This window comes from Epinephelus fuscoguttatus, linkage group LG17 (assembly GCF_011397635.1).
Source record: "Epinephelus fuscoguttatus linkage group LG17, E.fuscoguttatus.final_Chr_v1".
NCBI classification, from domain to species: Eukaryota; Metazoa; Chordata; class Actinopteri; order Perciformes; family Serranidae; genus Epinephelus; species Epinephelus fuscoguttatus.
Genome location: NC_064768.1, coordinates 2,124,664 through 2,265,454, shown reverse-complemented (window position 1 = coordinate 2,265,454; position 140,791 = coordinate 2,124,664). Strand labels below are relative to the sequence as shown.

The following is a 140,791-nucleotide window of genomic DNA, read 5'->3' as shown; positions in this document are numbered from 1 at the left end:
TTAAAATGATAATGCATCAAAATTGGTGTTGTTATTTATCATTCACATATCACAGACTGTGATAAATAAAATAAAAAAAATCCATCCAACATTTATTATAAAGTTAATCTTAATTCATGTTTTTTTCATTAAAGTAACAGTGACTTCATGTAAATAAAATGGCAAATATATTGTGAAAATCCTCAAAAGGAATGAATATTAGATATGCATAATCTGAATACAAGTTGCTTAAAAGATTTAAGCAAAAAAATGTAGAGAAATATGTTAATATTTAATATTTTTCTGTTGTTCACACCGTTCCGACAGGTGTGATTTTTTATAAGGGGGCCCGCAGGGTTAAAAATGCAAGTTTCTTATGAAGGTGGTGTGAGCTTATAATTTGAAACTTGTAGACACAAGCCATGTGACCTAATGAAACTTTGACATGTGTGATGATCAAACAACACATCCAAATTCATTTGAAATCATGACCTAGTGAAAGCTTGAGTGATGTGTACCGGCTGCTTTGAGGATCTAAGTGCAGCAAACAGACACAAATATATACTAAGACCTACAAATGTTGAATTAAAATCTGATTGTATACATATGTGACACTAATAATATGTGTATAATAACACTAGAAGTATGACACACACAGACAGACAGACATAGACGGCCGAGTTCTCAACATGCAGAGAGTGAGAGACGAGAGAAAGAGGACAGAGGGAGGAGAGAGAGAGAGAGAGAGAGAGAGAGAGAGAGAGAGAGGGGATAGGGAGTGGAGTGTGTGTGTGTGTGTGTGTGTGTGTGTGTGTGTGTGTGTCTGTGTGTGTCTGTGTGTGCCATACTTCTACTGCTATTATAGACATATGATTATTGTCATATGTATATCAGATATTAATATATACTTCCACATGTTGTACCACAATAGCCAGAATCATAAGTAAAACTCAATTTTAAAAACTGTAAAGGGTTCATATGAAGGTGGTTTGAGCTTATATTTTGAAAGCTGTAGACATAAGCCATGTGACCTAATGAAACTTTGACATGTGTGATGATCAAACAACACATACATATTCACTTGAATTCATGTGACCTAGTGAAAGTTTGAGTGATGTGAACTGGCTGCTTTGAGGATCTAGGTGCAGCAATCACACACAAATATATACTAGTTAATGTCAGTGGAGAAAGTGAGCAGGACTACATATATTCCCATTCTTCATGAGTTAAAGACTTTCACCAGGACATCTTGTATTTATAGGTTTTGGTATCAGGCATTTCTTTCAGAGTTTTAGGAATGAGTTTGGTAAATGTTATACTGTCATGTCTGTGTGACCACACACACACACACACACACACACACACACACACACACACACACACTTCACTCTGGTTTGCTATGTAAACGTTATACTGCAAATATAACAATGCATAACTACAAACAAAATTTTAACACAATACCAGAACATTACCATGGAAAAATCATGAATTATAAAGGACAGTGAATAACAACAGACAATGATTTTTACAAAGACTCATCAGTTATTAAACAAAATAGCTTGTAATTTTTCATATATCATTTCCTCAAAGAAATAGATTCTTTCCTATGATTGACTTGCACTTGAAATTATGTAATTTGCTCTAACCCTCCACGTCAATCACTTGAATTAAGAGAAATCAAATTAGTGCAAATAAATGGAAATACATTTATGGTTATATTTACAATAATTTAAAACCTCTTCATCTGTTAAAAGCTTGGGTATACAACTAATGTATGCAATCATTGTCAAGCTCAATGTCACATGTAAAGGGTGCTTTTGAAGGTATTGTGAGCTTATATTTCGAAAATTCCTCACACATCACACTATCCAGGCACCGCTGTGATAGAAGTCAACCTGCGAGACACTGGAGCACAAAGGCTCTGGAGAAGAGGCCGAGTTACTGACATGCAATATGGCCGAGTTAGTGACATGCAGTAACAGGACACGAGACAGAGAGATGGGGGGACAGGGAGGGAGAGAGAGAGTGTTTGCTGACATTTTGACATATCTCACATGTTTACATACTTCCTGTTTTTGGCAGAGGGAGTTACAGATTGCACGAAGTATACATAATGTTGTATGCATCAAAAAGACTACATTTAATTTTTCTGTCAATTACATCAAAAGAAAGGTGTTTGATGAGACTACTGTGTTGTTGAATGTAACATTTCCTCAAAGATGTATATTCTTTCCTGATGTTTGTAACACTGTTACTGACTTGTACTTGAAATGAGGTGATTTACTGCAACCCTCCAGGTCAGTCTCTTGGGTTCAGAGACATAAAATTGATAAAATACATGGAAATACTTTTAAGGTCATTTTTAAAGTAATTTAAAACCTCATGTGTGTGTGACCACACAAACACACTTCACTCTGACACACAGACTGTCAGAGTGAAGCCTTGTTATGCTAATTAAGGACTGCATGCAGCTCAGACACAGAGCAGAATGGCTTGAAACTTTCTCAAACAAATCCTTCCAGATGCCAAACCGTGGGTCCCATCTTCAATCTGAAAACATCACCAGATAGATAAATTTGTTCTGAACGCAAACATATAAAGCTTGTATGTCTATGGACTGAAAAATGTCACCTTAATCACAAGTTTACAATGTGTTGGCCCTCATCTTTTCTTCCAGAGATCATCATGAGGAGTTGTGTCCTGCACCTTCTAACGCTTCTAAAATCCAAAGTGTTCAAGTTATGACAAAGTCCTTCACAAGTAATGTTCAGCAGGGGTAGAGCTGTAATTTGTGCAAGTTTGAAGCAGTTATGATAAACGGTGTAGGAGCAAATAATTTTTGTTCGACACAATTTGTGAAAAACGTCACCTTACATTCAAATAACATCACACACAAACACACACACAGGCTTGTGTCTGTCAGAGTGAAGCCATTGTTATGCTAATTAATGACCATGTCATTAGGTGACTTCAAGCTCAGTTTGACTAATAAGTAATGATAACAAAATCAGCATGAGGCATTTCACACTACAGCAGCAACACAACCTCACATGTCACCAGCCAGGCACCGCTGTGATAGAAGTTAACCTGCTGCACATTTCTTTGTTACTCAGGACTGTCTTAAGTTACTGAATTTTTGCAGATCAGTCATTTCTTTGAGCATCACTTTTTGTCTTAACGTTCAAATATTACACTGCACAAATTCATCCTCAGCTCAAATCAAACCTCTGTCGTTTTTATATTTATTTGATTTAATAACACTGTGCGCAAGGATCAGACTGGCAATCTGTCATAGCAGCTCCCAAATGTTTATTGCACATAATGTAGCTTACAACAACATTAATAAAAGTAATAATATTATAATTATAATTCTGGCAACTATAGTACAATATGTTGAATTAATATCTGATTGTATACATATGTGACACTAATCATATGTGTATAATAACAGTAGAAGTATGAGAAACACAGACAGACAGACATAGACGGCCGAGTTCTCAACATGCAGAGAGGGAGAGAAGGGAGAAAGAGGACAGAGGGGGGAGAGAGAGAGAGAGAGAGAGAGAGAGAGAGAGAGAGAGAGAGAGAGAGAGAGAGAGGGAGGGGGGATAGGGACTGGTGTGTGTGTGTGTGTGTGTCCGTTTCTGTCTGTGTGTGCCATACTTCTCCTGTTATTACACACATATGATTATTGTCACATATGTATACCATCAGATATTAATATATACTTCCCACATGTTGTACCACAATAGCCAGAATCATAAGTCAAACTCAATTTTAAAAACTGTAAAGGGTTCTTATGAAGGTGGTGTGAGCGTATATTTTGCAATTTGTAGACATAAGCCATGTGACCTAATGAAACTTTGACAGTTTGTGATAGAAGTTAACCTGCAAGACAGTGGAGCACAAAGGCTCTGAAGAAGAGGCCGAGTTACTGACATGCAGTAACAGGACACGAGAGAGAGAGAGAGAGAGAGAGAGAGAGAGAGATGGGGACAGGGAGGGAGAGAGAGAGAGTTTGCTGACATATTGACATATCTCACATGTTCACATACTTCCTGTTTGTGGCAGACAAAGTTACAGATTGCACGAAGTATACATAATGTTGTATGCATCAAAAACACAGCATTTAATTTTTCTGTCAATTACATCAAAAGACAGGTGTTTGATGAGACTACTGTGTTGTTGAATGTAACATTTCCTCAAAGATGTATATTCTTTCCTGATGTTTGTAACACTGTTACTGACTTGTACTTGAAATGAGGTGATTTACTGCAACCCTCCAGGTCAGTCTCTTGGGTTCAGAGACATAAAATTGATAAAATACATGGAAATACTTTTAAGGTCATTTTAAAGTAATTTAAAACCTCATGTGTGTGTGACCACACACATACACACTTCACTCTGACACACAGACTGTCAGAGTGAAGCCTTTGTTATGCTAATTAAGGACTGCATGCAGCTCAGACACAGAGCAGAATGGCTTGAAACTTTCTCAAACAAATCCTTCCAGATGCCAAACCGTGGGTCCCATCTTCAATCTGAAAACATCACCAGATAGATAAATTTGTTCTGAACGCAAACATATAAAGCTTGTATGTCTATGGACTGAAAAATGTCACCTTAATCACAGGTTTACAGTGTGTTGGCCCTCATCTTTTCTTCCAGAGATCATCATGAGGAGTTGTGTCCTGCACCTTCTAACGCTTCTAAAATCCAAACCGTTCAAGTTATGACAAAGTCCTTCACAAGTAATGTTCAGCAGGGGTAGAGCTGTAATTTGTGCAAGTTTGAAGCAGTTATGATAAACGGTGTAGGAGCAAATAATTTTTGATCGACAGAATTTGTGAAAAACGCCATCTTACATTCAAAGACCGACAGCTCACTTCCTGTTGGAGTTAGGTCAGGGGTTGCAGCGCGACATTTGTAGGTCTTTATGAGACGAACGAGACAGTTTTGGTTTGGTCTTTCTAAGTGGTTCCTACCCAAAGCACCGGCCATTTTAGTGTGTCTAGATGTCACAACAAATCCTCAGGAGGTTTTGGCACATCACCTGAAAGCGTCATAACATCCAAACCAGTTGAGGATTGAAAAGTTACGCACAATAATTGATAAGGACACGTTGAAGAATAATGTGTGCGAGTTTGAAGCCGATCAGATAATCTGTGTCAGACTAGTTGATTTTTAAAGGAATTTTTTTTTGAGGAAAACTCTTATTTTGAAAGGGAAATATCTCACTTCCTGTTGGAGTTAGGTCATGGGTGCGAGCGCGTGATTTGTAGGTCTTGATGAGACGAACGAGGCTGTTTTGGTTTGATCTTCCTACGACGTTCCTACTGGCTGCAGCGGCCAGTTTTGTGTTTCTAGGTGGCGCTAGAGAGCCCATTTTGGCACTTTTCAGATTAATTTTGTCAGTTTACAAAATTTTTCGCCAGTCCTGACAGGCATGCCAATTTTGGTGAGAGCATGTTTAGGGGGTCAAATTCCAGTTGAAAGTCGCGTACGCTGAAAGAAAGAAAGAAACAATAATAATAATAATAATAATAATAATAAACACTACAAGAACAAGAGGGTCCTCGCCCTTTCAGGCCGAGGTCCCTAATAAACGCACCAAAAACAATAGGGTCCTCGACCTTCAGCCGAGGTCCCTAATAAGAATAATAAACACTACAAGAACAAGAGGGTCCTCGCCCTTTCAGGGACCGAGGTCCCTAATAATAAGAATAATAAACACTACAAGAACAATAGGGTCCTCGCCCTTTCAGGGACCGAGGTCCCTAATAATAATAATAATAATAATAAACACTACAAGAACAAGAGGGTCCTCGCCCTTTCAGGCCGAGGTCCCTAATAATAAACCTTACAAGAACAATAGGGTCCTCGCCCTTCAGCCGAGGTCCCTAATAATAATAATAATAATAATAAACGCTACAAGAACAAGAGGGTCCTCGCCCTTTCAGGCCGAGGTCCCTAATAATAAACACCACAAGAACAAGAGGGTCCTCGCCCTTTCAGGGACCGAGGTCCCTAATTAAAGCTGCAAGCAGCGTTTGGCGGGACCTCGTACTCGCGCCCGTTTCCGCCCCCAGCTTATGTCGTCACTGTGAATTTTTTAGAAATATCAAACATATTGCCACAAACATCAGAAAATCCTTACAGAGCTGAACGGTTTGATGTTTGAATGCTTTCTGTAGCTGTAGGTATGTACAAGTGATGTCACATTATGCAAATTAGATGGGCGAATTTATTCCCATCAGATTCCTCTTCCTTCATTTTGAGGAAGACATGACAAAAACAACACAAAACAAAATAAATCTACTGTGTAAATGTGTTCAAAATGTTTTTTGACTGAGATTTATGAAATCCAATATGGCTGCCTGCTGGTGATGCCACAATATGCAAATTAGATGAGTTAATTTACTCCTATCACAAACTTTGGGTCATGATGAATAGTTTTCTCATTTACAGTATGCCTTTATCTGTCACCACTTTCAAGCCACAGTCTTTTGAAATGTTGAAATGAAAATGGAATATTTTCCTCAATTAACTTGCCCCTGTCATGTCTGAATGTAAGATGTAGACACACGCACAGACATCATGTTTCTGTGAGTTTGTGTGTGACAGCGGTTGCCATGGTAATTAAGTAAGCGCACCTGGCAGAAGAGCAGAGAGAGACAGACAGAACACAGAGACACCTCTTTTAGTGGAGATTTAACTCCTCGAACAAGTTCTTCCCATTCCCAAACCGTTGGTCCAATCATGAAAATAATGTGATGATGAGAGAGATAAAGTTATACAGAAGATCTGTTTAGTAGCAGTTGAGATGGCATGTGTGCATCTTTAAAACTGATAAAATAAACGTTGTAGGAGGAGATGTGTTTTCTTGAGACCACGTTTGAGGCGGAATCTTACTTTGAAAGGTCAAATAGCTCACTTCCTGTTGGAATCAGGTCATGGGTGTCAATGCGTGATTTGTGAGTCAAACACACCAGTTTTGGTTTGATCTTGATACGACATTCCTACGGGCTGCAGTGGCCAGTTTAGTGCGTCTAGGTGGCGCTAGAGAGTCCATTTTGGCACTGTAGGGGTTAATAATGTGTATTTGCTGTTTCAAATGAAGTTTCTGCTGCTGTAATCTGTCCTTTAAAGATTGTGTGAGACACAGACAGAGAGAGCCGTGTGGCTGTGTCTGTGTGTGCAGCCGTTGTCATGGCGATTAATGACTTGTCAGCACCTGTGGCACACACAGACAGCTAAGGAGAGCAGCTCACCAAAGGCTGTTTATAATGGGTTTTAACTCCTCGAACAAATGCTTCGCATGCCCAAACCGTTGGTCCAAGCAAGAAAATAAAGTGATTTTGAGAGCCAGCCACGTCTCGTGAACGCACGTGTCGTGTTTTATATTTCTCGAGTCAAAAATGTGGTCAGGGGAGCAAGTTTAAAATGTGTTGCACCTAAGCTGTTTCCAGAAATTTCTCGTCAGACTTTACATGGGAGTGAATGAGAAAAAAATCGGCGCTCCCTTCGCTTTGGAGCCACTCAGCAAAAATGTGTATGTGTGAGAGATTCCATGTCAACATATCTGCGAGCTGGACAAATTTTCCTACGTTTTGTGGTATAAATTGTGTCTGTACAGTAAAAATTGTGGCCATGGCAGCGAGTTAAAGACAAAAGTTTTAGACGATTTTTAGAGCCCTCTCCACTCTAGCTCACAGCATTCCATGCAATACACACCCATTGTAAACTGAGAATTTCTCCACTTTTGCTCATGGTACTTTGAGAGGCACCGATCAAAAACGGTAAAAGATATGAAAAAGATGAAAACATGAGTGAATAGATGAGACCTGTGGCAACATTTGAGAGTTGGAATGGAGTCTGTAGCACAAAGTATGGAGACGCTGTAAATGCTAGAAAAAGCCCTAAGATTGGTCTCTTTCTCCCCCCTGCTGCCATTCCTTTCCTATGGGACAGCTTTCGAAGATCGTCAGGACGTTTTTCTGACATCTCACCTTATGGAGGCCAGAAAATCCAAACGAAGCGAGTAATGAAAAAGTTACGAATAACTTTTTTTAGGAAAGGCAGTTTTAAGGCAAAATCTTACTTTGAAAGGGCAAATATCTCACTTCCTGTTGGATTTAGGTCAGGGGTGTCAACGCGTGATTTTTAGGTCTTGATGAGACGAACACGCCACTTTTGGTTTCATGTTTCTACGACGTTCCTACAGGCCGTGGCGGCCATTTTTGTGTGCCTAGGTGGCGCTAGAGGGCCCATTTTGGCACTTTAGGGGTTAATGTCATCATTTTATAAAATTTTTCACCGGTTCTGATGTGCGTGCCAATTTTGGTGAGTTTTTGAGCATGTTTAGGGGGTCAAATTCCAGTTCAAAGAGGCGGCGGAAGAATAAAGAATAATAAACGCTCCAAAAACAATAGGGTCCTTGCCTTCGGCGAGGACTGCTCTGTGAGCAGTCCTCTGCCTCTAGGCTCGGTCCCTAATAAAGAATAAACGGAGCAAAAATAATAGGGTCCTCGCCTTTGGCGAGGACTGCTCTGTCCTCTGCCTTAGGGCTCGGTCCCTAATTAAAGCTGCAAGCAGCGTTTGGCGGGACCTCGCACTCGAGCCCGTTTCCGCCTCCAGCTTATGTTGTCACTGTGAATTATTTAGAAATATCAAACATATTGCCACAAACATCAGAACATCCTTACAGAGCTGAACGTTTTGATGTTTGAATGCTTTCTGTAGCTGTAGGTATGTACAAGTGATGTCACATTATGCAAATTAGATGAGCAAATTTGGAGGTGTCGTGGGATTTTGCCCGTCCAGTCTACATGTGCTTTGTGGACTTGGAGAAGGCTTACCACCACGTCCCTTGGGTCTTGCGGGGTACTGCTGGAGTATAGGGTGCCGGGCTCGCTGCTACAAGCCATCCGTTCCTTGTATGACAAAAGTGAGAGCTGTGTCTGCACACTTGGTGTAAAATCAAACACATTCTTGGTGGGTGTTGGCCTCCGCCAAGGTTGTCCCTTGTCACCAATCCTGTGATTTTCATGGACAGGATCTCACACTGTGACCTCCAGCAGGCACTGGGGCAGTTTGCAGCTTAGTGTGAAGCAGTTGGGATGAGAGTCAGCACCTCCAAGTCTGAGACCATGGTTCTCTGCCGGAATCTGGTGGATTGCCCCCTCCGGGTTGGGAGAGAGTTACTGCCATTAAGTGAAGGAGTTCAAGTATCTTGGGGTCTTGTTCACGAGTGAGGGTAGAATGGAGCATGAGATGGATCGGCGGCTTTCGATTTACTGGTCCATCTAAATCCCAGCTCTCACTATGGTCATGACCTCTGGGTAGTGAGCGAAAAAATGAGATCACTGATACAATTGGCGGAAATAAGTTTCCGGCATGGGGTGGCTGGGCTCTGCCTCAGAGATAGAGTGAGGAGCTCGGACATCCGGAGGGAGCTCAAAGTAGAGCCGCTGCTCCTTCGCATTGAAAGGGGTCAGTTGGGGTGGTTCAGGCATCTGACCAGGATGCCTCCTAGGCGCCTCCCACTGGAGGTGTCCCAGGCATGTCCCACTGGTAGGAGGCACCAGGGTAGACCCAGAACATACTGGAGGGATTACATATCTCGTCCAGCCTGGAGCCAGGAGGAGCTGGAAAGCATTGCTGGGGTGCTTTGCTCGGCCTGCTGCCCTTGCGACCCGGCCCCAGATCAATCAATCAAACTTTATTGCAGACTCCAATGTCCAAATAAACATACAATCACATACAGTACATAAAACAAAAATACAGTAAAAAGGCGTTATATCACATTATATTAAAAAGTACTTGTGCATATTCAGTAAGAGGCAGCTAATAAATAAGAGCAGCAAAAAAAAATGTAATTTAAAAAGTGCTTATACACATTTTATAAAAGGCACAAATACCAGTGTTTCCACATATAGGATTGGTATCTAACAGAACTACACCTTGGGTTGGTCAACTGTATAATACGATTATTCTGGGACCCCTGCAGTCTACATATAAACTTAAACATCAGTCTTCTCAGGGTTTGACCAGACAAATAGAAACCTGGGAAATTAAGATGTTGATCCTTGGTCCTACATATCATTATCATACTTTTTTTGGCATTATACTTGATGTAAAACTTGACTCCATAGTCTGAGCATATGTTGAGAAGCTGTTGGAACCCTGCACTACTGGGAGATATAATGGCCAAATCATCAGCGTACATAAAGTGGTTGATTAAGGTGTTACCCATTATGCACCCTGCTCTACAATCTCTCAACTGCCTTGACAGGTCATCCATGTACAGGCTGAAGAGGCCTGGGGATAGAAGCCCACCTTGCCGTACCCCATTGTCAACTCTGAAGGGAGAGGATAAGATACTCCGCCATTTAACCTGCATAGTCTGCCTGTCGTACCAATATGCCAGGATACGTATGATGCTACCCGGAACACCCCTATGCTTCAGCTTGGTGAAGAGCTTGTGATGGTTGACTCTGTCAAATGCCTTAGAGGCATCAATAAAGCCTACCAACATTGTTGAGCCCTGCCCTCTGTACTTTTCTACTGCTTCTTTTAATGCATAAATACACAAATCAGTACTGTGCTTGCTCTTAAAACTGAATTATAACACTTTCTAGCACCTTAGACAGTATGCTGGCTAGGGCAATGGGTCGATAATTGTCCATACTCCCTACCTTACCAGCCTTGTCTTTAATGACAGGTACTAGAATAACTGTCAGCATAGCATCTGGCAGGATGCCATGCGTTACCAACCCTGTTAGACAGATGGAGAGCAACACAGCAACCCTAGGGCTGGCTAGCTTCAGGTGCTCTGCAGTAATATTATCCCTGCCACATGCTTTGTTATCAGCTAGTTGCCTTATGGCTTGGGAAATCTCATAGGGGCTGATGTGTACCACTTCCTCCTCTATGTTACCTGTACAGTAGGGCTCACTTCTGACACAGTTGAACAGAGGAGCATAGTGCTGCCTCCATAGTTCAGTTATATTTTCTCCACCAGATACACCCTCAATGATAAATGGCAATGCTGCTTTAACTCTGTTTATATATTTAACTTCTTTCCAGAAGCCAGTGACATTGCTGTCAAGCAATTTTCCAGCCACAGAGTCAGCTCTCAAGGCTTGCTCATGCTTGCCAACAAAGCGCACTGCATATTTGTATCTAGTATTGGTTAGCCTTTTATGCTCTAGAACAGGCCCCTGTCTAGGTCTACCAGCAATAACCCAGGCCTTATGAGCCGCCTTAGTCTCGGCATGGGGGCCAGCTACATACCTGTTCCACCCAGGCTTGGTGTTTTTAGCTTTACTAAGGTGAGTGAGTAGAGGTCTGCTGGCCTCTAATAAAGCATACACAATACAATTGTACATTTCACAGAGGTCATCACAGTGAGAGGTGTCATTACAGTTGACATTGGAACATAGAATGGCATGCATAGGTAAATGTATTTTGCTCAAAAGTGCATCTGATCTCCCACAATAAAATAATACATCCTCTGAGGAGAGTTTAGTCCAGTCTATCTTAGCCTCACTTACGCTATTGTCCTCCCTCATTATCTCAGGGAGCCTGCCAGTGTCAAGCGTGATCTCAATAGGGAAATGATCAGTTGTGGTAGCCTCATACAGTACTTTCATAGGCCCAAGCGTTGCATGAGCATCTGCAGTACATATCAGATGATCAAGCCAGCTAGTTGTTCTGTGGGCTTCACTGTAGTAGGTGAAGCTGTCCGCAGGTAAAAGCACCTGACTAGATAGTACCAGATTATTGTCTTCACACATCCTGATCATATGCTTGGCAAAGGAGGAAGCATTATCAGAAATATCAGCATTCATGTCTCCCATAACATAAATGGTCGTGCAGCAATTATCAGCAATAAAAGAGTTCATAAATGCCAGCCTATTCACATATTCATCATCATTATGTCTAGACTCATACAGTGTGTAGATATTCAGAATAATAAACTCTGTGTTATTCATCCTGACCTGAACACCAATGCACCAGTCAGTTTCCAGTCGTACAACATTAATCACTGAGTCAAGCCTTTCATGCCACAGGATAGCCACACCCCCAGGGATTCTCCCCCTGATAATGCCCTGAGATAGATCTGTGGTTGACTCTCCAGCGCCGTGAAAGTCCTCATGAACAGAGTTCAACCCCCCCAAATCCTGTTTGGAGAGGAATGTCTCCTGTAGACATAGAATGTCACAATTCTGAAGAAGTTCATCCACCACGACACGTTTGGTTCTGTCCCCTGCGCTGTTACCTACGCGCAACCCGCGACAGTTATAAGAGACAACCCGCATCACAGTTTAGGAGGATGTAGCCACAGCTTCATTGTTCCCTGAATGCAGCAGTTCATTTCTCCCAACAGGAATATTGCCATCAGAGGCTCTGTGCCCACGGGGTTCAAAATACCTCCTAACATACACCCCAGCAGCTGGCCAGATTTGGGGACTGTACATGTCAGCCACTTCCGTACAGTCTGCAGTGACATGAAATGAGCCAAATCTGCCACCATGCGATTCTATCTTCCCACATGTCACAGACTTATTGGCCAATTTCTCAGATAGATAACTGCGCAAAGTGTCAGCATCCACATCCGGAGAGAATTTAGTGGCAAATATACTCACTATCTTAGTCGTGATCACTGAAATGTGGCTCTCTGTGCCAGTGCCGATAATTCCCGTAGGCCTCTTCTTCTGCTCTCGTTTCCCCCGAGTGGGTCCGGGTCGCATCTTGGGTTAATGTTCGGCTTTTTACGTCCATTGCTCACAACAAGACTCCACGGCGGTGACTTGGCTGGTGTGCGGGGCTGAACGCTCTCTGTAACCGCTGCAGCCGGAGGGGGTAACGCCATCTCTGCCTGCTGAGCGGGGTCTGCCTTCCTCTGTGCCTCTACCTCCCATAAGGCCCCTGCAGCAGCTGTACCAGCAGTCCTACGGCCTCCTCCATCGCCGTCACCCGGCGATTCACAGCCGCAGTAGCTGCCGTCAGATTCTTGTTCACATCCGCCTGTGCTTCAATGGTCCTCCGCAGCCCAGGAACTTCACTGCTCAGTTGCTCTTCTGAGCAGGGCCGAGGCATCTATACTGCCAAAGCCAACAGGTGGGAGCTTGTCCAAACGGTCCAAGACAAACATAGGCATATCATCCCCAAACTCATTAAACAAGCTCAAGCATGCCTTCACATTTTTAGCGTCCTTGTCTTTCCCCGTGTGATTAATTTTTCGTTGTGTAGTCGTCGGACATACTTCAAACAGGAAGCCCTTAGATTTTGTGATCCATTCCGATGGAAAGCTGTTTGTAGCCAGCAGAATGATTTCATTGTGGTCAAGAGTCCTCATTTTGTCAGAAATAAAGTTCAAGAACTCATCCACGACAATTATCTTCCCATATTGGTTCTTAAAAGCTTCAGGATTAGCGCTAGGGCAAGCAGTGTTTTCTCCCAACACACTGCCACCCGCCATCTTGTCCTGTGTTCAGGAGCAGATAAGCGGATGAAAATGGATGGATGGATGGATGGATGGATGGATGGATAGTGTCCTTGTCACTGCTGGTAGTATGAGGTGGTACCTGCAGCCTAGGTTCACAGGTAGTGCAACCTGACTGGATTCCTCCTGGTGCAGGACAATGTAGCCAGAGTGTGAGGCAGTTCCTGGATGACAAGGGCATTGATGCCATTGACTGGCCATCTCGTTCTTCTGACCTAAATCCAACTGAGCACCTACGGGACATTATGTATCGGTGCATCCAACACCGCCAAGTACTGCCACAGACTGTCCAGGAGCTCACTGATGCCCTGATCCAGTACTGGGAGGAGATCCCCCAAGACACCATCCATCAACTCATCAGGAGCATGCCCAGATGTTGGGGGTGCATACAGGCAGGCGGGGGCCATACACACTACTGAGCCACATTATGAGTTACTGTGATAAAATTTACACAAGTTGGATCAGCCTGTGATTTCAATTTTTTCTTCGATTTTCAGTGTGATTTTGAATCCAACCCTCAGTGGGTTGATGATTTTGGATTCCACTGACCCTTGTTATGTTGTTTTGTTCTCAACACATTAAACATGTACATCAGTAAAGACTTTCAATTTAAATAATGCATTCATCAAGATCTCATGTGTGACTTAAGTGCTCCCTTAATTTTTTTGAGCAGTGTACAAGGCTGTGAAAGTAAAATGACTTTTATTTAGTATTAAATTTATAGTTAACAGTAATGTGTAATTCTGTGGTGTATCAATAAAGTGTATAAACTACACTAGAGAGTGGAGTCTCTACTTACACAGACAAACAGTGACAGCTGACTCATATGAACGGGTTGAATGTGCATTGGCACATTACATCTGGTGTGTGAAATGCTTATACATCTCACTGTCCCATGATAGACCAGCCCATGAATACTAAGTAGAAAAGTGGTGCACTATTGATTCACCTCACAAATTAACACTCAACTCAGGCTTATACACAGTTGCACCCAGAGAGAGAGATATGCTCCAGACCGGTTTGCCAGGTAATGATATAAATAACGGCTATCTGCAGCATCACGTGGCAAACAATTATTAATAAGTTTAACAACAAAGTGTTTGAAAAGCTTGGTGTTGGATGTAGGTCGCTGCTGCTATGTTAGCTCATGCTAACACTCTGAAGATGGTCCTTCAGCACTGTGTCTAATCTGTTTAACAGCTGCAGGAAGTTTGTTGATCTAGTGGGGTGTTGGGCAGTCGGAGAATAGTCCTTCAGTGCAATCCTGTTGTCTTCCTCTGGAACTGTGAAAGACGTCCACACCGCAACAGATTTTGCCCTCTGGACAGTGTGCTGCAGTTGTTGTTCTTCTTTTCTGTGACTCCTACTGTGTCGGCTGTGTAGATGCTGCCCTTGTTTAGTCAATGAAAGCAGTCTGGCTTTGTATTATTGGCACTATTTATCATTTGTAACTTTATTTATCAGAATAATGCATTATCATAAAATTGTCCCATTATCTGCAAATAATTTATCGACCTGATATATATCATGCATCACTTGGTGAAAGGAGCATGCTAAAATGTTTCCAAACCAGGCAGTGATTGAATGTTTTTGCCATCCCAGTATCAAGCACAGCCAGTGAAAGAGACTTTTCCTCAACTTAATTTGTAATTCAAGAACGGAGAACCCAGCTTAATTTGAGTGAGTGTAGTCTGTGTGTGTTTAATCATGGTTGCGGGCCGGGCTGCTGGACTTTTATTAACAGATGCGGCTTTGACTTAGACATAATGACGGGTAACAGGTCAGATTTGGTACTGAGCTTTGTGGGTATGGGCGGGTGTGGGTTTTCAAAAATGGACCTGTGCAGGACTCTGGCTTGTGGTGCTCAAAGTGCCTAAGAAATACATTTGAAAAAACTCAACAGCAAAATTATGACCTACACTCAAGATAATCCACAGATCTTGTTGTTAGCTGTTTCATGTAGGAGCTATTGTCTTTTTACTGAACAACATCCAAATATGGAGCGTGGACTGGTGGCTGGAGAGGTGCCAGTTCACCTCCTGGGCACTGCCGACTGTTTGTGCATGTGTGTGTATTTTGGACTTGTGTGTTAATGACAACAGAGTGAAAAAATTGAATTTACTCTCAGGGGGATTAATAAACTATATCTATATCTATATCTATATCTATATCTATATCTATATCTATCTATCTCTCTCTGTATATATATAAATATATATATTTTTTATTTACAACTTGTAGACTTTGAGTACACAAACAAACCAAAACATAAATATCTACAAATGCACTGACCGAAAAGGTATAGGCTGAAGCCTTAGCTTATTTTGCTTACCCTTCTTACATTAGGTTTTGTCAGCTCCCTTTGAAAAAAGATAGAAAGAATGAAAGAAACGAAACAAAATGTGTATATTATGTACATAAAAGGTCCCAATGCAGTTGATGAATGGTGTGAATATGAATAGTGTTCATAATTCTGTTTTGTATTTACTAATAATACTATTATATATTGCAAAATTTCATTTCTATTTCTAAGTAATTCCATAAGTTTACACCTTTTACTGTTATACATCTTTGCTTTACATTAGTTCTTGCCTTTGCTTTTTGGAACATGCAAAACCCTCTTATATTGATATTGACTCACTCTGACCTGAAACATCCTCTGGATACTTCCTGGAGGTATTGTTATTGTTATTTACTTTATACATAATTTTTGCAGTTTTAAAGTCAACCAAATCAGTGAATTTGAGGATCTCTGAATTCATGAATAATATGTTTGTATGTTCATGATAATCAGCTCTGTTAATTATTCTTATTGCTCTCTTCTGTAATATACAAATTGGGTTTGTGATTGTTTTCTAAGTGTGTCCCCAGACCTCCACACAGTAAGTGATGTATGGATCTATGAAGGAGCGATATAATCGTTGTAATGAATTTCTGTTGAGAATGTATTTTGTTTTGTTCAATATTGCAATAGATTTTGATATTTTGTTCTTAATATGATTTGTACTGTATGTGGTTTCCAGTGGTTTTAATTTGTGATCTATAATAACTCCTAAAAACTTATTTTCCCAGACTCTTTCTATTTCAGTGTTATCTATCATAATTTGTGTTTGATTTTGAGTTTTTCGATATAAAAATATTATATATTTAGTTTTATTTAAATTTAGTTACAGTTTATTAATATCAAACCATCGTTTCAAAGTTTCAACTTTTTTTTCCGTTGTCTATAGAAGTTGCCTCAGGTCAGAACTGGAGGAAAGCAAATTTGTGTCATCGGCAAACAAAACAAAGTGCAACAGCCTGGACAGATTACAAATATCATTAATATAAAGAATAAATAACTTTGGAACGAACCTTGTGGAACTCCACATGTAACCCTCAGTAAGTCAGACTTTTCATCATTTAATTGTTCATATTGATATCTATTATCCAGATAGTTACTAATCCATGAGTATGCTATCCATCTGATCCCATATCTGTCCAGTTTCCTCATGAGTAGGTTATGGTCGATGGTGGTGAATGCCTTTTTAAAATCTATAAATACCCCACTGTATATTCCTTATTTTCTATTGCTGTTGTTATTTTTTCTACTAGTTCCTTTACTGCCATTGTGGTTGATCGATTGGTTCTGAATCCATATTGATGTTCACTTAATAAATGTTGTTTTGCCCTCCTTTAAGCACTGGTTGACTGACTTGACAGACACCTTACATTTGGAGAGAATTAGATTTATTCTGAAAGATAAATTGAAGGATTTTCATAAAATTTGGTGACCTTTGGTCTCTCATCTCGAAAGAGGATCTGACTCTCGTTTAAATGCACTCCTAGGGAGGGCTGGGTGGGTGGGGGGTTTGGGGGTATGCTCTATTGTTGTTTTGTTTTGTTGTTGTTGGTTTTTGTTTTGATTTTGGTTTTGTTTGCTTATAATGTGCTATTTGTCTCACTTGTCATTTCTGTCAGGGATTGTGTTTGTGGAATTATTATTTTTTATTTTCTGTAAAAAAAAAAAAAAAAAAAAAGGAAACACAACTGTCGATTGTCAATTTCACTGTTAACTGACTGGTTTCCCAATGAACATATTTGGAAACTTAATAAATGTTGTTTTTCTACGAAATTATCAAGTCTATGGGTGAATAGTTTTTCTAGAATTTTTGAAAACTGAGGAAGAAGAGAAATTGGCCTATACTTTGAAATTATCTCCATTTTTGTAAATTGGAATGACTTTTGCTGTTTTCATTTGGTTTGGAAATATGCCTGTTTGAAGTGACTGGTTGCAGATATGGGTCAGAGGGTCAGCTATACTATCTATAATATTTTTTACTAGTGCCATATCAATATCATTACAGTTGGTGGATTTTTTTAAGCTTGAAATTGTTAACAACATCAATTAGTTCCTTTACTGTGATTCTTTTCAGAAAAATGGTATTAGGATTTATGTTAATAATAGTTTCATCTACATCATTTTTCATTATTGGGTCAACAGTTTCTTTAGCTACATTATAACCAACATTCACAAAATATTTATTAAATTCATTTGCAGTCTCTTTTGTTTCGGTTTTAATTGGTTGATTGTTTTTAATGAAGCAATTTGGATAATTTAATTTTCCTGTACCTTTTTTAATAACACCATTAAGCACTTTCCATATACCCTGTGTATTGTTTCTGTGCAGTTCTAATTGTTTGTCTCATTATACTTATTAATTTGTTTTTATATTTTTTATACTTATTTTCTTCTTCCTTTGTTCTAGTTTTTTAAAAACTGTTTGTAGAGTAAATTTTTCTTTTTACAGGCATTTTCTAGCCCCCTAGGGATCCAGGGCTTATCTTCATATTTAGCCTTCCTTTTTGTTCTTCTAGGATAGTGTTTGTCATAAAGGGTGGTAAAAGTGGACAGAAATTCCTCATATGTTGTATTTGGGTTATTATTCAAATAAACTTCTGTCCATCTTTGCTCCCTTAAGTCCTCTTTAAGAGCCTCTATGGCCTCTGGTGTTCTGTGTCTGATCATCTTGTAGGTATCAGCATTGATCTGGGTTTTAGTCTCACTGGGGTACTGTAGGGTTGCAAAAACAGGAAGGTGATCACTTACACCTACAGTACACATACAGTATCACTGAGAAGCAATCCACTTACTATTCTATTTTCAATTGTGCTGGTAAAGATGTTGTCTATTAGTGTTGCACTGTCGGTTGTTATTCTGGTTGGTTTTAAAATGGTGGGAAATAAGCTTATACTGTACAGTGTATCAATGAAGTTTTTTGTCTTACTGTGGTCATGTATATTTAACAGATCTATGTTGAAGTCCCCACAAAGAAAGATCTTTTTTTTATCATTTATCTTGTCGTACATATCAATAATATTATCATTAAACATTTCAATAAAAGATCCTGGTGTCCTATAGATGCAACTTACTATGATATTCTTAGTTTTTTCCATATCTATTTCTATAGTAATACATTCCATAATATTTTCTATTTGTATTGACATACTCTCTATTTTTTTTAGATTTTAATTCACTATTTACAAATAGGGCCACTCCTCCTCCTTTTCTATTTAGTCTATTGGTTGTGAATAGCTCATAGCCCTCTAGTTTAACATTAGTTTCTTTCTCCATCCAGCCAAGTTTCTGAAATTGCAATTACGTCAAACATGGAAACATGGATATATATACATATATATACATAGCACCACTAAGCTAGGTAATGTTACAGGAGGATGCCATTAATGTTTACATCTCGCACTGTCAGGAGCACAGGCCTCTCATACATAAGTGGATGCACCCTTTCTTCGGCGCGGTGATATGGTTTGCAGTTGCAGTTCAACAGAAAAAATTTTCCTACATGAAACTGCTCACAACAACATCTATCTTTGAGGTGAACTGTATATTATGGTTTTGGATTTAAAAAACCTCAACAGAGTCAGGCTGTGATGTCAGCATGATGCATGAGAGGAAAAAGCCTTGCATTTCTTTCCATATTCTGAGGCAGAGAGCACACATGTCCACTGGCTAACTAAAAAACATAAACATAAAAACATTTTTACACAGCGATACATTTACTTTACAATTACATTTACAAAATAGATAAATAAAATATTCTAATTTCAGAGCATTTTTTGTTAAATCCGCATTCTTCGATATATCCTAATAATTTTTCGTTATTTTGTAATATTTGAGTTAAAATGAGTCATGAATGAACATCTCACAACACAGCAGACTGTGAAGAATGCTGTCTTCCTGATGGTACAACAGCAACCACCTCAGTAGTTACTGAAACAGTTTTTAATGACTCTTTTTAGAAAATTAACTGTTGCACATTTAAAGAGGCAACAGATAGGATTCAGATTTTTTTTTTTAGCTTGGCGCCACCTAACGTCAGCGGTGTTGCTCGCAATGTTGCAACGACCAAATTGACTGTGGGGATCAAAGATAATCAATAAAATGTAGGCTGTAAAGCCACCAGTATACCTCTAGGTATATGTAGAATGAGAAGGTGTGTGGACACTATACTAAATAAATGAGTAAAGAGACCGAGCAACAATTATCAGATTTATCTGAAGAAAAAACAAACAGTAATGCAAATAATTATACCAGAATGCACAGTAACAACTCACAGTAAATTATACCAATATGTACAGTATCAGTACAAACAACAGTAGACACGTAAGGGATAATGTATAGTGAGCCGGTGACTGTTGAAAAATAAGTCCCGACAGGGGAATGGAACCCCGACGCGTAGCGGTGTTATTTTTCAACTGTCACCAGCTCACTATACATTATCCCACTTTTATACCATGGTCTGGGTGAATACTCAATTCTGATTGGCTGCAGGGTGTCCGTTAAAAAGTGTTATAGGACAGCTAAAAAGACGTTCCGGTCAAATTGCCTGATGACATTTTCTAAATTATTGCGCTGGCTCAACTGCTAGTTTGTAACCATAGCAACACAGACTCAGAGCAGAGGCAACGGATTACAATGGGCATCATGAGTGATTTTATAGTTTCATTTAATTTATTTGGTGAATTTGATCATTTCGATGACTGGGATGCAGAAGAAGAGAGATTAGAGAATGAAAAGAAAAGGGAGAAACAGCACAAGGAGTGCCAGAGAGAACATGGCTTCTGCTACTAAAACATTCAAATGTTACAACTGGCATCAATATTATTAAATTTCTGGCAGAGTGTATTGATCGAGGAGAGGCGTTCACCAGACAAACGGGAGTGGAGGAGAAGATTTTACTCCACTTCTCCCCGTCGGAGATGCTGGGTGCCCAGTAGCTGCGAGGGCTACCCTCACATTTATGGCAAGTGACCAACATGATCTCCCTGCTCTCCAGGCCAGCTTGGGAGAGCTGTGTGGACTAACATTAACTGATTTTGATGCTCCTCAGTCTAAGGCCGTTGCAGTGAAAAGTCCAGTGTTCACAACTGGGCGTAACTTAGCTGGGTGATGTCCGTCGATAGCTGCCTCAGTGAGAAGAGAACAGAAGGGGGGGGGGGGGGGGTATCACTGTCCGAGGGCTGCCGTAGAATGGCCCGGTCCCTGGTTGCAGCGATTTGCGATGCTGGCCAGCTAGGAATGAACTAGCAGCCAGTACAGTACAGTCCTCTCTCGTCTACCTGACATTTAGCCGTGTTACTTAGGTTGCTGATCCATTAGAAAGAAAGCTAGCTGGACATCTCTTTTGTCACGGAGCTCCCTCCATCTCTTGAATGCCTGACTGAGGTTTACTCTTGTTTTTCCTCTTCTTTTATCAGTCTCCTTTGCCTCCTCAGACAGAGGAGCTTGTTTTCTTTTGCTAGGCCGTTTTTCACTTGTTTCCAAACTTTGTCCGTCTGCCATTGTGCTTGTGACTCAATTATCACATGCCCGACTCCTCATGAGGACCAGCTCCAGTCCCTGATTGGCAGACCAACCAGTTTCGCAATACATGACGCGTTTCCTGCCGTAAAGCAGATTGTTTTCCGCAAAATTTCGGCACCTGTGGCAGAAGCTTATTACAAAGATTGCAAAGCCACTAAGTAACCTATGTAAATACTGACAGTCTGATTTTACTGTGGCCACTACCCTGTGCAACCCACATTATTTTCATAATGATATATTTAGGAAAAAATTATATCTGTTGCCTCTTTAACTTTCTAACAATGAATGCTAACCAACTCCTTTCTGCTCAGGGTTTCCCCTTAATGCTAGACTGGACCCCTCTCACCATATACAGTATATGAGCATCATCAGGCCACACTGGTCAGACCCCATAATAGAAAAGGTCACTGTCCAACACAACAACCCACAGACACACCGAGGGAAAACTGATATCCTCCTTTTCATGTGTTTGTCGATTTGATGGCAAACAAATTAATTTTCCAGAATGTCTTAGAGTTCAGCTAGTGCTTTACAAAGACAGTAACAAACTTTACTGGTAATTCTGTTCCTTTTTCTCTGCGTTCATATCTGCCTATTTGTGTGAACAGCTACAGTTTCTTATACTAATCCTCTGGACAATGTCAGCCAAAAGATGTTTATTAATAACCAAGTGGGGCCTAGCGAGGGGGAATAACTGACATAGTCACCCTGTCGCCCCTGTACTCTATTCATCCCCTGGAGAAATCCAATTATAGGCACTACAGGCCAGGTGATGGAATAGGGTTACAGGACAGGCATTCCTCCCTAGTGTCAGTTTGTATTGTGTTTGTTCTATCTCTCAACCTCTCACCCCATCACCAAGACAATTCATACAAATAACAAAAAATTGAAATACTCTTCAAACTTAAAAGGAGCATTTTGACAGTTATTTCATACAAGTATGAAAATGTGGTTTTAGTTATGAATTAAAGCATACTTGTTTTCAGACACATCATTTGCCTTTAAAGTCAATAGCCACGTTTTATAAAGAGAACTCTCAACCATTTCATGCATTTGTCGCTTCTAAAAAGTAAAGATGAATGATGAAGAATACCCTCTACTCTCGGAAAATTAATGAATTAATGTGAAATATATGAAATGACTACATTTATCATTAAGGAGTGGGTGCAGATTGGCGCTGTCATCATCTTGGCTGTGTCAGTGATTTTGTTGTCAGACATCAATGGCAAATGTAACTTTCACTGTGGTAAGATACACCGCCAGGTGGCGTCAGTTTGTTAGGTGGCCGGGAGGAACCTATCACGGTGTTATGATAGTCGCCGGTTGGCTGGACAGCACCTGTTGTGGCAATATGATATGCTGGTGGATGGCGTCAATTTGAAATGCTGCCGGTAATAAAAGGAGCTGAAAAGTCCCTGTAGGGCAGGCAAGAGGGGAGGCGTCCAACAAACCATGTTTATTACTCCGGAAGGCCAGTGTTCGCTTCGTGTATGAATGAAGAGCCAAACCATGATGTTTTTTTCTAAACCTAACAACATGTTTCTATTGCCTAAACCTAACCACCTGCTTTTGTTGCCTAAACCTAAGCATGTGCTTCTGTTGCCTAAACCTAACCACGTGCTTTTGTTAATGTCCCGGCATTGGTTGCAGCTTCCCAGAATGTCAGCAGCAGACGCAGGAGGATACCTAGCTTGTAATATCTGGACATAAAAGTCCACTGACAAAGTGGTGATATGTGACATCTTGGAATACTTTATAAGATGTCCTTGCATAGAAAAGATAAAACATTTCTGGGGGGTGTAACTATCAATATTTTTTAAAACTCATCTCAGGTCTAACTGTAAGTATTTCTTTGTAAATGAATACTTTGATCTTTCTTACTGATAAGTGTTATACTTGAATGAATTATTAAAGGGGCAATAAGCAAAATCGTTCACCCCTAGGTTCGCTGTTGTGCACTGCCTGTAGAGCAAAACCAAGTGTCATGAGCCACTCCTCCCTCTACCTCTGCTCTCCAACACCCCCAACGCACCCACTCGCTTCTTCTGTGCTGGTGAGACGAGTACCGCAGCATGGACTATCACATCCACACAGTCCCGGTGTTTCTTCCGCAGGCTCCGCTTCACTCAGCTGCCCGATATAACCGCTGCTTCTTCCCACATAAACCTGAGTAACAAACCAGGGCTCAGTGCTCCAGTTGGATCCAAACGGAGAGCAGCTAGCTGGGAAGCTAGCGGAGGCTAACTGGCTGTGTTAACGTTAGCAGCTGAGTGAAGTGGAGCATGACAAGGAAGCACCGGTTAGCCCCCACTTTCACTGCAGGCAGATTCACTCGCCACAGGGGCATGGACATAAAACCTAAACAGCCAGCTTAGTTTAGCAGTTAGCAATGTCTTTCACTCATTCTCGGTCTCTGCTGTGTTTAGCTATTTCCCTGCTTTCCTGTTAGTGTTAGCACTACTCGGCTACCACGCTAACACTCCAACTCCAACTGAGCCGGGAGCCAGGCTCACGGTCTCACAGAGAAGAGTTAGAACGTTAACATGGCAGCCCATTAGTGCTAACGTCCCCACGTTTCTCCGCCAGGCTCAGTGAGTCGGAGCTGAGAAGCGTGGGGACGTTAGCGTTAGCAGTAGTTGGCTGCCATGCCAACGTTCTGGGAGCCTGCTTCTCGGCTCTGGGGAGCTCTAGCATGGGGACATTAGCGTTAGCACCAGCCGGCTGCCATGCTAACGTTCCGGGGGCCTGCTTCTCGGATCCGGCGAGCTCTAGCGTGGAGCCTGGCGGGCTCATGGAGAAGAGAGGAATGTTAGCGTTAGCTCCCAGAGTTAGCACTAGAGCTACTACGGCTACTGGAGTAGCTTGCAGCTATGGAGCGCTTCTACCAGCTCTTCTAGTCACTGAGCCTCGCCTCCATTTCAGCAAATATATTGCATTTATTACAGGGACCATCATCATTGAAGTAGGCAGGGGAATAGCTAAATGCAGCCCGCCAGGCTACATTTTACAACGCTAATTGCAAATGTTAGCTGAGCTGCCGGGCTACTCACCTAACACAACCAAAACGCCTGACCCATTATTGGGACCAAGCCGCTAATAACTCAAGCTCCGGACATTAACCCATGCTTTGATTGTAACATTAAATTTAATTGAATCGATATAGCGACATGTGCCTAACGTTACTGTAACACTAATTAAAACAGAAATTTGACTTTATGTTGTACCTGTCCAGGAGAAGAAGAGCTGGGGGGGGCGGTTCACATGAACGTAGGCTACATGAACGCGCAGCCAGACCGGCTTGTAAACAATGGGCTGGAGATCAACACAGAGAGAGCGTGTGTGAGGTCATGCTATACTCCAGATGAAATTACACCTCTAGTTCTTCACATAGCAATTTTTTAATTTCTTCAATCTAGAAATGATGAATTTTGCTTATTGCTCCTTTAACATTAAAAACAATTGCTTAAACGTCTATGAGGCTGCAACTCCTTCCAATTCCCAGGTCGTCAAGTACTGACACTTGGTCATGCCCCTCAACATCTAACAGCAACGTGCAGGGCACCCTTTAGCACCTTTATGCGACACACAGCTTCAACACATTGTAACATGTGGCTGATGTTGTGAAATGGTCGCAGTCAGATTTAGGCATCAAAACTACTTGGTTAGGTTTAGAAAAAGATTATGTTTTAGGTAAAAGTAAGTGAGTTTGTTACATATCACTGTGATGTAAATGAGTAACGTCAGTGTGTGACGACTACACATAAATCAGACAAGTTACAATAAAACAACATTTTGATGGGGTGCCTACTAGCTCACCTGGGGCCTGTATCACAAAGCAGGATTAATGTCTTAGCGAGGTAACTTCAGGGTTAACCCTGGGTTTTTGGTCTCACAAAGCCGGTTCAGTTCTTATCGGGGTAGATCACTGTGGTAACTAACTCTGAACGGCTATCCTGTTCCAGAGCAGGGTAAGTTCAGGGTTGAATCTGATCCTATAAAAAGCACCACCCACTGGCCAATCAGCTGTTCGGAAGAAAATGACTCTGCTGACAGAAATGCAGCCTAGTCATGACGGGAAGTTTAATTAATTTGATTTATTTTGATTTGAAAATTTATTTTGAACATTAAAAAAGAAAAGAAAGCAACAACAACAGACAATGAAAAGATTGTTCAAAAAGGAGTGGAAAGAAGTCAAAATTTCATCCCACCCCTTCATAGGAAAGAAACTGATAATTTGTGGACACTTAATAGCACCATTAATTAGTGCCAACATTTTGTTTTGTTGGAGGAAATGATCCCTGTTAAAGATAATGGGCCTAATTGACAGCTTTGCTGCTGGAAATGTGGAAAGTAGCCTATCATGTCTACACTTCATGGTGTTTGAGGGATTTTCCTTTTTGTTTTTTAAAGAGGGAGACTAGGTATATTTTGCGCAGCTGTTAATTTCTAACACAGCTCAATATCAGGATGATTTTATTCAGACTATCAGTTTGGTGTTGATATGATTTAATTGTGGCGTCAGCTTTAAGCTTTATTGTAGCATATATAACGTTATGACAAAGAAGACCAATTTATCAGACGCAATGATGTTAGACGATAATTGTAATACACGCAATTCATCTGCGCAGCATTGATTTCATGGGATTCAAGGGTGTGATCAACATCAGATGTACAGGTACAGGTACTGTAGCTACTTGAACCAGTGATGAGGAATTTAACCTACACATCATTTTATTTGCTACCGTCTTTTGTCTTGATTTTTCCCTCTCTCCTCCTCTATTTCTTCTTTCCTGACTCGTTTCTTTTTCTTCTCTATTATGTGATTTCATTGATGTTTTGACAGGGGAATTTCTTTGATAAGCCTTTAGTGGCTTCTAACCTCTCCGGCACTTTTCTTTTTTTAATCTTGTAAATTTTTACTGTCTGTTTTTAACATTATGTGTAAATAATCTAATCTAAACTAAAACTAAACATTATTCATCCCGTTATGCGTTGCCACGCATGTTTCCTCCTGCAGCTGCCACGGTGTTGGCCTTATCTGTTATGTTGCTTTTCTCCTCCTCATATTTTAGTAGAATTAATCTCTGATCCTCACGAGAAATACTTTTTTTCCCCCTCACATACGGCACTCTGTGAGGACGCTCAGTGATGCTCAGTGATGCTGCGCTTCTCTCATGATTGTGATTGGTCCGCTGCGTGCATGTTCACAGCTCTTGATAAAGCAACCCTGGGTTGAGTTACCGAGCTGATATCCAGCGTCGTGATACCGATTATCCTGATTGCCATTGTTAGGGTTATTCAAGCCAGGATAGGTCTGGGTAACCCAGGAAAGGTTGATCTCGCTTCGTGATACAGGCCCCTGGTAGAGCAGGCGCCCCATGTACAAAGGCTATGTCTTTGCCGCAGCGGCTGTAGGGTTGATTCCAACCTGTGGCCCTTTGCTGTATGTCATCCCCCCCGTCTCTCTCCCCCTTTCACTCTAATAGGTGTCCTGTCCAATAACGACTAAATGCCAAAAAACAAAAACAAACAAACAAACAAAAACAACAACACACAGGACACGGACTATGGTCTCCTGGGTAAAAGTCTCCTTATGGGGGCGTCTGTGGTTTGGTGGATAGAGCAGGTGCCCCATGTACAAGGCTGTTGCTGCAGGGGCCCGGTTTCGACTCCAGCCTGTGGCCATTTCCTGCATGTCACTCCCTCTCTCTCTCTCCCCCCTTCACACTTGTCTGTCCTTTCAATTAAAGCCTAAAATGCCCTAAAAAATATCTTAAAAAAAAGTCTCCTTATGACTGACTAATCCACCTCCCCTGCCTTCCACCCTATGTGGACTTTCTTGCTCTTCATACTCCATTAGTTTCTCTCAGCATCAAGTATTAGCACAATGAGTTTAAAGAGTTACCTGAGAGCAAGCTGCATCTTATAAAGAAGGTAAAGGGTGCGTTTGGCATTGATATCACACGACAAGGGGCATTTCAAAGCATCAGTATTTGACAATGGGTATGACAACAGTCTGGGTATTCATTTATACTACAGTGTGATAAAGCTTCCATTTATTCCTGCTGCACTTATAACTCATCTAATACACGAGGTCAATGAGTTTTAATGATTTCAAAATCTTCCAAAAATCAAAGCAATCACAGTCAGTTCATACAGATATTATCAATACACATATTTTCTTCACTTGTAGGACTCATCAAACCCCATCTGCTGATACAGATCAGGTGGTATGATCAAAAGACCCCCAAACAGCCTCTAACTATATTAACTGTTCCTTCTCCAATGTGCTATGATAGAAGATGTAATTCATATCGCCTTCCCTTTAATCCCACAACATGTCTTCCACTGTAAAAGTAAATGGTGTCAAATTGATATGTGATTGTAGCAGTGCTCTGCTCTCTCACTTAATGGCAGTATCAGCTGTTATTTAATTGCATGGTGGCCATAACAAAAAGGAAAATTAAATATGGAAACTTGTTCCATGCTTTTGTATTAAGTGTTCCAAAGAAAACAAGTAGAAGAAGAAGAGGAAGAAGAATCAAGGGACTCTGAAACATTTTGAAGAAAAAGCATCGACTGAAGTCAGTCACAAAGCCACAGGTGCTTTAATTTCTATGACTAAAATCCAACCTTTGGTGTGTACATTGAGCAGTATGTGTCGGACAGAAAACGACTAAAGCATTTTTATCATGTCTATATTAGCATTATGACTCAGCCTCCTTGTATGTCATATTGGATAAACAATATTGATCCCATGCAGGGAAGTGGAAGTTATCTTTCTATTCTCTCTGATGTTTTCTTCACTTTTGAACCCATATCACAAGGAATAGGTCAAAATTACAGTAGCTCAAAAGCTGGAATTCTGAGGTATTTGTGTCTCCAAGCACAAAACATACATGTAATCACAAGTTGTTAGAATGCAGCTTGATTTTTTATTAGAGTTGGTACTGCGGAGGATAGTGGAGGGTGCGGTTGTGTGGGTGAGTTAAGGAGCTTAAAAGTAGGAGTGTCTTCTCCTCTGCCATATAAATGATCTCCCTGCTATCTTTGCCTGGGTTTAGTGTCTCCATCAGGCTCTCAGCTCATCCATCCTGCACCCATTTGTCTTCTTGTCTCTACTCATTGTGTGCGGTTGCAAAAGCCCATTGAATCTCAGCAAAAATGGAAGCCATCAAAAAGAAGATGCTTATGCTGAAATTGGACAAAGAGAATGCATTGGACCAGGCTGAACAAGCTGAAGCAGACAAGAAAGCAGCTGAAGACAGAAGCAAGCAGGTGGGTTATGAACACAGATGCAAATCATGTAACGCAAACCCATAAAAGCATGTTTCATCAAACAGACTCTTTAAAATAGTCTTATCAAACAGGTTTGGGATAAACTGGCTTAGTATATGATTCTCTGATGCAGAGAAGAATTTCCAGCCATGTTCCTTCCATAAGGTTACCTGTCACTCCTTAAATTCAGTGAGACTGTCTTTTTCATCAACTGTTTCATAAAACTACTATAGGTGAGCAGTTACTGCTTATGCTTTTAATTATTTATTGCTGTCTCTTGTATTTTTATATCTTTTATATGCCTAGTTTATTTAAATTCTAAATCTGACTCTTTCTCTTCTTGACTGCTGCAACACTGGAATTTCTCAATTGTGGGATTTATAAAGGTATATCTCATCTTATCTCTTACAAAAGCTTAATAATGTCAATTTCTTGTCTTCTGTAGTCAGTTTTATCAGTCTTACAAAGAGTTCTGCAAAGGCCTGGAAACCTGGAGCTATTGCTATTATTGCTTTGTTTTAGTGCTTTCAATCTTTCCTGTCGTCATTTTTTTTCTACTTGTGGCACATGACATGCTCACAGTCAGCAAGCGAATTAATAATTGCATTTGAAATTCATGAATCCCCTTTAAAAAGTAAACCTGAAACACTCAAGTTTAAAGCTTTACAAAACAAAATGACCCTAAACCTGATACTTTGTTGGGTTCGGTTGAGTAGTTGTCTGTTTAGGCTGGAACTCAGCAGCATCTAATGCAAAATTATTTCATATTTTAAAATCAAAACACTGAAAAGTGAAAAGTGACTGCACATTTTGTGAATGCATTAGCTGACCCTTACAAGAATTGGGGAAGCAGTTCCACTTTATCTTTAACTTTGGATGCTGCACCTACTAGCAAAATGGATAGAAAGCAGGGTCCCACCCCTGTGCTAGCATCTGTTCCACAATGTGTAATAGCAGATTTGAAACGTGATACTGGGGGTTCTCTGTCCATATTTGGAGTAAAATGACTATCAGCTACTTTACTGGCTGTGGGTGGCTGTGGCTCAGGAGGTGGAGTGGGTCGTCCACTTATCGGAAGCTGGGTGGTTCCATCCATGGCTCCTCCAGGCTGCATGTTGAAGTATCCTTGGGCAGGACACTGAAACCCAAATTGCTCCTGATGGCTGTTCCATCAGTGTGTTAGAGTGTTAAAGCTGAGGAGCTGGTGGCACGTTATATGGTAGCCTTGGCCACCAATGGGTAAATGTGACATGTAGAGTTAAAGAGTTTTGAGTAATCAGAACACTAGAAAGGTGCTATACAATGCAGGTCCATTTAGAATTTAAGTGCATAAATACATAAGTAAGAAATATCTGTAAATAGACATGCTGACCACTTTCTTTATGAGTTGTTCCTGATTAACTCTGAATCAGCCTCTGAGCTGCACAAAGCTAAAAACAACTCATTACTTCATTCTTAGTGGACAGCTGTCAACAGTTCCAGATTAATTCAGTTTTTGAATTTGTTTTCATTTAAGTTTGAAGAACCCCAAAATCCAGACTTGTGTCAAATCATCGGCACTCTAATAAGGTTAACTCACTTATCCATTTACGAAGAACAAGGTCCAGCATATTTCCACATTTAAAAACCTCTCTGGTAACTGTTTAATTTCCAAAGGACATGTTAGAAGAATGATGAATGAGATGTCCTCTAATTGGCAGTCTTCCTGGGAAATGTTCAAGGAGGACTACAAGGAAGATACTGAGGGTCTCTTTCACTGCATTATAGATTCCTTTATAGATTCCATCTGTTACTGTGATGACAGCATTGTACCATCTGAAAAGGAAACTGGAAGACTGCCAACTGGAGGAGGAGCAGCAGCTCTGCCACATTGTTTTCAGACATTTGTCTACCTCACACTTTTGTTAACCAAGAGCATTTTATGCAAGATTATTTTCACTACTGTAGTTTTTTGGTTTTGAAGTAGTAGTTGTGGCTATTTGCATTTTCAGGAAGTTTTTCTGACGTAAAAGTTAGCTGGAGAAAATGGAGCTCCTGGCTAAAGTAAGCTACTGGATTACTGGCATGCAGCTGGAGTTTCATATGCTGTGTTGGAGAGTAACTCATCATATGTAACAGAGTGATGTAATTATATTACAAAATAAATGTATCTGTAATTTTTTACAGTTGCTGAGAAAAAATATGAAATAAAATTACAGTTTCTTAACAAAATTTTGGTGTTTACAAAGGGGTTACATATGTTTGGATTTTTTGTTTTTTTTTGCTCTGTAAAATAAAACATAATTTTGTTGCTTTGCATCTTCACTGTCCAGGAATGGCTTCTTTTGACATATTTTCCAAAAATGCAAACAGCAAAGCCTTTGAGACAAATTTGAGAGCAGCACCGATGTTTTTAGGACTTTTCAGCTTTATTGACCAGTTTAAAACATTTGTCAGGAAAGTAATCAAATGTAATTAGTTACATTGCTTGAAAGAAATTAAAATAGCACATTACTTATTACATTTGTAACAGGTTAACTAGTAATCTGTAACCTATTACATTTCAAAAGTAACCTTCCCAACACTGCATATAACAGAGATGATATGGAGATATTGTTGCAGTGACAGAACAGCCAGTGTGAAGGTCAAAAAGAGGATCAAGAGGCACAAGAAATATAAACCTTTCTTCCATGGATTTTCATAGGGCACATGAGGTCACTCAACAACAGGGTTGATGAAGTAAGCACAATATAGTCAACAGCCACATTAACACTGGATGAGGAGGTGCTGTGATATGACAACTGTGGCATGAGTAATTGCCTGGTTGTTCATACCAGTAGCTCATATCTCTGTACTGGTCAGCAAGTCTTCTCTGCTCGTGTGTGTGTGTGTGTGTGTGTGTGTGTGTGTGTGTGTGTGTGTGTGTGTGTGTGTGTTTCTGTTAGCCTTGCTCTCTGTTTACACAACTGACAAATATGTGGAATAAGTAAGCATGGGAAGCATATTTCATCATCTATAAGAATCAGATACAAATGTAATATATCCTTTTTATAGTTCAGAATAGGTTCAGTCTGTTTTTTTTAACCAGATTTTCTCACAGCTCGCAGAAAAATAGCCTCACCAACTTAGCCTTAGTGTCAGACTGAAGCTCCCAGAACCTTCAGTCTGACATCGCCTCCATTGAAGGCGATTTACAAGGGGGAGGGAATTTGATTTTTCCCTAACCAATCAGTAGAGATCAACAACTCACCCAGAATCTGACGTCATTAGTATCCATGCCTCAGGGGTGCCGAAAACAAGCGAGCATTGCCTGTTTAAAATGTCTCCATCGTCGTGCGTGCCCAGCTGCATCGCCGTTAAATCCAGTTTAGCAGCTTCCTTAATTTGGTCCTCCATTAACGCGAGTAGTGGCGAAATACCTCAATAGCATCATTAATGTGGTCTGTAGGATCTGTAGCGGTCGCCATTGTTGCTATCCTCACCAGTTACCCACCAGCGTACAGCTTGACATCAGCATGGCTAATTGGCTAATCGCTAGACCCACCCCCACCCCCGGCATTCATTGGTCTGTCCATCGTTTGGAGGAGATAAATCGCAAATTCATTGCAGTATGCCAGACCAGGCCTACTCAGATGTGTGGGCAGGGTCTATGGTCTGGAACCAGGCTATCAGCAACTATCACAATTGATTGAAAGCTGGTGTGTCCAGTGTGAACTACCCAGTTAGTTAACACAGGCACCAAAAGAAAGTGGGCAGTGCTCCACAGAAAATCAGCATGCTTCACAGCAACTCCCTATCAAGTTCACCAATACCAGCTTCATGCTAATATTGGTGGACAGAGAAAAAAACAGAGCAGTGAGAAGAGAAGATGAGGTCTTGCTGTCTTTGTTAAGCCTTTATCCAAAGCGACTTACAATAAGTGCAATCAACTGTGTGGCTACAACCACAGTATTGCAAGAACTGCAGGACTGCCTCAAGTGCTACATTTAGAAACAAAAAAGAAAGGGTTTATTATTTATTTATCCATTTATTTATTTATTTATCATTATTTTATAGGCCAAAGTGCGGTCTGAACAGATGAGTTCTGTGATGAGAGATGTGCAGTTTCTGCTGTCCTGATGTCAATGGGGAGTTTGTTCCACCATTGTGGAGCCACCAGCAAACAGTTGTAATTTTGTTAAGCGGTAGCCGGGCCCCTTCATAGTGGGGGAGCAGCAAGCCAGATGGCAGTAGCAGTGCAAAGTGGATGGGTAGGGATGTATAGTGGTCCTGTAATGGGTACGCTGAAAACCAACCGCGCTGCTGCATTCTGAATGAGCTGCAGAGGTTGGGGGTGGTGTAACCCTGGATATGTAACTGTGAAAGAATGTATTAAACTCCTGATACTGAAGTGATTGCAGTGTGATTAATCGCCACACTGTCAGTTTTCACAGGCCATCGTTGTGACTGTTCACTATTATATCATATACATATGTTCTACAAGCTGCAGACATTTGTAGTCACCTCCCTATCAGCTCTGCTAAATTTCTGCTGACTCTGCTACCTGGCCAGTCGAGTATTTCAAATGTGAACATCATGGAAAAGGTGCACCTGCTACGATCCCAGCCACATGGAGAAGCAAGTTTATTTCTGCATTCATCTATACATTGGTGCAATCCCGGCCAAATGGATCTTCTCTGCCAACTAGCATCCTGCTAGCCATTGTACAGGCATTGGGTATTAATCTGGACGACCCTCATGCCCCCATTAGTTTCTAATGGGATATCAGAAAGTGAGATGTTCTTACCTCACTGAAACTTGGCTAAGTGAAGCTCAGCAGAAGTTCAATCAGGAAGACCTTCTTTGTGCTTCATCCATTCACAATTTTCTCCATCCAACTCCCACTGCTATACAATGGGTGTTCACTCTTGTAGTTATCCAATCAAACTTCACTATGAACTCTATCAGCCAATCAGGATGCTACTGCCAAATTTTAAATCTGCTGTGGTCATTCTGCTGAGGTTAAAATATGTGAACAAACTATGATGCATGCCCTCAAGCGATAAAGCCGATCAGATGCCACCCTACAGTCTGCACTATGTGACTCAGATTGATGTCGCTGATGACATCATGACTGAGTCTGTGGTGGAATTTGTTTTTAAAACAACAATCAATCAATCAATCAATCAATTTTATTTATAAAGCCCAATATCACAAATCACAATTTGCCTCACAGGGCTTTACAGCATACGACATCCCTCTGTCCTTAAGACCCTCACAGCGGATAAGGAAAAACTCCCCCAAAAAAAAACCCTTTAACGGGGAAAAAAAAACGGTAGAAACCTCAGGAAGAGCAACTGAGGAGGGATCCCTCTTCCAGGACGGACAGACGTGCAATAGATGTCGTACAGAACAGATCAACATGATAAATTAACAGTAATCCATATGACACAGAGAGAGAGAGAGAGAGATGCAGGTAATGACAGTATCTTACAACAACATTAATGGAAGTAATAATATTATAGTTATAGTTCTGGTTACTGCGGTACAATATGTTGAAAGTATGTATTAATACCTGGCAGTATACATGTGTGACAATAATCATATGTGTATAATAACAGAAGAAGTATGACTAATGACTAATGATGGCAGCAGCAGCAGGAGGCATCTGGCGGGACCACGGCAGCAGTACAACCACACACGTCACGCTGTCCAGGCACCGCTGTGATAACAACAACAGAAGCAACTGTACTTAAAACTACAATTAAATCATTCCACAACCAGGACCCATAGCGCCTCATTTTCAAACTGTATAGTTTGTATAAAATGAACAATGCAAGCATTATAGTACACAATGACCAGCGCTAAAATCAGCCCACGTAGTTGTCCCTCCATTTTGACAATAGAGAGTGTCGCATTTATCTTGCAAGTGTACTCTTCTACAGTGTTTGGTTTACTTTCTGCATTTTTCTCACATGAATATTCTGACCAATCAAGAGCAGCTTTCTCACGCAAGCCATTTTATTTGGTCCACTTGTAAATGTTGCTGTGAGAACACAAACCAATTCCAGGCAATTATGCAACTTTGTGACAAACTTAGTCCCTGATTCGGACCAAAGCAAGCAAACTCTAGGTCTGAAAGCATCCTTAGTGTACTGGTTGTAGGTTCCATGTTATAAAACTATGACCCATTAATGCTAAAGTGTTAGATTTTTATATAATCAGAGCACCATTAAGGGGACATTGTGTAGCATTTTCAGTTGTTTATTGGCAAAAATTCATGTCTGCATTCATAAATACGTCATCATTGGTGTATTATTACCTCCACCAATAATCTGACTTATTCTCGTTAAAGGTGAATTTCGGATTTGTTTGTACATTGGACGGGTAAGTCGTTTTGGGGGTTCTGTAACGTTTCGCCATCTTGAAAATACATCCGCCAGCAAGCAACAAATAGCACTACCAGGGACAAGCCCCGCCTTCAGCGTTTTCGTTGAGAGCCAGACCAGCGCTACGTAACTGAGAAGCCGAAGGAGAGGGGCAAGAGGTGCTTCATTACTACCCCGGCACTACTGCAGCATAACAAAGTCCCACTCTTTGAGAATAATGCAGGATCATGCATATGTAGCATCATGGGAGACGGAATCCTCATCACCAAGAAAGCGCAAAAGGGAATCAAAAAGGCAAGGTGACCGATGAATTCAAAAAATGGGGTAGCCTTTCCCAAGTGGAAAGAGCTGCTGAAGGAGAAAGGTAATGCCAGTGCCACTGTCAGTGGTGCAGTGATGCGAGGAGAGGGATGAGGTGTGTGAGGTTGAGCCACTTGTCAGCTGTCAAAAGACAAGAAGTGACTGGTTTGTTTCGATTTACACCTGGCAATTTATACAGCCAGCATGATGAGGAGGGGGTTTGTCAACTCGCGTCGCTTGTGTCTGTGTAGGAGCCTGGATGAATACTCCATGAAGTATCGGATGATATGGTTTCATCAATGTTATCATAGCTTTTTGGTACACAGCGGCTACCATTGCAATACGCGTTTGAAACAGTGAGGTGCTAGAGCGCGCTATCCGTTTGAATGCAATATATGATTTCACTGTTAGATGGGACAAAGTCCTACACACTGTGGCTTTAAAGGTTGTTACTAAGTAATTTCAGCAATCTTGGGTTAAATTTCTCTGCAGTCTGAAGACATCAGTATGCATTACATGAGGTGCTTGTCAGATTGTCAAACAGCATTTGAAACCCGCAACACCTTTCTGATTTCGGAGTTAGGGATGGCTGCATTCAACAGTTATCATTGCTTTCTAAAACATACAATTCAGCATGCTCTAACAAGACTTGGTAAGAACTAATTTGAAACATACCTTGGCACTATGTGAGCAAAAATATTTTTATCAAAATATTCTTTGGGATGTGAGTGCAAGGTAGATCAAAAGCTAGTTAATATGAAATTACAGGCTCACACTTTTCTAAGTCTGTTACTGAAACAGGTTTTGCTAGCTGTAATCCTTCCTCTTGTTCACATTAACAATTAAAATGTCTCACTTTAATGCACAGACCTACATTCAAAAGTTTTTTTCTGAAGATAACAGTGAAGTATAAGTTGGAGTTAGTCAAATCAAGTGGGTGCATTTTTTTTTAGTGCTTAATTCACTTTAGGCACAGAACATGTAGATTTTCCACTGAAAGCATGTCAGGAAGGGATCTATTAACAGACAGTATGAACAGGAAGAATGATTATATCAAAAAAGAAAAGTGCTTCAGCGTACATATTGGTATGTGAAAACTGTTTTCAGACTGACTTGAAAAAATGTGACCATACTGGAATAAAATGAACTTCCTGTAATCCCGGGCATTATATCAATGAATAAAGCATGTCAAAAAGACTCTCATGAATACATTTTGATGGTGTTATTGCAAACCTGCTAACTATGTGTTTGATCTCTTACACCATCAGCATGAAGATGAACTTCTGCAAATGCAAAAGAAGCTGAAGGGGACGGAGGATGAGCTTGATAAATACTCTGAGGCTCTTAAAGACGCTCAGGAGAAGCTTGAGGTGGCCGATAAGAAAGCTGCTGATGTGAGTAATACAACTCCAAAAGTGCAATACACAATTGCTGTGATTAATTCATAATTATTGACATTATTTCGCTTGACTGTTTTTTTCCAGAGAACAGAAACTGTATATACCGTTAGAATGAATTTGGGCCTTTAAGAGGTACAGTGATTGGTTCTGCATCTTGTTTGCTTTCGTGTATTATTTCTTATTGATTAGATAGAGGAACTGTCACACATAGTAAACCTCTAAATATCACAGACTTTCTACCTTCTCATACTGGTGTACAATGTAAGCCCTGAACTGAGGCTCTGATAAAAGCTGTGATGCTACCAGTGTAAACCAGGCCTGGCTGATGCCCTGCCTCCTGCTTCTCCCTTGCATTCCATTCTCATCATGCTCCGCATGGACTACTCACAGCTGTCAGGGGGATTCAGAGCCCTATTTTGGCCATGATGTCAGCCGCTTAACCTTGGCTGCAGTCTTAACAATGGTCCATGTCCATTTTAGGAACATCATCCATTCCGCCTGGGTCATAGTATTTATTTAGTCCCCCTTAAGTCTTGCTACTTAATTACTCAATGAAATAATTACATTCTGGTGTCTCACACATTTTGTCAGACTACAACTAAATATAAAAAATATAAATAAAACACTGGAATGTTGTACACTACATAGAAGCTATTACAGCACACGAACAATCGACTTCTATGACTATGGCTCCTGTTAACCACAAACCATGATGATCCACAATCATAGAAGAAGAAACAGAAAACACTCCTGCCTGTATTCTCCTGCTTTTTTTTTTTTTTTTTAAAATCAGTTTCTAATGTTGAGTTAATCCTAAGTGTACACAGTTGTCTGCAATGGCCATTTTTCTGTCTGGAACAAAATACCAATGTAAGGGTGTGGCTCCACGGTGAGCAAGCTTCAAATTCTAGTTTATCAACTAAAATCAACACTCAGACACTCACTCATGTCATTCACAACTTCACTTATCATGACTAGGGACCTTCCCTTAAAAAAAAGAAGAAAACATTTAAAAAAAGAAAAGAAAAAAGTAAAACGCAAGCAAATAAATAAATCTCATATCATTGGAATTTATTTAAAAACAACCTACATAAAAAAATCTTGAGCTGTGTTTACTTTGTTCCATTTACTCCTGGTGCCCCCACTACCTCACTAAGGCCCTGTTTACACCTCATAACCTGGTAACATGCCCCTTGGGTGACTGGATCACAAGTGGGTGGCTCTAAGTACAGGTGTGAACCCAATGTGTCCTATATGTGTGTTGAGATCTGATCGCTCAGACCACATTTGGAGGTGGTCTGCAATACTGTTACACAGGTTAGAAGCAGCACTGAAGGTCTGTCTCTTGAGACACTCTCCTCCCGACAAACAGTCAGTTCAGTGTCTACCCAGTAAGCACAAACTAACACAGCAGCAGCTCTTAAACTGTCCAACAAACTAACACCAACACCAAAGGAAGTCGTTTGGGGAGGGATCCCAAGACTGCATTGTAGGTGGGGGAATCCTCCTGAGTTTCTCAGACACTCCTGCAACATAAGGAATGACAATGTTGTTACGTTTTTGTGTCTCTTCCTCTCTGTCTGCTCTGGGTCTTTTAGAGGATTTTGCAAAGGCCCAGTTGGGATAGCCACAGGTTTGAAGTGCTTCCCTGGTGTATTTCTGTTCCTTCACTTTCCCCTCTGTCCTAGTGGGCACATTTTCAGCCCGATGATTCAGTGTCCTGATAACTCCCAACTTGTATTCCAGTGGGTGGTGAGAGTCAAACAGCAGGTATTGGTCCGTCAAGTCAAGTCAAAATTTATTATAGCCCAAAATCACAAAAAAATGCCTCAATGGGCTGTACATAAAAAGACATAAGCAAAACACAAATAAAATATATAAAAACAAGTGAAATGACTATGTAGAACAAATTAAACAAACAAAACAAAAACAAAGCAAAAACAAAACAAAACAAAACAAAAATAACATTGGCACTTGTATATATAAAAAACTAAACATACATTGATGCGCACAATGACTGAGTAGTAGTAGATAACCATGATGTAGTATGTAAGGACAGAGACTATGTGATGTTAAAGGCAGATGCAAAAAGGTGTGTTTTGAGTTTACTTTTGAAGGAATCGACTGTGTTGGCTTCACAGATTTGAATGGGAAGGCAGTTCCAGAGGAGAGGGGCTCGGTATGAGAAGGCTCTACCACCTGTTGATGATTTATTAATTTTGGGGATGGATAGGAGACCGACATTATGGGATCGTGGAGGCCTGATTGATAAACGTGGAGTAAGTAGAGATGAAAAGTAGGATGGTGCAAGTCCATGTAATATTTTATAAGTTAAAAGCAGAATCTTGAAGTCCGATCTAGTGTGTACAGGGAGCCAGTGTAATGAAATGAGAACTGGGGTGATATGGTCAAATTTTCTGGTTCTGGTTAATATCCTGGCAGCAGTATTCTGAACGAGTTGTAGTTTCCTAATGGTTGAATTTGGTAAGCCACAGAAAAGTGTATTGCAATAATCTAATCGGGACGAGACAAATGCATGAAGCAGTGTTTCTGCATACGTCATAGAGAGAATGGGACAAATGTTGACAATATTACGTAGGTGAAAATATGCTGTTTTTGTTATATTATTAATATGGTCTTCAAAGGAGAGAGTAGGATCAAATAAAATACCGAGATTTCTAACACGGGGGCTTTGTGAAATTATAGAACCAGCTAAGTTTAAGGTGAGATTGCAGAATTTGTTTCTGATGTACTTTGGACCTAGGATTAACATTTCAGTTTTTTCAGTATTTAAGAGAAGGAAGTTTGATGACATCCATTGTTTGATTTCTTGTGTGCACTGTTCTAGATGGATCAGTTGATGTGAGGTGTCAGGCTTGATGGATATGTAGAGCTGAGTATCATCTGCATAAAAGTGGGAACCTAGTTTGTATTTATTGATTAATGAACCGAGGGGTAGCATGTAAATGGTAAAGAGAATGGGACCAAGCACAGACCCTTGTGGTACACCATAATTGACCTTTTTGCGTTCTGAAGAGCCGTTATTATGAAAAACAAAGTGAGATCTGTCGGTAAGGTAGGATTTGAACCAGGCGAGAGCAGAGTCGGTGAGTCCTATGTAGCTTTCTAGACAGTGAAGTAGAATATGGTGATCAAGGGTATCAAATGCTGCGCTGAGGTCTAGTAGCAGCAATACTGAAGCTGAGTCGGAATCGGAGGCGAGTAGTAAATCATTGACCACTTTTGTCAGTGCGGTTTCCGTACTATGGAATTTTCTGAAACTGGATTGATGAGGGTCGTATAGATTATTGAAGGAGAGGTGATCAGTGAGTTGTTGGCCTACTGCTTTTTCTAGGATTTTTGAAAGAAAGGGGAGATTTCTAATTGGTCTGTAATTATTGATGACATCAGGGTCCAGGTTATGTTTCTTGAGTAGTGGCTTGATTATGCCTGTTTTAAAAAGATGCAGGTACTGTTCCACTGGTAAGAGAGCTATTAATTATATGTAGTAGTAGTGGGCTAAGAATTGGGAAGAGGTCCTTAATGTACTTAGAGGGAATAGGATCCAGTAGGGAGGTAGTGGAATTGGAGGAGAAAATCAGTTTAGAAAGAGTTTCATCAGAAATTGTCTCGAAGTGGGTGAGTTTGCAAGATGAAGACAGGTCGTATGAAACCGCCATGTCCTGGGTGGGACATGGGAGGATGGGTCCGTGTGTGTAGGTTTTCTATAAACCTCTATGTTTAGGTTCCTGTCCTGTTCAATGTGTACTGCACAGTCTAAGAAGGGTAGACCGTCTCCTCTGACATCCTCCCGCGTGAATTTAATGTGTTCCGTAAAAGGTTTCCACTTCCTTAGTTTTGATTTTGATTTGATTTTGACCCAGGTGTCGTCCACATACCTGAACCAGTGGCTAGGAGCAGTTCCTGTAAAGGTGGTCAGCGCTCTCTTCTCCCAATCTTCCATGTAAAGATTGGCCACTATATGACCACCTTTACAGGAACTGCTCCTAGCCACTGGTTCAGGTATGTGGACATTGAGCCATTGAAAAGCTGAAAGAACAGAGAATTGTTTAGATCTGTATTGTTAACTGGATTGATTGTGTTCTTTATTTTTACTATTATTTTTTTTTATCTTTTATTTTATTGGGGTGGGTTTGCCACAGGCGGGCTGGGAGGACGGGTGGGATGAGGGGGGTCCGGCGCCCGTGTGGGGAGTTCTAATGTTCATGTCCATGGTCTGGGAGGGATCACTGAACACTTTGGCTTTTTGTTCCTTCTATGTGTGGCCTAATGGAGAGGGAGGAAGTTGCACGACAATGCCACCAGGGGAATTGCAACCCAGGAAATACCTCTGACCAATACCCTTACTAATAAGGCCACACAGATTCGTTACACTGAGAGGACGAGAGACGGACTTCCAAATATAACAAAGATTTATTGATTAAAAGAGGTTTACTATGTTTAAAAGAACACAAAGATACCAAAAATACACAGCCTGAGTGCCAAAATAATAAACTAATGTACTTTGTGGTATGAAATAAACAAATAAACTAGGAACAGGGCTAAGGCTTAATTTAAACTAAATCAAAACCAAAGGGACGGACACAACTCAAACCAAAAAAAAAACCCACTACAAACCAAACCACCACGTGCCACGCCAAATTAAGGGGAGTGAGAGGGGAACCACCACAGGGGGAAGTCTGCCGCACACTTCACCAGCTCCTGTCCTGGAAAAGGAAAAACAAAATTATAATACCGCTTGTGGGGGGGACACTCAGGCAGATACAGTAGGTTGCACAGTTAAAACAGGAGACCTATACTAAACACACACACACACACACACACACACACACACACACACACACACACACAGCACTCACACCCACACACAAACAGGAACAGAATAAACCCAATAACTGATTAAATGACTGACACCAATTACAAATACACAAAGGAAACACAAAGTAACAAGAATATAATGAAACAAAACAACCTTAACCCCCAAAACTCAGCTGCGGGCGGAAACCAGGAGTAGTAACTAGTTGTACAGTAACTTAAGAGCAAACCCACAGCGGAATATTGAACTAAATAAAAAGAAAATAATCAAACGAAACAAATAAACCATATAAGCAAACAGAAATGAATTAATCGAAAAAAAGGAGTTGTGTTGGGATGGAGAACCCGAAGCTGCATATGCATATGGCAGGGTTACCGGGCGCACTTTAATCAATGTGCGTAAAATACTGTCACTGGCAGCAGCAGAAGACGGAGCGACCACACCGTGGCCGGAGACCGTGGACGTATTGTGAAAGTGATGTTATCATATTTGGTTATATGAAATGGTGGAAAAATTGAATGAAAACAGTTGATAACATAAAAAAAAGAAATTTTGCCTGCTGTATGGAGATGCATTCTGATGCCAGGTGTGAACAGAAAATACTTGGAGCTGTCCACTTGCAATTTAATCACTCAAGACACAAATTAATACCAGGTGAAAATGGCTCAGTGACAAGCTAACAGGTGACTTTAAAGTCACTACTATGGTAATAGTGTGAAGTAATTGCATTTTATAAAGTCAGACTCACCTTTATCCACAGTTTTTCCACCTATCTGCAGAATCCAAAAGTTTCCACACATTACTTCTCAGATGGTTTGGTGTAATGGTTTTCTGTTCAGCACAGCTGTAGACACTGGTTTGTCTAAATGTGTCTGCACCATGTTTATCTGTGCTCAGGCTGAAGCAGAAGTGGCCTCTCTGAACAGACGTATCCAGCTAGTAGAGGAAGAGTTGGACCGCGCTCAGGAGAGACTCGCAACAGCTCTGCAGAAGCTGGAGGAGGCTGAGAAGGCTGCAGATGAGAGCGAGAGGTGATTTCTTGCAGTAATTTCCTCATTATCATCAGTGTTACAAGACAACAGGGATATGTACCTAAGGGATGGTTCTGGTCTCAAGTTATTTGTTATTATAAGGACGCAGTCATTACCAATGAAAAATTCAGATCTTGAGCTCCTTTCAACAATACTATAATGAATATATGTAGAGAAACAAATCATGCATGTAAAAAAAATAATTCAAGATATAATATTGTGCAAGTTAAAACAAAGAGATAAAATATCACATATATAAAATCTAATATAAAATAATATTAATTTGTGGGGGGGGGGTATTGCAAATGAATAAACAGAAATGTAGTAAATGCCTATACATGATGAGAAATAATAAATATAAACATACAGTGGTGTAACCTTTTTTTAAACAATGTAAAACACTTAGTAAAAGTATACAAAGGTAAAGTTCTCAGTGCTCAAGAGTTCAAAAGTTTTATTGTCTGTGGAATGGAGCTGTCCCTAAGCCTTATGCTGCAGTGCCAGCTGCCACATGGCAGCAGGTGGAACAGTTTGTGGCTGGGGTGATTGGGGTGTCTAATAATTCTACTGGCCTTCTTCCTGTACTGCTGGTAGAGGTATTCCATGGATGGCAGCTACTGGTGATGTGCAGTGTAGTTTTCACACCTCTCTGTAGAGCCTTATGGTTGGGGGGCGTACAACTGCTATGACGGTGCATAGCAATTGGGTCAGGATACTTTTAAAGATGTGAGTCAGTATTGAGCCTCCTCAGCCTGCAGATGAAGAAGAGCAGTGCCACGCACAGACATTTTGATGGGCAGGTGCTCAAGTGGAAGAAGGAACATCTCTTCCACAATTTGATCTTTTTTGCACACAGAGTGTTCTGGTGCAAAAAAACAAAAAATGTGTGCATGCAAAGTACATCCTGCTAGGAGGTTTCTATCCGCCAGCACCAGAGGGTTTCTTGAGGCCTCAGTAAGGACATTTGTGCACAGTTATGAGCTGGAGAAAGGTCTGTCTAGCTTACAAATGAGGTGTCTCAAGCTCTACAGTATACTGTATACATCTAGCACCTTCTACATTTATCATTTATTAATAACAGGCTACAACAAAGACATAAATGACACACACTGTGCACATTTTAGTGCTCTATAAAACCATTCAAAATCAACAAATCTGGACAGAAACCGAAAAGCCCTCTGAAGTTCTCTGAATAAATACAATAATAAACCAACCAACCTACCTTCCAAACTACAAAGCAGACCTATGTTCAGTTGTAACAATAAGGCTAAGTGTGTTCTGCTCTTCTCCTCACTTTATTTTCCATGCCTTTCTTCTACTCCTCTCAATTTGTTTTCCTCATCTCCTCATTTTCTTCTCCCTTCTCTTTTATTGAACAGTCACATGCTATTTTTTATAATTATCTTCTAAATAAGCTTTAAATATTCTTAAAGAATACCAGGGAACAGATGCGTGCAGTGGCTGCACCTCCGCTGTCTCTGGCTGCAACTCTGAGCTCTTTCAGCATAGCATGTTAGAGCAGGACCAAACCGCATGTAAAACATAATTTTAAATTTTAAATTTTGGTTTAAAGAGATACGTGGAGGTGGAAAAGTAATTTGGTGTCTGTCTCTGCTCACACCAGGCAGTTGGTGAACCTGAATCAGCCAAACAGCCAGACTAGCTCACGTGTTGCTAAGCTTAATAGTGAGTTCTTCTCCTAATTAGACTGGCTGTAAATGAGATGTTTTGTAAGTGGTTTAATTTCACAACAGCAACGAACAGCTGCGAGGCTCAGGGCAAACACTATTGTTACCTGGCTGTCCATGAAGGCAGGTCAGGGATATGTGATGCTGCACTGCAGGGCGCTTGATTGCGTGTGATAACTGTTATGGCTTTGATGACAAGTGAAGTTGAAGAGGGAGGGGCTGGAGCTCAACTCAGATGCAATTGACGCACAACACGCCTTTAATTGAAAATTGATGCCATGGGCCAAATTTTAAACACTAAAGTATACAATTATTGAAAGAAATAGAAAGACATGTCTCATAAAAAGGGCACTCATCACCATCTTGTTGTCATCTCTTTATTTTATATTATATACATGGCGATGTGTCATGGCGACAGCCTGTCTTAGCAGCTATTGCTCTTGTCCTTTATGTCAACTTTTTTGTCACCTTAAACGTGTGTTTTCACAGGTTTTGTTAAGTAGTGCGAAGTGTCAAGGACATTATACTTTGCTAAGATGCAGTTCCAGGGGCTAGGATGCGTTTTATTATTGTGTTGTGTATTATGTTTAATTGGGTCACTCCTGGTAGCAGAGGGGCATGTATGCAACTCCATTGGCCTTTCCTACACACGGGATCAGCTGATTGCCTTGCGACCGACCGCAGTGGCTGGAGAAAAGCCCGAAATCCTGGAGAAGTTGAGGACACGACGGGGCTGTAGAGTGGGTGTTAAATGGAGGATGAAGAAAAGGAGATTTAAACTCTGTATCCCAGTAATCATCAGGGGAAACGTAAGATCCCTGGCAAATAAAATGGAGGAACTGGAAGCGCTTGTCAAGACACAGAGGGATTACAAAGAATGCAGTATAATGTGCTTCACGGACTCATGGTTGCACAGATACCGGACTCCAGTGTGACCATCCCCGGCTTCCACACAGTCCGTGAGGACCAAGACACCTCAGTGAGCCGCAAAAAGAAAGGAGGTGGTCTTGTCGTGTTAATAAACGAACATAAACTATCATAATTAGGACAGTGAAGAAATAGTCTCATGAGGCCATGGAGTCCCTGCGTGGGCTCTGGAGGCTGCTGACTGGAATGCCCTCTATGAACCACACGGGGAAGATATAGATAGCATTATGGATTGTGTCTCTGATTACATAAATATCTGTGTTGATACCACTATTCCCACTTAGTGATCCGATGTTACTCAAATAACAAACCCTGGGTCACTAGTGACTTGAAGGCCCTACTAAATGAAAAAAAGAGGGCCTTTAGGTCAGTGGACAGAACAGAACTGAAACGTGTACAGAGCATGAACGTCGTTAGACCTGGGCATTCCCGGCTATAGCCCCGGATGTTTTGGGCTCAGCCCCGGATCTTTTAAGCCTCCGTTTTTTGGGGGGGTTTTTACTAATAAAGCACCTTGTTTCCAAATTAAAATCCATGGCATGGCACAGGAACACAACAGACAGCAGCGAACGCAGCACAGCAGCACACAATGCACTCACTGTCACACCAGCTTACATGGCATATGCCCATATATGGGCAGTCAATTTTCAAGTGCAACTTGAGTAGGTATTACAATTGTATTTATTGTGCATACTGGTGGCCAGCACCGAGTCGCTGTGTTTTACTTAGTCTTGTAGTAAGTATGGATATTAGGCGATTTTTTTGGAAAAAACAAAAAGGCAGCACACCATGTAAATGTGAATCAGATTTTCTCCTCTGTCCTTTGGAGGCTCTATCTCCACAACAGATTGGTCGATTTGAGTGATTGACACCTTGTTTGATTCGTTAGAGCCAATAGAATGATGCTATACCCACCAAAACCAGCTGCTGCATGCGGTCATTGTAATGCTTCCCCCCGGAACCTAAAGCCCGTCATGTTTGCCCAGATTCATTTGAATGCAGCACATGTCCGTCTACTAGGATGTACCGTGTTTTACCGGCAGAATAAACTCTTCACAGCAAAACAACAAAGGTAAGAAAAATTTTACAACTATCATTTGGCGAAACAATTTCTGCTATTGTTGTTCTCTGGCCTCTGTCTCTCTGATGCTTTGGTGTAGCGTGCTTAGGCGCGTATGTGTGGAAACGACAGACTATCTGCTTTCTTTTGAGGTGTATGCTGTGTGTTTTGCATAACGTGGCGTCGAGTTAGAGCCCGAAATATGGCGAGTGGGTCGGCACATCAGTGCTGTATGGAGTTTTGTTGTTATTCATTTAGTTGTTGTTTAAGCTGTGTTTGGGGCATGTAAAAATGGTTTATACAGCCTTGTAGCCCAGGTTCTGCTGTTTAATTTGATGTGCAACATTACTATATTCTTCATGATTAGTGCATTGTTTCACACTGTGTTTGCAAAGTCGTTTTCAAAGTCCCCCACTTGGGGAACTTTCGGGTTTAACAATTTGGGCAACCCAATAAAAGAAGACGAGTGCTCATTCTTTGACAAAATGCTTTGTCAAAATACGTTACAATCACGTTTTTAACAGGGAATTATTCAAAATTTTGCCAGGGAAGAAACCCCCGGACCTCCAGGTAAAAAAAAATTGTTCCCACTTCAGAGCTAAAGCCCCGAATGTTTTCAACTCCTAGTGATGCCCCTGGTACAGAGTGAACTTAAACGGAGACTCAGGAAGAGTAAAAACTCCTGCAGGCAGAGACTGGCGGAAAAATTACAGCGGACTGAGGACAGGGAGGTGTGGAGTGGGATGAGGAAGATCACTGGGTTCCAGAGAAGTGGTGGGGCTGCGGTTGAAGGAAACATACAGTGGGCTAATGAGATGAATCGGATTTGCAATAGGTTCGACTCGGGCTCATCCGCCAGCAGTCCCCCAACTGCTTCACTGAGTTCAACCTTTTTGCCCCACCAGTCCTACTCTGACCCACCTCTGTGTCTTTCACCCCCCACCACCCTGCTGACCGCCAGTACAGACCATGACTCATGCCCCACTGGATTATACATCACAGCTAACCAGGTGATGAGGTAACTTTTAAAACTTAACCAGGGAAAGGCTGCCAGACCGGATGACATCAGCCCTTGTATAATGAAGGCATGTACCAGTCAGGTGTGAAGTATTACAACACCTGTTCAATATGAGCATGCATCTATTTTATTTATTTATTTAAACATTATAAGGGAGTTGGATTGAGCTGGCTGAAGAGCTATTTAAGAAACAGGCAACAATTTGTGCAAATAGGTGACCATAAATCGGAGTACATGGACATTACATGCAGAGTATCACAGGGGTCGGTATTAGGTCTGAAATTATTTATATTATATATCAATGACATATGCAGAGTATCAAAATTATTGAAGTTTGTTTCGTTCACAGACAATACTAATATTTTGTGTTTGGGGGAGAATTTGCAGCAGATTTTGAAGATGATTACAACAGAAATAAACAAACTAAAACTGTGGTTTGACAGAACTAAATTATCATTAAATCTTTGTTTAAATCAAAACAAAAATTATGCTGTTCGGAAGACATAAAACAGATTTTCATGTAGAACTGATAATAGATAATACACAAATAGAAAGAGTATATGAAATTAAATTTCTTGACCACAAAATCTGCTGGAAACCCCATGTAGATCATATACAAGCAAAGCTTTCAAAGTGCACTGCAATTCTTGGGAAAACAAGACATATTCTGGATCATAAATCATTATACACTCTATACTGTTCACTGATTTTACCGTATCTATCTTACTGTGTGGAGGTCTGGGGAAACATCTACAGAAGCAATCTACAGCCAATATGCACACTACAGAAAAGAGCAATAAGGACAATAAACAATGCAGGATACAGAGAACATACAAACCCACTGTTTATAAAATCACACACGCTGAAATTTATGGATCTGGTTAAATTCAAAACAGCGCAAATAATGTAAAAAGCAAGGAATAACCTACTGCCAAAAAATATCCGGCGAATGTTCACAGAAAGAGAAGGAGGTTATAATCTGTGGGGTTACTTTGTGGAACAGTTTGGAGATGGAGATAAAACACAAATACACAAGTAAAAACATAAACCTGTTTAAAAAGAAGTATATAGGTATATAGAGGAGGAAGTGTGTTAACTGGGAGTGTGAGGAGGGATATAAATAAAATAGTGAAAATTGTTATATTATAACTGCTTAGTATATGTTAAATATTTATGTGGATATTTATGTAATATATATATTATATATTTATATGGATATTTATGTACTGTATATGTAGGTATATTGTATATTTATGTGGGTGTTTATGTAGTATATATATGTACTATATATTTATATGGATTTTTGTACATACATATTATTTGCAATGGTATAAAGTTGTATAAACCGTGAAGTTAAAAAGGGGTAGGAATAAAAAAAAGTGTATACTTCTTCCTACTCCTTTTTCGAACTTGTGTGCATACTATGATTTGTTGATATTTGTTTGTTTTTTTTTTAATATATGTTCAAAAATAAAATTCATTCATTCAGTCATTCATATTTGGAAGGGACAATGCATATTAATGAACATCAGTATGAGATACAGATGTAAATGTGCCAGAGTTAGCAGAATTGCTAATTTATATCCTTAGTCATGTCTACAGAGAGTCCCCTCCATCTGGAAAACATCATGCCTGGTCTCGGTTCCCAAGAAGGTGCATCCTGTTGCCCCAAATAACTACAGGCCCATTGCACCAACCTCTCATATTATGAAGGTTATGGAGAGACTGGTCGTAGCATATCTCAGACCAAAGGTGCGTGCATCACTTGACCCACTGCAAATTGCGTACCAGCCCCATGTAAGTGGGGATGACACAATTATATACATGCTGCAGATGGCCTACTCCTTCCTGGACAGACCCAACACCACAGTGAGGATCATGTTTTTTGAGTTCACATGTGCATTTAACACAATTCAGCCTGATATTTTAAAGACTAAACTGGAAACCATGAAGATGGAGGCTTCTCTGGATCACATGGATTGGGAATTACTTGACGGGCAGACAATTTGGGAGGCTGCAGAGCCGAGTGTCTGAACGTCTGGTGAGTAATATTGGAGCCCCCCAGGGAACAGTGCGCTCCCCTTTCCTCTTTACCACCTACACATCCAACTTCAATTACAACACAGACTCATGTCACATCCAGAAATTTTCCAATGACACGGCCATTGTCGGGTGTGTGGAGGGTGGACATGATGAGGAGCACAGGGGCCTGATCGACAGCTTTGTTCAGTGGAGTCAGGGAAAACAAGCTGCAGCTCAATGTGGCTAAAACAAAGGAGATGGTGGTGGACTATAGGAGGAACAAGTCCCCTTCTTCCCATCTCCAGTCCACATAAATGGGAGTGAGGTGGAGATTGTGGACAGATTCAAATACCTGGGTGTTGGGCTGGGCTGTCTACAGAAAGGGCCTGAGCTGGATGTACTTCTTAAGGAGGCTGAGGTCTTTTCATGTAGGCAGTAAAATGCTTAACATGTTTTACCTATCGGTTGTGGCCAGCACTCTGTTCTTTGCTGTGTTGTGTTGGGGTACAGGTTTAAACAAAAAGAAAAAGAAAAAAGATGGCAATAGACTGAATAAAATAATCAAGAAGGCCCAGCCTGCTGTTGGTCTGAAGTACTGTTGAAATTTCACAGGATCATGGACAATACCACCCATCCCTTCCATAAAACACTGGACTCGTACAAAAGCACATTCAGCAACAGATTCATTCTGCCCCGCTGCTCGAAGGGCAGCTACAAAAAAATAATTTTTACCTGCTGCCAGGTATTTTTATGTATTTATGTTTGTATTCTATGTTTCTGTGATCTATGTTTTTGTCCTTGTGTCTTGAAATTTTTATCAGTTGCTATGACACAAGTTATGAAGCTCAGTGTAAGTTCACTCAGGAAGACTTTTTTTGTGCTCATTCATTCACAACTCTCTCCATCCCACTCCCACTGCTTCCTCTAATTAGCTGACTATGGGTGTTCACTCTTTTACTTATCCAATCATACTTTGCCACAATCTCTCTCAGCCAATCAGGATGCCACTGCAAAATTTTAAATCTGCTCTCTCGTCTGCTGCTGTCAGCCATCATTTTAGGCAGGATCTTCGCGCTGGCAATCGCTCACCTTACCTCACCTTACCTTCTTCTTTCAGTCTCTTGTTGATTGTAACAAGCCGATGTGCGATTTCTCAGCAGAAGTGGAATCACCCCTCATTCATCACGTCCTTCCATTGAGGCAATCTCGCCGTTACTTTGTGTATTTTTATGTATTTTAAATTGTGTATTTTAATGTATTTTGGGCTGCTGTGACAATGAAATTTCCTCCCGAGGGATTAATAAAGTACCTACCTACCTACTAGAAGTCAGTATTGTCAACACGCAACTTCATTCTCCGTTTCCATCTTCAGTCAGTGACGTGTACGGATTCAAGATATGGGCCCAAAACTATACTAACATCTGTTTCTTTGGGACACTTTGCAAACGTACACCCGGATTGCCAGGCGCAGTCCCTGGCTACTAAGGCCAAGCTTTCCACACACACCTTGCTTCAGTCCCTGGATATGCCTCAGCCTCTGTTTCGTCAGCGTCCTCATCATCACAGCCCTCCACATGCAGCAGGCCTCCCCTCGCAGTCGGCCAGCATTCTAACTGAACCAACGCTTCATTCTGCCTCCAGCCTCTCCAGCCCTGGTGCACCCAGATCCCTTTCGGCAAGAGAGCCGGCGGTTCAAGCCATCCGATCAACAGCCGCCCTAACCGTTTTAAGGGAAATTTCCGGAACATCCCCTTTAAGTTAGGTGTGTCACATATGATCTGTCTTCTAATCCATTAATTGCTGCAGATAAATATTTATATATATTTACTGTTGTGTTCTGAAAGCTATTACTATTCCAGGCCACTAGGTGGCACAGCTATGTTGATGTTGTGACATGACTGAAGAAGAAAAGCCAGAAAGCGCCTGGAAGTGTTGCAATGTTGTTGTTGTAGAAATGTTCGAAAGAAGTAAAGACATGTTAAAGGTACTGCTCTGACTAGTGCTTCTTTTCTAACTGCAAATATACGACAAATTGGTGACAAGGATGGCCGTGGCTACTACTCCATTGCCCCCTGCATTCCTCCAATGTCCCGGAGAACCTGCAATGCCATTTGAAACATGGCTAAAGATGTTGAAAACTACCTTGTAATTGACGTGGAAGGAGAAGAGTGGACCGACACCCGACAATGAGCTGCACAGCGTCGATACTGAAGCACAGAGGATTTTCTACACATTGCCTGACACAGGTACCACATACGCCAAGGCTGTAGCTGCCTTGCAAGCGCATTTTGTGCAGAAAATAAATGTGATTGCTGAGAGACATAAGTTCCGCCAACGAGCGCAAGAGACATGATGAAACAATGGCGTAGTACGTTTCCGCTCTGTGTGAGATGCTGGCATTGTGTGACTTTGGAAATGTCGAGGAAGATATGCTACAAGATCAGATTGTCGAAAAAGGCTTACAGTGGGTGCATACGTGAACGTAAGGGATAATGCCCAACGAGGTTTCCATTATCAGAAATGAATGGACGACGCGGAGGCGTGAACCATCCGAAGCGAAGCCCATTCATTTCTGATAATGGACACCTCGAAGGGCATTATCACGCTTATACCATGGTCACTTACGAAAGAAATAAATATTAAATCAATTATTAATACGTTAATGTTGTTTTTTAGCCTTAAAATCGTAAGTTTTTCACAAGAAGCGGCTGAGTGGACTATTAAATATCTCTCGCTGTGATGCGTTGCCAAGGTAACCGGCTCTGGACACAGAACCTGCAGTCGGCCGCAGTTGTTATATTAGGCCTAATCAGTGGAGGGAAGTGAGATGATTGCTTAACGTTATGTTACGTGATACAAAGTATCATTTCAGAGGGCAAGTGCACCTCTTACCGCTTGTGTGTGTCCAGAGGATGATGCGAATTTTGTTTCAAATAAAGTCCACAGATAGTTTCCTAAATCGTTTTTATTGCAATAAATATTATCCACCATTCACTCTGATCATTAAATGTGTATCAAGCAAGTAAGTCTATCCTAAATCGTTTTTATAAATATTATCCACCATTCACACTGTATCAAGCAAGTAAGTCTATCCTAAATCGTTTTTATAAATATTATCCACCATTCACTCTGTATCAAGCAAGTAAGTAGCCTAAGTAAGGTAAGCAAGACAGAAAGACAGGTGACAAACTATTTAAAATTAAATGCAACATTGCCGTTGATCGTGAAATTTGATAGAGATACCGGCATGTCCATCATAGTGGCATTTGAAGGACGGAGATTTAACGTTTGTGGATCCTGACCACTGCTGGTTGGGACGTTGCGAGACAACAAAATGTTGCTCCATTCTCGTCTCTCCTGGACTGACGGAGCCCAATAAGCCAGGCTGCTTTCACAGTGATGCCCCGTCACAGACATGATCAGGCGTGTCCCCAGCCCAGCGTCTGAGAGTCGACCCACAGCCGTGCTCCGGAGGCTGTGGTTTGTGTAAATCCGCGACAGACCCACCTTAAAGAAACAATAATAAACACACAGGCTATTAATGAGGGCAGAAGAGGGGTTAGGCATAATACATAGGGCTACATTATTAGAATTGTACAGACCTCTTCACTGATTTTTTTTTTAGCATGTCTCCCAGGTAGTGGACACCCATCGGCTCTCTGGAGTACCACACATCAGATGCCACGGTGATGGAGCGCTTTGGGTGCAGATAAAAAGATTTTGCATCCGGGGGACATTTAGAGATGTACTTCTTGAAACTTTTTACTGGGCACAGGGGATCCCCGGGCCTTGCGAACATAAAACCTCTTAGGTTTTGCTTGTGTGGGTCGTTTGGATCTTTATGATTTTTAGTATCAGGATTATGCACTAGGCTGACGTATTCAACGCCATCCTCATCTCTCTGGATGCTGAAAGATGTCATGGTCAGCTCACGGTTCCCCTCCCTGCCACGCCGAGCCAAACACAGCTGGATGTCAAATCACACCTTTCTGACGAGGCCGAGGGGCGTATCGGGAGACAGCGCAGATGAACATCTTATTATCTCAAGGTCCAACTCAGGGATACGAGGATGGTGGAAGCTGGTGTCTTTCTCTTTCTGTAACGCTTCAGTATCGCCTTAAAAACCGCATTACTGCTCCTGAACACAGCGTTGCTGATGATGTTGACGTCTCTTAAGTGGCGATTAATGCCGGCTCTCAAACTCCTCAAACTGGCCACACTGTATTCTCCTCCTTCCTTAGTCGACTGGACAGACGCATAAAACAGTCGCAAAATGTCATTGAGAGTAGTGGCAGTGTAGCTCTCAAAGTTGATGTCCATGTTTTTCTGAGCCAGGAAGTCTCTTAATGTTTTAACTGCCCATTTCGTGGTTTTCTTTGTGTTTACCTCGTCCTTGTCATCCTCTAAATTGTTCAATTCCTCCGGTGTCACCTCCTTGTGTCGCATCTCCTTCTTCTTATATTCTCTTCTCTCTCTCTCTTCTGCTGCATCCCAGTCTTCAAAATTATCAAATTCACCAAACAGGTGAAAGGAAACTATAAAATCACTCATGTCTTGTCTACTGTCTTGCCGTTGTGATAAATAAACTGTGAAATAACGTATGTTAACGTATGTTCTGAGTTTCTGTTGCCACGGTTACCAACTAGCGTTTGAGCCAGCGCAATAATTTAGAACAATCAGGCTATTTGACCGGAACTTCTTTATAGGTGTCCTACAACACTTTTTAACGGACACACTGCAGCCAATCAGAATTGAGTATTCACCCAGACCATGGTATAATGAAAGATAAACTAACACTGAATAAAGCCATACAGATTGCAAACCAAGTGGAATCTGTCACAGGGGATGCCAGTGCTTTCTGAAACAGTGAAACACCAGTACGGGAGATTAAAAAGCTGCCAAAGAGGGAAGGCGGGCATCCCAACAGCGTAAGTGGCCACAGAAAAGGTGAAACAAAGTCTGCACACACACGCAAATGTTACAGATGTGACTCAGACAAACACCTGGCAAATTCTACAAAATGCCCTGCTACAAACAAAGTATGCAAATCATGTGGAAAGACTGGGCACTTTGCAAAAGTGTGTCGCTCACATCAAAAACATGAGGGGGAGGTTGTTATATCTGGGCTGACTGTATTATTTCTGCAAGATGCTGCACCAATGGAGAAGAAAATAATGTGTGAAGTGGAATTAGGCACATCCCCAAACATGCTGCCATGTGAGATGATAGTGGATACTGGATCGTCAGTTTCAGTATTGCCAGCTCATGTTTATGAAAACTCATTCAGTCACATGCCACTGAGAAAAGCAGAGATCCCCCTGGTGACATACTCAAGACAGAAAATTCTAGTGCTGGGTATACTGGACACGCAGATATATCATGATGGACAGTCTGCCCCAGCCTCCTTTTACATTGTGGAGTCAGGTTCACTACTGCTGGGGTTGGACTTAACCAAAGCACTGGACATTGTCATCATGGGAAACAGAGTGATACTCAATGCAATCAGAAAATCAGGGAGATAACCTTTCTGCCTCCATCTGCCATTACACCCCCACTCTACCCCCATCTACCATGGGCTGTGTGAAAAATTTTGTGCACAAAGTCAAAGTCAGAGAGGATGTGAAACCAGTGCAACAGAAATTAAGGAGGTTGCCATTTGCTGTTAGAGATGCTGTTTCTGCAGAGTTAATGCGGCTGCTAGATGCTGACATCATTGAGAAAATCGACGCGTCTCCCTAGGTGTCACCGATTGTGGTGACTCAGCAGAAGAATTCAACCAGAATACGCATGTGCTCAGATCTCAGAGAGCCCAACAAGGCCGTAGTGACTGATAGTTACCCCAGTCCACATATGGAGGAGCTCTTTTCAGAGCTCAGAGGAGCAACCATATTCTCTACCGTCAACCTTGCAAACGCCTACTATCAGGTTCCTCTACATGAAGACAGCAGAGATCTGACTGCTTTCATAACCCATGAGGGACTGTTCAGATACAAGCGAGTTTGTTGTGGGCTTGCATCGGCGCCCTGAGCATTTCAGAGGATGATGTCCATCATGCTGCAAGGTCTGACAGGATTTCAAGCATATCTTGATGACATCATAGTCTATTCGTCATGAAAAACGCCTGAAAGCTGTACTAAACAGGCTACAGGAAGCTGGACTACGCCTGAATACAGAGAAATGCAAGTTTTATCAGGACAAGCTGACTTACCTGGGCCACACAATAACTGAAGATGGCTTGCTGCCAAATGATGACCACATTGTAGCTATTCATGATGCCCCAGCGCCCACTGATGCCACTTCCCTCAGGTCCTTCCTTGGCCTGACATTATGGTACTCCAAGTTCATACAGAACTATGCAACTGTTGTGGAGCCAATGAGAGCAGCGCTACGTGACACTACATTCACATGGACTGATGATGCACAGAGCAGTTTCCAGCAACTAAACTGCTTATTACTGACAGTACAGCACTCGCGATGTTTGACCCCTCACTGCCCACCATAGTGTCCACCGACGCCTTGGACTATGGCATAGGCGGGGTCCTTACACAGATACACCCAGACAGCTCTAAAAGAACAGTGGCATTTGCTTCTTGCTTTCTAAAAAAGAGGCATTGGCCTGTGTCTGGGCCACAGAGTGCTGGAGGACCTACTTATGGGGAACGAAATTCACCTTGCGAACTGATCACCAGGCTTTAACTACACTCCTGAATACAAAAAGCATGGGCAGGGCTGGTATGAGAGTAGCACGCTGGTCTGCCAGGCTACTCTGTTTCAACTACGACATTGTCTACAGACCCGGTGCACAGAACCATGCAGCAGACTGCCTTTCTTGTTTGCCACTGCCATACGACCAAGACTGCTCCACAGACATGGAGCCTGAGACTGTTGCTGCTGTGTCTGTTCTTCTGACTGCCGTACCCATGTCTGACTTCGCTGATATCTGCTCTTTCTGCCCAGAGTTACACCAGCTGCGCAATTACATGACAAAAGGGTGGCCTGCATCTTCTAAAGACCTGCCAGCAGACATGATGCCTTACTACCAGGCGAGGAATGAACTGTCAGTACATGAGTCACTTGTCTTAAGAGGGAGATACAGGTTGGTGGTTCCAGTACAGTTACGTTCACACATGGTGCACCTGGCGTATGAGAGCCACCAAGGCATAGTCCGTACCAAGCAAAGACTCAGAGACTTGTATTGGTGGCCCAAGATGGATGCTCAGGTACAGTCCGTTATTGCCACATGTGTGCCCTGTCAGACAACAAGGACTGCCCCCTGCACTGATGACACCTGTCCCTCTGCCTGATGGACCTTGGCAAAAGCTGGCACTGGACATTGTCGGCCCATTTGAGACTGGTCCTGCTGATTGCAAGTTCGCTATTACCATGGTGGACTAGTACTTAAAGTGGCCAGAAGTGTGTTTTGCTCCACAGTGCACTACTGCTACAGTGATTTGCTTCACGAGTACTGTGTTTAGCCAAAAGGGGCACCCCATAACTGTGGTGACAGATAATGGCCTCCTCAGAACTGTCCTCATTCCTGGAAGAACGAGATATCCAACACATCAGGACCACGATCTACCATCCAGAAGGAAATGGGGCAGTAGAGAGGCTGAATAGGGTGTTCAAGGAAAGCATCCTTACTGCAGAGAGAGAAAAAGCTCCATGGAAAGCTCATATTACTGAGTTCCTTCAAGTCTATAGAGCTACACCACATGCATGGCTCTTACCCAAGCAAGCTCGTCCTCAGCGGAGCTCTAAAGTTTTTTTCTTTGGTGAGGGCAGGTGAGGGGGAAGGTAGGGAGAGACAACCGCATAAGTGGTGATGATTGGCTTCGGGAGAGTAAAATTTCATCATAAACCAATCAGAGGCAGAGTAGGGCCGGTATTCACAAGCACACAAGCAGGGTTGCCAGGTCTGCTTATTGGCCACAACTTTGGACTTGTGTTTTTGTAAAGTCGCTTACAAATATTGGTAGTCACGGGTTGCGTTTTTTTGGGCTTGTTTCTAAAGTGGAGTTGCTTACTTGGGCTTGTTCTCTAAACGTCGCCTTTCTCTCTCTATATATACGTCTAATAAGTTATTTAAATGCATGATAATATGTCAGACTGCAGGATATTTCCACACCTCCGCTCTCTCCTCCCCTCTCCTTCTCCGCATACACACAGGTGAGGGTCAGTCAATGAGACTTTTCACATTTAAATTGTGCAATTAACGGACGTCCTTACACACACACACACACACACACACACACACGCACACACACAAACACACAACAATGCATTGCAGTGTAGATAAGTGTACAATGTTTTATAATAATGAATGATTTATTCTATTAAGTGTCAATTTCATTCATTTAACATATTCAATGTTGAGTTTCATTACATACAGTTCCACTTGGGGAGGGGGGGGGGGGTATCCAAGCAATTTGACATAAATGAGCATTTTATAAAAAAGTAACACTTTAGGTACTTGTCCAGGTAATTAGTTACTTTTCCAGTGCAGTAACTCAGTATAACTCAGTTACTTTTTGGGGAAAGTAACGAGTAACTATAACTAATTACTTTTTTAAAGTAACGTTGCCAGCACTGGTAGACATTGGGCTTCATCAAAGTAAGCATATTATTATGCCCTCTGTTTCACAATGGCATTTGCTTATTTCAAGCAAAACAAGTTGTTCTCTTCGTCTTCATTCATAAAAATAAATAAATTCTCATGCGTATCATGCCATTATCTTACCACACTTCCTGTATCATTTCAAATTAAAAGCCCCTGAGCGATTTCTTTGGTGTGGGTTTTATAGATGACCACCATAGAATATACTATTATCTAGCACAAACAATTAAAAACACACTTATTTACATACTCGTACTAATTCACTTCCTCTACTTTTAGGAAACTTAGTGTGGTTTGCATGCATGTCTATGTATCTGCTGAGTTATAGCGTTCTGCTAGTCTCCATGAATAAGTAATTAAATGAATGTTTTAAATGGGAAAAAAGTATACATGTATATTGAAAATAAAATCAGGATTAAAGATAAATGTATGAATAAATAATATAACGTGGGCAATAATTGATCATTCGTGTAATAGTTAAAGGTGGCATATGTAAGAATGTGACCAAAACGGTTACTGCACTCAAATTCAAAATACTGCCCGTGTGTGTCTGCCACCTGTTAGAGCAAGTTTGGCTTCTCTGCTGCTAACGCTACTGCCGGGATACAGCGGAGGAGGAGCCGGCTGCTAATGCTATGTACCGGGACACTGCTAATGCTGCTTGCTGTGCTGCTAACGTTTGTTTCTCAAAATCAGTCAGGTCGATGACCCACCTGCACATGGGCTACAATGTATGATCGAAAATGAATAACACTTGAAAGTATTGGCTATGATGCTAGTTAGCCAACTTTGGCTAAAGCTTACCTGTCGAGGAGAAGAGTAGCCACTTCGATATCTGATTTCAAATTCTTCTCCGCTTTCAACTGTCTCCACCGTTCAAAAGCATCTCCTATATAGACCCTCGCTTTGCCTTGAGTTTTGTCTCTGCGTTTTTGGGAATTATAACGAGGTTGTTTGGGGTTAGTCGCACCGTTAGCCATTGTACCTCAGTTGTAATTGGCAACCCGGATGCTGAGACTCTATTGACTGCGTGACTGGTAGACAGCGGTGGGTAGCGCAACAGGCCAAAACACAAATTCAAACATAAACATGATTTGCGGACTGTAAATTTTTTTTTTAAATGCGAATATTCTGGCTGTTCTATTGTTGTCGGTGAGATCAGTATGTTATATTAACATTATTCCTTAGTCTCTGTGACATATTAGGATGATTTTACGACTATTTGCTTTAGATTTCGTGCTGATCTGTTCTGTACGACATCTATTGCACGTCTGTCCGTCCTGGAAGAGGGATCCCTCCTCAGTTGCTCTTCCTGAGGTTTCTACCGGGTTTTTTTTCCCCGTAAAAGGGTTTTTTTGGGGAGTTTTTCCGTATCCGCTGCGAGGGTCATAAGGACAGAGGGATGTCGTATGCTGTAAAGCCCTGTGAGGCAAATTGTGATTTGTGATATTGGGCTTTATAAATAAAATTGATTGATTGATGATTGATTTCTTACATATAGCTCCTTTAAAGCAAAATGAACAGAGTTCACATTCAAGTGAGTCAAGGACAGAGGGATGTTGTGTGCTGGAAGCCCTCTAAAGTAATTGAGATTGTGATGTCGGTATTCATAAATCAATTTCTAATTGAATTAGTATTACTAGTTTTTAAGCCCTTCCTGGATTGCTCTGCGATTGGTCTACAATGAACTTGTCTGACTAATATGTAATGCACTTTGGGTTGCCTTTGGGTCTGAAATGTGCTATAAATAAATTTGCCTTGCCTTTTCTAGACAGGTTTCGATGAGTAAATTAAAAAAACAAAAATGAAAATAGAATAAATAAATGAAAATAATAAATAAATGGGGCGTTGGTGGCTTAGTGGTGGAGCGGGCGCCCCATGTACGGGGCTGTTGCCGCGGCGGCCCGGGTTCGGCTCCAGCCTGTGGCCCTTTGCTGCGTGTCACTCCCTCTCTCTCTCCCCCTTTCACACTTGTCTGTCCTATCAAATAAAGGCTCAAATGCCCAAAAACATATCTTTAAAAAAAAAGAAAAAAAAAAGAAAATAATAAATAAATAACTAAATAAACAACAACAACTATAAACAATTAAAAAAAATTGACACATTTTCCTTTAATTTTGTGTCCTCTTATTTCTTACTCTACCTGTTTTACTCCCATAATCCACTCGCAGCAGGGCCTGTATATCTCACGCGGCATCGGAGGGGGAATTTCTTGGCTAGTTCTCTTCGCTTGACTTCATATTACCCAAGGAAGAGTCTCGCGACCACTGTCACAGTGTCATCCTACCTCCATCTGCCTGCTGCGTTGTCATTTATCATATGCACAGTGATACAGAAGCAGTTATTGGCACGTCTTGGGCTCCCTCCATAATGGTTGATTAACATGCACATTAACAAATAGGTAATCATGTAAACAATAATAAAAGAAATTCTAACATTATTGCAAAAAAAGAAAATACTACATAAATCATACATACTTCAAATCAGTCAGCCCACGTCAGGGGCAGCGCCAGGAATTTTGGGCCCGATGAAAAAAAAAATCACATTGGGCCCTCCTGCGCAGCTGTTGTCACCACATCTCTAGGACCTAACTGACCCATTAAGAGCTTTACATAACTCTAACTTTGAAGGCTTGCAACTGTCTTGCTTCTTGTAGTTTAATACTACCAGTACAATATTTACTGCTAGTGAGTTGTACATGCAGCAGTCTGCATACAGTATGCAATTCACTATTTGATGCAAGATTATAAGTCACCATAACAAGTGTGCTAAAGGCCATCTTTTACAGTCCAAATGTATTTTTTATTGTCAAATCCCAAAATGAAAAATTCTCTTAACATTAATGAAAGACTTAAAAAAATAACTTAAATATATATTAACTTTTCAGTCAAAATAAATTAAGATCATCATCTCAAATTAATGAAAACAACAGGGTTTTTTTACTTAGCTGTATATATATATATGCCAACAAGAAAATAAAGTTGAAATTGAAATTCAATCTAAATGAAAGCATCTAACTGGATTATTTTAATATTGCCTCTAACTTTAATACAGGGTGAGTTAGTCTACTTAATGTTTCCAACTGTCCAGCATCCAGTCGAGACAGCTGTGGGCTGTTTTTGTTTCATAATAATCATTATGTGGAAAAATAATTTGTTTGAATTTCTGTCATTAAAAAATATTTCATTTTCTTTTTTGTAATGGTGAAAAAGAGCAAGAGAGAGAGAGAAATTCCCACAGACTCCCTGCAATGACGCTAACTGGCATGTCATTCAACACAATGTAGCTCACCTTCTTCATTGGGACAGGGAGGGGTAAAGTTATGTGTAGACAGGGCTGCTGCTTCTGACTCATCTGTTGTTGAGTCTGGTAAAAGGGGCAGGGACAACTGATTTAATATGAATATCTTGCTAAACATTTACCTGCACTGATTAAATGTAGGTTAGAAAGGAGTGAAGTGTAGGCTAACACTAGTCTGTAGCTAGCTTATTTCACTATGGACATTAAGCTAACAGGTTAATTTCTACCACTCACAGACTATAGGCTACCCACCTTTCTTGGAGAAAAACTGGGTCACATACTGACACCCTTTCTTTTGCCTCTCCTCTCTCTCCTTTCCCTCTTTCCTTTTTTGAAAACCAGATTTTCTTTTAGTATTACATAGCATGATGATGACAATAGTATTCTAACGCAACTGCTGACTGCTACTAGTCACGTCACCCTCAGTGAGCTAAGGCAGGACCAAACCATTTCATGCAGATACAGGGGAGTGGTCAGTCAATATGGATGTTTACTTTTTGGTCAATGGGGATATTTAACTTTTACTGCCAAAAACAAGTAAAAACAATGAGATCATTAATTTTATTACTATATTTGAAAAAAAAAAGTATTCTTAATGATGATGGTTTAATAATTCTATATTCATTTTTACCTATTTTGGGGGCCCCTGTCAGTCAGGGGCCCTTGGAATTGTCCTTACTTTCCCCCTCTATATGGCGCCACTGGCCCCCGTTAATGAGAAAAACGTATGCAAACAGGAATGTAGTAAATGCACGCACTACCATTAATATATTTAAGAAGGCATAAACGGTGCTTAAAACAGTAATAAAAAGGTAAACTCAGAATATTTTGGTCAGCGTCAAGCAATAAACAATCCATGACCTGCACATGAAGCCATCCTTTGTGGTGTGAGACCGGATGCAGGCGCATCGCTGTCATAACAGCTGGTGCTCAATCATCCTGCTTGCTCTCTTATATGCCAGTGATTGAAGAGGTCCTTGCAATGGCAGCTCCGTCCTGGCTCTGGGCTGTTTTCTCAACCCTTGCACTGTTTCATAATTGTCACGTTTGCACAACTGCAATTCAGTGGTAATGACACACCTCTCAGTTCTGGTAATCTCAGTTCCCAGTCGTAAATAGCTTAATGTCATTTGAGCAATTATATCCATCACAGATTCACTAATTCTACGATGTCATCCATGACTCAGTGCCCAGAACGTGCCTCAGTCTGTGTCATGTAGAGTAGACCGTAGGGCAGCCTCTAATCAGCCTAACCATTCCCGATGTCTCGCACATTAATAACTATAATAATAATAATAACTTTATCTATATAGCACCTTTCAAAACAACTGTTACAAAGTGCTTCACACATAAAACAATTAAAAGAAACAATGATCAACAAGCAAAACAACAATTATCAAGCAAAATCACAATCAGGAGTCAACAATTTAAACAAAGGCCATGCAATAAAAGTAAGTTTTGAGAGCTGATTTAAAAGTAAGAAGTGAATTTTCATGTCTGAGTTCCTCAGGTAAGCTGTTCCAAAAGGTTGGAGCTCTCACAGCAAAAGCCCTGTCACCCCTGGTCCTTAGCCTAGAGCGAGGGATAACTAACATGGCCTTGTCAGAGGATTGCAAGCTACAAGCTGGTGAGTAACGTATTAAAAGCTCAGCCAGGTAGCTTGGTGCCAAACCATGCAGGGCCTTAAAAGTCAAGAGTAAAATTTTAAAATCAGTTCTAAAACGTACAGGTAACCAGTGAAGGGAAGCTAAAATAGGTGAAATGTGATCATGTTTTCATGCTCTAGTTAAAAGTCTGGCTGCAGCATTTTGGACACCCTGAAGCCTTTGAATCAAGTTTTGTCCCAGGCAAGTAAACACAGCATTACAATAGTCCAGACAAGATGTTGTAAAAGCATGAATCATGTTTTGAAGACCATTAAAAGAAATAAATAATCTGATTCTAGAGATGTTTCTCAAATGAAAAAAGCACAACTGGGTTAGCCTTTTAGGGCATGCATAGTTGTTGGTAACTCATTTTTAGCTCAGCGAAATGGCCATGTGGTTTCCCTCTCATATGTGGATGGCATCACTGCGCCATAGATGTTTCATTCCTTATAGCAGTGATCCAGAGCATCATTCGTCCACTGCCTACAGGGGAAATACAGCTGGTCAGTATACTCTCGAGAATGCCCATGTAAACTCTAATCCTCTTCGTGACACTTATCCAGTACTGTGGTAGGGCATTTATCATAAAAGACCCATTGCATCTAATTGGGCAGTATACCTAGCGATACACCATATTTATCTCAGTATTTTCAGTTGCAAGTCGAGCCATATTTGTGATATCATAAGCATTTAAAAGAAAAAAACCAACAAAAAACAGACTGCTCAAAATGAAATGCAGACTGGGCCCTTATTCCCATTTGAAAACATGCAGCTGTACAATGTTACTCCTCAAAAACACTAGTAAGCGGCGAGGTTTTATGGAGTGCTGTAAGTTCAGTTCATTCAAAACACACCTAAAACTACGGTGGCTGACAAAGACAAACGCAATGCAAATACAGAAAGGCACTGCAAATAGAGAAACACATGACAAATAAGAAAACAAATGCAAAAAGAAAATGCTGCGTATACACTCATAGAATGGAAGTGCTCCAGGCCTCCTGGGGCAGTGCTGAGCTTCCACCTGAGAGGCAGACGTGTGAGCAAGAAGAAGAAAGTTATGTTTGGAGGAACGTTGGAGCTGGGACAGGCAACACAGAAAAGTACGTATTCTTTTTTATTTTTCTTTCTTTCTTGTTTTTCACATGTGGCCCTCATCTTTTACTGTATAATGAAAGTGAAGCTGATTTACACAGCTGACATCAGCGTGCTAGACACTTTGAGTTCTACACGAGTAGTGTATTTGTAGTAGTAATGTTAGCTAACGTTACTGTAACTAACGTTACTTTCCAGTACACCCCAGGTTTCAGTTCAGAGGCCTACTTTTCTGAACATTTTTTAATGTATAATACAGAGGTCATGATTATTGTAGACTTATTCATTACAGACTTTTAACAGCTCATCTCATAAATAATTTGATATTAGCTTTTGGGATATAAAATTAAAAATTATCTTTTAGTGTTTAGAGCTGAACTGCTGTGAAACAATCATGAAATAATGTTTTCTGCATTGCTCAAGTCCGAGAAGGAGGACAGAAAAACACTTGCTACTCATAATAAAAACTCCATGGGCTGCAATAATCCAGGATCAGAGGCTCACCACAATTATAGGAAATATGCACAAGTGGGATAAAAAAAAATGAAGGTGAAAGTGATTACATCCAGCAAGGACTTTCACCCAACGATCATTATGATGATAATAATAAATAATCGCAATGATAATTATAAATAATCTCACACAATACATTCATAAAAATGAAACAAAGGAGCCTAACATAGGAAACAGATTATCATGACGTTTATATTAAAATCCTAAAAACAAGGAAAATCAAATCAAATTAAAGCTGCAAGCAGCGTTTGGCGGGACCTCGCACTCGCGCCCGTTTCCGCCCCCAGCTTATGTTGTCACTGTGAATTATTTAGAAATATCAAACATATTGCCACAAACATCAGAAAATCCTTACAGAGCTGAACGTTTTGATGTTTGAATGCTTTCTGTAGCTGTAGGTATGTACAAGTGATGTCACATTATGCAAATTAGATGAGCGAATTTCTTCCCATCAGATTCCTCTTCCTTCATTTTGAGGAAGAGACGACAAAAAGAACACAAAACAAAATAAATCTACTGTGTAAATGTGTTCAAAATGTTTTTTGACTGAGATTTATGAAATCCAATATGGCTGCCTGCTAGTGATGCCACAATATGCAAATTAGATGAGTTAATTTACTCCTATCACAAACTTTGGGTCATGATGAATCGTTTTCTCATTTACAGTATGCCTTTATCTGTCACCACTTCCAAGCCACAGCCTTTTGAAATGTTGAAATGCAAATGGAATATTTTCCTCAATAAACTCTGGCACCTAAAGGGTTAAAATGGAGATGCTGCCCCTGTCATGTCTGAATGTAAGATTTAGACACACGCACAGACATCATGTTTCTGTGAGTTTGTGTGTGACAGCGGTTGCCATGGTAATTAAGTAAGCGCACCTGGCAGAAGAGCAGAGAGAGACAGACAGAACACAGAGACACCTCTTTTAGTGGAGATTTAACTCCTTGAACAAGTTCTTCCCATTCCCAAACCGTTGGTCCAATCATGAAAATAATGTGATGATGAGAGAGATAAAGTTATACAGAAGATCTGTTTAGTAGCAGTTGAGATGGCATGTGTGCATCTTTAAAACTGATAAAATAAACAGTGTAGGAGGAGATGTGTTTTCTTGAGACCACGTCTGAGGCGGAATCTTACTTTGAAAGGTCAAATAGCTCACTTCCTGTTGGAATCAGGTCATGGGTGTCAATGCGTGATTTGTAAGTCAAACACACCAGTTTTGGTTTGATCTTGATACGACATTCCTACGGGCTGTAGTGGCCATTTTAGTGCGTCTATGTGGCGCTAGAGAGCCCATTTTGGCACTTTAGGGGTTAATAATGTGTATTTGCTCTTTGAAATGAAGTTTCTGCTGCTGTAATCTGTCCTTTAAAGATTGTGAGACACAGACAGACAGAGCTGTGTGGCTGTGTCTGTGTGTGTAGCCGTTGTCATGGCGATTAATGACTTGCCTGCACTTGAGGGGCACACACAGAGCTCATGAGAGCAGATCAGCAAAGGCTGTTTAATATGGGTTTGAGCTCCTCAAACAAGTCCTTCCCCTACCAAACCGTTGGTCCAATCAAGAAAATAAAGTGATTGTGAGAGACAGCCACTTCTCGTGAACGCACGTGTCTTGTTTTATATGTCTCGAGTCAAAAATGTGGTCAGGGGAGCGAGTTTAAAATGTGTTGCACCTAAGCTGTTTCCAGAAATTTCTCCTCTGAGTTTACATGGGAGTGAATGAGAAAAGAATTGGCGCTCCCTTCGCTTTGGAGCCACTCAGCAAAAATGTGTACGTGTGAGAGATTCCATGTCAACATATCTGTGAGCAGGACAAATTTTCCTACGTTTTGTGGTATAAAGTTTTAGACGATTTTTAGAGCCCTCTCCACTCTAGCTCACAGCATTCCGTGTAATACACACCCATTGTAAACTGAGAATTTCTCCACTGTTGCTCATGGTACTTTGAGAGGCACAGATCAAAAACGGTAAAAGATATGAAAAAGATGAAAACATGAGTGAATAGATGAGACCTGTGGCAACATTTGAGAGTTGGAATGTAGTCTGTAGCACAAAGTATGGAGACGCTGTAAATGCTAGAAAAAGCCCTAAGATTGGTCTTTTTCTCCCCCCTGCTGCCATTCATTTCCTATGGGACAGCTTTCGAAGATCGTCAGGACGTTTTTTCTGACATCTCACCTTATGGAGGCCATAAAATCCAAACTAAGCGAGTAATGAAAAAGTTACGAATAACTTTTGATTAGAAGGAGTTGATCTGTCATCTGTGCAAGTTTGAAGCCGATTGGATAAGCGGTGTATGAGAAGAAGATTTTTTAGGAAAGGCAGTTTTAAGGCAAAATCTTACTATGAAAGGGCAAATATCTCACTTCCTGTTGGATTTAGGTCAGGGGTGTCAGCGCGTGATTTTTAGGCCTTCATGAGACGAACACGCCACTTTTGGTTTCATGTTTCTACGACATTCCTACAGGCCGTGGCGGCCATTTTTGTGTGCCTAGGTGGCGCTAGAGAGCCCATTTTGGCACTTTAGGGGTTAATGTCATGATTTTCTAAAATTTTTCACTGGTTCTGATGTGCGTGCCAATTTTGGTGAGTTTTTGAGCATGTTTAGGGGGTCAAATTCCAGTTCAAAGAGGCAGCAGGAGAAAGAATAAAGAATTAACGCAGCAAAAACAATAGGGTCCTCGCCTTTGGCGAGGACTGCTCTGTGAGCAGTCTTCTGCCTTAGGGCTCGGTCCCTAATAAATCCACTATAAAAACATTTAAAGACTTATGTTAAAGTTTTTTTAATGAATGTGGTTTTGATATGCTTTACATTTAGTTAAAAGGCAATAGTTGGGTCATCTATAGCAGTTCCGTGACTGCGGAGAGCGAAGGTTTGTTTCTCACTGGATTTGTCATCTATAAAGGTTAAAGAAAAAAATTTGCCTGGGTGCCCCTCACAAAAATGTGGGGAAATTTTGTGAGAGCCCTATATCCAAAATGGCTGCAGTCAGCCAAGCTGGAAATTTAATGGTTTTTAATGGTTTTGCCCACAGTGCTGCATAATACATGGTTTCTGGGACTATTTGGGTCAAGAAATTCATAAATGATGTAGATTTATTGATTTGACCTATTTTTGACCTTCAAATTCAAGATGGCCGCCAATTTTTGGCTCTTTAACCCTATGGGCCCTAGGCCTTTTTGGGGGTATTTTGCCTGCCTTTACTTTAAAGGTAATATCACAGTCATTCTAAAGGCTACATACACATGCTATATCTTGTTTTTTTCCAGGACAATCTGCCCGCAATAATGCCCGCGAAACAGACTGTGACAGCAATTTTTTTGATGATGATGATGTGACCTCTGATCCCAAACGCCTACCATCAAGGCTGCTCAAAGGAGACTGCTTTGTGTCTGATGGTGACATGCAACTACCCATCATTGATGATGGACAAGAACCTGAGTAGCTATGTTTCCATCCAAAAGTGATTCGAATCATTGTGAAATGTGCATTAAAAGAAATATGAATCCTGTGTGTTTCCATTAAATGTACGACTTTGGTGAAAACAACAAACTCGCACAAGTTTTCCGCAGAACCAAAAACAAAACAAGTCTCGCATTCTTTTTCTTCTATGTTTTCTGGCGGTTGGCAACCAGCTTGTAAATGCATTACTGCCTTATTAAGGCTAGAAATGTTCTTATTTTGTCCTCCGTCCACACAAGTCTTGTGTTGTTGTTTTCCGCAATGTTTTTGCCTTGTGAGTGAACCGGAAACACCATAAGCAGTTGGGGTGAAAGTGCGCTACGTCAAACTTAATTCAAACATAACTGTTTCCATCCCCTGTTTTGCGAATCAACATTTTTTTCTTATCAACCAAAACCCGGCTATAGTGAGTGTATTTTAGTTTGTGCAAATCAGGGGATTTTAATTTGAATTTTGGTGTTTCCAAGTTTTTTGATGACAAAATTTATGAATTAAATTGTTCTCACACTTGTTTTAAATAATAAAAGTCTCTCTCAATAAAGACAGCTGAATTACATGTTGCTTTTTGTGCTCTAATTCACTTTTCACCATTAGAGGGGTAGATACAAGGTATGTGCCCACCGGCAACTATAGTTGCCGAACATTCAAATGAGATTTTCTAGAACAGAGAGCACAAAATGGAGGAAATAACATGTTCATATGGGACTCAGTTAACATGATTATATGCATAAAACATTGAGAAAAATTTGGGCACAAATGGGTTAACTTTTTTTAAAGGGAACTTGTCATGCATTGCATTGCATTGCATTGCATGCATTTTTCCTCATCATATATATATATATTAAGTAATTATTATATATATATAATATACATGTATGTATATAATGTTAAAATATCGGCTGCTCATATTATACATGGCCAAAATTCCAAATAATGGGGTAAACATACGTAGAAGTAATCCCTGTGAGTAGAAAGAGCAAGCCTCAGATTGCTCTGAATGCCAGCTGATGTCATCTCGCGAGTCGACATATTCTATATTTCATATGCTCACAAGCACGTTTCTATAGTTTGTTTCCGTTGCTCCACAAGCAAAGGAGCAGTACAGAGTGGGCTTTGCAAGGTCGGCGAGGTTATGTCAGATTCAGTGGATGGTTAGTTTTCCTAAATATTTAAACAATATTATTATCTGATTACCGTCATCTCCCTGTGCTCTCACCATTATTTACCTGCAATCGAGTTGTCATCTCTTCACAACTTAACTTTTTGCCCTCTGCACCTCTGCCCGTTACATTTCTTTTTACACAACTTCTCTGCTCTCCTTTTCACCTCTCTCCACCTTCCTCTTATTCAAAAACCCATCACTGATCAATAAAGTATCCAATCAAATAAACTAACGTTAAATACAATCAAATCCCTGGAGTGTCCTGGAAAGTAACGTTAGTTACAGTAACATTAGCTAACATTACTACTACGGATACGCTACTTGTGTAGAACGCAAAGTCTCTAGCACGCTGATGTCAGCTGTGTAAATCAGCTTTACTTTAATTACACAATAAAAGATGAGGGCCACATGTGAAAAACAAGAAAGAAAGAAAAATAAAAAAGAATACTTACCTTTCTGTGTTGCCTGTCCCGGCTCCAACTATCCTCCAAACATAACTTTCTTCTTCTCGCTCACTCGTCTGTCTCTCGGGTGGAAGCCTAGCACTGCCCCTGGAGGCCTGGAGCATTTCCGTTGTATGAGTGTATATGCAGCGTTTTCTTTTTGCATTTGTTTTCTTATCTGCAGGGCGTTTCAGTATATGCAGCACGTTTCTGTATATGCAGCGTTTTCAAGTTGCATTTGTTTTCTCATATGCAGCATGTTTCTCTATTTGCAGTGCATTTCTGTATATGCAGCACGTTTCTGTATTTGCAGCATTTTCCCTTTGCATTTGTTTTCTTATATGCAGCACGTTTCTGTATTTGCAGTGCATTTTCCCGTTGCATTTGTTTTCTCATATGCAGCGCATTACTCTATTTGCAGTGCGTTTCTGTATTTGCAGCATGTTTCTGTATTTGCAGCATTTTCCCTTTGCATTTGTTTTCTTATATGCAGTGCGTTTCTCTATTTGCGGTATTTTGCATTTGTCCTTGTCGGCCACCGTATGAAACACATTAAACATGGCATAATAGCAACAATTTCAAACACAACTACATAATTGGCTTCGCTATAACTCGCAGCATTCACAGACAAAGCACCTGTCTTCTACTGGACACATTTTCCCCACAAATACTACATGCTAATGTTTTAGCACAAGCCTATGGCATTCTAAATTGTATAAACTAGCCTAGCAGCCATCCGACTCTCCTCTACTCATATGAAGCCAGGGTCAACAGCAACATTTAACGTAGTCATTTCTACCAAATAAAACCAGTAGCATGGCCATCTGACCTTTTCAAGCTGTTTTGGCCATTGGCGACCCGATCTCAATTATCATAAATCTCAACTGCCACAATAATTACCAGGGCAGAATTTTTCTTTACTATTAGCGGATTAGCAATGTACCCACTGTGGGTTTTTGGGAGAGCCAGTTATGGACCAATATTAGCACTGTTTCACACAAGTTTCTGTGCCCTTATTTCTTGGTAAGTGAAGCTGGCGGTGGTCAGTCATGCATCTGCTATTTGCCATTTCTGTTTGGTTGTCACATTGATGCTTGCTGTTCAGACCTCTTTTCCTTGCACACGTTTATATAATTCCAATTCTGTCTGCCTCAATTCAGTTTGGCCTGCTGTCATTTGTCACATGTTCCAACAACACTCATGGTCTACATGATCTCATGCCATATGCACAGTCATCCATGGTCCTCTAACTACATGCTGCATGCACTAACACTGGCTGTCTGCTAATTGCTCACCTTTATCACTTTATAAGCCACTATCATGCATCACCCATGATTATGTCCTCTTGGTCATCTTATCACAATTTCTGCCTTGCTGATTTATTATCTGCTCGTCTTGGGACCTATTCTGTTGTACTCAGTTATTCAAGTTGGTCATAAATTAACCCAAGTCTATTAGTTCAATTCTTTTTTTACCTTGCTTGCATTTATCATGCTGCTGAGTCATTGACATGGACTTCAGGACATCATGCTGTATGCACCCATGGTCTTCGGGACCTCATGTATAAGATCCAAGATGGCAGCACGTCCATTGTCTCCTCAGTGTCTGTCTGTCTGTCTTAATTATTTTTAATTGACCTTAGTGCCTTTTCTCACTCTTGAAAAAGGTTTTTTTAGTAGCTTTTGTGAATTTACTTCAAGCAATTTGAACGTTTTCGGGACTGTGTGCCTGTCCTCTGGCTGTAGCTATCTCAAGGAACCCAGGGAAATGCTGCAGTGTGGTTTGCTTTCAACCTAGATCTGTTACAGCAATACAGGGTCCCATCTTCTGCTGCACTGTGGTGTGCTTCTAGCTTGGAACTGCAGCAGCAAGTTCAGCTACATTGGCTATATTGGTTTGAGCTGTGTGCTGATACCATCTACACCATACTGAAGCCTGTGCTGTTTGTTGAAGCCATCCACACCACACTGAGGCCTGCACTGTCTGCTGGAGCAGAGGCCATCCACATCACACTGAGGCCTGCACTGTCTGCTGGAGCAGAGGCCATCCACACCACACTGAGGCCTGCACTGTCTGCTGGAGCAGAGGCCATCCACATCACAGTGAGGCCTGCACTGTCTGCTGGAGCACTCTCACTACTATTACTCTACTCTCTCTACATTTATAAGTGTTGAGAGTTGTAGAGTTATGGCATTTCTATTGACGTTACTTTGTTTATCGACTGTGTGGGACTTGGGGGCAAGTGATCATTCCTGGGTGAGTACATCTGACAATGTGTTCAACCTGCTGGTCATTTCTCACGGATGCACTTGCACTACAGCTGCTGTGCAACCTGTACAACTACCACTCCATTTGGCACAGGACATGAACTTATCATCTGATCTGCCCATAGACTTACCCCGACTTCAAGGCTTTTTAGCTCTGCATAATCACCTCACGTTCAGTGAGAGATCCTGCTTGGCTTCAGCATGTAATGTTACTAAGCAGAGATTGTTGATTGTCTTATTATTACTTTTATCTGGTAACGTGCAACCTAACCCTGGCCCTGAGCTGCAGTGTATCCAGACACCATCTGATTTTAAATCCTTGTCTGGTCTTAAAATTGTTCATCTTAATGTGCGCAGCTTGTTAACTAAGATGGACATGGTCAGGATTTGGGTTAAATCAACAGATGCAGATATTGTTATTATTTCGGAAACTTGGCTGTCCAAATCTATTGCTAATGAAGATATTAATATGGTTGGATACAATGTTTATTGAACAGACAGGCCAAAGAAAGGTGGCGGTATTGCCATCTATATCAAATCAAAATTTGATGCTTGCATAGTTCTGTCTGAATCCATCTGCAAACAACTGGAATTTTTGGCATTGAATGTGGAAATCATTAAGGGCCTTTGTATAACTGTTGTTGGTTGCTACAGACCTCCATCTGCCTCCAAGGAAGCATTACAATCTTTGAAGCATCTTTTGTCAAGACTGAATTATAGTGAACTTGTTTTAGCTGGTGATTTGAATTGGGATTGGCTTAAGCCAGTTTCTGATGATTTTAAATCTTTGTGTGACTCTATTAATTTCACTCAGTTGGTCAATTCACCCACTCGGCCAAACCTTAAAAGCCCTGAGAAGTCCACCCTGATTGATTTAATTTTGACAAATGTTCCTCATAAATTCTCTTCTCTGGGTGTGTTCTGCAATGACTTAAGCGATCACTGTGCTGTTGCTGCTATTAGAAACACTAAGATGCCCAAATCAAAGTCTCGTATCATTTATAAGAGGAACCTTAAACTTTGTAATGAGCAAGCCTATCATCACGATTTGTCTAATTTTGACTGGAAAAAAATAGGTTTGATCCCTGATGTAGAGTTAGCTTGGACATTCTTTAGGGATGGTTTTATGCAAATTGTGAATAAACATGCCCCTATTAGGAGATTTAGGGTAAAGGGGCGAGAAAACCCCTGGTTCTCTCCAGAGCTGGCAGAAAATATTTATGAGCGTAACCTGGCTTGGGCCAAGGCAAGGAAAACAGGTTCTCCTAATGATTGGCTTGTTTTCAGACAATTGAGAAACAAATGCTCTTCTTTTATCAAGAAAGCCAAATCTGAATATTATTTGTCTGTCACCACTGAGAACCTAAATGATCCACGGAAATTTTGGAAAGTTATTAATTCTCTTTCTGTGAGTAAAAGCACTCAAACTCTACCTACATATGTTTTAAAGGATTCTGTCCCTGTCTATGACAAAATGGAGGTATTGAATTGTTTTAACCAGCATTTTATATCTTCCGGTTCTCTATTTGATTCTGTGGGATCTGTCTCTGAGAGACCCCCCACCAACCTTCCAATGTATAGTGGTCAGCCTTTCAACTTTGTACCCTTCTCTGTTCAAGAAGTTCATAAAGCCCTTAAAGATTTAGATCCCAGAAAATCCTCTGGACCTGATTTAAATGATCCTTACCTTTTGAATCTGGCAGCTGATTTTGTAGCAGAGCCTCTTGCATTCCTTTTTAATCTTACAGTGGAGAAGAATGAGATTCCCTCTGTATGGAAATCTGCTTTTGTTCTCCCTTTATTAAAAGAGGGTGACCCAGCGATTTTAACTAATTATAGACCAATATCTAATTTATCAGTGCTGGCCAAAGTTCTTGAATTTCTTGTGAGTGAGCAAGTTAAGGTGTTTTTACAGTCTAACACCATTTTATCGAAATATCAATCAGGCTTCAGGAAAAAGCATAGTACCATTACAGCTGCAATGAAGGTGGTAAATGACATTTCTGTTGCACTTGACAAGAAACAACATTGTGCATCTCTTTTTATTGATTTGTCGAAAGCGTTTGACACAGTTGACCACGATATTTTAAAACTTAGACTCTTGCAATCAGGACTCTCGGAGCAAGCAGTTACTTGGTTCACCAACTATCTCAGTAATAGGACTCAGTGCATTAAATATGATGGCCTGTGTTCTGATATTATTACTGTCCACAAGGGGGTGCCGCAGGGTTCTGTATTAGGTCCCCTTTTATTCATTATTTATATCAATGATTTGGGTATAAATGTGACAAATGCTAATTTGCATTTCTATGCTGATGACACAATTATTTACTGCTGTGGATCAACTCTTGTTCAGGCCATTGAATCCCTGCAGAAAGCCTTTGTTGCTGTCCAGCACTCATTACTTCAGCTGAAACTTGTTCTCAATGCAGACAAGACTAAGCTTATGCTGTTCTCTAATTCTAGGAAGAGGCCACAAATTATCCCCTCAGTGACCACTCTCGAGGGAAATGAAATAGAGGTGGTTCATGAGTATAAATACCTGGGTGTTGTGATTGATGCCTCCCTCACTTTCAAGCCGCATATAGAGAAATTAGTGAAGAAGCTGAGGATAAAATTGGGTTTTTACTTTCGAAATAAGCTATGTTTTTCTTTTAATGCAAAAAAGCAACTTGTTGCTGCTACCTTTTTACCAGTGTTGGATTATGGAGATCTTTTATATATGAATGCATCTGCTAAATGTCTTCATATGGTTGACACTGTCTACCATGCTTCTCTGAGGTTCATTACTAATTGTAAACCATTGACACACCACTGTGAGTTATACTCTCGGGTTGGATGGGCTGCTCTGGCCACCCGAAGGCTCAGTCATTGGTATACTTTTATATATAAGGCATTACTTGGTCTACTGCCTTCCTACATTTGTTCCTTAATTGCACAGAGAAGTGCTGGTCCTTACTCCTTTCATTCGCAAGACTACTTGTTGCTTTCTGTTCCATATGCCCGTACTGAATTGGGTAAAAAGGCTTTTGTTTACTCTGCACCTTCAGCATGGAATATGTTGCAAAATGACTGGAAACTAACAGGGTTAATTTCTTTGAGCAGCTTTAAATCCAAACTAAGAATACTTGAGGCCGACTCCACTACATGTACTTGTTTTTCATAATCTGCTTGTAATTCAATACTATTTGTTTGTGTTTTATCTGTGTAATTTGTAACTGTGCTTCATACTTGCTGCTGCCTATCTTGGCCAGGTCTCCCTTGAAAAAGAGGTTGTTAATCTCAATGGGATCTTCCTGGTTAAATAAAGGTTAATAATAATAATAAATGCAAATGCTGCATCGTGGTCTGTGGGACCTTATGTCGTATGCACAGTCATCCATGGTCCTCCAACTATATGCTGCATTCACTAACACTGGCTTGTCTGCTAATTGCTCACCTTTATCACTTTATAGTACAATATCATACATCACCCATGATTATGTCCATGTGGTTATCTTATCACATTTTCTTTCTTGCTGATTTATTTTCTTCTAGTCTTGGGACCTATCCTGCTGTACTCATTTATTCAAGTTGGACATAAATTAACATAATTCTATTAGTTCAATTCTTTTTAATTTGCTTGCATTTATCATGCTGCTCACTCATTTATATGGCCTTGAGTGGCTGACGTGCTGACGTATTGCGGTAAGCGAGTTGTGTCATTTCCGGTGTTTCTGTGACAGCGTCTCTGTACTGCTCTGGTGAATTCCACCTGCCTGCTTTCTCACCTCAGTTGCTTTAACGTCTACTTCAAGTCATAACCCACACTGGTTCTGTTTAAGCACCTATAGCTCTCCTCCTTTCTACGACTTTCTCGCTAATCTCTTAGCTGTTGTTTGCACGCTCTTAGCCTTGTTAGCTACATTAGCTTAGCCATGGCTTCTCCTTCTCCTGCTCTTTCCTGCTCGGTGTGTCAAATGTTCAGTTATGCCTCTGCCTCCTTTAGCGACAGTGGTAATTGTAACAAGTATAGCTTATTTGCTGCGTTGGAGGCGAGGCTTAGTGAATTAGAAGCGCGGCTCCGCACCATGGAAAACCATTCAGCAGCTGCGGTAGTTAGCCAGTCCCCTGTAGCCGGTGTGGAGCCACATAGTATTGCCTTAGCCTCTGCTAACTGTCCTCCGGTAACTCCCGTTCAGCCGGGAGGTTGGGTTACGGTTCGCCAGAAGCACAGCTCCAAGCCGAAGCCCACGGCTCACCACCAGCCTGTTCACGTTTCCAACCGCTTTTCCCCACTCAGCGACACCCGCTGAGGATAAAACTCTGGTTATTGGCAGCTCTATTCTGAGAAACGTGAAGTTAGCAACACCAGCGGCCATAGTCAAATGTATCCCTGGGGCCAGAGCGGGCAACATTGAATCAAATTTAAAGCTGCTGGCTAAAGCTAAATGTAGATTCAGTAAGATTGTTATTAACGTCAGCGGCAATGACACCCGGTTACGCCAATCGGAGGTCACTAAAATTAATATTGCTTCGGTGTGTGAATACGCAAAAACGATGTCGGACTCCGTAGTTTTCTCTGGACCCCTCCCAAATCTGACCAGTGATGACATGTTTAGCCGCATGTCATCATTTAATCGCTGGCTGTCCAGGTGGTGTCCAGCAAACGATGTGGGTTTTGTTAATAATTGGCAAACTTTCTGGGGAAAACCTGGTCTTATTAGGAGAGACGGCATTCATCCCACTTTGGATGGAGCTGCTCTCATTTCTAGGAACCTGGCAAACTTTATTAGTAATTTAAATCCCTGACAACCCAGAGTTGAGACCAGGACTCGGAGGCGCAGTCCTAAACGCCTCTCTGAGCTTCTAGTTCAGTTACCCAGCCATGGTTTTAATAGTTTTATACAAACGGTGTCTGTCCCCCGACCGCCTAAATTATCTAAATCTAAAATTAAACAAAGAGGAGTTGTGCATAACAACCTCATAAAAATTAAAACCTCTTCTGTGACAGAAAGACAAAACAGGAGAATTAAATGCGGACTGTTAAATATCAGGTCTCTATCGTCTAAAGCAGTGTTAGTAAACGAATTAATATCAGATAATCATATTGATTTACTCAGTCTCACTGAAACCTGGCTGTGTCAAGATGAATATGTCAGTCTAAATGAGTCCACTCCTCCCAGTCATAATAATACCCACATTCCTCGAGGCAGCGGCCGAGGAGGGGGAGTTGCAGCCATTTTTAACTCTAGTCTGTTAATCAGTCCTAAACCTAAACTAGATTATAATTCATTTGAAAGCCTCGTTCTTAGTCTTTTACATCCGACCTGGAAAACCTCGCAGCCACTTTTATTTGTTATAGTGTACCGTGCTCCTGGCCCGTATTCTGAATTTGTATCTGAATTCTCAGAGTTTTTATCCAGTTTAGTTCTTAAATCAGATAAAGTTATTATTGTAGGCGATTTTAACATTCATGTCGGCGTTGATAATGACTCCTGGCTACGCGTTTATCTCATTATTAGACTCCATTGGCTTCAGTCAGGGTGTACATGAACCTACTCATTGTTTTAACCATACCCTCGATCTAGTTCTGACGTACGGAATTGAAATTGATAACCTAAAAGTCTTTCCACAGAATCCTCGCTATCGGATCATTATCTGATTACTTTTGATTTCTTTTACTCGATTACACGCCACTCAGCAACAGTTACTATACTAGATGTTTATCAGATAGTGCTGTCGCAAAACTTAAGGAAAAGATTACTTCACGTTAAATTCAATACCAATACCTTCAGTAACAGAGGTTTCCCGTGCTGACTTTAACCTCTCCCGAATTGATCATTTTGTTGATAGCACCGTAGGCTTGCTACGAACAACGCTCGACTCTGTAGCTCCTCTTAAAAAGAAGTTAAAAAAGCAAAGAAAGTTCGCTCCTTGGTATAACTGTCAAACCCGTAAGTTAAAACAAATATTGCGAAAATTTGAAAGGAATTGGCGATTAACCAAACTGGAAGAATCTCGTTTAATCTGGACAGACAGTCTCAAAACTTATAAGAGGGGCCTCCGCAATGCCAGAGCAAACTATTACTCAGCTCTAATAGAAGACAATAAGAACAACCCCAGGTTTCTTTTCAGCACTGTAGCCAGGCTGACTGAGAGTCAAAGCTCTATTGAGCCTTGTATTCCCTTAGCCCTTAGCAGTAATGATTTTATGAGCTTTTTTAATGACAAAATTCTAACTATTAGAGGCAAAATTCATGACCTCCTGCCCTCAGATAGTACCTATCTAACCTCAAACACAGCTGTAAAATCTAATATATATTTAGATTGCTTCTCCCCAATTTCTCTTCAAGAATTGACTGCAGTGATTTCTTCATCCAAATCATCAACGTGTCTCTTAGACCCCATCCCAACTAGGCTACTTAAGGAGGTCTTTCCTTTAGTTAACACTCATATATTAGATATGATCAATATATCCTTATTAACAGGCTATGTACCACAGTCTTTTAAGATAGCTGTAATTAAACCTCTACTAAAAAGCCCACCCTGGATCCAGAGGTGTTAGCCAATTATAGACCAATATCTAATCTTCCCTTTATGTCAAAGATCCTTGAGAAAGTAGTCGCAGACCAGCTGTGTGATTTTCTCCAGGATAATAATTTATTTGAGGAATTTCAGTCAGGATTTAGAGTGCCTCATAGCACTGAGACAGCTCTAGTTAAAATTACAAATGACCTTCTGATTGCTTCAGACAAAGGACTCGTCTCTGTACTTGTTTTATTAGATCTTAGTGCGGCGTTTGACACAATTGACCATCAAATTTTGCTGCAGAGACTGGATCACTTAATTGGCTTAAAAGGTTCAGCACTAAGCTGGTTTAAATCTTATTTATCTGATCGTTTTCAATTTGTTGACGTTCGCAATGAACCATCCTTACGTACTAAAGTTTGTTTTGGAGTTCTGCAAGGTTCTGTGCTCGGACCAATCCTGTTTACTCTATATATGCTTCCTTTAGGTAACATCATTAGAAATCACTCTATAAATTTCCATTATTATGCGGATGATACTCAGTTGTATTTATCAATGAAGCCAGAAGAAAGCAATCAATTAACTAAACTCCATAATTTCCTTAAAGACATAAAAACTTGGATGAGCACCAATTTCCTGATGTTAAATTCAGACAAAACTGAAGTTATTGTTCTTGGCCCCAAACAACTCAGAGACTCTTTATCTGATGACATAGTTTCTCTAGATGGCATTGCTCTGGCCCCTGCCACTACCGTAAGAAACCTCGGAGTAACATTTGATCAAGATTTGTCTTTTAATTCTCATTTAAAGCAAACCTCACGGACTGCATTTTTCATCTGCGTAATATTGCGAAAATTAGGCCTATCCTGACCCGGAAAGATGCAGAAAAATTGGTCCACGCTTTTGTTACCTCAAGGCTGGATTATTGTAACTCTCTATTATCAGGTAGCTCTAGTAAGTCCTTAAAAACTCTCCAGCTAATTCAGAATGCAGCAGCACGTGTACTAGCAGGAACTAAGAAACGCGATCATATCTCTCCTGTTTTAGCTTCTCTGCACTGGCTCCCTGTAAAATCCAGAATTGAATTTAAAATCCTACTGTTAACTTATAAAGCTCTAAATGGTCAAGCTCTGTCATATCTTAGAGAGCTCATAGTGCCATATTATCCCACCAGAACACTGCGCTCTGAGAACGCAGGGTTACTCGTGGTCCCTAAAGTCTCCAAAAGTAGATCAGGAGCCAGAGCCTTTAGCTATCAGGCTCCTCTCCTGTGGAATCATCTTCCTGTTACGGTCCGGGAGGCAGACACCGTCTCCACATTTAAGACTAGACTTAAGACTTTCCTCTTTGATAAAGCTTATAGTTAGGGCTGGCTCAGGCTTGTCCTGTACCAGCCCTTAGTTAGGCTGACTTAGGCCTAGTCTGCCGGAGGACCCCTCTATAATACACCGGGCCCCTTCTCTCCTTCTCTCTCTCTCTCTCTCTCTCTCTCTCGTATCCTATTACTGCATCTAGCTAACCCGGCCATTCTGGATGTCACTAACTCGGCTTCTTCTCCGGAGCCTTTGTGCTCCACTGTCTCTCAGATTAACTCATATGTTAACTCATGTTGATCTGTTCTGTACGACATCTATTGCACGTCTGTCCGTCCTGGAAGAGGGATCCCTCCTCAGTTGCTCTTCCTGAGGTTTCTACCGTTTTTTTTTTCCCCGTTAAAGGGGTTTTTTTGGGGGAGTTTTTCCTTATCCGCTGTGAGGGTCTTAAGGACAGAGGGATGTCGTATGCTGTAAAGCCCTGTGAGGCAAATTGTGATTTGTGATATTGGGCTTTATAAATAAAATTGATTGATTGATTGATTCGGGACCTCACGCAAATGCACAGTCACGGTGTGTGGGACCTCGTGCTGTATGCACAAACACCCATGGTCTTTGGGACTTCATGCAAATGCTCTATCATGGTCTGTGGGACCTCATGCTGTATCCTCTAACACCCATGGTCTTTGGGACCTCATGCAAATGCTCCATCATGGTCTGAGGGACCTCATGCTGTATGCACCAACACCCCAGGTCTCCGGGACCTCATGCAACACTTAAATTTTTTTGGTTCTTCACATGGTCTTTAGGACCCCAGTCTATGCACCCAAGGTCTACGGGACTTCATGCTCATACGTAGTAATTTCTTTTCGGTCATCGGACCATAATTTCTGTTTGTCAATGATGATTTTAATTTCTGTTTGGTCGCCGGACCTTATTTTACTTTCACCATTTTATCTGAGTTGTTCTCATGACCTTTGTCATGTTTTTGTTCAGTCTTATGACCTTTTATTTAATGTTTGGTCCTTGTTGACCTTTTATTATATTCTACATATATGCCCAGGTCACTACGACCTCACACCAGTCATGGTAATTTCAGTTTGGTCATCAGACCCTTTCTGTTGCTGTCATGCTGAAAATTGCTGCCTTTAACTTATGTTTGGTCGCCGGACCTTTGTCTTCCTTTTGCATTTTTACTTAAGTTGGTCTTCTGACCTTAATTTCTGTTTGGTCTTATGACCTTTTATTTCAGTTTGTCCTCATTGACCTTTTATTATGTTCAACATATAGACACTCCTGGTCACTAGGACCTAGCACCAGTCATGGTATTTTCAGTTTGGTCATCAGACCCTTAATTTCTGTTGCTGTCATGCTGAAAATTGCTGATGTTAATTTATGATTGGTCACCGGACCTTAATGTTTTGGGTTTTTTTTTTAACATTTTATCTAAGTTGGTCTTCTGACCTTAATTTCTGTTTGGTCTTATGACCTTTCATTTTAGTTTGTCCTCGTTGACCTTTTACCTTTGACCCTTTCTGGCCATCATTTCTGTTGTCACAGCTTACTTATCTCTGGCTTTATATCATTTGGTGGTTAGACCTCAACATGTTTCCTTGCTGCTTTCCTTTTCAACACTTATTTTGCATCTATCATCATCTACTTGTTGGTGGCTCCCTAGCTGTCATTCCAGACATATTGTCACCACACATTCCTCATGAGAGTTGTACTAATTTCATTCAGGGCTAATTTTTGTCATAGACTTAACTATGCAGATATCCATTCCATAGTCTTTCACATTTTGCTTAATGCGTGTTTCTCTAGCTGCGCATCTCCCCATAATTTTCTCTTTACTTATTTATTGCTGGTAAGGTAAAGATCACCTCAAATCAATTGGTTGGTTGTCCCTCTCCCTTCTTACACTTCTTTTGGGGGGGTTCCCTACTCAACTATGCATTCATCATCCTCCTTAAATCATACCACCTCTATGGGGTCTAATCGCCAAAGACTTTTCACATTTCGCATTCCTATGTGCACATGTTAATAAATATTATCAAATATTCTTTTTACTAGAAAAAAACATTTCTCTCCTGATTGAAATGAAGCTCAGCATAAGTTCAATCAGGAAGACTTTCTTTGTACAACTTTGTACAACATTTACAACTCTCTCCATCCCACTCCCCCTGCATCCTCTAATTAGCTGACTATGGTTGTTCACTCTTATGGTTGTTCACTTAGCCAATCAGGATGCCACTGCAAAATTTTATATCTGCTCTCTCTTCTGCTGCTGTCAGCCAACATTTTAGGCAGAATCTTCGTGCCCTCCTCCACCCTGTTCACCTCCAGCCATGGTATCCAGAGTCCAGGACAAGCTCAACAATGGCTCATTCTTCTACTCATCCAGATCACCAGCACTTCATCTTCCTCTCATCTCATCTTCACCACCTCTACCACCATCAGCATCTCAACCCCGCAGTGGTTCCCTATTCAACTATGGATTCATCACCCTCCTTAAATCATACCATCTCTATGGGGTCTAATCGCCAAAGACTTTTCACATTTCGCAGTCCTATGTGCACATGTTAATAAATATTCTTTTTACTATAAAAACGTGTCTCTCCTGATTGAAATCTATCTATCAGTTGAAAGCACATAGCACCTCAAACGCTCCCAGCTGGGCGTTTCCTGGGAACACCTGGCATTTTCAGCTTGGAAAAAAACCTTTGGTGGGCCCTAGATAGTGGAAATTAAAGTTGATATAGAAACTGCTACTATATCAACCAATCCAAAAAAATGTGGTTTCCTCATAATTAGCTGATGTTTATGAAAGAACTGACTTCTTTTTTTTTTCAGTAACTTCTGGTCTGTAATTTACTTTTTTTCTTAGCTTTATGAAATATATTAATTAAAATAATAAAATTTTGTTTGTCTGTGCAGAGGTATGAAGGTGATTGAGAACAGGGCACTAAAAGATGAAGAGAAGATGGAGCTTCAGGAGATTCAGCTGAAGGAGGCTAAACACATTGCAGAGGAGGCTGACCGCAAGTATGAGGAGGTGAGTTTTCTGCAGTATCATAGTCAGTGCATTTACATGGACAGTTTAACTCCACTTTCATTCGGAATGAAAGGCCATTCCAATTAAAAGTGGTCATGTAAACGGTTATTCTGAATCAAAAATGGTCATTCCGATTGAAAATTAAATCCAATTAAAGGGGGTGGTTTATTCCGCTTGTCATTCTGAATGAAAGAATTTTGTGTGCATGTAAACGCTCATTCAATTCAATTAAATTCAATTTTATTTATAAAGCCCAATATCACAAATCACAATTTGCCTCACAGGGCTTTACATCATACGACATCAGCGGATAAGGAAAAACTCCCCAAAAAAACCCTTTAACGGGGGAAACAGTAGAAACCTCAGGAAGAGCAACTGAGGAGGGATCCCTCTTCCAGGAGAGACAGACGTGCAATAGATGTCGTACAGAACAGATCAGCATTATAATAACAGTAATCTGTATGACACAATGAGACAGAGAGAGAGACAGAGAAAGAGAGAGATGCAGGACAGATGGTAATGACAGTAGCTTACAACAACATTAATGAAAGTAATAATATTATAATTATTCTGGCTACTGTGGTACAATATGTTTAAAGTATAATATCTGATAGTATACATATGTGACAATAATCATATGTGTATAATAACAGTAGAAGTATGACTAATGACAACAGCAGCAGCAGGAGGCATCTGGCAGGACCACGGCAGCAGCACAACCACACGCGTCAAACTATTCGGACACCGCTGCGATATGAGTTAACCTGCGAACCATTTCTCTTTAAGTTCATTCCGGTCTTTCTGCGCATGCTCGTTTCCTTGCCCTTCTGGCGCTATGACGTATATAGTGCGCATAGCAATGGGCTCAGATAGAGCAGTCTGACTCGTTGCACTCACCGGTATCCATATGCCAAAGCACGGTCTTCTATCTCCCTTCTTCGACCTTCTACCTCTTCTCCTCAACAGACTAAGCATTAGCAGAACAAGGTTGTTGTCGTATTACTGCTTCAAGAATATAACCTAAACAAGCCTGAAAAAGGCACTAAGAACAGCATCATCAAGCATCTTGTTATCCGGGGCAAGGACTACAGTGTTTTCTTCCGGTAAACGTAAACATGTAACATCCACCCCGCCCCCTATCTAATCAGAAACCTTCCCTGCCCCAAACCTTGCGCAGACCCGAATAAAGGCGATTAAACTGATCTCCCATGTAAACCCTTATTCAGAATGAATATTTCTCATGTAAACTACCTGGAAAAACTTTAATTCCGAATGATTTCATTTAGATTTATTTCATTCTGAATGAGAAGCCATCATGTAACCGTACCCAGTATCTCATGAGTGAGAAGCTCCTAATGATGCTCAACATATATGTACCGCTGCAATGGTGATTTTTATATGTATTATGGCAGTATTAATATAGCCATACAACCAATGTTCTTGCTTCACAATAAGCCAATAATATGTGCAATGGATAAATGTTAAGTGACACTGAGATCAGCACTCTTACTGACCAGTCGACATAAAAAAGTAAAGAAGGCACATTTAACTGTGGCTATAAAGGAGTTGATTATGTTTTAATGTCTGTGATGTATGAAACCTTATAATATACATATGTATAAAATTCCATTTGCCCAGGTGGCTCGTAAGCTGGTAATTGTAGAAGGAGAACTGGAGCGTACAGAGGAGAGGGCAGAGCTGGCTGAGGCGTGAGTATCTATAACGTTTACCTTACACCCCATTGTCTTCTTATAAGATTTGACTTTTCTATGTGCTTTTTAGTAATAAGGCCAGATCACTCGGTGGAAGAATAAGAACTGAATGTCCAGAAAAACTGCAAGATGAGTTACAAAGTCAAGCTTCTCAGCTGTCAGGTGTCACAACATCCTAACTACTTTTACAAAGTAGAATGTATTTGCTGACTTCTGCTTGTGTGGTCAGTTTGATTTTAGATACAGCAACGTACTGTTTTTTAAACAGTGCAACCAGGGCCAGACTGGAAAAAATCTTTCAGGGCGGGAAATATAGGGCGAAATATAGCCCCAGTCAGACCACTTTTTAGGCAGGGGGTCTGGAAGTCTGCTATCAGGAATATTTTACTTCAAATACTTATTTTCCTGCATTCTGGTGAATTTGAGTGCATGTTAAACACAAAAACTAAGGAGTCAACAGCTACTTAGTACAATGTGCATCAAATAAAACCCAAGGTACATATCATGAAGAAGGGAGACAACCCAAGGACTAACCCTTTACCCTAACCAAGCTAACCCTTTATTAAATAATTTGCTATTTAATAATCATTTCATATATAAATTCAAATATCTCACCTGAAGGGTGGTCTGAAGTATTTGGCTTCTCTTGCTCATTTCTCATTTTAGCAAACCATCATCTTCAAGAGCCTTTCTTCTTTTATCTCACTCCCTCTCTGCTCCCCTCTTCCTCCTCTTTCCACCACAACCCATTTTAAAGCGCCCCCAACCTTTCTGTGCTTGACTGACTGCTTCAGGAGCATTTCACAATGTGTGATGCCTTCCCAGCACTCCCAAAGAATAAAGTTTTTTAGCTGTGGCCCATTTAGTGGGCCAGGCCACTGGAAAAACTTCCGCTATTCCCAACAGCCAATCTTGGCCTGTGTGCAACTCTAAATTGATCTAATGTTCTTACTGACATCTGTGTTTTGTCTCTTCTCTTCCCTGAAATCCAAACTAAACAAGTAAATGTGCTGAACTGGAGGAGGAACTGAAGAACGTCACCAATAACCTGAAGTCTTTGGAGGCCCAGGCTGAGAAGGTAGGTCCAGGATATAGTACTCAGACCAGCAGGCACAGCATGCTTTTGTTATTCTGCAAATACACACAGGAAACAAATTAAATGAAATAAATTAGTGGAGAAACACAAGAAAAGCTATCCTTGGCCCAATTCCAATTCCCTTTCCTTGGTCCTACGCCTAGTTTTGGAGTGCCCTCAACTGAGTAGTGGCCCTTCAGAAAAGAGCAACAAGGGTAAGGTTTGATATCTTAAAGCAACACCTTTCTGGATATTTTACACTTTTCTTTGTGTAGGTTAAAATGCTATTAATAAGCTGAGGGCACACTAAAACGTAAGTCAATTCCACCAGAAATAAAAAGTCATCATTATACCATTCTCATATTGTTCTAAAAAAAACTCAGACCAATCACTGACCGAATGCAATGATTGGTCTGAGTTTTCTCCTGTCCTGTCTGTCTTCCCCACGTGGAGGCCTCCGACTGACGTAACTGCTCGCGCAGCATCTCCCCACTATGAACACGGTGCAACAATAAGTAAATTCTTAAGTGCAATACAGTTGCAAGTTTCTAACAGACATTAGAAACCGCTGCAGAGATCTAACGCTACAACCAAGAGAGCTCAGGATGTGTAGCAAGCTTGGCCTGCTACGTCGAGCTAGCCATGAGATGACCGTGGTTTCGCCTGGAGCTGTCCTGACGGGGAGACGCCGGCAGCGCTGTGACAGGACACAGAAGCAGAGGAAGCACGGAGGGGTTAGCTCTAGGCTAAGAGCTAATCCCATCAAACCAGCTCTTCCCAGCGGCCTTCTGGCGAACGTCCACTCGCTGGACACGAAAATGAATTACATCTGACTGTGGAGATCCAATCACCAAGGAGTGAGGGACTGCTGCGTCCTTGTGTTCACTGAGACATGGATGAATGGTAACATATCAGACTCCGGTGTTGAGCTAATGGGGCTAACACTACATAGAGTAGACAGGGAGGCTGCATCATCTGGTAAGCTCAGGCAATATACACAAACAATTTATGGTGCTGTGATGTGAAGAGGATCTCACAGTTCTGCTCTCAGGATGTGGAGTTTTTGACTGTGAAATGTCGACCCTTTTCATCCTACTATTGCACCATATGTTCTCTCTTATATGTTGCACGAATTGTTTTTAAATGTTTTGTTTCTTTTTGTTTGGGGTATGCTAAATGCCGCATGCCAGTTGCTAATGGCTAACATTAGCCTACTGTAGCATAGCCTCTGAAACATTAACGTTATCTTCCTTGTGCGTTTCAACTTACTATTAACGTTAACGCTACTATCTAACGTTAACTGTAACCTTATTCTAAAACTCATTAGTCATCACTGACTGAGTTTTAAAACTCCGGGGTTGCATTTGTAATGTCACACTCACTGTCCTCTTCTGTGTATCAAACGTTACCTTGCCAACGCCTACGTCTTTCATAGACGTAATAGGGACGTATTGGAGGAGGGGGGAGTAGGCCGTTGGAGGGAGGTGGAGTTGCAGGAGGAGAGGGATGGGACTTTGGAGGGAGGCGGGAGTTGTGGATGTTCAAATTTTTTCTAAGTGCGGTGTGAAATGCAAGAAAGGTAAGAGTTGCTTCAGCCTGGGAAATGGGATGCCACTTGTTACATCGTCAGTAGCCGACAATAGCACATACATAACACACCGGCAACAAGGCTCGGGGTCTTCCCATTCTGGACGTTGGTTTCTACAGTGCCACTTGCAAGTGTGTTGTTTTTCATCATACTCTGTTTGATGAATACAATGGCTGGACAGTGTGTTGACAATAACTTACCAGGGTGTTAGATATAACACTAACATTACCTGTGTCTGTTATGTGCACGTTAACATTTTAATGTTGCTAATTATGCTTGGTTGATGTTTCAACCACGCAACAGACCCCTCCAAGGCTGTAAGATGAAGCAAACACCAAAGTGCCAAAAATTGCAGTTCTTTGAATGACCACTTGAGGCTGGCTCTATAAGCCAGTCAGTCCCCGTAGACCTCTATATTAAAATGCCCAACTTTACAGGAAAAATAAACATGTTTACAGCCTGGCATTAAAAAAAGGTTTTGGTCTCTACAGCTAATGTCCTCCTTCATGACAAATGCACAGGGGGTGAATATTTATATACCTCTACCATTTACATTTTATTAAGGCTTAAAGTGACAGGCTGTCTGTGAGGTGTTGCTACACTCTATGAGTCGGATCCACCCCTTGCCTCTCCACAGCTTGACCTTCATGTCCAAATATGGTCACTTCTGGCTCCAAAAAAATAAGATGGTAACAGCCAAAATGCTGAACTGGAGGAGTCTTTTCAAAATAAACTTCCTTACCACAGGAAATCTTGTTTCTGCTGGTTAAAGGCATACTGTCTCATTTTACAATAAATGTCCAATATAGATTTACTTCATGTTTAGCTTTACTTCCTCAGGATTAGGCAACATAAGTACGTGGTCATGGTTACGTTAAAATAAGTATGTTCTTGACTTTTGTGCTGTAAACTGCTATATGTCACATGACATATGTGACATACTACGCTAAGCTCTTAAAATAACTCAACGTTGATTTAAGGTTTCACATTGGACAGGACCAGCAGTCTCCTGATTTATTTGACACATCCACCAACTGTCCCTCCCACTTTTATTTACACTTCTTACAGAAGCTAAAGGGTGTCTCAGTGCATCATCATTATCTGACACCAAAGGGCAACTGACCAAGCATCAGTATTTGACTGGATGGGAGTGAGAACGGGTTGAAGAGATAGAGAGGGAGGAGTGGTGTCAACACAGCAATAAGAAAGAAAAAGAGTTGTTGAAAGGAAAAACAAAGATGATCACACAGCAATTATCTTCTTTGTGATGAAATTTCACATTATTTACTACTTAGCCTGCATACTGTAAGTCAAGTGAAGTCAACTTTATTTATATAGCACTTTAAATACAAACTGAGTTCATCCAAAGTGCTCTTACAGCACACACACAGTAATGATAACATATCATTACCGTTATTATTGCACCTGTAGCAAAAACTTGCTGTTTTTATACTGTCACCATATTGTGACAGTAACAGCAACAATGACAATCACGTTGTGTGCAATTAAAGGCCAGTGAGTGACAGTGTGTTTTAAAATGACTCTTGAAAATGTCAGTGGTGGGGGAGAATTGAAAGAATTCCAAAATCTTGGGGCAGCAACAGTGAAAGCCCTGTCGCCATAATACTTAGTCCTGGATGTTGCGACAGACAGAAGTCTTTGGTCAGATGATCTCAGTTCTCTCACAGGCCTCTAGTTTCGCAGACCGGGCGAGGCGGAGGCGGAGGCGCAGCACACTTGCGCTTCGCCAACTGGGTGTGGCCAGGCGGATTTTGCAAGTTTGGCACACCGTGTGCGCTGCCGCAGCTACTCCTCTTTCCCACCTCCGTCCCTCCTACCTGCGCAAGTCGGAAAGAGGGAGGAAAGAAGGCATGGAGTGGGTTTTACACAGCCAATTCACATCACACCAATCAAATGAGCCCCTCTCCTTGCCCTTAAATGCGCCCTGCGGAGGCGTAATGAGAGTTTGCTCAATTCGCCATAGCAGAAGAGAGCAGCAGCGTCAGACGGCCAATCTTCTCCCAGGAGGAAACTGATATTTTGGTCCAGGAGGTCCAAGCTTGCAGTGTCCGAATATACGGAAGTGCAAATGGACCACCACGGGCTGATGATGCAAAGGTAGCCTGGGAGGAGGTCACCACAATTGTAAATCAATGTTGCGTTTCTCTCATGCACGCGCTCTCTCTTTCTCTCTCGCAGTCTCACTCTGTTTATTTTCTTTTGACTTTTCTAAGATGACAGATGCTGAATATATACTGCCTATCTGATGCTGTGGCTGTTTGTGGTTGGCTGAGAGGGATGTGAACTCATTAGTTTGCAGCTGTGTTAATCAAATCAGGTTGGGTTTCCATTACATGTGCCAAACATGCCAAACGGTACCAATCCCCTTTGATCTGACATCAGATGTGATGGGACAGTCGATTTAGAGATACATTTATGTGCTAATTGCAGATAGTTGCATTGAATAGCGGTTTTTGTGGGTATTTATTGCATCGTTAATGTGCCTGACATTCTGGAGACCTGCCTGTGAGGTTTCGGTGACGGGTGCCCACTGTCCGCCGGTCAGCCAAACTGCCACTGCACCGGCTGCGCTCCGCCTGCGCTGACAGTAGACCTGGTTTCAGCTGGCGAGCTTTTAGCACACCTTCGGTGAAGCATTTTGGCACGAAAATGTCACTGCGCTAAGCTGGATCTGTCGACACCTCCCCGTGCTGCGCCGCCACACCCATCTCAGCGCACCTCAGTCTGCCAAACTACCAAACTGAGCGTGCCTCAGGTTGCGCTGCTCGAAACTAGCTCTGCGCGGGGTTCGCCACCCTGCGGCACACCGGGAAACTAGAGGCCACATTGTGATATGGGGAGAGGACCTCTATTTAACACATTGTAGACAAACATTAGAATCTTAAAATATAGTCTACTCTGTAGCTAATAGGCAGCTGGTATAAGGAGGCAAGAATGGAGGTAATGTGCTTCCTTTTTTTTTTACATTGTTAAAACTCTTGCATTTTGGACTTGTTGAAGGATAAACAAGACTTAGTAATACCATAATACTAATGAGTTGCAATAATTGAGGTGGGAGGATATGAAGGAGTGGATGACTTTCTCCATGTCAGAAGTACAAAAAATTAATCTGAGTTTGAAGATGGTGCGCGGCTGCATGAAACTTAATTTTACAACTTGATTGATTTGTTTGTCAAATTTGGGGGGGGGGCAATGGGTCAAGATGAAGAGAAATAATGCTGGTCAAGTGCTGTTCTCCAAATAAAATAAAAAATTAAAGCTGCAAGCAGCGTTGGGCGGGACCTCGGGCTCACGCCGTTTCGGTCTCCAGCTCACGTAGACAGTTAAAGACATAAGTTGTAGACGATTTTAGACCCCTCTCCGCTCTAGCTCACAGCTGACAATTTCTCCACATTTGCGCATGTTACTTTCAGAGGCACTAGCTCACTTCCTGTTGGATTTAGGGCAGGGTGTCAGTGTGTGTTTTGTAGGTATGGATGAGACGAACAAGCCAGTTTTGGTTTGATCTTTCTATGACATTCCTACGGGCCACAGCGGCTATTTTAGTGTGTCTAGGTGGCGCTAGAGTGCCCATTTTGGCACTTTTGGAGTCAATTTTTTTCCTTTTATCAAATTTTTCTGCCTTCAGCCGAGGTCCCTAAAAAATTACAGCCACCCAGGATTTGATGTCATGAAGACAGTTATTGAGGTCACTTAGTTTGTTGATGTTGTTTGGCTCTAGGGGAGGTAGATCTCTGTGTCATCCGCATAACAGTGAAAAGATACATTATGTTTTTGAATAATTTATCCTAGCGGAAGTAAATAAATGGAGAAGAGGATTAATTTCTTCTTTCTTCAAAAAGTTGATATGAGACGCATGCCAAATTGCTTTCACATGGATTTGCATCTGAATTACGTTGTTTCTCAACACAGTACTCTCAAAAGGAGGACAAGTATGAGGAAGAGATCAAGATCCTCACTGACAAGCTGAAAGAGGTGAGCAATAACGAATGGTGACCTTAAGATATAGTTTTTTTTCTTTACAACCTGTCCTATACTGTTAAGGATTTCAGTAAGATGCTAAAGGTTGACATACCATTGCCTATTCCGTGTATTATAGTTTGTTTACCTCAGATGCAATCTGATCAGACTTGCTCTTTGTCATCGCAGGCTGAGACCCGAGCTGAGTTTGCTGAGAGATCTGTAGCCAAGCTGGAAAAGACTATTGATGATCTGGAAGGTTGGTGGAACTACACTACACTACACTACACTACACACTACAGTTTTACTCATAAGTGCACCCTTTAAACAGTCCAGCTGACAAAAGTAAATGTTGGCATTGTTCATTTCTGCAAACCACGGATATGTTACATTTGTCTGTTTCATACATATCATATTAACATTTCTAAAGTGACAGGTCAAATGACATGTATATGTAATTGTGACAAGAACACCCCTAGAGGTCCTGTGTCCATGCCTCGAGAGGTCAGAGCCAAATGTGATCCAAGGAGGCTCATTAGGTTAGGATAACAACGCAACATTAGGGTTAGGGTTTCTGATCTTCCTACTGCACCTTGGAAGAAAGTGGGAAAAGATTTGTTTCATTGCAAAAGGGAAAGATTATTTGTTAGTAACTGATTATTATTCAAACTTTCCAGAAATTGCTCAACTCACAAATGCAACTGCCAACAGTGTAACCACTCATGTCAAGTCCATCTTTGCTCGGCATGGAATACCAGAGACTGTAGTTAATGAAAATGGTCCATGTTATAACTGTAGAGAATGGCAGCAGTTTGCAAAACAATATGGTTCCACCATGTCACATCCAGTCCCCAGTATGCACAGGCAAATGGCAAACCTGAAAAGGGAGTGCATATCATCAAGCAGCTTTTGAAGAAGGCCACAGACAGTAAGTCAGATCCTTATCTAACTCTGCTGAGCTACAGGTCTGCCCCCTTGACTGTGGTCTGTCCCCAGCAGAACTTTGGATGAGTCGCAAGTTATGCACAACCCTGCCCTGCTACACAGAGGTTAAACAGAGACCGGCGATACAGATAAAAGTGGAGAATCTGAAATGGAAACAAACAGCATTACGACTAGTCGCCTAAAGCTCTCAGACCACTTGCAAAGAATGATGTGGTGAGAATCCAAGACAAGGATGCTTGGAACAGGAAAGCTACTGTTCTTTAGGAAGCAGGACCAAGGTCCTATGAAGTGAGAACTGAGGAAGGACATGTGCTCAGAAGGAACCGTCAACACCTTCTGAGAACCAAAGAGACTTTTCAAGAGACACTGTGTGGTGATGCAGATGGAAAGGATGCTATGTCACACGCAGACACGGTGCCTGACTTAAAATCAGATGGGCATGTGCAGGCGAAGATAAGTGATGTTTCCACAGAGTCGCCTGTATTGAGGAGATCTGAACGTCAGATCAAAAGACCAGGTAGACTTGATCTTTAAAGCAGTATATTCATCTAAAAGAGCTTGGTGTTAATTGAAAACATGTTGAAATGTTCAACAAAGACAAGCTGGAGAAGATAAAAAAATGATGATATAAAAAGAAAATGTTGTAATTTTGATGATGATAGTTTTGAATTACAACACTGATATTATCCATGTGTGTTAAGGCAAGTGTTTTCTTTTGTTCGTTGTTCATAACTTCAAAGAAAGGGGGATGTGTTGCTATGCAGTTATTTAAGTGTATTACCAGAGGTGACCCGTTATTTTTTACATAAACACCTTTACGTACTGTCATACAACTAATCATCTCTCCGAGCAAAGTTTTGACTGTAAGATTGGTTTAAGATTGGCTCAGAGAAGGACAAGGCTTGTTTCGAACTATCTGGATCCTGGTCAGGAAAACCTCCCTGAATGGTTCATTTAACTGAATTAGATAAAAGCTTAAGGGACTCTCCTTGCTTTTCTAGACATTCGACCACTCAAAGGACTTTCACAGTACCTGTCACTTTCACCAATTTACACACACATTCATACACTGGTGCACCTGCTACTCAGTTTTTAACCAATCAATGCACTCACATACTGGGAGCAAATTGAGCTGGGGATTGAACTGCCAACCTTCTGATAAGTGGACCACTCACTCTACCTCCTGGGCCACAGCCACCCCCAAGTTCTTCAGAAATTGTAATACCTACCAACTTGGGGCTACAAACCTTGAATCTCTGTGTCCCTGGAGCAGGTGACTCACTCATGGCACCACCAGGAAGACAAAGAGACAACCTGATTTCACAGAAATACGTGAAATGACCACAACCTCTTAACACCGCATTCCGTGGTGGCAGCAGTAATCGGTTGAAATTACATGCCGGCACCATGGAAACAATGACGACGTAAAGTCAATTAGGATCCTTTTTCGTGATGGACACACGGATTCCCTGATTCAATAACGTCACGTCAACCTCGTTTTCCTCAATGATATCTTTAACATTCCTGTATACACACAAAAACACGGAAGTGTCCTTGATAACTTAACAATATGACAGGTTAATGTCAAGGTCATAAAATAAAATAAATGTATTTTGCCAGCTTTTGATAGCGTAGGGCTTTAAGAGCATTGTGCTGTGGGCCGATGGGGCGTGTTCCACTACTGTTTTGTAGCTACTGTCTGACGTGTGTGGGCTTCATTCCATTTCAGATTGCTGTCTGTCTGCCGTAACCTAATCGAAATGCCACTAATAAATAAATAAATAAATAAGAAGAAAAAAATAAGACTGAGCACGGAAGAACCAGAGAGGAAACACCATCACATGGAGTGTCTGCATTGGGAGGCGGCCGCCGCGGCAACCCGGCCACCCTCTACTCCACCAGGGGAGAGCGGACCCCAAGCCAGCTCCACAGAACCAGCGGCCGCTGGTTTTTCATAAAATGAAAAAAATCAAAACTTTGTCATAGAGCTAAACCAAATACATCATTGGTAAGGTCTCAACCTGTAGAGTAACATATGTCAGTATGAAGATTCTACATGGCTCCTGCTTTCAGCCATTCGCCTTTGAACCTTGACCTCAGTGCATGTTTGAAGGCTTATAACTCAGCAACAAAAGGGGGTACAGACATGGGACCAACTGTTATAGAGAGCTCTTGACCTCAACAATCATGTGAGTGTAGTCAACAACTGGGGGTGCTGTCAGATATGGGTAAAATATGGATAAAATACATTTTTCACCCATTTAGAAATTAGATATTTAAAATCTGATTACACAAGTGTGTTTACCATCCTCTTAAAGTCCACAGTGTACTCTCAATTCAGTATTTACAACTTCCAAATCTAGGAAAAACACTTATATTTTTTAAAAACTACAATTCCCTGGGACTGCACCATGCAGTTTGATACATATCAGCAACATAGCTGTAGTTCTTCTGATTTGCAAAGTAGGGTTCTAAATGGGGTTGTAAAAAGATATATCTACCTAATATATCTAATATCCAGTAAAGCTGAACTAGTTATTACACTGCACCTAGATGAACTATGTTAAGAAAAAGTGCAGATGTTGGCTAATTTTCAATATTTTAGCTAACACGCTAGAAACGGCGTTTTTGGGACGGTAGGTTTGTTTGCGGCTTATAAAATAGAGTTGTAAAATAGGGTCATAAAAAGATAGATCTACTGAATATATCTAATATCTAGTAAAACTGAACTAGAAATGACACTGCACATAGATGAACTATGTTTAAAAAAAAAAAGCAAGGATGTTGGCTAATTTCAGATATTTTAGATAGTATTCTACAAACGGCATTTTTGGGACGGTAGGTTTTTTGCAGTTTGTTGTAAAATAGAATCGTAAAAAGATACATCTACTGATTATATCAAGTGTCTAGTAAAGCCGAACTAGTAAAGACACTGCACCTAGATGAACTATGTTAAGAAAAAGTAAGGATGATGGTTAATTTCAGATAATTTAGCTACTATGTACTACTGTAGAAATGGCATTTTTGGGACTGAATATTTGAATAGGCCTATATCAAATATCTAGTACAGCCAAACTATCATGTATAATTATCATTATTATTGGTGGGAAATTATAACAGAGGAATATATTTGCCATTTTAATATCAAGAACACTTTAGTGTTTTTGTGTATAGAGGACGTTGTTGAATCAGGGAATCCGTGTGGACACCACGACAATGGATCCTAACTGACTTTACACTGGCATTGTTTCCGTGGTACCGGCACGTAATTTCAACCCATTATGTGCTGCCACCATGGAATGCGGTGTTAAGAGTTCGTGGTCATTTAGGAAGTGAATTCACCTGTCTTTATAGCCATATTTAAACCAATAGTTGAGGTGCATCCAGATTGTTTTTAATCATATCACTCTGAATCAAATTGCGTTTTAAGTGTAACATATAAGAAACAATCAGCTTTAGTTGTTTTTGATGTAGTTGTGTAGAACTGCATTGTATTGACTGGTCTCTAACATTATGTTTCCCCATTTCCACACTGGGTGTGGACAAATATTGTCCAAAAGTTTAACCCGGGTTCTCACCAGGGTTTAAGTTTCTATTTATGCTAGTCATTGCAATACATTTAAATGCAGTTATATTTTTCTGGTCACTAAAAGTCAACCCGGTCTCACTCCAAAGTCGTCCAGCGCTTGGTCAGTGACTCTCAGCATCAGACACCGATAAAAAAAAAAGCTGTCCTTTCATGTCGACATGATATGCAGCCAGTCTCCATTATACTATAATGGCATCCTGTGGCATCAGGGGGAAATGTCGCAGGTCAACAATGTAAGTTCAGGGCTTGACGCTAACTTTTTTCCCAAGGAGCACATGTGCTCCTAAGTTGAAAAAGTAAAGAGCTTAAGAACTTTAGGGGCACAATTTAAACTGATCAAATAATGTGTTTTCCGTAATAAACATGATGCAAATAGACATTTACAAGCAAAATTATTTAATGAATTTGTATACAAAATGTACAGAAAGGTAAAATCATCAAGTTTTGAAAAAGTATTGCAATTTAATTTTGTCTTTAATGTTATTATCTTATATATATTATCTTTGCAATATGATTATCTTATATAATGTTATTACTATCCTAAAACATTCTCCAGGTCCTCTGAAACTCTGCAGGACTTATTTCTACCCTGCCCAGCAGCGGTACCGTGGCAAACAGTCCCTAACTGCAGGGAGAACGGAGCCTCTTTTCCAGGGGTCCCTCTTCTCCGCCACACTTTGACTTATTCCCACCCAGCCGACAGCCTGGCCGTGGAGAAAGGTCCCTAACTGCATCAATGAGTGATTAACATAGGGGGGATCAAAATAAAATAAATAAATAAGATAAAAATCAATCAGCCACCCTCCTCCCCTGACAGTCCCTTCATAAGTAAAGAACAGTCCCTAAAGTGCGGTGAGGTTTGTGGACCGTTACCTGCCACAAGAGAGAAATGTGAACAGCTCGTTTCTCCTCCATGCTACATACCTGTGTGCCGCCACGGCTCGGTTGTCCAGGTACTACTGGGCAGTCATGACACCAACGAAAGAGGAAATTACTGGACCTAGAGTCAGACTTCTCTGTCGCAGTAAGCCATTATCTTGCGCACTATGATCCTCCGCCATATTCCTGTTTGTGACCCCCGTTCAACCCACAACCGCCGTGATAATTGGGGCGCCCCAGCGCCCACTCCACTAACTTGACGTGGAAATGAGTGGTAGTCTAGAAAACTGGCGAGGTTTCTTTTTTTTTTTTCTTTTTTGTGGAGAGCGCTCGTGCACCCTCACATAGATTGCGCCCTGGGCAGTCGCCCACATTGCCCATAGCAAAAACCATCCCTGCCTCCAACACACTTTGACTTATTTCCACCCCGCCGACAGTGGGACTTATATTCATTATGCCGACAGTGGCTTAGAAAACCGCCCATAACCGTGTTACACGGGGAAGAGGGAAGAGGGAAGGCGGCTGGAGTTCCTTCAATATTTGCGGTTAGATTATCATATTTTTTTACTGACAAAAATATAGGCTGCTTCGGCTGATTTTTTTATGCGCACATGTGCCCCTAAATATTTTTTACAATTCGCACACACCTATTTTTAGTCGCAAATGCGAGTGAAACGCTCGCACTGTCGAGCCCTGAGGTTACAGGGTGAAAGTCCAAGTAGGATGGGTGGAACCACCGACTTTCACCCAGGAGGCCGGTGTTCACTTCCTGTGTGATTGTAAAGCCAAACACAGTTTTTTCCCCCAAAACCAACTACATGCTTTTGTTGCCTAAACCCAACCTCGTGTGTGTGTCAATTCGTGGTGTTGTACCGACGTAGTACTCTTTTGAAAGAGACTGTATGCAAAGTGTACATTTCCTATGAAAACATAAGTGTATTTTGAAAACAGACCATGCATGCAACAGGCTGAAGTTGACATGGCGTCCCAGAATGTCAACAACCAAGTTGGAAAGTCCATGACCAAACGGTGATATATAACGAGGTCAGGGTGAGAATGTGTTGTAATAGTTGTTATTATCACATTTTCCACCAGATTAATTTCAGTCTCTCTGTTACATTTTTCCCTTTTCCTTTGCCACACACTTTTTCTTGGTCTGTGTGTGGACATATACAGATGAGCTTTATGCACAGAAGCTCAAGTACAAAGCCATCAGTGAGGAACTGGACCACGCCCTCAATGACATGACCTCTATGTAAGTAGTGATTTGTGTCATTTCTGAGTGAGAAGCTTGTGAAGCCTGCCAGTGTGACATTCCTTTATCAAAAATAACTTAATTGTGTACTGCTCTGTCTCCATGTTGAGCAGTTCATTGTCACTAAAGAAGATGGCAGTGTTGTATTTCTGTATGTTAAGTGAATGGAACAGAGGCAAGACAACACCAATCAATTCTTATGACTGACACGTCTGTCAGTTCTTAGGCCTACAAGTCAGTACTGCAAGACACCACCACAAACACAAACAAATGTGTTTTATTCATCAAAGACAGGAATAACTTAATGCATCACATTCACTGAATTTACAAGAAGGGACAAATAATTCAGAATTTGTCATGGACAACATTTCATAATGCCTGGTTCACACTACACGACATTTCTGACCATTCTGACGGTCGCTATGTCACACCTGGTGATTGTCATAAAATCGTGCCGTGACTTGGCTGACAGACTTGACAGACGACACGATGGTCCATACCAATCATGCCAGTCCTCTTTCACGACATGTGCAAGATGTTTTTGGGTTATTCTTGTCGTATTTTTATTATCATTACATTTATTTCAGTTACTGTTTCTGTTCAAGTACCAGCCGAAATGTTTTTGTAGTAATGTAAAAAGTGCCACCAGATGTCAGGAGCTACATTTGAATACTGCATGCAAACACACAATTCACTGAATCCTCCACAAGTTCCTGCAAATATTTCACAATAAAAGCCTTTTTAGAAAATAAAGGAATTCTCTACATCGAAGTTATAATGGGCTTCTATTTTTATACAGATGTAGGAAGTGTTGAGTTTGAAATGGCGGCGCGATGCATTAACTTTATGAAGGCAACGGGAGTGGATAAAAAGTAAAAATATAAAAATACAGAGAGAATAATAAATAACGGCCCGTTTATAATAGAGTCTGTTTCAAATGAAGCTGATAGCCTCTGCAGTTTGGTAAATAAAGACCCTGGCCACTATTTTTTTTATTTTTCTTACTGTATGTCTGTCTCCATTCATGAAGAAATAACATTCTATGCTAGCTTGATGCTAATGGCAGTACTCACCAAGTTGCTTAAGTGCCTCTGCTGTTTCACCCCATCATTTTCTCTGTTGTGGTAACATCCCTAGTAATCTCGCCACCAGACAATCAGAGATCTCCGCCTTCTGATAGTTTGGGAACACTCCTTTCTAAAGTGTGTTTAACACACTGGAGAAAACGGCTGGCAACAAAGCAACACCTCTTGCATTTTTGAAAAGGACACGCCCTCCCGGAAAAGTGCACTCCCCCTTTTCTCGTCCGCAAGGAAACAAACACACAGAGAGCTTGAAAATGGATGCCGAGAGATTTAACTCCGTTTTATCAAACGTGTGCTCAGTCCACAAGATTGTGGAAACAAAGGACTTACAGCGACTTTGTTTAAAACTGTATCCGCCCACCTAAACACAAAATCAGGGAGAAAGACATCAGTCTTTAGTTAAGCAAAGCGTCTAAAGACTGACTTGTGAGTCTACATCCCTGGAGGAAATATCAAAAAGGCTGCTGAGGTGTTGTTGTTGTACAGTTGTCCGCAGCAGCAGATCACTCTGTGTTCCTATTGGTTAGAGTGACAGCTGTGATGGGAGCAGTCGTGAACAACAAAAAGAAAATCAAACATGCTAGACTTTCTGTTGGAACGTCATGAGGCCTCCCAGACCTAGCATCAGTTGTCGTCTACCATGACACCCTACACAAGATGAAATGATGGATTATCGTCGTTCACGATCCATGCCAACACTGTACGTCACTGCGTCGGGCTATAATGGGGCTGATATTGTGTAGTGTGAACCAGGCATAGGGTTGATAAAGTTTTCCTTCACTCACAAAATTCAGCAATTTTTAAAGGAGTCTGGTATTTTCTCCCCGGATGACAAAGGAGTATATTGTATTTACTGCCCAGTGTAAATATATATATATATATATATATATATATATATATATATATATACATATATATATATATATATTTTTTATTTACTGCCCAGTGTAAATATATATATATTTACACTGGGCAGTAAATACAATATAAAAAAAGTTCAAAAGTACTAGCATTTTGCAGAATGGCTCATATCTGAATAATATAGATTATAGTATTGGATTATAATTGTTGCAATAGATAAATGTGTTGCAGTAAAAAGGACAGCACCTACCTCTGAGAAAAAGTGGAGCAGGAATGTAAACTAGCATAATGTGGAGATACCCCCTTAAAGAGCTCCAGGCTAAGCCAAAAATGTCCTCAAAGCCTAGTTACGCCCCTTTAGCTCTACATGAAATTATTAAACAGAGCACAGTTATAGTTTACAGTCATAAAGAACACTTATATTAACCTGCATAAAAAACTGGCCATGGAGAACAACAGATATCACGACTGCCCTCCCCCCATTCAAGCAGTGTAGAACCTGGCCTACCTTTGCCCACAATAATCATGTAGTGAAAATCTGATATCATGCCAGCCCTAATCTGGATATTGTTTAACATTTGGACAATTTTCTTTTCCTAAGCGTCATCACCATATAAAATTTCGTATTCCTGGAAAGTCAAAGTCTCCCAGGCATTGAAAAGCCTGGTATGAAAAGTTTGTTAGCAATTTTTTATTTCTGATTAGAACCATAACAAAATTAAAATTGGCTAAATAAATCAGTTGAAAGACTGAACTTTGTATACAAAATAAATTGAAAGCTTTATGAGGCCCCTCTCACGCCTTAAAGACACAAAACAGTTTAGTCTGCCCTTTTTGTCTCTGAACACAGCTAGAGCTGAGTGAGCTACTGCTTATGCTGCTGGAGCCCCAATGTACCCATCGTGTCTTTTCCCAAGAAAGGGAAACAAGGGTTCCAAAAAAGAAAAAGAAACAAAGGACACTGACTTTGGAAAAAGGAAAAAAAAAGGTATATGTGAGAGATGTGGTTCAAGAAAGGAAGGGCAGAGGGCCTGTTAGGGACCAAGCAAAAAGGCAAAAGGACAAAGGTGTAAAAGGGAAAATTGTTTTTAATATGTTTAGCAAAAATGCCAAAAATACAGGGATCCCAAATAACTCAAGTAACTAGAAAAAAATAAGCTACAAAATCTAGGGCCCAAAATCAAAAGGAGGTCAACCAAGCAATAAAGAACTAAAGCTTCAACCTAACACAACATAACTAAACACCAAACTGACCTCACTTTAAATGACCCACGAGGGGGTTATATAGACTCAGACTAGACCTAGACAGAAACAGGGGGAACTTGACTGACAGTAACAACATTAAACATTCAACAAACTTAAAGATACCTAAATATAAACAACCTATCAAAAGCAACTATATACAAAGAAATAATTAGCTTACAACAAATGAAAACAAAAAGGCAAACAAAGAGATTTTTGGAGAATTTCAAATGGAGTCCCCCCTTCTTCAATCTCCATCCTGGCTCCTTCCACTTCCTGTGGGCTGTCCTTAAAAGGCCCTCTTGCTCAGGCCTCCAGCCTTTTGCCTGTAGAGCTCGGAGAAACAAACAGTAAGTATTAATTGCAACTTAAAGACCATGCGATAGAATGTTAACTAGTGATGGTGAAATCGAAGCTTCATGAAGCATTAAACCACTTTGACACACCTGCTTCAAGGATGACACACTGCTTCGAAGCATTTCATACAGTCAGAAGAGTGACATCTGCTGGCCGTGTGTCAGAACTGCATCTAAGTGGAAGACCTGGAAAAGCCTCAAGACTGCCTGTCACGAGGCCTAGCTCCCGGTAGTCACGTGATTGTGGGCGTGCCGAAGCAGGGATCGAAACACTGCCTCGGAACACTTGCGCTTCAAAAGATCAATACTGTGTCGAGCAAACTGGCTCGAGCGTAACATCACTAATGTTAACCAAATTGTCTGCACCCAAATTAGAAAACAAACTGTCAAAATGAATAAAGTGTGTGGTATGAATATAAAAGACTATGTGTAATGTCATTATTTCATAAAATGTCTGAGTGTAGAAGGTGTAAAAGTGTAAAAGAATACTAATACTGGTGGGCAGCAACTGATGCGGCCGCCGCATCATTGTGCATAGGGCCCAGAATTTGGTGTTATGCCCCTTTATGTGTGATCATGCAAGAGCTTTGCAGTACTTATTTACAAATTGAAAGTGACAAATGTTTGTATAATGTGATGATGCCACATTTACTTTCTCTGTGAAATGGGTCCCTGGCTGACTGACAGGTAAGGATTGAAAAGCTCAGCTGTGACAAACTCTACTCATCCATGAAAAACCTGTTGAATGGCCTTCTGCTGACTGTTGCTTGCATTTTGGAGGTATGGTTAGTTAGGACATACATTTCAACTCTGTCTCTTGCTTCTTGTGTTTCCAGCTAAATGTCCAGAAGCTCCACCATCCTTTCAGGCTGTGGTTTCAAGACTTGGTCTTTTGGTGAACATCGCCTCTGGGCTCAGTCTGTCCCTCTCCCCTCCCTCACTCCCCTTTATTCCATCTCAGCTCTCTTTCCTCAACTGTTAAAACTGTTAGAATGTGTTTGTGCCTGTTGTACTTTGTTTTCAACACTTTAATGTGCTGAACGTGCTCCTTTTCACAATTGTTCTGTAGTCATCCAATAGCCAGTTTTCATTCTGTGTTTTCTGTTTCAGGATGTTTTTGTCTAATTTCACTCTGCATTGTTCTTCTGTATCATTTGTTCTGTACCCAAATTATACAAGAGAGGGAAGAAAGCTTGAGTTAATGCATCTGCGTCCATGGCTTTTTTTTTTGTTATACACTCAACCCCAAATTGCTCCTGATGGTCAGGCTGCGTCTGTGTGTGCCTCTATATTTCTGCCTCATCAGCATGCAAGGCATGAATTTCACATTTTCAAATGCCAATCTTTTAAGTCATTATTAGTTGGCTTCAGTGATGTGTCTGTGGTGCTTCATTCTGGCTTTAAAAGAGACATCATTTGGGTAAAAATATGCCATGAAAGATCCTATGATACAGGGACTGGAAGAAAAGTCACAGGACTTGCAAGGGGACTTGCTGATTACCAGGAGCCAGGGGTGCGCCAGGAATTTTGGGCCCCATGGGAAAAAAAATGACATTAAATGACATTAAAAAAGTGCTAAAGGCCATCTTTTACAGTCTAAATGTAATTTTTATTGTAAAATAACAAAATGGAAAATTCTCTTAACATTAATAAAATACTTAAAAAAATAACTTAAATATACATTAACTTTTCAATCAAAATAAATTAAGATCACCATCCCAAATTAATGAAAACAGCAGATTTGTGATACCAATGAATGAACAACACTAAATCCTACAGAACACTGACCCAAATTACCTACAGTTGTGTATCACCACCACTAGATTACATACATTGGGTGTGTGTGTGAGTGTGAGTGTGAGTGTGAGTGTGAGTGAGAATGAAACCATTTACCATTCTGTTGTATTCAGATGAGGTAACCAAAGAGCTTTTGGTGACTTTGTCTTACAAAATTCGATGAGTTCAAGAAACGGTACAGCCTGGGGAGAGAGCTGTCTGTTGGCACAAGTTCGAGAGAAAAAAAGGCCTTCCATTATAGTTACAGGAAATTGGTGCTTGATTTTTATTGAATTTAGGTTAATAAAATGGCTGTGAAAACTGTGGTGAATGGTCAAACTGGCAAGCATTCTGCAAGATTGTCCATCTTTGAGGAAAACTTTCTAGGACTTGGAAAAACAGGGTTTCTGGAAAAAGAAAGTTCACACTGTATATGCAGTTCTTTAAGTTCATACGCTGCTAAAAAAAAAAAAAGGAAAAAAAAGGATCAGATCTTGATGAACGAATTATTCAAGTTGACAATCTTAATTAATGTACATTGTATGATTTGTTGAGAACAGAACAACATAACAATGGTCACTGGAAACCAAAATCATCAGCCCACTGAGTACTGGATTCAAAATCACACTGAAAATCAAAGTAAAAAATTGAAATCACAGGCTGATCCAACTTGTGTGAATTTTATCTTGGGAACTCATAATGTGACTCAGTAGTGTGTATGGCCCCCACCTGCCTGTAAACTCTCCCAACAACATCTGGGAGTTGTTCCTGATGAGTCAGCAGATGGTGTCCTTGGAAATCTCCTCCCAGACCTGGATCAAGGCATCAATGAGCTCCTGGGGTGTCTGTGGCGGTATTTGGTGGGGTCAGAGGTACCGATACCTAACGTCCTATAGGGGATCAGTTGGATTTCAGTCAGGGGAACCAGAGGGCCAGTCAATGGCATCAATGCCTTCATCATCCAGGAACTGCCTATATACTCTGGCCACATGAGGCCGGGCATTGTCCTGCACCAGGAGGAACCCAGGGCCCACTGCACAAATGTAAGGTCTGACAATCGTTCTGAGGATTTCATCGCAGTACCTAACAGCAGTCAGGGTACCGCTGGGTATGATATGGAAGTCTGTGCAACCCTCCAAGGATATACCACCCCAGACCATCACTGATCTACCACCAAACAGGTCTTTTTGGATGACGTTACAGACAGCATGATGTTCACCACATTGTCTCCAGACTCTTTCACACCTGTCACATGTGCTCAATGTGAACCTGCTCCCATCTGTGAATAGAACAGGGTGCCAATGGCACCCCTTCCCAGTTCTGGTGTTTTCTGGAGAATGCCAGTTGTGCTACACAGTGCTGGGCTGTGAGCACAGGTCCCAATAGAGAATGTCGGGCCCTCATGGCATCCTCATGGAGTCTGTTTCTGACAGTTTAAGTCAGAAACATGCACACTAGTAGCCTGTTGGTCATTTTGTAGGGCTTTGGCAGTGCTGCTCCTGTTCCTCCTCGCAAATAAGAGCAAATACCAATCCTGCCGCTGGGTTGATGCCCTTCTATGGTCCTGTCCAGCTCACCACGTGTACTGGCCAGTCTCCTATCTCCTCCATGTCCTTGAGACTGTGCTGAGAGACACAGCAAACCTTCTTGAAACCACACATATGGATGTGCCATCCTGGAGGAGCTGGACTACCTGTGCAACCTGATTGGGCTGCAGGTGCCGCCTAATGCTACCAGTAGTAACAAGGACACTGGCAGAACACAAAACTAGAGAAGAATCAGTCAGGAAGGATAAAGAGAGAGCAACTGTCTGTGGCCACCACATGCAAAACCATACCCTTTTGGGGGTTGTCTTACTTTTGCACCTATTGTCTCTTTCATTTGCACCAAAGCAGGTGAAACTGATTCACAATCACTTGTTCTTCCTAAATGGATAGACTGATATCCCTGACTTGGTGTTATACTGTGATGATTAAATGTTCTCATACTTTTTTTTGAGCAGTGTATATTATGTCATTATGAATTTTGGTTTACAAGTAGCTATTGGTGAAGTTTTGCTATTGACTGCAACTATGGGAAACAACATTTCAGTAAGGTCATTGGTGGTAGGTGGATTTTTGAAAAACAAGCCAAATCATTCATTTAGCAAAACTCAGTGTATAAAACTGTGGCTGGGGGAGATATTAGCAATATGCTAAACTCTCAGTCGAGGGACTTAATTGATGTAACTCACCAAAATACATTAAGTGTTAGACAAAATACTAGAAACATCAGCTTAACACTGAGTGTATTTTGGTAATTTAAATCTAAGTTTATAGTATTTTGTCTACCCTCATGACTATAAATGGGGGAGAATCAGTTAAAAGTTTTACCCCTGTCGTATCTCCCCTTAAATTCAATCAACACCTCTCTAAGGCACTTTTAACAAAAATACAGTAGGCCTATATGCATGAACCCTCAGGAAGCAGAAGTTATTGCATTACACTGCAATAGCTTTAGCTAGATGAACTTATTAAACAGACATTGAGTTGAAGTGCCTCTATATTTCTGCCTCATCAGCATGCAAGGCATGAATTTCACATTTTAAAATGCCAATCTTTTAAGTCATTATTAGTTGGCTTCAGTGATATGTGTCTGTGGTGCTTCATTCTGGCTTTAAAAGAGACATAATTTGGGTAAAAATATGCCATGAAAGATCCTATGATACAGGGACAGGAAGAATAGTCACAGGACTTGCAAGGGGACTTGCTGATTACCAGGAGCCAGGGGCACCGCCAGAAATTTTGGGCCCCATGAAAAAAAATGGCATTAAATGACATTTAAAAAAATGTGCTAAAGACCATCTTTTACAGTCTAAATGTATTTTTTATTGTAAAATCCCAAAATGGAAAATTCTCTTAACATTAATAAAATACTTAAAGCCGCTACAAGGAACTTTTAACTGGATATGCAAAAGTCTCTCGTTTCTGCTGATGTCTGTGCGTGACCTACAACAGCAAATGAGACCATTGGTGTGAAGATAAGCTATTTCTATATAGTGTATATCCATACCTTTAGGAAACTGTCTCCGGGTCCGACCCAGGTTGCTTCCAGGACGAAACGATTTACGGCACTCAGACGGCACACGTCATCTTACCTAGCTGCTTACATTTAGTGACTCTTAGAAATAGTCGCTATTCTTCCTCCTTGACCCGACGTCTGCCGGGAGTTAAAATAGCAGCAATCATCGGGTAAAAGTTCTGTGAAAGCACTGGACTCACCAACAGCCAGACACGTCTCAGTCACACAGAGAAAATCCAATCCTTGGGAAGTCAGGAAATCCTTCAGGATAAACGTTTTGTTCGCTCACAATCTAGCATTTACCAGCCCAATCCTGGCAGGAGCCGGTGGGTCCACGGCGTTAGCTGTCCGGGGAGCCACACACAGAGGCCGCAGGTTGCGCAGATTCACCCCGCGCCAGTAGGGACGAGGAGAGCAGGGGCTGCGTGGCTGGAACACCTCATCCGGGCCGACGACAGGTACCAGCCAGGCGTCGACAGGGTCCAGCGAGTGCCGAGAAATGAAGAGGCGAGGCACCGCTCCATACTCAGTCCAAGAAGCCGTGGAAGTGCTCGCCAAACAGGCCTTCAGCCTTATCAGCCGATCGCTGCGTTTACCCCAGCGGCAGTGGCGCTTACGCCGGAGAGGTGGAGCTGGGACGCGGCAGAGGTGAGCTGGGATCCCCGATAGGAGAGGGGCAAAGATTTCCCGTCTTGTTGTTTCATTCATCCCCAAAAACAAACACATGCGCGAGCCAGGTAAGCGTCTTTATGACAATATGCACTAGAGCTCATGGGAAATGGCTTCATTCCGGCAAAACACTACCGCTTTTGTCCACAGGGTCGCCAAAATCAACTCCAAATGAAAGTTCCTTTTAGGGGCTTAAAAAAAATAACTTAAATATACATTAACTTTTCAATCAAAATAATTTAAGATCACCATCTCAAAATAATGAAAACAGCAGATTTTTGATACCAATAAATGAACAACACTAAATCCTACAGAACAGTGACCCAAATTACCTACAGTTTTGTATCACCACCACTAGATTAAATACATTAGATACATGTTTTTGTGTGTGTGTGTGTGTGTGTGTGTGTGTGTGTGTGTGTGTGTGTGTGTGTGTGTGTGTGCTGCTCAAATAAATTGCCCTTCATAGGAATATCAAAGTCTGTATCTATAGTCATCATTTAACGGCCATAATTCAATCTAAATGAAAGTATCTACATCTATCATCTATCTTTAATAGAGGCTGAGTTAGGCTACTTATTGTTTCCATGTGTCCAGCATCCAGTACAGACAGTTGTAGGCTGTTTTTGTTTCATAATATTCATTATGTGGAAAAATAATTTGTCTGAATTTCTGTCATTAAAAACCAGCCGGACTGGGTGAGAAGACAGACATCAGAGTTCTGGATGTACTGGAGTTTATTTAGGACTTTGGATGATGCATGATAATGATGATTATGAGGTTCACTCTTAGAATTTCAATTGAATAGCCTACCCCTGCTCTCCAGTAAAGGAGGCATAGCACAACTAGGCTACTGCTAAATTAATAAGTAATTCAATAAAAAAAGACAATATATTTGCTTTTGATGGTGTGGTTATTTGAAAAAAATAACAATGAGGATCTGGGACAGCAATCAGATTAGTTAGCATTGCATGTTATTGCAATAACTGCTTTAGTTTGATCGGATGTTAAAAACTGCTGTGATCAGCTATGAAGATGGCATGCAGCATGTGTACTGTACCCCATAGCCTTCAAGGTGGAGGAGCAACACATAAATGACAACTGATGATTCATAATGAGAAAAATGATATGATACATGAGAATACACAAGACAGACATATTGTTGGAAGTACTTTGTACAGTACTTATTCTAATATTGTATTTTCTGCAGTGTGAAACATTACATAGACAAAACTTTAATTATCGCCCAGCTAACTGCTCATGTTTTGAAAATCAGTGGATTTGAGTTTTAGAGTTCCTGTTTGAGCTTAGAAACAGCAGCTGAAATCATTTCACACAGTCCTCATGAGGATCAATACTGAGCTCAACTTTTCAATCAACATGGATGAGAAGTCCGAGAAGTTCAATTCAAGCAATTCAGCAATTTAGGATTTTGAATTGATATTGGGTGCTACGATAAAATCAAAGACTTGATTACTGATGACCCTCAAACAGCAGGGCCCGGGTAGACTGAGCCTGAGATGAGAAAAAGCTGATCAGTATTAGATCAATCAACTCTGAGTATGTTTACTTGAGGGAAGCACGTTCACGGTGAGCACCAAAATACATTATAAATGGAGTGCAGATAACCTGATTTTCAGTGGCAGAAAGCGGAGTTAAAAGTAGAGCCACTTATTTCATGCCAGCTGAATCAGAGATTTTAATGACTGCGAATGAAGACATGAAAAAAAACCAAATCTATTTCGGCAGCTGCAGCTAAACAATGTGAGGTGTGATGGGAAAAGATTGTAGAGCGTGTTAATAGGTAATGTGAAGTGACGTTATGTAATATGACGAGTTACTGCTGTGTCTAATATACAGAAAATATAGAAACATTTTTATATCTTAACAGTGTTCATATATTTTGATGTACTTTACTATATTCTCTTATTCAGCTGTAATCTGATGGGCACTGGGCAGAAACTCAAAATCAAACACAAAGATATTGTACAGACTGGTAATTTTGCTTATACTTATGTCATTCTTGCAGTATTAGGCAGAGGGGACACACAGCAAAAGGCTGCAGGCTGGAATTGAACCCGTGGCCACTGCGGTAGCAGGGACTGTACAGTACTGTGCAAGGGGCGCCCACCCCAAACACTAAACCACCGATGCCCTGTAGTATTTGTCTTTGATAATCCTTTCTGATTTATGCCCAGGGAAAACCACAAAAACAGGTAAAGTCTTTTCAGAGCCAGAGTCACTTTTCTTATGGCCCGACAAACCGTTGCCTTGTTGATGTGTTCATTGTCTCTGATCAGGGGTGGAGCCATCATTTCAGAAGTGAGCAGGACAAATTGTTCAGAAGTCTATTGAGTGATTTATCATCCTCTCGCATTCAATTGCACCTCTCCTTGGCGGCGAAAGAACAACATAACCACAAACAGCCACAGTACAGCACCAGCGGACCGACTTTAGTTCTTTAAAATTATATACCATCAAAATCTAAAGTTTTAGCTGCCACACTCTGGTTGAGTTGACACAGAATGACCCTCGAGCATCTACAGGGTAAGTAGCCAAATAATGGATAATGGATAATGGGCGGCTGTGGTTCAGAGGTAGAGCGGGTTGTCCACCAATCAAAAGATCAGCGGTTCAATCCCGGGCTCCTCCAGGCTGTATGTCGAAGTACCCTTGAGCAAGATACTGAACCCCAAATTGCTGTTCCATCAGTGTGTGAGTGTGTTAAAACTGAGTAGCAGGTGGCACAGTGTATGAATGTGTGTGTGAATGGGTGAAGGTGACTTGTAGTGTAAAAAGCGCTTTGAGTGGTCACTAGATGACTAGAAAGGCACTATACAAATGCAGGTCCATTTACCATTATTAAGTGCCAAATACCTGCCACCCTGTCCCTTTTCTATTGAAATAATATAGATAATAAATATGCAAAGCAAAATTTATAAATAGAATTAAGAATAGTACTGGTGACATAGTTGTGGAAATTAACCTCAAAGTCACTTTTATGCTCTAAATATTTTTTCTCAGCCAGTTATAATCTCTTCTCACCTGTGAAGACCCTGCATGATCATCCTTGCTGGCCTCTGGTCCACTGTCTCCTTCCTGACCCTGCTCTCAGTTTTTCTTTATATTGTAGCAATAAAGATTTAAAAAAATATGTGCAAAGCAATAGTGAGCACAAGTTCTGCGCAGAAATGAAGGAGGAGTGGGTTTATTCCTATGGTGTAAGACAACTATCAAAAAGATGTGTGCATAATTTTAACCATTTGTATTCGTAATGTTAAACATTTGTATGTCGATAAAATTGTTGTACACAAAATTCTGTTGTCATATACGTGAGTCTGTGAAATTGTTCAGGTTAGGATTGTTTTGTGAGTATGAATCTAAAAGCTGTGAGTGCTAAGTCTTGTGAATAAAACTCTAATTTCTACGAGTACGAAGTCCTCACTGTGAACACGAATTCAAGTTTGTGGGTACGAGTTGAAAAGTGTTGAAATGACGTCACTGAGGTCACAGGCAGGTCACAGGGGAAAGTAATCAGACAATTCCTCCAAACGCACATGCCCCAAAGGCAAAGATGACAGCGGACCAGGTGGAGCTGCCAGCTTATGTTACTGTGTCCTATTTCTGCAGTCCTATAAATCATTCTTTAGACCAAACAGCCTACATCAAGAAATTTCTGATGTAAGTCGCTAACAGCAGAGTTGGAACAGAAGGACATACAGGTTTGACTCTAAGCTGAGAGTAAATGATGAAGGTATAGTGTACAGGTGATGCTGTGACTGGCTGGTAACTGAAGCCTAATCCACTGAATCGTGTCCGATAAGAACAACCTAAATGTGTCTTTATTTTTTGCTAATTTTTCATTTTCATTTCTGCCACACTATCAACACATGCTCATTCTTCCATACAGGTAGGCCTATGTGTGGTTCTGAAATGAAAAGTAAATACATGTTATCTATAACTAGGTTGTAAATAAACCATAAACATCAGATATCAAATTAAATGAATAGTATTAAATACATCTGCATCAATAACCTGGAAAATAAGCCAACAGTTCACAAAGAGACAAACCAGGCATACATTTAAGTACTCATACTGCCATCTACTGGTGGAGAGTCAGCTTAACCTACTTCCACTCTGTTTCACTCAGGCAACAGCACATTACGGTGGAAACCCAGTTAAATACCACTGCTAACAGTAACAACTATGCACACACAGTAATTGCTGGTAATTGTTGGTTGAACTATATTGCAAACTGTATTGCACCAAAAAATGCAAATCATTAATCTAAGACTTTACCCATGCTGTGTAGATGAATCAAATGTACAATATTAATCTACATGTAATCAATCCCTGTTTCTATCGGTCCATTTTTGGGTGTATTTATTTGCTTACTAATTTGTCTGATTGATTAATTTACAGTACAGGCCAAAAGTTTGGACACACCTTCTCATTCAATGCGTTTTCTTTATTTTCATGACTATTTACATTGTAGATTCTCACTGAAGGCATCAAAACTATGAATGAACACATGTGGAGTTATGTACTTAACAAAAAAAGATGAAATAACTGAAAACATGTTTTATATTCTAGTTTCTTCAAAATAGCCACCCTTTGCTCTGATTACTGCTTTGCACACTCTTGGCATTCTCTCCATGAGCTTCAAGAGGTAGTCACCTGAAATGGTTTTCCAACAGTCTTGAAGGAGTTCCCAGAGGTGTTTAGCACTTGTTGGCCCCTTTGCCTTCACTCTGCGGTCCAGCTCACCCCAAACCATCTGGATTGGGTTCAGGTCCGGTGACTGTGGAGGCCAGGTCATCTGCCGCAGCACTCCATCACTCTCCTTCTTGGTCAAATAGCCCTTACACAGCCTGGAGGTGTGTTTGGGGTCATTGTCCTGTTGAAAAATAAATGATCGTCCAACTAAACGCAAACCGGATGGGATGGCATGCCGCTGCAGGATGCTGTGGTAGCCATGCTGGTTCAGTGTGCCTTCAATTTTGAATAAATCCCCAACAGTGTCACCAGCAAAACACCCCCACACCATCACACCTCCTCCTCCATGCTTCACAGTGGGAACCAGGCATGTGGAATCCATCCGTTCACCTTTTCTGCGTCTCACAAAGACACGGCGGTTGGAACCAAAGATCTCAAATTTAGACTCATCAGACCAAAGCACAGATTTCCACTGGTCTAATGTCCATTCCTTGTGTTTCTTGGCCCAAACAAATCTCTTCTGCTTGTTGCCTCTCCTTAGCAGTGGTTTCCTAGCAGCTATTTGACCATGAAGGCCTGATTCGCGCAGTCTCCTCTTAACAGTTGTTCTAGAGGTGGCTCTGCTGCTAGAACTCTGTGTGGCATTCATCTGCTCTCTGATCTGAGCTGCTGTTAACTTGCGATTTCTGAGGCTGGTGACTCGGATGAATTTATCCTCAGAAGCAGAGGTGCCGGATTTCCACTGGATGCGTGTCCGTTGCGGAACGGCAGCGCTGGTTATCCGCTGCATTCTCCGCCGTCCGTCAATACCCACCGGCTGCGTTTGCTGTGCGGTGCGGTGCAGCTCCGCCGGAAGACATCTTGGTGCACTGCCATGATCAATATCTCCTCATCCATGGTGTTCACGGGGTGAAATGACGTCTGAAAACCTCTGACCTGTTGACTTCAGGCCTGCCTCTGCCCATTATGTAGTTTTTAAGGTGTAGTGCAGGGAAATATGATCCGCTGTGAACACTGTGTATTTTATTTTGAAAATTAACCCGATGTTTTATCATGCTTCTGTGCACGACTTCCTGCCCCGCACGATCTGCTCTGTGCTGAATTGCTGCGTTGTGCTCCGGCGTCCAGCAAAAATAGAAGTCCTGCGTATCTGTTGCGGAGGGCTCCAGAGTGCCGGAGCTGAGACGGAGCCGGAACGCAGCACAGCCACAGCCAGTGGAAACACACACATTGACTAGAATGGAATCCTATCGGCTCCGCTGCCGTGCCGGAGCGGAGACGCAACCAACAAGCATCTGGTGGAATTTGGCCTTTGGTCTTCCTTTCCTGGATCGGTCCTCATGTGTGCCAGTTTCGTTGTAGCGCTTTGATGGTTTTTGCGACTCCACTTGGGGACACATTTAAAGTTTTTGCAATTTTCCGGACTGACTGACCTTCATTTCTTGAAGTAATGATGGCCACTCGTTTTTCTTTCGTTAGCTGATTGGTTCTTGCCATAATATGAATTTTAACAGTTGTCCAATAGGGCTGTCAGCTGTGTATTAACCTGACTTCTACACAACACAACTGATGGTCCCAACCCCATTGATAAAGCAAGAAATTCCACTAATTAACCCTGATAAGGCACACCTGTGAAGTGGAAACCATGTCAGGTGACTACCTCTTGAAGCTCATGGAGAGAATGCCAAGAGTGTGCAAAGCAGTAATCAGAGCAAAGGGTGGCTATTTTGAAGAAACTAGAATATAAAACATGTTTTCAGTTATTTCACCTTTTTTTGTTAAGTACATAACTCCACATGTGTTCATTCATAGTTTTGATGCCTTCAGTGAGAATCTACAATGTAAATAGTCATGAAAATAAAGAAAACGCATTGAATGAGAAGGTGTGTCCAAACTTTTGGCCTGTACTGTATTTCCTCAGATGTTACCCTGGTATGTGCTCACATAATGCTAATGTTACATAATGGCTATTGTATTCTCTTGGCTTTTATTTTGAAAGGCCCATATTTAGTTGGACTTCCAGGAAGCTCACCTGTCTTACTTTTCATCTTTCAAGAAGAAAGATGAAAACAGGCATTGGAAGAAAATCCGTGTATAATCCGTGTATCATTTGTTTTTCAAAATAAAACCAAATACGAAAAAATAAAATGATGACTTGTTTTTTCAATATTTGTTTCCAGAACCAAAATGAAAAAACGGATTAACGACTCCTTTTCCGATTTATGATTTTCTGTTTAAATGGAAAATGGAAAAAACAGATAACGGCCGGATTCGGGCCTTTCATACACTTTCAATGGGTATGTCCCAAGTCCCTTAAAATTACTGCTAACCACCTAACCTAGCAACCTTACCTAACTGTTTAGTCCCTCCCACTTAGGAAAACATGCAAGGAGTCAGGAGTTAGGAGTGAGGAGCAAGGATTGCTGATAAGAGACATGAGACAGCCTTACTCTGAAGCGTCACGTAAAGCGACGTCCTATTCTGGTGATGGCGGCACCTATGGGCAACACAGCTGGATCTGCTGCATAACGGAGCCAGCGTTTGGCGTACATCCCAAGTCACATTATATTCGCTGATCAAAGCCGTAATAATATTAATATTAATAATTAATATTACCTACAGCCTATTAAACATTATTCCACTCACGTGACATGCAGGACAATTAATGATGGGCAAATGTGTTTGTGTTTGTGTTTGTGTATGTGTGTGCGTGGTGTTATATCACTCGAGCAGCTGCACATTTAACAGCCACGCATCACAGACAGTCCGCTGAATACCGCAACGGGTTGTGAATGAAATAAACTTAATTACAACATGACAGTCTTGCACGAAATATCATTAACGTTACTCTTTGTAGTCACGTAGGCATGTGAATTACAGCGTTTCATTGCAAAGAATGCATGTAACGGGTACACTTGCTGTTTCTCCGCCATCTCGTTCAAATGAGCCAGACAAAGGGGGCGTGTATTTATACGTCATGGCCTCAAGCTGAAAAAGACTTCCTGTTAGGAACCTCTCGTGTTACCTTACTCATCGCACCTAATAGATCCCTCCTAACTCCTAATGCTAACTCCTTACTGGCAGGAATAAGAGACATGAGACGGCCTTAAAGATGGCGGAGCTTGAACGACTTCCAGTTCAAGTAAGTGAGGAGCAAGTAAGGAGTTAGGAGTTAGCAGTATAAAATAAGAGACTTGGGACGTACCCCATATTTTCATCTCTCCGGAAGCCAAGTTTTTTATTTATTTATTTATTTAGTCATTTATTTATTCATTTTTATTTTAATGAAAATAGAAAAGTCTTACATTCACAAAAAAATGACAATACATTTCATGAAAAAACAGAAAGCCAGTGTAAATAAACATTAACAATCAGACAAGAAGAAAATAAAGAGAGAAAGAAAGAAGAGAGAGAAAGGAAAATAAATAAATAAATTAATTAATTAATTAATAAATTAATAAGTGAATAAATAAATAAATAGTAACTGTGAAAATAATACATAATATTACATAACATAATAACAGCTAATTACCTACCAATATTAAACTTTTCACAAATGTTCTTTGTTTTTATGGCTTTCTTATTTCCTAGCGGGGTGAGGGACTGTAAATATAATTCAAAACACTTCTAGAAAACAGAGAAAATGGGTTTATCTCCAGCAAATTTAGCTCTGTGGATGTGGAACTTTGCATAAAGTAGTACCAGGTTAATAACAAAAGCCTTATCCAGGTCTTCTGTAGTATCAAAATGAAAGCCAAAGATAACATGTTCAAAATGCAGATTAAAGTTCATATACAACTTATCAGAGATACATTTTGCTATATCTTTCTATAACCTTTTTGTGTAGTTACAATGCCAGAATATGTGGTTAACTGTTTCGGGTTGTACCGAGCAAAAGGAACAATTGACATCAATATCATTCTTAAATTTCTGCATGAAATGCTTTACTGGGTAAATTTTATGTAATATTTTATAAGACACTTCTTTGACTTTGTTAGTGATCATATATTTGTGTGCTAACAACCAAACCTTGGTCCAAGGTATATTGATGTTAAATTTAGCCCAGTAGTTGGTGACATAAGGTTTCGTTGAGATTTCAATCATAAAAAGTTTCCGAATCGCTCTGTTGTTGCTTTTGTGTGATCCGAAACAGACTTTGCCCCAGACAGTGTTAAGCGGATTTACAACGGAGACAGTACACGGCTGAAAGGAGCCTCTGTACAAGTTTACATCCAAGATGGCGGCATGTCTGTTCACGTCGGTGTTATGTGTCCTCTGTTTTTACTAATAATGCTCTTATTCTTTTAACATTCATTTAAATTAAGCAAAGAACCTTCATAGTGCATATATGCACACTCTTCTCTAAAAGTCTCCCCTTTCTGGCTCATCGAATTGGATTTTAAACTGATCCGATCCTCTGAATCTGATTGTGGTCTACGCATTGGCCACTGGGCCCTCTTGCGCCTCACCGGCTCTACCTGCCTGGCCTCTCCTCCTGGGCTTTGCCACTGCATCTCCTACTCCAGTTCCCACCCGTCTCTACCGGCGGCCTGCTCTCCAGCGCTCCGGGGTTGCAAAAATCCTCGAGGCCTCCCAGGCTCTCACCTGCCTCGCCACCCGGCCTCCCCACCACACCCCCTCCTCCTCCTTGACTGCGCGGCTTTGGCTGACGGCCTGCAGTGCGCTCGCTTGCGCTGTCTCTGTCTCACACACACACACTCACACAGGTACGCACACACGCACACACTATCTCTTGCTGGACAATGAGAATGGCGTTTCTCGTGACTCTATACTTTTCGCGTTATCTGTCTGGGACTTGCGAGCAAGTGATCTCTCCTGGGTGAGTACATCTAACAATGTGTTTTGCCTGCAGGACATTGCGTATGGAGGCACTTGCGCTTTGACTGTGTTCAAATCCGTGCAAACCCCGAAGTGTTTGGCACAGGACATAAACATTTCACAAACTTTGCCCAAAGACTTGCTCCGCCTTCAAAGCCTTCTGACTTTAAATGACTGTTTTACATTGAATGAGAAATCTCAGTCGGACCAGAAATATGAGATGACGAAGGTTTCCACATGTAACTGTGTCAAACGGAGGTGGTTGATTGTTTTGCTGTTGCTTGTATCTGGTAATGTGCAACCTAACCCGGGCCCTGAGCTGCAGTGTGTTCAGACACCATCTGATTTTAAATCTCTGTCAGGGCTAAAAATCATTCATCTCAATGTGCGCAGCTTGTTGTCTAAAGTGGATATGGTCAGAATATGGGTTAAATCAACAGATGCGGACATTGTTGTAATATCAGAAACATGGCTGACAAAATCAGTCACTGACAGAGACATTAACATAGATGGATACAATGTTTATCGTGCTGACAGACCAAAGAAAGGTGGCGGTGTGGCCATTTTTGTAAAATCAAAATTTTGTGTTAGGGTAATTCTGACTGAATCACTCAGCAAACAGCTGGAATTTCTGGCAGTGAGTTTAGAATTGTCTAAGGGTCTCTGTTTAACTGTTGTTGGGTGTTATAGACCCCATCTGCACTGAGTGATGCGTTGCAGTCTTTGATGCACCTTTTATCCAAACTAAATTATAATGAAATTGTGTTTGCTGGTGATCTTAACTGGGATTGGCTCAAGCCAGTATCAGATGAATTTAAATCATTTTGTGACTCTGTCAGTCTTACCCAGTTGATTAATTCACCAACTCGGCCAAATCCTAAACAGCCCGAGAGATCCACTCTAATTGATTTGATCCTGACTAATGTTCCTCATAAATTTTCAGCTGTTGGTGTTTTTTGCAATGATTTAAGTGACCATTGTGTTGTTGCTGCTACTAGAAACACTAAAATCCCTAAATCCAAGCCACGTGTTATTTTGAAGAGGGATCTTAAACACTTAAATGAACAGGGGTTTTTTCATGATTTGTTCAATTTTAATTGGAGTAGAATAGAGCAGATCCCTGATGTTGAAGCAGCATGGACATTTTTTTATGATGGTTTTACACAAATTTTAAATAGACATGCACCTTTTAAAAGATACAGAGTTAAGGGGCGTGATAACCCCTGGTTTCCCCCTGAACTAACTGAATTTATTCATGCACGTAATGTGGCTTGGGCAAAGGCAAGGGCAACAGGTTCTGCTACTGACTGGACTATTTTCAGACAACTGAGAAACAAATGTTCCTCTCTTATTAAGAAAGCAAAATCAGAATATTATTTGTCTGTCACCACAAAAAATTTAAATGATCCAAGGAAATTTTGGAAAGCCATAAAGTCCTTTTCTGTCAGCAATCATTCCCTAACAGTGCCCAACCTTGTTATGAAGGATTTTGTTGCTATTCATGACAAAATGGAAATTTTGAACTGTTTTAATGAGCATTTTGTGGCTACTGGCTCCCTGTGTGACTCCGCTTGCAGTGCGTCTGTGAAACCCAGTACTGATGTGTCTGTCTGTGTTGGTCAGTCTTTTAACTTTGTGCCTTTCTCTGCACAGGAAGTTTGTAGGGCTCTAAAAGAACTAGACCCGAGAAAACCTTCAGGACCTGATTTGATTGATCCTTATTTCTTGAAATTGGCAGCCGATTTTGTGGCCGAGCCTCTTACATATCTTTTTAACCTAACTTTGCTGACTAAGGAAATTCCAAGAATATGGAAATCTGCCTTTGTCCTCCCCTTATTGAAAGGGGGAGACCCAAGTATTTTAAATAACTATAGGCCAATATCTAATTTGTCAGTACTGGTTAAAATTCTTGAATCTCTTGTGAGTGCTCAGCTAAAGGAGTTTTTATACACCAATGATATTTTATCAACATATCAATCAGGTTTTAGAAAAAAGCATAGCACTATCACGGCTGCACTGAAGGTGGTAAATGACATTTCTGTAGGTCTTGATAAGAAGCAACATTGTGCAGCACTTTTTCTTGATTTGTCCAAAGCTTTCGACACAGTCGACCACGATGTTTTAAAACTTTGACTTCTGAACTCAGGTCTCTCAAAAGAAGCAGTTTCTTGGTTTTCAAACTATCTTAGTAATCCGTCTCAGTGCATTAGGTATGATGGTCTATGCTCAGATTTTGTCGATCCACAAAGGTGTGCCACAAGGCTCTGTATTAGGTCCACTTTTGTTCACTATTTATGTGAATAATCTGGGTCAAAATGTGTCAAATGCTACTTTCCATTTTTATGCTGATGACACTGTTTTATACTGCTGTGCAGCATCTCTTGCACTGGCAGTTGAGCACTTGCAAAATGCTTTTGTGGTTGTTCAGGATAAACTGCATGAGCTGAAACTCGTTTTAAATGCAGATAAGAGAAGCTTATGTTGTTTACCACCTCAAAGGCTAGGTTACAAAATGTACCTGTGGTGGTCACTGTTGATGGAAAGGAGATAGAAGTTGTTAACTCGCAAGTACCTGGGTATCTTGATCGATGACTCCCTTAATTTTAAACCTCATGTGCTGAACCTGGTGAAAAAACTGAGGCTAAAACTGGGTTTTTATTTTCGGAATAAGTTGTGTTTTTCTTTTAATGTAAAAAAGCGTCTAGTTGCTGCAACTTTTTTACCTGTATTAGACTATGGTGATCTCTTGTGCATGCATGCCTCTGCTCAATGTCTCCATATGGTTGACTCAGCCTACCATGCGTCCCTAAGGTTCATTACAAATTGTAAAGCACTGACTCATCACTGTGAGTTGTACTCTCGGGTAGGATGGCCCCCCCTGGCAACCCGTAGGCTCCTACATTGGTACACCTTTATATATAAGGCAATTCTTGGTCTGCTTCCATATTACCTGTGTGTTTTCATCATGCAAAAAAACACCGGGCAGTATTCACTGCGTTCTCAGGACCTCTTTATGCTCTCTGTCCCAAATGCTTGGACTGAAATTGGGAAAAGGGCTTTTGGGTATTCTGCACCCTCAGCCTGGAATTTGTTGCAGAATGATTTAAAACTGAAGGAGCTCGTGTCGTTAAATGTTTTTAAATCTAAAATGAAGGACTTGGAATGGGATGTCTATGGGATGTCGATGTTTTTAGCTTGACTGTTTGTACAAATTACTCCCAGAAACACTCGTCTTGATTTATTGGTAGTTTTTCTTTATGCAAATTTTAGTGCTTGTGAATTTGTACTTGTTCTCCCTGTATGTCTCTGTCTGCAACTTTGTGTTTTTGCTGCTGACCGTCTTGGCCAGGTCTCCCTTGAAAAAGAGATTCTTAATCTCAACGGGACTAACCTGGCTAAATAAAGGTTAAATAAAATAAAAATAAATAAAATTACAACACCTGTAGGAATGGAATCAATTACCTGGTAAAATTCTTTTACTGTAACCGGAAAACCAAACTTTTGTATAAACTCCACATAGGACATTAATAGGCCATCTGGACTCAGCAACTGAGTGACTGTATGAATATCTCTTTCAAACCAGTTTCTAAGGAAGAGGCTCTTTTTGTTGTGTAAAATGTCTCTGTTGTTCCATAGATAATACTTCTGAGGGGAGAAATTGTGTTTGTAGATTATTTTCCATGCAAGTAAGACCTGGTAATGGAACTCTGACAACACTCTGGCACACTAACAAATAGGGAAGTCCACCAATTTGGTTAAATACAAATTTGGGGATAAAGTTCCATAAAGATGAATCATTTTTTTTAAAAAAAAAAAAACTTTTTAACCAATTAATTTTAAATACATGGTGTAATGATCCAAAGTCCAAAAACTCAAGCCCTCCATTCTTTCTGGTATTGATTACGACAGATTTTCGGATGTAATGTATTCTATTCTTCCACAAGAAGTTAAACAACATTTGATCAATTTCTTTGATTGTTTTACTGTCCAGAGCCAGAGAAGAGGCAGCATAAATGAGCCGTGAAATTCCCTCAGCCTTGGATAGGAGCACACGACCCCTCAAAGACAGATCTCTCTGCAGCCATTGATTAAACCTGCTCTCAGCCTTTTTCATTCTGGGCTCAAGGTTCAGAGAGCATCTCTCCTGCTGCTCTTTTGTTATGGTAATACCTAAATAATTTACCCTACTTTTAACACAAATATCATCGATTGAGGTTATATCATTGTTTTTTAATGCAAATAATTCACACTTACCTAAATTTAAGCATAAACCTGATGCTTTAGAAAAAACCAAGATTGAACGAATAGCCGGCTTTACTTGTAAAGTGTCTTTAAGAAAAAGTGCAGTATCATCTGCTAGTTGACTCAGGCAAATTTTCCTACCAGCAATAGAGATGCCCTCCAAATTACATGATTTTATATATACACAAAACATTTGAGCCACCACTAAAAACAAATAAACAGAGACAGGGCACCCCTGTCGTATTCCTCTCTCCTGATAAAACTTCTATGTAGTACCACCAGTCAGTTTTACAGAGCTATTACCATTTGTATAAAGAGTTTTCATTGCATTGCAAAAATATTCCCCAAACCCAAATTTTTCAAGGCAATAGAAAATAAACGGATGCTCAACAGTATCAAAAGCCAGGAAAAGGATAAAACTATCATCTTCAATCAAATCTGAGTAATCAATGAAATCCAAAACAAGTCTTAGGTTATTAACAATGTGCCTTTTATCAAGCCCCAACCTCCGGTGCAGACGAGTGAGACCAATGCGGAAGTGCCAAAAACTGCAGTTCACTGACTGTCCACTTGAGGCTGGCTCCGGAAGTGAGTCAATTCCCATAGACCCCCATGTTAAAATGCCCAACTTTCGAGCAGAAATAAACATGTTTACAGCCTGGTACAAAAATGGTTTTGGTCTCTATAGTTAATTTCCTCTTTCATGACAACTGTGGGGACAACTGTACTCTGTTTTGAGTGAAGCAATATGGTATCAGATTGTTGTGTTGATGGTTGTCAAAGTGAACGTCTTCTACGTATCGACAATATTAGCCGAATGCTAATGTAGCTAACATTTTTCCCTTACGTGTGTGTTTGTGTGTGATCATAGTATCAAATGTACTAGATGGGCAGGTTTTTGTGAGGGCTAGATGCTTCAAATCCATGAAGAAGAATGAGGAGCCTCACAAACTAGAGGTTTGACCATAGAGAGTGCCAGTTGCCAGTTGGCATAAGCTCCAGGTTCTCATTGCTTCCTACTGTTCTTGCTGCCGTTGCAGTACTTCTGTGCACTTGCTGCAGTTGCAGCTCTTTCTACGAAGTTCTTACACAGCTAGAAGTGTGGAAAAGTTCACACACACTCTTGTTTGTTTGTGTGGCCTTGCTAGCCCCCAGGAGTGCTGCATTTTATGTTATTTGATTAGAGGGGGACAAAATATATTTTCCAGCAAAAGTCACAGCCTTGACTTAACTCTTTTTCTTTCATCTCTTTCCATACTTCTATTTCATCTCTCTCTATAGGCTTTTACTTCATGTTACTGTTGACAGTGATGCAATGTTATGATATTATATATAATTATTATCTTTTGTTGTGTGTAGATATCACTGGCCACTGACAGTGGAAGTTTGATGGCTTATTCCTGCAGCTGTGTAGCTGGTAAAGGCTTCTGCAACCATGTAGTAGCCCTCCTTTACCAGACTGCACACTATTTGCAGCTCAGTTTGCCGACTGTTCCACCACCCCTGGCCTGCACAAGTGATTTACAACGCTGGCATAGACCGAGAACACAGGTGGGTGTAAGTTAAGTGAAATCAAGAGTAGAATATTTTCATTTAGAGCGTTATTTTCACGATTATGTTGTGTATTTACTTTGTTTTCACATTATTTAAGGACAGGTGTTTAAGTACTGATCCACACACACACAGTCATAGCACATCCTGCAAAAGTGATCACATTTTATTCTAAATTTTAAGGGAATCCTGAACCTGTGAATGATGTGATGGTGCAAAAACCAACGACGGTGGGCAAGAGTGGTCTTAGCTCCACATTGTACCAGGCATATTCAGGTGATAATTTATAGTCATTTTAATGTTGCTTTGAAACTATGATGCTGATTTCAATGGTTATGACTTACTATTTGTCAGCCCCCTAATGAAATGTTATATGGCAGTATTTCAGTACCACAAGACTTTCATAGAACAATTATTATGGTTAGACATAGCTTCTATTACAAAGCCATTAAACAGGAGCAGAAAGAGAGTTGTTATTAGAGTACATATAAGTTTAAAGCAGCAGTTGATTAGACAGGCTCCTTTTTTTTCTTCTTTAGGACCATTTCCTGACCCTGACATGATGGCATCTGGAGCCAAGCTACGCCAGGAGCAACCCCAGCCTCTCATTGCTCTCGTATTAGATGGCATGTCTGAGATAGAGCTGACTCCATCTAAATTTGGGCCTGTCCCACAAGGATCCCTGCTGTCATATCATTGCCCACCTGAAAAGTCCAGTGACCTTATCCTGCACCACTTGGCTCCTGAATTCCCGGGTCTTCCTTTTATGCAGCATACTTTTTCCAAGTTGCACTTTGTTCCAACGTTGCATCAGCTCATGCACCTCCAGTCACTCCAAGTGTCACCACAAATGGCCAGTGAAATTGAGAAGGGAACCAGGCAGCAGTCAAAATGTCCTGCATGGGCACAGTTACGTCAACCACGTTTAACTGCCAGTCGCTTTCGAGAGGCCTGCTCTTCCTGGGAGGGAAGTGTGGACTCAGAGTCTGCAGCTAAGGCCCTCGCTGTCCAAATGATAAGAGGCTCCAAAAAGCAAACTGCTGCAATGAAGTGGGGTCTCCTAATGGAGTCAGAGGTCCTGGCAAGTTATGCTGAAGTAATGCGAGTTAATGTGCTCCCTGCTGGATTTGACATTCACCCAGAAGCACCACATCTCGGGGCAAGTCCAGATGGTAGGGTTGGTTGGGTTGGACGTGCTGACGTATTGCGTTAAGCGAGTTGTGTCATTTCCGGTGTTTCTGTGACAGCTTCTCTGTACTGCTCTGGTGAATTCCACTTGCCTGCTTTCTCACCTCAGTTGCTTTAACGCTGCTTTTACGTCTACTTCAAGTCATAACCCACACTGGTTCTGTTTAAGCACTTATAGCTCTCCTCCTTTCTACGACTTTCTCGCTAATCTCTTAGCTGTTGTTTGCACGCTCTTAGCCTTGTTAGCTACATTAGCTTAGCCATGGCTTCTCCTTCTCCTGCTCTTTCTTGCCCGGTGTGTCAAATGTTCAGTTATGCCTCTGCCTCCTTTAGCGACAGTGGTAATTGTAACAAGTGTAGCTTATTTGCTGCGTTGGAGGCGAGGCTTAGTGAATTAGAAGCGCGGCTCCGCACCATGGAAAACCATTCAGCAGCTGCGGTAGTTAGCCAGTCCCCTGTAGCCGGAGCCACATAGCATAGCCTTAGCCTCTGCTAACTGTCCTCCGGTAACTCCCGTTCAGCCGGGAGGTTGGGTTACGGTCCGCCAGAAGCACAGCTCAAGCCGAAGCCCATGGCTCACCACCAGCCTGTTCACGTTTCCAACCGCTTTTCCCCACTCAGCGACACACCCGCTGAGGATAAAACTCTGGTTATTGGCAGCTCTATTCTGAGAAACGTGAAGTTAGCAACACCAGCGGCCATAGTCAAATGTATCCCTGGGGCCAGAGCGGGCAACATTGAATCAAATTTAAAGCTGCTGGCTAAAGCTAAACGTAGATTCAGTAAGATTGTTATTCACGTCGGCGGCAATGACACCCGGTTACGCCAATCGGAGGTCACTAAAATTAATATTGCCTCGGTGTGTGAATACGCAAAAACGATGTCGGACTCCGTAGTTTTCTCTGGACCCCTCCCAAATCTGACCAGTGATGACATGTTTAGCCGCATGTCATCATTTAACCGCTGGCTGTCCAGGTGGTGTCCAGCAAACGATGTGGGTTTCGTTAATAATTGGCAAACTTTCTGGGGAAAACCTGGTCTTATTAGGAGAGACGGCATTCATCCCACTTTGGATGGAGCTGCTCTCATTTCTAAGAACCTGGCAAATTTTATTAGTAATTTAAACCCCTGACAACCCAGAGTTGAGACCAGGACAGAGAGTTGCAGTCCTAAACGCCTCTCTGAGCTTCTAGTTCAGTTACCCAGCCATAGTTTTAATAGTTTTATACAAACGGTGTCTGTCCCCCGACCGCCTAAATTATCTAAATCTAAAATTAAACAAAGAGGAGTTGTGCATAACAACCTCATAAAAATTAAAACCTCTTCTGTGACAGAAAGACAAAACAGGAGAATTAAATGCAGACTGTTGAATATCAGGTCTCTATCGTCTAAAGCAGTGTTAGTAAACGAATTAATATCAGATAATCATATTGATTTACTCAGTCTCACTGAAACCTGGCTGTGTCAAGATGAATATGTCAGTCTAAATGAGTCCACTCCTCCCAGTCATAATAATACCCACATTCCTCGAGGCGGCGGCCGAGGATTTGGAGTTGCAGCCATTTTTAACTCTAGCCTGTTAATCAGTCCTAAACCTAAACTAGATTATAATTCATTTGAAAGCCTCGTTCTTAGTCTTTTACATCCGACCTGGAAAACCTCGCAGCCACTTTTATTTGTTATAGTGTACCGTGCTCCTGGCCCTATTCTGAATTTTTATCTGAATTCTCAGAGTTTTTATCCAGTTTAGTTCTTAAATCAGATAAAGTTATTATTGTAGGCGATTTTAACATTCATGTCGACGTTGATAATGACTCCTGGCTACCGCGTTTATCTCATTATTAGACTCCATTGGCTTCAGTCAGGTGTACATGAACCTACTCATTGTTTTAACCATGCCTCGATCTAGTTCTGACGTATGGAATTGAAATTGATAACCTAAAAGTCTTTCCACAGAATCCTCGCTATCGGATCATTATCTGATTACTTTTGATTTCTTTTACTCGATTACACGCCACTCAGCAACAGTTACTATACTAGATGTTTATCAGATAGTGCTGTCGCAAAACTTAAGGAAAAGATTACGCCATTAAATTCAATACCAATACCTTCAGTAACAGAGGTTTCCCATGCCGACTTTAACCTCTCCCGAATTGATCATTTTGTTGATAGCACCGTAGGCTTGCTACGAACAACGCTCGACTCTGTAGCTCCTCTTAAAAAGAAGTTAAAAAAGCAAAGAAAGTTCGCTCCTTGGTATAACTGTCAAACCCGTAAGTTAAAACAAATATCGCGAAAATTTGAAAGGAATTGGCGATTAACCAAACTGGAAGAATCTCGTTTAATCTGGACAGACAGTCTCAAAACTTATAAGGGGGCCTCCGCAATGCCAGAGCAAACTATTACTCAGCTCTAATAGAAGACAATAAGAACAACCCCAGGTTTCTTTTCAGCACTGTAGCCAGGCTGACTGAGAGTCAAAGCTCTATTGAGCCTTGTATTCCCTTAGCCCTTAGCAGTAATGATTTTATGAGCTTTTTTAATGACAAAATTCTAACTATTAGAGGCAAAATTCATGACCTCCTGCCCTCAGATAGTACCTATCTAACCTCAAACACAGCTGTAAAATCTAATATATATTTAGATTGCTTCTCCCCAATTTCTCTTCAAGAATTGACTGCAGTGATTTCTTCATCCAAATCATCAACGTGTCTCTTAGACCCCATCCCAACTAGGCTACTTAAGGAGGTCTTTCCTTTAGTTAACACTCATATATTAGATATGATCAATATATCCTTATTAACAGGCTATGTACCACAGTCTTTTAAGATAGCTGTAATTAAACCTCTACGAAAAAAGCCCACCCTGGATCCAGAGGTGTTAGCCAATTATAGACCAATATCTAATCTTCCCTTTATGTCAAAGATCCTTGAGAAAGTAGTCGCAGACCAGCTGTGTGATTTTCTCCAGGATAATAATTTATTTGAGGAATTTCAGTCAGGATTTAGAGTGCATCATAGCACTGAGACAGCTCTAGTTAAAATTACAAATGACCTTCTGATTGCTTCAGACAAAGGACTCGTCTCTGTACTTGTTTTATTAGATCTTAGTGCGGCGTTTGACACAATTGACCATCAAATTTTGCTGCAGAGACTGGATCACTTAATTGGCTTAAAAGGTTCAGCACTAAGCTGGTTTAAATCTTATTTATCTGATCGTTTTCAATTTGTTGACGTCGCAAATGAACCATCCTTACGTACTAAAGTTTGTTTTGGAGTTCCGCAAGGTTCTGTGCTCGGACCAATCCTGTTTACTCTATATATGCTTCCTTTAGGTAACATCATTAGAAATCACTCTATAAATTTCCATTGTTATGCGGATGATACTCAGTTGTATTTATCAATGAAGCCAGAAGAAAGCAATCAATTAACTAAACTCCATAATTTCCTTAAAGACATAAAAACTTGGATGAGCACCAATTTCCTGATGTTAAATTCAGACAAAACTGAAGTTATTGTTCTTGGCCCCAAACAACTCAGAGACTCTTTATCTGATGACATAGTTTCTCTAGATGGCATTGCTCTGGCCCCTGCCACTACCGTAAGAAACCTCGGAGTAATATTTGATCAAGATTTGTCTTTTAATTCTCATTTAAAGCAAACCTCACGGACTGCATTTTTTCATCTGCGTAATATTGCAAAAATTAGGCCTATCCTGACCCGAAAAGATGCAGAAAAATTGGTCCACGCTTTTGTTACCTCAAGGCTGGATTATTGTAACTCTCTATTATCAGGTAGCTCTAGTAAGTCCTTAAAAACTCTCCAGCTAATTCAGAATGCAGCAGCACGTGTACTAACAGGAACTAAGAAACGCGATCATATCTCTCCTGTTTTAGCTTCTCTGCACTGGCTCCCTGTAAAATCCAGAATTGAATTTAAAATCCTACTGTTAACTTATAAAGCTCTAAATGGTCAAGCTCCGTCATATCTTAGAGAGCTCATAGTGCCATATTATCCCACCATAACACTGCGCTCTGAGAACGCAGGGTTACTCGTGGTCCCTAAAGTCTCCAAAAGTAAATCAGGAGCCAGAGCCTTTAGCTATCAGGCTCCTCTCCTGTGGAATCATCTTCCTGTTACGGTCCGGGAGGCAGACACCGTCTCCACATTTAAGACTAGACTTAAGACTTTCCTCTTTGATAAAGCTTATAGTTAGGGCTGGCTCAGGCTTGTCCTGTACCAGCCCTTAGTTAAACTGACTTAGGCCTAGTCTGCCGGAGGACCCCTCTATAATACACCGGGCCCCTTCTCTCCTTCTCTCTCTCTCTCTCTCTCTCTCTCGTATCCTATTACTGCATCTAGCTAACCCGGCCATTCTGGATGTCACTAACTCGGCTTCTTCTCCGGAGCCTTTGTGCTCCACTGTCTCTCAGATTAACTCATACCGCAGCGGTGCCTGGACAGCGTGACGTGTGTGGTTGTGCTGCTGCCGTGGTCCCGCCAGATGCCTTCTGCTGCTGCTGCCATCATTAGTCATTAGTCATACTTCTTCTGTTATTATACACATATGATTATTGTCACACATGTATACTGCCAGATATTAATACATACTTTCAACATATTGTACCACAGTAGCCAGAACTATAACTATAATATTATTACTTTCATTAATGTTGTTGTAAGCTACTGTCATTACCTGCATCTCTCTCTCTCTCTCTCTCTCTCTCTCTCTCTCTCTATCTCATTGTGTCATATGGATTACTGTTAATTTATTATGCTCATCTGTTCTGTACGACATCTATTGCACGTCTGTCCGTCCTTGAAGAGGGATCCCTCCTCAGTTGCTCTTCCTGAGGTTTCTACCGGTTTTTTTTCCCTGTTAAAGGGGTTTTTTGGGGGAGTTTTTCCTTATCCGCTGTGAGGGTCTTAAGGACAGAGGGATGTCGTATGCTGTAAAGCCCTGTGAGGCAAATTGTGATTTGTGATATTGGGCTTTATAAATAAAATTGATTGATTGATTGATTGATGATCCTTCAGAGTCACCGTCATTTGGACTTGTTGAAGTGAAGAGCACCACTAAACACGATGCTTCGCAGGTTGCTCACCTTAAGAGGGAAAATGGCTCTGTCAGCCTGAGGCGTTCACACCGTTACTACTGGCAGGTTCAGGGACAGTTAGCAGTAATCGGCCTAGAGTGGTGTGACTTTGTCACAGACACACAGATAAGTTTGTCTGTTGAAAGAATTTGGCGAGATGATTCATTCATAATCAAAATGAAGGACAAATTAGACCTTTTCTACTACAACACATACATGAATGTTGACTTGGAATCACACTGAACTGTTTAGGACTCTCAATAGATGTCTGATGTAATTTACTGTGAATAATTTTAATTAATCTTTTGTTTTTACTCATTTTATATTTTACATATTAACTAATTAATTAGTTGATTTTCATTTTTGCACAGTATAAAATCAAAATGTTTATCAAATCAGTTCATGTTCATCTACCTGTCTACAGCATAACACCTTGCTCATGGCACACAAGGCCCAAAATGATGATGCTCCCACTTACCTACTGACTGTGAAATGTGGTGAACTGATTCAATAAATCAGTTGTTTAATCAGTTGTTGTTGGTTCATTTCGAGGAAAGTAAAGGATTCAAAGTAAGTTGACCATTATAATTTATTATGAGGTAACATAACTGGCATGCGTAACAGTACTGATCTGGGCACCAATTAATTTATTGACAAAGCATCTTATCGGAAGGTAAAATTTCACACGTTGTGATGAAATAATTACAGGTTACTTTGTGTTAGATTTCATTTCTGTTACATTCAACCACAACATTTATATATAAAAATATACAACATGTACATCTTTGAAAAAAAAAAATGCTCAAAACTACTTAGTCAGTATGTTCACATTCAAATTTATCATTTGCTGTTGATCCTCTCAGCAACCTATTCACCAATTAATTTACTGACAAATCATCTCATCTGAAGGTTTATTTTCACACATTCTGATTAAATAATTACAGGTAAATGCATTTATATTACATTAAGTGTTACTTTCTGTTGGATTATTGCTCATTTCTGTTACACCGAACCACAACATTTATATATAAAAATATACAACATGTACATCTTTGAAAAAATGCTCATAACTATATTCAAATGTATAATTTTTGTTGGTTGCTGGGCCTGTTGATCCTCTCAGCAACTTATTCTTCATAGGACAAAGGTCCTTGAAAATTAACCATAACACAACAGTTGTGCCAGATCTGGTTGACAGTGCCCATCAGAGTGAGTGGTGCAGGTGAGTCCCAGATGTGGTTGGACTTAACTCTGCCTATTACCCTCTCAACTACTATCCTGAGACGGGCGATGGCTTGTGTTTTCTTGGTTTCCTCTCTTGTAAATTGAGCTGAATGCTTGAAGGGTGGAATGATGAGTTTTGCTCCAACATTAGAAAGTAGATCTTCAATGAGAAAGCCTTTGTCAGCCATCACTTCGTTACCTGGCTCAGGTAAGGGAAGGATTCCACTGATCTTTGTTATCTCCTTGTCAGAGATGCTTCCAGTGTACAGGGGCAAGACAAACGTTACCAAACCATTGGGAGCGACTCCGATCAGTCCCTTCAAGGTCGTCCTGTTTTTGTAGTGGGAGAACATTTCTGATTGCAATGTTAGTGAAGAGGCAGTCGCCACAGCAATTTCAGTGCAGTCCAGTATCACACGGACATTGGAACAGTGCATCTTAAATTTTGCTGGCATGACAGACTTCACCTTGTCCATGCTCACCCAGAGAGGAAGTGACCCCAGCATCAGGAAGAGATAGTTGGCCCAAGTGATGGTGACTCGACTCACGGTGGCTACACTGACCTCAAACATGTCAGCAATGAGCTGCTCTTTCATCCCAACCGCTACTCGCATAGAGTACATTAGAAACTCATCGATTAATGGCATCCTACGAGAGGGGCTGGGTGTGATGTCTGACTGACCTATCCTCTTTGCCTTGCTCCAGTAGGCCAATCGAGAAGCAGATGGTGCAATGGACTCCCAGAAGATCTTAAACACACGTTCAGATGGAAATTTTGTGTAAAATCGTATCTGGTCATTGGACGCACAATATCGTCTGAAGAGGGCAGGGGATGGTAAGGCTAGCTCCTTCAGCTTGGCTTCCAAGTCCTGGATATAACCCACTGCCTCATCACGAACACCTATAGTGATTGAAAAGAAAGACAGAAACTAATTCAGTTCTTCATTCCTACAGTGAGATAATACCTAAGTATTCAGTAGCTGTAATGTCATCTAATATTCTGATGATTGTTATTAAATATGAACTTTTAGCTCTCATCATCTTTTATCACAGGTATTGTGTTGTCTGGTTTTGTACTATGTGTCTTGTATATGGATCTGAGTCTGTAATCAAGTTTAACACAATACAACACCACACAACAAAACACAGCAAAACATAACACATTCTGGCATACTCGAGGTAGAATCTTTCACCTGGTGGGGGCGGCGTTGCATAGTCGTGGTCGAGTTTCGCCACCTTCATCGCTATTTCGTTGTTCTGGGCCTTCAAAGACAGCATAGACAGCCGCTTGTTGGTTCTCTCATAAACAGACTCTCTTTTCAGATGAGATGTAAAGTTGTTCCAAGGGAAAAGACTGGGAACAGCCCCGGGTATTAAGCGGCTAACACTGCAACCCAAGATGTAATCCTCAGACGTGAAGTGTCTGCTACAGACATACGTGCTCCCCTTCTTAATGACGAAATTCGGCCCTTCCTCCCGCCGGATCGCCTGACTCCATTTCCTTCTAACATCGCTGTCAACCGGGACAGAATGAAAAGAAAGATACGGCTGTTTTTGGGCAGAGCAAGAACAGCCCGGTACACTGCAGAAACTTTTGTTTCTTGCTTCCGCCATTCTCCATAGAAAGCGGAAGTAGCTTTAGACGTCGTCTACGTATTTCCGGTCAAAAAATGCGGAAGTGTGTAAAAGGTCTATTCATAGGTTTTATAATTACTGTTATAAATCTTTTCATTTATTTCATGTGTACTTTTTGTAACCTTTTAAAATGGATGTTTTCATGAATGCAAGCTTTGACTTAATTTTGTTAAAATGTTTGTGTAAAGGTTATAACTTTTGCTATATAAAATGGATCAGACAAAATTTACTTTAGAATAAAAGCTAATTTTTTTGAAAGCTGTCATTCATCAGTTTCCTGTGATGACTGGAAATATAGTGATGATTTAAACCATTAACAAAATATAATAGTTATTAATGGTATCTTAATGTTTCCATTTATGTCTTAACATTTACCCAAGTTTGCATTTATCTTAGCAGAATGTAAAAAAATGAAAAGCTGATGTTATGTGCTGGTTTTGTTTGAACATTTCTTTAAGACAAATGAAGAAAATTCACCGAGAAACTATTCTCCTTTTGTGAAAAACAAGGAATTATCTGCACACTGAATAGTTTTAAGCCCCGTAGGAGGTATTATTTATTTGTGACGTTGTGACATATGAGAAGGTTCTGTGGGTATTGCTCGGTATTGAGGCTTATATAGTGGCTGATGATTATGTTTCTGTTTGCCTCACTATAAAAACGTCACCTTTGCCTGAGGAAGACCCTCTCAGAGTTGGCAACATAGCGAACAAGTGATACCTCCTTGGGGGCTTAAAAACTATTGTGTCCAGCTAATTCTTTGTTTTTCACTTTGAGCCCTTTTATCCAGTCACATTCTTCTGTGTTAAAACTAGACTTCTAACAGAGCAGCAAACAAAGGGTACTGTCCAGAATCTTCTCAGGCTCTGCTGCTGGGTGTAAGGTGCTTAGTTATCTTCAAGTACAAAGTTAAAATAATCAGGCCCACACAGAAATGGACAGCTTAATTTTTGTCAGTGACAATGTTAAACATTAATGCTTTGTTTTATCTGTAGTGTATGATTTGTTTGTCCTTTCAACTGACAATCAGATTTGATTGTCTCAACATTAGCCATGACAGCCTGGGCTATAATCAGGCCTAACAAAATGTGTCCTAAAGGCCAAATTCAAAAGCAGTGACACTGCTAACTGTAAGCAGTTCACTGCGTTTGGAGGTGGTCTTTAAGACAATTAACAAATTTACTTAAAAACATATAATTTCTCCTAGGTGTTAGATGACTGTGCCTGATGTGAGGGTGCTCAATTATGGCACCATTTAAACTATGAACAAATGTAGCCATAACACTGTAAATACATTTCCTGGCCTTATCAATCTTTGCTGGATTGCCACCAGCCTCCCACCTGCACCTTTGGGCCAATGAAGAAAATATTATCTTAATGCCAGGATGCTGGAGGTGAAGCTGGTGCAGGTCCCCCTTCATCATGCTGACCAGCTTGATACTGCTGACCTTGCCCATGTCATTGCCACCACAGTGGATGATGAGGACATCCGGTGCTGCTCTTCCTCGCAGGGAGTGGGAAAAGAAGGAGAAAAGGCCTCTCCACTGCAGTCCACCCCAGCCAAACCAGCAGACAGAAAGTTAACTATAAAGGGTGAATCACTTCTTTTTGTTGAAAATACTATTATGTCACATCTGTAGGATAAAATAAAAAAGGGAGCAACACCTTAAAATGTAGATGACAGTCTTTTAAATGCTTTCTTTCCATCCTTGGAAGACAATGTAATATTAGCTGTCTAAAGTCAAGTAGCCAAAACTGATACTTAGAGTTTCTGCTGTGTGTAGCAGGCGTGGTGGAGACGTAACGTTAACAAGTGGCCATGACCTCAACACCGGCGATGTACTGAAAGAAATTAACATCTTGTAACATGTATAACACTGCCTTTCTTTCTCAATTTCTACATTTCTTTATCATGTTCTAGATGATAATCTCTCAATGCGCTGTTGATAACAGTAACATTAACGTTACAGATACATTTCAGTCCCCTTTGACTTTTATCAATGTCACCTTACCATAATTAACGTTAGCTTTCTATATTTAAAAATGTTTAAGCGTTTTTTAAGATTGTGTAATCTCAATAACAGCTGAATCATTGTTTCAAGGTTTGTTGTATAACGTTAGTTTCAGCTAAACTCAATTTACCTCAAGTTACATGAATTAGCTGGCACCAAGCGGGAACAGCCGACAACACAGGGCTTGCCCAAATAGAGTAGCTTGTTAGCCTCGTAGCTTCTTAGCCTGTGGCCCTTTGCTGCATGTCACTCCCTCCCTCTCTCTCCCCCCTTCACGCTTGACTGTCCTATCAAATAAAGGCTAAAAATGCCCTTAAAAATATCTTTAAAAAAAAAAAAGTATGAAGTCATCTGCTCTCCTTCCTCCAGCCACTTCTGCCTCGATCTAACAAAAGCCCCCTCTGTCTTACATTTATACAAGTCATCAAGTTTTGTTTGGAGTTCAATCAATCTGAGTCTATCTTTAGCAGAGAGTGAATCTGGAGGAACGCTGGTTAGGGATGTTATCTCAGAGGTGATATTTCCTACTTCGTTTCTTCTAGATTTAGCTAAGTTGCTACCATATTTCCTCATATATTTACCTATTTCATATTTCAACAATTCCCAGTTTTTGCCATAAACTTTGTCCTTCTGAGCTTAATCCCAATGCCGCTTAATCAATCTCTGCAATTCAATTTTCACAGAATTATGTTTTAACAAGGAGCAGTTCATTTTCCAATAGGAGAAGTGTTTTACATTTAGATTGTCTCGAGACAGGTTAACATTAAGCAATACTGCCTTATGATCTGTCAACGGAGTGGGTGAAAGATCAACTGTGAAGGAATCCTTATCTAGAGAGTTAGAAACAAGCCAATAGTGGAGCCTTGATTGTCTAGAGCCATCCTTGTTACTCCAAGTGTAAACTCTGTCCCTGGGGAATTTCTCCCTCCATACATCATAAAGATCATATTTATTCATCAGCGTTTTTAAATGAAGAATTTGCAAGCGAGGGCTTACCGGGTGGCCATCTGTCAAGAGACTCGTTCAGAACAATATTAAAGTCCCCTCCAATTATCAGGTGTGCATTAAAATATTTTTGTGTTAAAATGGTAAGTTTAGCATCCAAAGAGCCCAAAAACTCATCATTATCTGACCTGCAATTATAGCCATAAATATTAATCAAAATGAAAACTATGTCCCTTATTCTGCAAACCAGACAAACGGAGTGACCCTGTTTGTCACACAACGATTGCAAAGTTTCCCCTTCAAAATGACCCTTTAAGTTAGATACCCCTGCAGAGTGTTCAGTCCCATGTGAGAACCAAATATCACTGCCCCACTGTGCATTCCAAAAGCTTGTGTCTTTAATGTTGGAGTGTGATTCTTGCAGAAAAGCAAAATCAACTTTTAGCTGTTTAATAAATAAAAATAAAGCTTTACGCTTCAGCCCATTTCTTAAGCCCCTGGCATTCAATGAAACAATAGAAAAAGCCATAAATAAATTGAAAAGAAAAACAAAGAAAAAAGAATAGCCTATTTAACCTTCTGCCTAAATAGTGTCGTTAAATTAAGCTAATAAGCAGCAGGTCGACGACGCCTGCAGCACCATTGCTTTACACTGCTTATCAGGTTAGGTTCGTTCGAGATGAGCCAGGTCTGCGCAGATTCGATCACCGGTGATCAGCGCACAATGCATGCCGGTTAGTTTTGTGTCCGACTTCATCCCGACTTGCTCTGACGTATTACAAAAGTGGACGGTGATAAAGCTGCGAGAGCGAGGCGGCCGCAGTTTTTAGAGTCAGGCGCTGCAGTTGCTCTCCACCGACTGCACCGCCTGGCTCTCACCTGATCTAACAGCTGATTGGTTAAGATGCCGACTCAACAAGATGACGTTTTAGATAAACTACTCATTTGTGTTGAATTTTAGAGATTAAGATTGTATTTGTCTAACCTGAAGGTTTATTCTGTGAACAGAAAACATGTTGTGTGACTGATGGTGAAAACAAACTGATATATGGGTCTGATCACTTTTTTAATGAATTGACATCATTCCAGACAGGATGTTAGTGTGTCTGTGACTTCCTGCACGGAGTAAAGGCTGCTGGAAACTGTAGGGAAACTGTCCGACTTCACCACAGGTTTTTGTCACCCCCCCCCCCCCCCAGTTGTCCCTCTTGTCAGGCAGCACCTCCTGGCAGATGGTGATGGCACGACTGCGGACGTCCTCCTGGTCAGACTCGGGAACTCCAACGAGCCTTAGGTTCCATGGGCGCGTGTATGTCTCCAGCTCATCCATCCTTTTGGTGATCTGCTTGACAGGTTGCTCCACCAGGGTGACCCTCTGCTCAGCGTGGGCCACCTTCGCGCTAACAGCCTTCAGCTCAACAGTGGCGCGCTCCAACTTTTCCTCCAGGTGTATAATTTTACAGTCGAGAGTCGCATCTGAAGTTAATCAGTTTCTTTACCTCTTCAAACTGTTTGAGCATGTCCATGCAAAGCGAGGTGCTCTCCACAGCCTCGCTGGCCTTTTTCTTCATTGCTAGAGATTTAGATGGTGTTACCGGCAGCGGTGGGAATTCCTCCTCGAAAGCCTCGAGCTCCTCCGTGCAGCCGGCTCCAAATGTGTAGTCGTGCCCCGCAGCCTCGAGTACTTTACGCGAAGCAATGTCTCTTTTTCCGCCAACTCTGGCGGCAAAGCTCGCTCTATAAGCACCCTGGGTCCTAGTCGTCATTATGTTAAACAAATAAGTCAAAGAAATTCCTTTTGAAGCAACTGGATAAAGTTTGGTCCATAGCGTAATCGTGCGTGGTTGCTCAAGCCGCCATCTTTTGGCCAAGCCAAGTTTTTTTTTCTTTTGCAAGCACTGGTTTCTTGTCGGACCGGTCAGAGTGACAATTACATCCGGTTCATGGAAGCTAACGCTTTGGCTAACAACCGCTGCGTGTGGAGGCTGCAAATTTGGAGAAATTGTTCAATATGAGGTAAGTTGTGCTCAGGTAATAATACGTGCCAGCTTACTGTTTGCTTCTACAGCTGACATATTGGAATAGACTTCATGTGGCGAGTAATTTTTACATTATTTGAAGATTTATGTTTGTCGCGACTTGTTATTTCGCCACATTAAGCCATAACGGTATAAAGCTGTATTTAGGTGGATTTCAGCACTCACATGCGTTTTCTTTGGGAAATGCCACTCTAGTTAATTTCTATAAACATTATAAAAGTAGCATGCTGGGATATAAATGCATTTTTTGTACTTTTCCACAACACAGAACAAAATGAATGCATCAATGTTCTATGGGAAGCGACCAGGTGGACTTCAAACCAGGGTTCCACCAGTCGAAAGTGACGACAGCTGTCTTGACAGCGAGGATAGTGATGAAGACTACACTCCTACACCACGTCGGCACTATCCACTAAGCTACCGACGCCCCTATCGCTGCCGGTTTCATCATCTGGTCAGGAGTGTAGTCTGTACGCAGCATGCACAGACCCCATGCACAGAGGCACAGCCTTGCCGCAGCGGTCGCGGGCTTCCTAGCACCAGTGTTCTAACTGTGCGTTCACACCGGACGCGAGTGAAGCGAATTGCACGCGCGTGACGCGTGGGTTTAGACGCCTGACCATTTTGTTAATTCGCGTTACCGCGTCGCGCGAGTAGCGAGCCCGCCCATTTTCACTAGATAACAACATCTTGCCCGCCATTCTCTCCTCAACCATGGCAGAGATCAGTGGCGCAAAAAGTGGGTATGCACTATATGCGGCGCATAGGGGCGCCGAGCTAGAGGGGGCGCCAAAGCGATGAGGGGAAAATTATTTCCAGTTGGCATTTTCTGTATTTAACAGCTGTTTGTGCATGTGTAAATGATATGATCAATAACAGAGGCATGTCACTGATTTTTATTTGAATCGTGATGACAGGGACCTGAAAATGGAGAGGCAGAAGAGAAAGCTCTCAGGGACACAAAATAGAAAACGGAAGAGGGAGAAGGAGAAAGAGTTCGTTGGGATGAAAAAAGGCATTTCAAATGAAAGACAGTAGGTAAGTTATGTCAGTGTAAGAGGAGGCTTGTAAATATTCAGGTTAGCTAAAGCTACTACTAGTAAAAGGACAGGTTACAGTTGTCTTGCAACTGTGTACTGATCAGTATTTACAATATAACAGATCATGGCAAGAAAAATAAAGGAGCTTGTTTGTGGTTATTTTGTTGTTCAGACAGTAATCGGAAGTCTTGGATGTCGTCCAAACACTCTATTTACTAATTGGATTATAACTTGGCAGTGGTGTGTGATAGAGACTTACGGCAAAAAGATCCGGAAAGTTGACGACTGCGCCGTTTCAAAGAGGGGTCCGACATGATCGTAGCCCTTTCAGATGCTTTGTAATGCAGCCTTGAAGTTCAGTGACTTTTTGGAGTCTTGGCCTTTAAATCCGTCATAATACTGAACGTTTTTTATCGTGATCTGTGGATTTACTCTATTCACTGAACTACTGAGGCACCTGAAGTAAGAATAGAAGAGTGTAGATCAAGTAAATAATGTGTAGATTCTTATTTGTGCATTTAGATGGCAGGCGGACCTAAAGGGAGAAAAAAGGGCTTAGACCTCTGAGGGTTTTTAACTAGATGGTGAATCATAAAACAGATAAATTATAGAACTTGGGAGTGATACACTTGAGTTTAAATGTCTTCACTCGGATATAACACTACAACGTTATATCAGTTCAGCTCATATACAGTTCGTGTATGAGCAATGATCGCTTGACCCAGTTAGCAGTGATCTCTATTGAAAACAGTGTGGCACGGTCTATTTCATTTGATGCCATTCTTGACAAATGGGCATGTAACAATTTAGTGGTAACATTGTTACATAGAGAACAAACTGTTGTTCAGATGTCATAATTTCATATTTCCACTACAGAGAATATATTGAGCACTGGGTGCCGCTGCTGTTACATGTTATTATATTATTATGCATTATTTTTTGTTTTTGATTGAGCTGATCACCTGCTGTACTATTTAATTAAAAAATAGAAGTCTGTACTAATAGTCTTATATTTTATAAGTCCATGAATCAATAAGATTTACACAGGTAAGCATTATGAACAAAATCCGGTCGGGGGGGGGGCCTGTAATGTGTCTGCATATCCCTCAGAAAGTAGGTAGTTGCGCCCCTGGCAGAGATAACCACCATCGCTGTGTTGTATCTGCTCTGGAAGTCCCTCCCAGATGCGTCGGAGGGCCAAACGCCGGCGTTTTTGGGTTCACCCTATCCTGCAGAAGCGCATCCAGCTCGGCGAGTTTCACCACCTCCTCCAGGAACTCCGTCTGGATGATTGCCGCTTTCAGCGGTACTTCAGGCTGACTGGGGCCCAGTTTGAGGACCTGTTGGCGAGGGTTGGTGCCAGGATCTCCCGGCAGAACACCAACTACAGGCGCTACATTTCAGCTGCGGAGCGCTTGTCCATCTGTCTCCGGTGAGTAGCAGTTTATTGTTTATTGTCAAAATCATTAAATATTCACTGTATCTAGAAAGTCATACGTCTGCTTATCTGACACTATAGTGGTATGAACCCACATTTTGCTGTGATTCAATTTCAATAAACGGATCAAAAGTATAATGTAATAACGGCATAATATAATGATAATCTTTATTTGTATAGCACCTGTCATACCCGAAATGCAGCTCAAAGTGCTTTACAACAAAAAAAAATACATGCACTGTGTGCTTCACTTTAAAAAATAGGCATGAAATGAACAAAAAACGTGTTAAAAACGTAATGTTACATAAAATTACACACACACACACACACACACACACACACATACATATACAGTATATAAGATAACAGCATGTAAAAGGCTGATGAAATTACTAGTCTACTTCATGATGTCGATTTATGAAAAGTCTGAATTCATGTGCCATTTGTACAATTTATGGGTAAATCCTAGATCTTGACCTGCTTGTCATGCATTTCAATAGAAAATTAGCTCATTTTATCCACTGCAATAATGTAATAGCATAAATACTTGAGTACTTTCACCTGTTCAGCCATATCAATAAAATAGTACAAGTAACAACAGATTTGATGTAGACTGCCACCTATATTCACTTTAACTCAGCTAAATTTAATGTTTTCTTCTATGCTGCAGATACCTGGCCACTGGTGACTCCTTCAGGACCATTGCAAACAGTTTCCGCGTTGGGGTCTCCACTGTTTCCCTGATAGTTCCAGCTGTAGTCACAGCTATTTGGGATTGCCTCGTGGAGGAGTTCATGGCTGTGCCCACCACAGAGGAGTGGAGGTCCATCGCAGAAGGGTTTGAGGAGCGGTGGAATTTTCCTCTCTGGTGTGGCGCTGTGGATGGGAAGCATGTGGTCCTGAAAGCCCCTGCACATTCAGGATCCCAGTACCACAACTACAAGGGGACATTCTCAATAGTCCTCCTTGCTGTTGTGGATTCCCAGTATTGCTTCAGGGTGATCGATGTCGGGGGCTACTGCAGGACCAGTGATGGCGGTATCCTGGCCAACTCAGCCTTTGGTAGAGCGCTTCGCTCTGGTACCCTCCAGCTGCCTGCTGACCGGCTGTTACCAGGAGCTGACCACAGGGGACCCCAGCCACATGTGTTTGTCGCGGATGAGGCCTTTCCACTCTGGAAACCTCATGAGGCCATTCCCCGGGCGCACACTTACGAGAGACCGGCGGATCTACAACTACCGTCTGTCCCGGGCACGGCTGGTGGTGGAGAACACCTCTGGGATCCTTATCCCAGTGGCGGATGTACCGGCGTGCCATGGAGCTCCAGCCCGACATTGCGGAGAAGTGTGTGAAGGCGACCTGTGTTCCACAACTTCCTGCGGAAGACGACCCCAGCGCCTGCAATGAGGGGGAGCATCTCCAATGGTGTGGTGGAGCCTCTGCCAGATCTGGGAAGACTGGCTGCGAACAACTCAGCAAGAGAGGCCATCAGGGTTCGGGAGACCTTCGCAGCTTACTTCTCGGCAGAGGGAACGGTCCTGTGGCAGGCCAACATCTAGTGTGCAAGCACTCACAAAACGGCTCTTTTAAGAGCCACCTACACATTACTACTGAGCAAACATCCTGCAATATTTATTTTCTTTTGTGTACTTTATGTTAAAAGCTTCTGCACAGCTGGAACCTACACAATACATTACACAATGTTCTGTGTGTGCAATAAATATATGAAATTAGATGAGAATTGTTTCTGTAGGAAAGAAGACGAAAGACAGCTGAGGTAGATTTTTTTTTATATATACATATATATATATATATATACATATATATATATATATATATATATATGTATATATATATATATATAAATCTTGCAGTATAAAACATAAAAAGTGAACATATATACAAATAACGTGTCTACTCTACAGAGAACAAAAAGGAGCAGGCTTGGGTGAACAATTTGAAATGGAGGCCTCAGGGACACCTATTTTTAAAAAACGTGGTTCGTGCCCTGCAGAGATTGTTGCACCATTAACTAAAAAACTACTCACAATGATCAAAATTTAGCACAACAGGGCTGGCTTCAAAAATTAATTTGTGTATGTGAAATTTCACATA

At 41.1% G+C, this 140,791-nt stretch overlaps 2 protein-coding genes and 1 long non-coding RNA gene across 3 annotated transcripts; 2 read left to right on the top strand and 1 right to left on the bottom strand.

Annotated features, from left to right (window-relative positions):
• The first annotated feature begins 28,404 nt into the window (after window positions 1-28,404).
• Window positions 28,405-102,413, top strand: LOC125904294 (tropomyosin alpha-3 chain). Its single transcript, XM_049601629.1, has 10 exons — window positions 28,405-28,628; window positions 36,544-36,669; window positions 42,410-42,543; window positions 82,522-82,639; window positions 84,278-84,348; window positions 85,354-85,429; window positions 90,948-91,010; window positions 91,185-91,254; window positions 97,585-97,663; window positions 102,044-102,413. The coding sequence occupies exons 1-10, from the start codon at window positions 28,515-28,517 to the stop codon at window positions 102,045-102,047; spliced, it is 855 nt and encodes a 284-aa protein (XP_049457586.1). The 5' UTR covers window positions 28,405-28,514; the 3' UTR covers window positions 102,048-102,413.
• A 13,766-nt stretch (window positions 102,414-116,179) lies between these two features.
• LOC125904346 (uncharacterized) lies at window positions 116,180-122,922 on the top strand. The gene is made up of 4 exons (XR_007451438.1): window positions 116,180-116,268; window positions 121,869-122,060; window positions 122,244-122,336; window positions 122,600-122,922. It is a non-coding gene; the product is annotated as an uncharacterized LOC125904346 (long non-coding RNA).
• A 6,004-nt stretch (window positions 122,923-128,926) lies between these two features.
• Window positions 128,927-131,181, bottom strand: LOC125904299 (uncharacterized). The gene is made up of 2 exons (XM_049601634.1): window positions 130,761-131,181; window positions 128,927-130,468 (listed from the first exon to the last, which is right to left on the bottom strand). The coding sequence occupies exons 1-2, from the start codon at window positions 131,179-131,181 to the stop codon at window positions 129,471-129,473; spliced, it is 1,419 nt and encodes a 472-aa protein (XP_049457591.1). The 3' UTR covers window positions 128,927-129,470.
• Window positions 131,182-140,791: the final 9,610 nt, after the last annotated feature.

Excerpts from the sequence above, each read along its gene's own strand:
- LOC125904294 (XM_049601629.1), top strand. The coding sequence starts at position 28,515 with ATGGAAGCCATCAAAAAGAAGATGCTTATGCTGAAATTGGACAAAGAG. Across the intron at positions 84,349-85,353 it reads AGGGCAGAGCTGGCTGAGGC|TAAATGTGCTGAACTGGAGG; the intron begins GTGAGTATCTAT and ends AAACTAAACAAG. Across the intron at positions 91,011-91,184 it reads TCACTGACAAGCTGAAAGAG|GCTGAGACCCGAGCTGAGTT; the intron begins GTGAGCAATAAC and ends TTGTCATCGCAG.
- LOC125904299 (XM_049601634.1), bottom strand. The coding sequence starts at position 131,181 with ATGGCGGAAGCAAGAAACAAAAGTTTCTGCAGTGTACCGGGCTGTTCT. Across the intron at positions 130,469-130,760 it reads TGCAACGCCGCCCCCACCAG|GTGTTCGTGATGAGGCAGTG; the intron begins GTGAAAGATTCT and ends CAATCACTATAG.